The 103020-nt window shown below is 42.0% G+C and overlaps 1 protein-coding gene and 1 pseudogene across 1 annotated transcript; one reads left to right on the plus strand and one right to left on the minus strand.

Annotated features, from left to right (window-relative positions):
* Nucleotides 1-4: 4 nt before the first annotated feature.
* On the minus strand, nt 5-27802 carry LOC134294803 (leucine--tRNA ligase, cytoplasmic-like; the record flags this gene model as incomplete). Its single annotated transcript, XM_062966531.1, has 15 exons — nt 27647-27802; nt 20982-21100; nt 18888-18975; nt 17313-17393; nt 15024-15158; nt 13381-13542; nt 12566-12678; nt 12397-12442; nt 9166-9233; nt 7711-7936; nt 6213-6300; nt 5336-5412; nt 4078-4131; nt 2163-2303; nt 5-115 (listed from the first exon to the last, which is right to left on the minus strand). Coding segments are annotated over exons 1-15 (1515 nt in total), but the record flags the coding sequence as incomplete, so codon positions are not given.
* Nucleotides 27803-39872: 12070 nt separating this feature from the next.
* LOC134294791 (RNA-binding protein 27-like) lies at nt 39873-99208 on the plus strand (annotated as a pseudogene).
* The last annotated feature ends 3812 nt before the right edge of the window (nt 99209-103020 follow it).

Consider the following 103020-nt stretch of genomic DNA (forward strand, 5'->3'; position numbering starts at 1 on the left):
ATCATATTTTTAAAAAGCAGTACAAACCACTACACACATTATCTACCATCTTCTTCTGAATAATCTTCTTTACATCTTGAATCTTCTGGCCCTTGAATTCAGCCACAAGCATTATCTGAAAAGTGGTAATTCCAGAGGTTACAATTTGTTTAGGATATTTTGTAGCTTTGTAGGTAGGCCACCTTACTCCCTTTTATTGCTAAAAGATGGCTTCATATGTTCATATACAGTATACCTTCACAAAAATCCAATAATCCAGTGTTTTCTTAGTTCTCCCCATTATATCTCCTGTCCTCAAAAGATCTCAAACCACAGCAAGCACATCAAGACTCTTCTTCACTTTGAAGATCCCTCCCAAAAATGATTCAATCCACCCCCAGTCCCAGTCCGTCCCTAGAAGCTAGAATAAATCTTTTCCCCAAAACATAGTATTCACAACCTCTGGCTTGCTTTCCTAGCTCCTTCTACAATTACTGTCTTCTTCAATCCACATTCTCCATCCCAACCATGGACATCTCAGTTTTCTCTGGAAAGGGAATCTTTCTCAGCAAACAAATGCAGATGCCATTATTTCCCAAAATTCAGGTTCCTTTTGGGTGTAATTTAAGACAGCCAAGTAATTTCTCTCATATGAAGTGTTATTTATTAGTAAAAGGAGAATGCAGACGTGAAGGTGATTACCAAATATTACAAAAGACCATATTACATTTGCTAAGGGCACATTTTGGGCGAGACAAAAAACAATGCCTGCCATGTTACAGGGTTCCAAATAATAAATTAAAGCAATCCCCTGATCATATCCCAGATAAACATTTGCCGATTCACACCTTGGATTGGCAAATTGGATCAACGTTCCCTACGCCAAGGATGAACAGCTGGGAAAGCCCAGGGGTAGCTATATAGACCCTCCCAGAAACCTTAGTGAGCTGCACCTCCCACTGGGAGGTGTAGGGAGGCATTTTGCCATGCTTTTAGGTCCCAGGACATGTCAGGCCAGGCTAGACTGAACAACATTAAGTAAATGGAAGCCATTCTCCTATCTCTTCTTGTTTCAAAGAAAGGCCTCTCCTGCAACATTTGCTGTGGGGGGGGGGGGGGGGAGGAGTGTAATGGAAATGCCCTATCTGAGGGGAAAACATTGACCTCCAGGGAACTATAAAGGGAACTATATATACAGACTGTTGGCCACATGCAGCCCACCAGCCACACTTTGCCCAATCCTAAAGGTAAAGGCTTTCCTCTGACATTAAGTCTAGTTGTGTCCAACTCTGGGGGTTGGTGCTCATCTCCATTTCTAAGCCGAAGAGCCAGCATTGTCCATAGACACCTCCTAGGTCATGTGGCAGCATGACTGCATGGAGCACCGTTACCTTCCTGTCAAAGCAGTGCCTATTGATCTGCTCACATCTGCATGTTATTGAACTGCTAGGTTGGCAGAAGTTGAGGCTAACAGCAAGAGCTCACTCCGCTCCCCGGATTCGAACTGCCGACCTTTTAGTCAGCAAGTTCAGCAGCTCAGCTGTTTAACAGGGTGCACCACTGGGGACTCCTACCAGACTAACCTAGTCTGGAAGATCTGGTGGCATGGACACTCAACTTGAAACGGCCATGCACACTAACCTCCTCCAGTTCAGGAAGGGAAGAGAAGAAGACAAATATAGTAAATACAATAAAGCATGGAGCAGTTCCCTGGTTTAATGATCCTATAAGGATCCTAATGAACCACTTCCTCTCTGCTATTATTGTGCCTTTAACCTCTTGTTGGCACTTAATCAGTTGCCTGCCCATTTTATTATAATGCCTGGCTAAAAAGTGTCATATTGTGGTTAAATGTTGGACTACAACTCTGGAAAGAATCGCACAAATCCCCACTTGGCAATGGAATACCACTGAGTAACCCTGGGTTGATATATTCCCAAATTACCAGAGAAAGAACAACAGAGAACAAAGTGCACTATTCTATAAAGACCTTCTGAACAAACCTGACATTTAATAGAGCACGTCATATACTAAAGAATGAGAAGGAAGAGACTAAGATCAAGTAAGCAACCAAACAAACAAGTAAAGCCTTGAAACAGTCCATATGTGCAAATGCAAAATGCAACAAAGGAGAAAAGTGCAAGAGTGAACTCCTCTATGTCCCTTGTGAAAACCTTACTTACACCCTCATAAAATCCTTTTAGGTATAGTCTTTCCTTGGCTTCGACTAGTTTCTCTCTGTCATTTTGACTCTGGATTTTCAGCTCATCACAGATCATTGGAGCAGAAAGTTGGCCATAGCCAGGGATCTCAATGACAGGCACCTGGGAACATACAAAAGCATAGTAAAGCAGTCATTCTCAGTCATGCAAGTGAATCAAGAGTTTTATGGAGAATTCTGTGTTGACCCTTGTAGCCTTCAAATAAATCTGTACTTGATGGTTTATCAACAGTACATTATCTTGCTTACAGTCCTGTGGCCTGAAGCTATAAATGAAGGGGATAAATGAAACCAATTTTAATTCCACTCCAGTGAATAATTGTATTAGATCTATAGTGCATAAAAATGTGAATATTAGATGTGTATGTGTATGTGTAAAACTAGAATACAGGCATTTTGTTAACCCAAATGCAGGGTTATTTCCTAACCAAGTTAGTCTTTGGTGATAAAAATTGTTGGAAGAATCAATATCTTATATAACAATCACTAAGGCACGTTTCAGAAATTACTCAAGAGGTGTTTCGTTGTTAATCTTGCATCATGAAATATTGCTGACCCTAATCCTGCACCATACAAGGAAAAAGAGAAGACCGAATGAAAACAGAGTCTCAGATCATACAGACAGATATGACTTTCAAATGGGATTGCTCAGCAGATTTTTAAGAACAACTAGTACTGACTTTCTCTTTAGTCCTCTGGATGGACTAACAGATATAATTTTTGGGATCTGAAACAATTTGTAAATGTCGTCTAACTGTGTTAAGGTTGAACAGCCTTTATCTGCTCAAAAGTTGGAAGAAGACACCAACATTTCAGTGAAGCAACAATCCTTGCCATAAAGCTACTTTTCGTATAGACTCTTTCCAAATTACAAAATGAAGCAATTGCCAACCTATAAAATTAGAGTCCTTCAAGACAGCATATCCGCAACAAGCTGGAAGATCAAGCAGAGCACACAAGAGGCTTAGGGGATGTACTTTCAACACCAAATAAACCTAAAATGCCAAATTTAAAATACTCTGCTTTCTTGTGCACTTATTGCTCAGTCCTTCAGAATTACTGATCTGGTAAAATGTGAATCACAGGCAACAACTACATGTTGTACCAGCAGATGCTTCTTCCCAAATTTTTGGGGCCCATTTCTGATTTCCCTAGCCAGATCTTCTTGGCTAGTATATAAATCTGTCCTCCCTTAGGCTAGAGCTGTGAGATTTATACTCCTCCTGGTGTTTTATAACTCCGATTTCCACCAGTTTCAACCAGTCTAGCTAAAAGATCCCTTGAGTATTAGTTCACCAACACACTAGAGGGCTGCAAGTTCCCTACCCTAGCTCTTCAAAGAACAGCCCCTAAAACAAACCAGATTAGTCACGTAAAACACTGCTTCTTAAACAGTGGATCTAATCGCAGATGGGGTCCCCTTAACTCAATATTAGGGTCACGAAAAATTTGTGAAGTTTTCTGAATGCCACCTATTTACACAAATTTGTTAGCAACAACGTGCAGTGCTTACAATGGGCTCTGCAAAAATGCTTCAGCTATACTCCACAAAAAGGAAAATCAGCCTGTTTAGCAAACCTTGCAAATGCTGATTTGTTATCAGCCAATATTTGATTTTCATACCTATTTCATATGCCTATATACATGGGGACACAAAAAAATTTCTCAGATGGAAAGGGGTTGCGAATGGAAAAGGTTTATGAAGCGCTGATCTAAACTATGATTATTGTGGGAGGGGGATAAATGAATGCCATGCTGGTTTGTCTACATAGAATGTAAAGATTATGTGCACAAAGGATTTAACACGAAAATATACATCTACTATTAGAGATAATGTTGATAACCATTCAACAAAAATCATTGTCTGCTGCACTTACTGGTTCAAATGGGAGGACCATGTCATCTTTAATGCCATACTTTGCTCGGAAGGGCTATGAAGAAATTAGAAATCAAATGTAAAAATCAAATTTACAACAATCTAATATAAAGTGGGCTTTGTTAAGGTAACCAATTGATGTTTTCATCAACAAAAAGAAGCCCAATAAACTGTAGAACAGCTGCATTTTTAAAAAAGCCTACAGATAATAACATACCATTATTCAGAGGGGAGAAATCACTCTTCTGTTCCAAGCATGAAAACTGTGTGACTCATGGACTACATGAAGCCTTTAGAACATTCCCCCTCCCCCCAAAACTGGCTATTCCCATTTCTTTCAGGTTACATCATCCAAACATTTTTTGAAATTAAAAAAAAACTTCCAAAAACAAAAATGGGCTGTGGCGCAGGCTGGAGAGCAGCTGCAATGAATCACTGCAATGAATCACTCTGACCAGGAGGTCATGAGTTCAAGGCCCGCTCGGAGCCATGTTGTTCTTGTCTTTGGTCTATGTTAAAAGGCATTGAATGTTTGCCTATATGTGTAATGTGAGTCCCCTGAGTCCCCTTCGGGGTGAGAAAGGCGGAATATAAATGCTGTAAATAAATAAAGATATCCCAATGACTAAAATGTTAACAGGGTTAATGCTCTGAAGGATGGAAAGCCCTACTAGCCTGCTAAACTGTATGTTCAAGAAACACCCACAATTTTTCAGCTGAAAAAACACTGTGCACACTATTTTCATTATTAGCTAATTAGCTAAGACAACAATGAATATATTTGCCACAATCAAGCTAAAGCATACTTTTTTGTTGTACTACATGTAGGTTCAGGATTCAGTCTAGCCCATATTGTATACCTGCTCAAGAGATGGGATTCTGTTGACAGAAGATGCATTCAACCTTCAGACTATTAAAATAACATTTTACTCATGGTGTATTAACATTGGACACCCCAGATCCAGTGGTTTGGTAACTGTAATTTCCATCAACTACAGATTATCATATACATAAAATGGGGGTGATGTAAATAAGGATGTGCTGAAGTATCAACACAATAGTTGGTGCCATTTAATAATACAGGATGCCATCATCCGCTTTCTTTTTTTGCCTCCATTGATAGTTCTGGAACTGAAACCCCACAGAGCCAGAGGGCTTATTGTATTTTTAAAATGTTTGTGCTGGTATCTCTAAAATCTGTATGACTCACTCACCAGCTTCTCGAAAATCAAGACCTTTTCAGGTTTAAAGAGGCTCACCTGTTTCTTTTTTAAGTCTCTCAGGGCTGCAATGTCATCTGGAGAATCAGATGGGACACTTGTAACCACACCGGTGCCTTACAAGAAATATTGACAAAACATAGGTTTTATCCAATTTTCTGTTAGAGCAACACACACATAAAAGAACAATTGCATTTTGAAGCAAATATCACTGGCTAATATTTATTTCTATAGAGCTTAATACATGTTTGAAATAGAAATGGAAAGAGAAAACCAGCCACAATTTTAAGTAGACCAGGAGGGCTAAGAATATTGTATCTTTCACTCACATCTTAGTTTTCACAACTTAATACAGCTCTTATTTTAAGTTTGTTCTGAAGCAATGATATGTCTACAACAATTGCAATTAGTGTCTCAGCAGTTTTGGTGGCTGAAAATCTGGGAAGATGTAAAGAGCTATGTACAAGAGTGTGCCATGTGTGCAAGGGCTAAACAGCTGATTGGGAAACCAAGGGGATTACTGCAACCAGTAGCCAACCCTTCTAGATCCTGGAAACACATTGCAATCGACTTCATTGTGGAGTTACCTGATAGCAAAGGGTTCACTACTATCTGGACTATTATGGACTTGTTCTCTAAACAGTCTCACTTTGTGCCACTGAAAAAAGATTCCAAGCATACAGTTGGTGAAGATGTTAATACAACATGCCTATTGCCTTCATGGGTGCCCCAAGAGGACAATATCGGACTGGGGTTCACAGTTCACCGCAAAGTACTGGAAGAATGTTGTTACAAGAATGGCAATACAGAAAGGTGCTTGCAAAACATATCACTTTGATGCTCATTAGTTCAGTAAAAAGTAACCCAACTAACGCAAAACCTGAAAATAATATAGATGAAGATCTAGCAACCTCACCTTTGTCTTCCTTAATAGTCAACATAGGAAGGGTATAGATGACTTTGTAGGATGTTAGAGGAGCAGAAAGTGGAGCCCCAAGAATGTCCTACACAAGAGAGAAGCAGAATTGAAACAGGTTAAGATTAAATGATTACTTGTAGTTGAAGCAGAAACAAGTAAATGTATACTATATATCAGGCACGGGCAAACTTTTTTGGGATGCTGCCCTGCGGGGCAGGGCAGTGCAGTGGGCAGCGGGGAGGGGGAGGCTGAGGGCAGTTGCCATGGGGGGGGGGGGAGAGACCAGGGGGATTGTTGTGGAGGACAGTTCTCCTCTTAGCCTAGGGACACTGCGGCCTGCTGCAGCCCCAGACTCAAAGGGGAAAGAGACATGCAGTTGGCAAGTTCCAGAAGGCTCTCACCAGTCACAGCTCTCCTGCGACCTGCTGTAGTCCCAGACTCCAAGAAGGATACACATGGCTGGCAAGAGCTCCGGAGGGCAGCCCCTTGAGCCCTTTCCTCCAGCCCTCATCTGCCTCGGCCCTCTTCTCAGCATGTGGATGCAGTGGACTGCCGTGGGCCCAGACTGAGAGGAGACACGTGGCTCAGGAGAACTCTCACCAGTCACGTGTCTCTGCCTCGGCCCTCCTCTCAGCCTGGAGATATAGCAGGATGCCTCATACACATGCTGAGAGGGGGGTCAAGGCAAAGGAGGGTCAAAGGAAGGAGCCCAAGGCCATGGTTTGCCCATGTCTGCTATATATTATTAGATAACATGGGCATGATACACTGATTTTGCATAGTGTTTCATGTTGTATGTATATGTGATATTATTTATTCCACATACTGTGTAATGTAAGCCATTTATAAATACTTGTAATTAAGATATAATGAGGGTAGTATAAAAACTTAGATCACAAGACATAAAATGTACATATCAAATAGGAGTTACACACTTCTCATTGCTCCCAGGTGGATTCTCACAAAATGTATTGCAATGGGATGGACTATCCAGTTACAAAAGATCCGTCAGGCATAGGAGCAGGAAGTGGCACAAAGACTGGGAAAGGAGGGAAAGGAAATGTCCTAGTGCTTTCCATATCAGCTCTAGGTTCAACTTTTTCTATTCACAAAGGTTTAATTGATTCTTCTTTTCACAGAAAAGGTCAGAGGCAGCAGGAAAAACACCCACAGATCAGACCAGATTATAATGCAGCCACAAGGGCAAAGTGAAGCATTAAATGGTGAATTTCTCTCCCTAAACATTTTTTGCAAAATGTTATGTTTCAGCATAGGAATTTGTCCTTTAACACAATATATTTTAACAACCCATATACCATGTTTCAAGGTGAATACTGTGATACCATGATATGAGGCAGAGACCATGGGAATTAAATTTCAAGGTGAAGGTGAGAAATGACACACAGCATTCCTTTGTAAACATTCTTCAGCACTCTCTTCCCAATCCATGGACACAACCCCCAGCCCTTTAAATCACTTTGGTCATGATGCTCACCTCTCCCATCAGTTCCTTCACAACAGGCACTACTCCATTTATCTTTGTAAAGCCTTGATAGGACATATTCCTGGCAGCTCTCTGCGTGCAAATAAAAATATCCCCATTCAGGGTCTCAAAACCAATATACTTCATGTCAGGGCGAACCCAACAATTAGTTTGCCCAAACATGGTCTCTGGTCTGAGAGTTGCAGCTACCAAAAAAATATTCTTTCCCTTAAGGCCACTGCAAAAGAAAGGAAAGGGAGTTCAGGAAAATAGTTTAGAAAAAAACACAATGCTCAAAGAACAAAATCCAGCATTTTACAAAAAACAAATTCTATAATCTAGTGCCAATATCCCTTTATATGTGTCATTATCTATGAAGCAAGCATTCTTAAATTTGTTTCAATTAATCTAGGAACGCAACTAAGATATACTAATTTATATTCAGATTAATACCAAGAAGCAGTAATCTAGTTGGTTCCATCCACAACAATCTGGTCCATTTTTCTCCTCAACTAACATAACTTCTGTGAATACACATATACAAATATCCCCCACTTATTCAACACATTAAGGATCACAGCACAGTCGAAAAGTGGAAATGGTTGATAAACAGAATCTAGTTCTTTTTTAAGTTTGCAAATGCAATTCGGTACACAAGATGGTGCTGAGTCAACTAAAAGAATAAAGATGGTGCTGAGTCAACTAAAAGGATTGGGAAGGCACCTGAGGTGGGAAAAACAGTGTGCCAAATTGATGAGAGACAAAAATGCAGCATGCAATCAAAAGAATGAATCACATGTTGAAAATATAGTTCAGGATATAATTTAGAACAGTTAAAAGAGTGACAACAAGAGAGATTTCGAAAATTAGGGGACAATTATACAGAAGTCTGTATACACAATCAATAATCAAGCATTGTTCTTGGTCTGACTTATACTAAATAGTACATTCCTTGGCATACCTACTCAGAAGTAATATACCGTATGTTTAAATGTTTGTTTTGCTGTATTCATCTTTCCACTGGCAATCTCAAGGTGACATACACGGCTCTCCTTTTTCCTGATTGATCTTTCAACCACGCCAGGGCGTAGGTCAAGCTAAGATACAATGTGGCCTAAGATGACCCCCACCAGTTTTATGGCTCAGTGGGGTCTGGAATATAGAGCTCCCTACATAACGACCACTACAGCTCAATTCAGCGCAAGTAACCCTCACAAGAAGTGTATGTTCTACCTTCTCAAGGATATGCTTTAAACAGTTTAAATGCTAGAAATATTTTACATTTCTACAATGATTTTTGTAAGTTTTTATCTGCGTGTGTTTTTATCTGTTATCTAGAAAAAGTAAGATTTTATCAGGGGTAGGAAATAGCTCAATACATACATTTTGTAAAATTTCTACAAAAAACTTCAAAGTATTTGAGAGTTCTTCCTAATTTGAAGAACAAATATTACCCTAGAAACTTACCTTAACTTCACAGGGTAAGGTTCTACCACCTTCATTTTGATCAGGGTATATTCTTGAGGTCCTACACCCTAAGGGCCAATAGACAAACAGTGAGTTCAAGACTTCTATCTCCGGCATCCATGGGTACTTCAGAATCTGATCAGACAAACTAGCTTTCATTTATTAAAGGAGGGAAAAATCAATGTGTTCAATACCAACTCAGTTCTAATCCTTCTAATGAATGCCTGCTTACTTAAGGAATGGCCCATCTATTTCAAAAAACAAAACTTTCAGCATGTCTCATGAAGAAAGTGGAATGTACCAGATATGAGAACAGAAACCAGAATTCTAACAGCCTCCCTCCAAAGCATGTATTCTTATAATGTAGTAAGTTTTCTTTTCCCTCTGAATAACTAACTCCGCTACAGTCAATCCCCAAGTTATGAACAAGATAGATTCTGGAGGTTTGTTGTCAACTTGAATTTGTTTGTAAGTCAGAACAAGTACAGTTTTCAGTGTAACTCCAGCCATATCTACACACACTTTGGATAGCATATATCTATATATATAAATGAGTGATGGCATCATGGCGACCAACAAAACAAAAAAACTACAGGCCTCCCAACCTCAAAATTTGACAACACAACCCATCATCCACGGCTCCAGTAAGATACAACAAAAAGAAAAGAAAAATAAAGTCCTAATTAGAGGGAAAGGAATAATTGTTTTTATCCAATTGCTGCCAGTTAGAGGACTAATCTCTGCCCACTTGGTCTCCTAGCAACCAACTCAGCCAAGGGGACAGGCAGATTTAGGCCTCACTTAGGCTTCTTCCACAGATTATCTAATTTGCACTGGATTATATGGCAGTGTAGACTCAAGGCCCTTCCACACAGCTATATAACCCATTTATAATCTTATGTTATCTGCTTTGCACTGGATTATCTTGACTCCACACTACCATATAATCCACTTCAGTGTGCATTTTATACAGCTGTGAAGAAGGGGCCTCATATAATCCAGTTCTAAGCAGATAATTTAAGATTATCAATATACAGTAGAGCCTCACTTATCCAACATAAACAGGCCGGCAGGATAAGTGAATATATTGGATAATAAGAAGGGATTCAGGAAAAGCCGATTAAACATCAAATTAGGTAATCATTATACAAATTAAGCACCAAAACATCATATTATACAACAAATTTGACAGAAAAAGTAGTTCCATGCGCAGTAATGCTATGTAGTAATTACAATAGAGTCTCACTTATCCAACACTCGCTTATCCAACGTTCTGGATTATCCAATGCATTTTTGTAGTCAATGTTTTCAATATATCGTGATATTTCGGTGCTAAATTCATAAATACAGTAATTACTACATAGCATTACTGCATACTGAACTACTTTTTCTGCCAAATTTGTTGTCTAACATGATGTTTTGGTGCTTAATTTGTAAAATCATAACCTAATTTGATGTTTAATAGGCTTTTCCTTAATGCCTCCTTATTATCGAACATATTCGCTTATCCAACATTCTGCTGGCCTGTTTATGTTGGATAAGTGAGACTCTGCTGTACTGTATTTACAAATTTACCACTAAAATATCACAATGAATTTAAAACACTGACTACAAAAACATTGATTACGAAAAGGCAGACTGCGTTGGATAATCCAGAACATTGTATAAGTGAATGTTGGATAAGCCGGCTCTTCGGCTTAGAAATGGAGATGAGCACCAACCCCCAGAGTCAGACATGACTGGACTTAATGTCAGGGGAAAACGTTTACCCTTTACCTTAACTACCACCAATTCCTCAATACTTTATTTCCCATACCACCAGACTTCGCCACAGCAATGCGTGGCCGGGCACAGCTAGTCTATATATAAAAAAATGTAATGTGCGTTTTCCCATGGAGTAAACAACAAAACCACTGAACCAAATCACACCAAATTTGGCCACAAAAGACATAGTCATCAAATCTATGTCTTTCCATCAAAAAACCTAGAAAAATAAAGTCCAAATTACAGAAGACAAGGAAGCGCCGTTCTCCCCCTGGCTTCCAGTCAGGAGGGTAGACCCCGCCCCCTTTAGGCCACGCTCACTTTGTGTCCTAGCAACCCCCTCAGCCACAATGGCTGAAGGTTCACTTAGGCCTCTTCCACACTGCACATAAAATACAGATTATCTGATTTGAACTTAATTATATGGCAGTGTAGATTCAAGGCCCTTCCACACAGCTATCTAACCCAGAATGCCAAGGCATATAATCCACAGTATTGGCTTTGAACTGGATTATTTTGAGTCCACACTACCATATAATTCAGTTCAATGCAGAAGGGGCCTCATATAATCCAGTTTAAATAAAATAATACAAGATTATAAATATAATATATAAAATTACTGTGCTATAATAAAATAGAACAATATAATCTCTACAATCAGGACAGTAAATAAAGAACAACACTCTGAAAACAGGGGAATCCCAGACAGGAAACAATCAGGACCAGCTAACACCTCCCAACAAACTATTCCCCCAGGGAGGAATCAGTCAGGCTTTGAAACTACAAGGCCATTCAATGCTAATTGCCCTCTTTCTCTGCACACCCTCCACCTCAAAGTCATTATTATTATTATTATTATTATTATTATTATTATTAGGTTGCTGTGAACCATGACAATGAATACAACCAGGCACCCAGCATTACAAAACTCTGCAACCAGGACAGTAAAAAAAGAACAACACTCTGAAAACAGGAGAATTCCAGACAGGAAACAATCAGAGCCAGCTAATCACCTCCCAACAAAGGATTTCCCCAGGAATGAATCAGCCCAGCTTTGAAACTACAAGGCCATTCAATGCTAATTGCCCTCTTTCTCTGCACACCTCCACCTCAGAGTCATTATTATTATTATTATTATTATTATTATTATTATTATTATTATTATTATTTCAATTATTTTATTGGGTTGCTGTGAACCATTACAATGAATAAAACCAGGCACCCAGCATTATAAAACTCTACAACCAGGCCAGTAAATAAAGAACAACACTCAGAAAACAGGGAAATACCAGACAGAAAACAATCAGGGCCAATAAACACATCCCAATAAAAGATTCCCCCAAGGAGGAAACAACCAGGCTTTGAATCTATTAATTTATTTAAAAGCCTTGAACTAGTAACCATAGTTTTGGACAAGGAAAGTGTCCCTACCGCATCACTGATATATCAAATCCACATTAAGGATACCTGGGCATCCCAAATTCCAAAGATACAGTAAATGTATTTATATGCCCTGTAGAACTATAATCAAATAATCACATCAGCAAACTTTATGGAACAGAGCAAGCAGGTAAGCCAGGAGCCTTTAGTCAACCCCTACTTTTATAGAATGAAAACATCAAGAAAATATACTTACCGTTTTCCAAATTTTATTTTATTTCTTTCTCTCAGGGTGAGAAACTGCCATCGTACAAAGGAATCATAATAAGGGTTGACATCAGTGGTAACAAAAGAGCGCCTCCAATCAATCTGGAAATTCATAAAAAAAAAGAATAGTCTAATCATGTTTCCAAACTTTCTGTGAAATTTTGAAATGCAATTAGGAGTTTCCTTTTTCACTTGTAGGACATAAGTCATGACTGTTGTGAAAGTAATTATTGGTGCACAAGAAGGCTTTAGATATTAATTACTTGTCCAAGTGGACAATAACTTTTAAAATGAGGATGGAGAACAGGTAGCTCTCCAGTTGTTGAATTACAACATCCATCAGCCCTCATCAATAACTATACTGGCTAATTGAAGTCTGAAAAGTTCTGGAGTGCCATTCCAATGCTTTAAAATCTTTTCAGAAGTGGAATGTAACATAGCACAGTCCTTTGTTGCTTGATGAGGGGAGAAATGAACCCTCATAACAAAGCTAACCAAGAGCCTTGCATGAACTCGAACAGCACTCAGATGTCTAGCAGCAGTAGTTGCTCTGTTTGATTCCAGTTCTTAAAAGCTATTTCCCCAAAAATAATAACAGTTTTTCAAATGCTGTCATGAATAGACAGATATGTTTAGGAAATGTTCTTACATAGCATTTAAATGTATGTGATTGAATATTTTATTATAAAAGTCTACAGCTTAACATAAAAATTACAGGAACACACAAAGAAAAAAATCTCTGACTATCAATCTAAGACAAACATTTCTTTTGAAGAAGCATTTCAGAAAGAAAGTAACATGTACCTTGAGCCCCATGCTCTTTAAATCTTGAATGGCTAAAGGCGGGAAATAATCAAGCCAATGCTCAGCTTCGGAGAACTTCACTATCTCTTCATCAGAAAGACCTAAAGATTTCATGATTCCCCACTGGTATTTTGAAGAGCCAGTTTTGGCAGCAGCCTTACTCTTTAAAGGAAATGAGAAAGAAAGTTAACCTTGCTTACTTATGTTCAGAAGAACTTTGAGACAAGGATCAAAGTGATGTAAAGAATGCAGCTCGAATAGGTTCACTACCTTTTTGTTCACATTTAAGAATAACTTATGCAAATGTAACTACTGTATTTCTGCAAGGTAAATAATCTTCCAAAAGGATATAAAGCTGCCTTTTAAGTGGCCATCTTGGGCCTCATCTAAGAATGTTTTTTTTCTCTCTGCAAGTCCACTAGTTGAAGAAAGGGAGAGAGGAGGGATTGGGGAAAAATGCAGATAAAGCTAAAGACTTCATCCCCACTTTTCAGTCTGACCTCATTCATTAGAACAGTGGTTCTCAATCTGTGGGTCCTCAGGTGTTTTGGCCTACAACTCCCACAAATCCCAGCCAGTTTACCAGCTGCTAGGATTTCTGTTGTAGCTCAGCCCGAGCCAGGGATTGGGCCCATTCAGCCAGTAATTGTCCCTGCACCTGCATTGCCAGAAGACTCTGGGTTTGGGCCTGACATGCAGTCAGATTGTCTCAGTAGATTCTGGAACGAGAGACCGAATGATTGCAAGCAGGCATTGTGAACCACATTCCTCTCAGCAGACAAGGCCAGATCACCAGGTGCCAGATGGGCATTCTAGTTTAGAGGAGGATAATGAGTTTGACAGGAAGGGACTGATAACTCATCAAAGGAGGGAATGAGAATGTTTGCAGAGAAGTAAACGACTGCTTTTGAAGTGCTCTAATGGTTTTCTCATGAGAAAGCGTTTTCTCATGGAAGAAAGACCTTGGATTTTCCTTAAATGCCTGGTTCTTCTCTGCCATAGCAGAGGTGGCAACATTGCAATTCAAGATAGAAAGATCTTTGCTCCGTGTTCCTGTATATTCTTGCAGCTGTGGATTGGCTTCAAGTCCCAGCCTTGTGTTGCCTTTGAATCCAGTTAATTGTTCCAGTAACTTTGCTGTTTGGATTCCTATTACCTTGGATTACCTTGGAGTTTGATCCTGCAATCTAGTCTTGTTTTCCTGTGGTTCCAGTTTGTCTCATGCCTTAGAATTGATTCTTGTTTGGACTATTCTTGATGCCTTTCGTGGGACTGAGTTCGATATCTGGTTTGGACTATGGTTTTTGAGTGATTTTCTTAGACTCTTGCTTTAAGATTTTCAAGTACATTACTCTTGTGGATTTAAACCCATTTTATTGACTGAACTTTATTTGCTTGTGCTTACTGATAACCTTCAATAAACAGCTTGTTTGCTTATATTCTGGGGCTCCAGTGTGGTTTTGAGGTGTCTACGCAGCCTAGGGGTGCAACAGTTTCTGGGAGTTGAAGACCAACACTTCTGGGGACCCACAGGTTGAGAACCACTGCACTAGAATACAGCCAACAAATTTCCCTTATAGAAATGCAACTCTCACCGGGGGGGGGGGAGGGGGGAGATTCCACACTACTGCTTTAAGATTCACCTTTTTGCCTTTAGCCTTGTCTTTGATGACAACTTCTTCCTCCTTGGAGTCCTCCTCCTCCTCCTCTTCTTCATCAGGGAATTCTGGTGGGCAGCCATACAGCTCCATTTCTCTTTTCAGTTTATCTGCACATGCCTAAGAGAAAATCCAGAGTGGCTAAGTAACTGTAACACAAGCAACAATTCATACACATAAATGTCAGAATAAAATCATTTCACTATATAGAACTGAAGCATGCTGAAGCATGAGGTTTTTAGACAAATGGATCTAATTTACATATGTTTTAATTTTTATAATGTATTTTAATGATGTATTTTTATAGTTTTAATTCATTATATGTACTGTTTTTGTTTTATTATTATGTTCTTGGCAGTAAATGTTGCCAACTGTGTAAGCCGCCCTGAGTCCCCCCGGGTGAGAAGGGCGGGGTATAAATTCTGGAAATAAATAAATAAATAAACTTGTCTGAATGCCCCTCTATGGCAACATTAAATTTAATAATAGTAGGTTTGGACAAACTAAGGCCCAGGGTCCGTATATAGCCCCTGGACACTTACCTCAGGCCCTCCTCATTTTCCCTGTCCTCTTGGCATGAGAACACGGTGGCTTGGCATGAGAACACGGTGGCTCTGCTCTGAAGCATTCTCTACCACTGCACGGCTCACCCTCGACCCGGCATAAGGACGGTGCGAGCAGCATCGTCCTTATGGTGAGAGGACGGCCCAAGGAAGGCACGGAGTGACTGAAAGCCCTCCGGAGCATTCTCAGCCATCGCCTGTCTCACCCTCCTCCCAACATAATGCTGAGAGGACAGCCAAAAATCGGGGGAAGAAAATTGCAGCAATCACATGTCTCATTTTCCTCCTGGAATGGGCAAGCAGCCTCATCCTTATGCCAGGAGGACAACCTTAGGATGACCCAGGCCCTGCCCCACCCCCTCCAAGCCCCACCCTCTCAAAGGCCCTCTCCCTCCCGAGCTCGTCCAACCCAGCTCGTGCGCAGCCGCCCTCCTTCTCGACCTGGTCCGCCCCTCAGTTGGGCCCACAATTCGGCCCCAAGGCAAAAAAACTTAGGTTGATTTCCCAGAAATGTGGTTACTTTGCTGACTGAGAATGAGGACATCCATTAAAATGGGACCTCAGCCTTCTTGCTTCCCAAGGAGATAAGGAGCAGGAGTCAGCTCTTCATCCTTCTCACCCCAATTTTGGCAAGTATAAGGAAAAAGGATCTGTATGAGGCTTCCTACTCAGATAAGGCTATTCTCTCATTTATCTTTCCCTCTAGATAACCTAGTATTATCTCCTACACTCTTCCAGAGAGCCACCACCCTTCCAAAGTACCAGAAGTATCACTAGGGTGTGGAGGACAAATTGGGAAACAGGAAAAAAACCCTTTACTCCTTCCCTCCAATACCAATGGGACCCTGCTTGGTCCAAGTCTGGACTTAACTAATTCATCAGGACTGGTTACAGGGAACAAATAAGATATATTGACAGCCATCTTGATTCCATGCCTAATTAAAAATCCTAGTGGTGACATATTAAGTCCTATAAAACTTGGATCCAGCCTAATTAATAATAAATATCCCCCTATATAAGCCTCGGTTTTAATATCCAAAGGGGAGGCCTTCCTCAGTCCTACCACCGATGAAAAAAATGGAGATGATTTTCTTCGTGGCTCTCAGGCAGTTGCACTCTTACAAAAAAGTAGCTCTGATTTCCTTCCACAACCAGACAATTTTTTAAAGAAGGCATTTTACTGTTTACTGGTCTTTTAATGGGAGGGGGCCTGCTTACAGTTATTTTCACAATTATGCTCAAATTAATATGATAGCTTTTTAAAAATCTTTTTTATAATCATTTTTGAAGATATATGTCATCTACGAAAACTGAGAGAACTTTCAAAAGCAGAATGTGGGTTTACAGTTCATAAAGCATAACAAAAAACCTACAGGTCATGCCCACATATTTGGGAACAATTAATGTTACTCTATTAATCCCAGCATATCGCTTTAAGCAAACAAGCAAAGTATGAGCAATTGCTATGTCATCTACAAGAGCATCAGTAGAAATTGCAGGTAATCATTTCCCATGATATGAAAGACATTCTCATACCTTTCACCTCAATACACTAACAGAATTTATACATTACACACTGCTTCATCTCAGTGCCAACATGTAGCAGGCAAATGTCAGTTAAAATGATTCCTTAGAACAAAAAAATGGGTGTTGTCTTAACTGGAGAGTGAACTGTTTCGTCTATATGCAGAAAGCAGATCCTTAATTTTACCTTAATGGGCATCCCAGTACAATGCAACCCAAAAGGGAAGAGGCAAGCTTTTCCTTTTAGCTTCTGGAATCCAACTGCAAACTATATGAAACACAAGAACATCAACAAGCTTTAAGCAATAAAAGACTAGGATAAAAAAAAGAGAGGTTAAATATTAATGGGTGGATTAGGACCCATAGAAACTACAGTGTTCCCTCACTACTTCGCGGTTCACTTTTCGCGGATTCTCTGTTTTGCGATTTTTCAATAAACTCTAAAAGAATATTATAAATCATAAAAAAATTACAATTTACAGCCTAAGGAAGGGAGGAAGAAGCCAAAGGGAGAGAAAAGGAGCCCAAGCAGCAACGGGAGGAGAAGGAGGCAATTTATCAACACACGATTGGTTGATAAAGACTTAAAATAGTGTATAACTATTAAAATAATGTATAAGTATTGAAATAAATATAGTGTTCCTACTTCGTGGATTTTCACTTATTGCGGGTGGTCCACTTAACCCCCGCAATGTGAGGGATCACTGTATTTGTATTTAGTGGTAAAAGGTTAAAATGTTCTGAAAACACACTGTTTTCTAAGGTAAAGTGTGCATAAACTATATAGATTGTGAAAATAATATAAAAAGTAAAATAAATAATGCTAACTCTTGTATTATTAGCAATAAAAGACAATATTTTATGTATTTATTTTCGTTTACTTTTATCCCACCTTTCTCCCAATATAGGGACTCAAGGTGGCTATATAGTACCTGCAACATTACTTGAGGAGTGGGTTTGAGGGGAAGGTAATGAGGATGTTACAAAAATCACATTTCAAGTGTAGAATAATAAGAAAGAATCAAGTTGTACTTGTGTAATACACAATGTTTTCTAGTTATTTTTAAAAAATTAGAAGCATTTTGAGAGATATTTTTAAACTATATGTCCATTTCCTAACAATTTTAAACACGCCTCACCACAAAAAAGAATAGTATGATGATTACTTGTCCAACATTGGAATACACATTGTTTTATTTTTCACATATTTTAATAAGTAATGGGAATGGAGGATCTCTCAAAATCCTATTTACAGCAAATAAATTGAGAAGCAGCCATAGGGTACATCTATACTGTAGAATAAATGCAGTCTGACACCACCTTAACTGCTATGGCTGAATGCCATGGAATCATGGAAACAAAGTCATGAAGAATATCTAGCTTGTCTCTTCATTTGTTAGTGTGAAATATCATGTATATTTTCCATGGATCTGCAGAGTAAAATAAAACATTACTTCTGAATGATGAAAGTGTGAATACGAACTCAGAAGGCTTAAAGACTAAAATGATAAACCACCATTTCGTTGTCGAAGGCTTTCATGGTCAGAATCACAGGGTTGTTGTGTGTTTTCCGGGCTGTATGGCCATGTTTCAGAAACATTCTCTCCAGATGTTTCGCCCACATCTATGGAAGGCATCCTCAGAGGTTGTGAGGTATATTGGAAAGAACTAAACAAGGAACCTTCTTTTTTTCCTTTTTTTTGGGGGGGGGGGGGGGAAGGGCTTGTGGAAACAGCTACCAAGAGGAAAAAATAATACTTACCTCACACTTAGATAAAGAAAATGTGTGTCCTAGATGAAGCCGGCCATTCATGTATGGGTACGGAAAGGTGGCAAAGTATTTTCCATTGCTGAGTAAAAATTACAAAACAAAAAAACACATCAAAATGTAAAACTTAAACTACAAGATGAATTCAGCAATCCAATATGCCATTGCTCAGGATCATGATGCTTAAGTATTTCAATAAAAACTAGAACTGAATATAATACTATTAAAATATTGAGTACTGAAAAGAAATACTCGAAACAATAAGTTTCTCCAATTTTTGTGGTAAAATTAGGTGCCTCGGCTTATATTCGGGTTGGCTTATACTCGAGTATATATGGTATATACTTTTTAATGTTGAACTTGAAGTAGCTATATTGGTTGACCAAAATTCATTATTGATCCATTACACCAGTGATTCCCAAAGTGGGCGCTACCACCCCCTGGTGGGCACTGCAGCAATTCAGGGGGCGGTGATGGCCACAGGTGCATTTGCCATATGCATTAATACATTTATCTTTCTGTTTAATTGCTATTAAAATTAAAAAAAATAATTTCCAGGGGGCGCTGAGTAATATTTTTTCTTTTTTTTTCCAAATAATTTTTATTGAGGTTTTATTATTGTGAGGACATTCTAAGGGAAAACAGGGGAAAGGGCGTTATGGGTAAGATTGTGAGGAAGGTATGGGGAAGGGGCGGGACAAAACTAAAGGGACAAGGGTGTGTGTGGAAAAGGGTACTCTAATACGGCATAAGGAGGGTTTGGGGTAGGGATAGATCATGGGGGAAGATGGGTTGGGGTGGGAAAAGTACCCTGGCTCGGGGTGAGGCAGACTTCCGCTCTTCTATCTTCCATCTTCTTCCTTTGTTGCTTTATCTTCTTAATTCTTCTTCCATATACTCTTCGACCAGTCCGTTTCTTTCATAACTCTTCCCGTATTTTTTTTATTAAGTATATTAATTTATCCATATTTTTAATGTCCATTATTTTTTCTAGCCACATCTCTTTAGAGGGGGTGACGGTGCCTTTCCAATATTTAGCAATTACTAATCTTGCTGCTGTAATTAAATATGTATATATTTTTTCTATATTTTCTTTATTCTTTAGGTTTACTCCTTTCTCCTTTTCGTGTATGTCATAAAGCCCTAATAAATAATAATCTGGTTTACATTCTAGATTTATTTTTAAAATTTTTCTACATTCCATATTAATTATTTTCCAATATTTTTAAATCTCCTTACAGCTCCACCACATATGATAATAAGACCCAACTTGCTCCTTGCATCTCCAGCATTTGTTATCCCTATTTTTATACATTAAGCCAATTTTCTTTGGTGTTAAATACCATAATAATATTTTTTCTGGAAAGGGGGCAGTAGGCCAAATAAGTTTGGGAACCACTGCATTACATTGTGTCACTTATTATCCAATTGTCGTCTGCACTGTTGAAAAACATTCTCCTTCCAATAGAAAGGAAACTAGAACCAATAATTCATATTGGCAACTATCAGAAATAACTTTGCAGACAAGGTAAAAGCCAACAACAAAAGCAAGGTAAAAGATACAATTTCTTCATATCTCATTATATGTGTTCATACAATTTACCACTATCAAGTGTGTTGCTCAGCACAGCATTTGGCTTATCCACTGTTCTGTCAGATTAGATACTAACTGAGGTTTTACTTGAGACCTGACCTTTGGCATTCCTTGTCCATTAGGGAAAACTGAAATGTTGTCACTGGATCCCAGCATGTTCCTTCTGGTGGAGCTAGGATCCCTCAATAAAGGTGTAATCCATGCCCACTTTCTAGCAAAGGGAGCTAGAACCTGTCCTTAGGTCCTGTAACATAATCAGATTTATATCCAGCAACTTCTGTGTGTCCCCTACCATCTGTGAGCATACTACTATGTAGAAGATTAAACCCAGAACTTGCATACCTAATCCAAAGCTAAATTGATTTTCTGCTGACGTCAACAGTCTTTTAAGTCACCATCTTAAATACTAAAATGTTTGCATGTTATCCAAAACTCCTGTACAATCATTAAATCTTCTTCCAGTATTCTGTGACCTTTAGAAAGTGTACTCTTACCTTTTTTGGCTTGCGGCATCTGAGGCATTAACCTCAAATGCTCCCTCATCCTTCCATTTCTGTTGGATTTCCTTTTCAATCTTCTTCAAGAAGTCTACTTTAGCCGTTCCCTTCCGCTCCTTAGAAGATAAGAAAATTACCTTATTAAAGAGTTTGGTTTAATTAGCTTGTAAATGTCAATACAGACTCTTGCCAGAATATTGTACTGGGACTTTTCCAGTTTACACAGAATTTAAAACAATCTGAGCCTGGACATTTAACACCACAGTGCTCACAAACAAAACACCACTTATACAAAGTTAAAGTCTAATACATTAAGGAAAAATAATGAAAAAGCACTCAGCACTCCTACCCATCTTTTCAAATAAGTTTCAATTCATCTTACTTTGTTGTATCACAGTGATTACAAAATGTCAAAGCTTGCTAATCTGATAATGTATTTACGAGTTACTGCTACGCTTTGAAATATCCATTATCACCTGGATGCTTTTATCTCGAACCCCCATTAATGGATAGACAAATGACGGATCAATTATGTGAATAGGAAACAAGCAAATCCATACAAATATGACATGTTTCGCTCCAGTAAAATACATTTATTGGTGGGAGTTGACAGCATTTGTGAATTAGTACTGAACTAAAAATTGCCTCTTTAAAAATGGCAACATCATTTGACAATATATAGAGCAAGCTGTTGAGATTACATTTCAGAGAGTGTGCCAGTGCTACATGATAATCAGAAACCTAGCAATAATCATAGTCCCTGGTTATGAATTATGGCATGTTAAGGTAGCAGTCAAATAAAGATGTATTATCACATAAAATAAACATGACAACAGATCTACTCTAAATGAAATGTATACATGGGAAATGCTGTGTCAAGCCTACTCCCTATGCAATCTGCAGCCCTTAGGCATTTTCAAGAAGTCTTAATTTGAATGACCATTAGCTTTTATCTCACCCATCTCAAACCACCTCAATTTGCAGCATCGCTACTGAGGCTGCTCTGTTTTCAAACAAGAAAAACTAGAAGGCTTGATTTCTAATTTTTTTTCAATCACTGTGTGTAACAAATAAAATTATTTGTCACATTTACATGCTCCATTTCTCGCAGTGTGGGACTGAGGGCATCTCACAAACAATAAAACAAAAGTAGCACATTAGCATTAAAACAAATTAAAAACAAAAATCAACAGACACAAAAGCTGGTACCAATATGGCAAAACAGAATCTCATTCAAAACTAGAAAGATGTGAGATGAGTAGTGTGCCATATGGGAGGATCTATGTATCATAATGGCCTCTTCTATTAAGAATTCTGTACTTTTCTGTATATTCTGTACACAAAGATACATTTCTCAAGGAGTGATCCACCACACCTTCCAAAAATAAATTGAACATTGTTCCCTAGCACAGCATTAACATTTATACCAGAGGAATGAACGCAACCATTCACTTGCATGGCAGAAGGTAAAGAAGGCATTAAAGGTACCATCATAAGGTGCCAACACTGCAGATACTAAACAGGGTGTCATTCAAAAGTATGGCATTTTAAAGTTTTAGAGTTTTCTTGAACTGGTGAACAGGCTTATGCCTCTGAATACTGATGCTTCCTTAACAAACAGTGTTTCTAAAACAAACTAACTGATAAGGTTTTATCCTGGCAAAAATATGACCAAAACCGATAATATACCCATTTATTGCTTGCAGTATATGAACTAAGAACACAAAAAAAACTTTAAACATACATACACTTTGTGTTTCCCCTGATGTTAAGTCCAGTCATGTCTGAGTCTGGGGGTTGGTGCTCATCACCATTTCTAAGCCGAAGAGCCGACGTTGTCTATAGACACCTCCAAGGTCATGTGGCCGGCATGACTGCATGGAGAACCATTACTTTCCCGCCAGAGCGGTACCTATTGATCTACTCACATTGGCATGTTTTCAGACTGCTAGGTTGGCAGAAGCTGGAGCAACAGCGAGCGTTCATTCCACTCCCAGGATTTGAACCTGGGACCTTTCGGTCTGCAAGTTCAGCAGCTCAGTGCTTTAACACACTTCGCCATTGGGGCTCTTAGTGAAGTTTCATGAAGGCGACTCAAGCATGGTATGGCATGATTTGGTAACAAAACATTCAATTACAAAATACTTGTCAGAATAGAACCAATCTGTGCCATGTGGACTGACAGCACAGTTAACCTAAAGGGACTATTATCAGTCATACATTCTGTCAACTGGGCAATCTTGGCGGCTTTAAATTAGGGACTGAAGTGTTATGTAAGCTTAGAAACAATCTGACTTGTTCCTGATTAGTGAAGCATGAATGCTTCAAACCCAGCCTGTCATATTATGGCTAAGAAGGCAGACAAGTGTCAAATCACAACCAAAACATCAGACTGAGCACATCTGAAGGAGTTAGCAGTGATTCCACAGTAAGAGGCAGATTGCATCCTGGAGGGTCACTATAATCCATTTGGAAACAATGAAAAATTTCCAAGAGGAAGTAACCAAAGTCAGGGCCTTGGAAAAAAATGGAAACTTGCATGGGATTTCAGAAGGAATATTATCAGAAGCCAACCTCTGGGGATGTTTTTCGCAAGAATTGTGTTTACTTTATCTCACTTATCCAAGAAGAGATATCTGTTCTAGGAAATTATCATCATAACAAACCAATTGGACAAGCAAACACTATAAAATTTTAAAAAAGCAAAAAAGGAATTCAACACATCAAAAAGCAGATTCATAATACACCTCAGTGCTTTCATTTGTCATCTGAATGAATGCATTCAAGAAAGTATCTGGACCAGGGGTCCCCAAACTACGGTCCACAGGCCACATGCGGCCCATCAAAGCCATTTATTCAGCCCCCACAGCAGTGGCTCCCTCCTTCTCTTCCAAGGAAGGCGCGTATGGCACAAAGGAGGGAAAGGTGCGTGCCTTTCCCGCCTCCTCCCTCGCCCAATGCATGCCTTCCAAAGCTTTGCTTGTGTTTATAATGGTATTTTAATTATTATTTAATTAAGGGCCCCCAGTGGCGCAGTGTGTTAAAGCGCTGAGCTGCTGAACTTGCAGACCAAAAGGTCGCAGGTTCGAATCCGGGGAGCAGAATGAGAGCCCGGTGTTAGCCTCAGCTTCTGCCAACCTAGCAGTTTGAAAACATGTAAATGTGAGTAGATCAATAGGTACCGCTCTGGCAGGAAGGTAACACCGCTCCATGCAGTCATGCCGGCCACATGACCTTGGAGGTATCTACGGAAAAGGGAAAAGATAATGCAGTGAATACAGAACAGAGATAATATCCCAAAGACAAAGCTTCCCCATTTCCAGGGCCACAGGCCTTCTTATTATCTTGGAAGAGGCACTTAATATATCCACAGATATCTCAAAGAGATAGTTACGTTACTTTGCTGGAGCTGTGTGATGTAGATTCAGCACTGCTGCTGCTGCTTTCTCCTACTGCACTATATCAGTGCAACAAAAAATAATCTAACTATTGTCAGATGGAAAGAGCTATAAAAGTAATATAGCTCTCCTTATATTGAAGGGAGATTTAGAAGTACAGTAGAGTCTCACTTATCCAACATAAACGGGCCGGCAGAATGTTGGATAAGCAAATATGTTGGATAATAAGGAGGCATTAAGGAAAAGCCTATTAAACATCAAATTAGGTTATGATTTTACAAATGAAGCACCAAAACATCATGTTAGACAACAAATTTGACAGAAAAAGTAGTTCAATACGCAGTAATGCTATGTAGTAATTACTGTATTTACGAATTTAGCACCAAAATATCACGACGTATTGAAAACATTGACTACAAAAATGCGTTGGATAATCCAGAACGTTGGATAAGCGAGGCTTGGATAAGTGAGACTCTACTGTATTCCAAAATTAGGTAGTATCTGGCTGTAATCAGATTGATGACACTATCCTTGACTTTGGAAATTTGCTACATACTGACAGCCACAGGACTGGTTCATAGGCCACCATTTTAAATGTAACTAATTTAGGCTACGACATCCACAATCTTGTGTCATTGGTCATGCTGGATGAAACAGATGAGAGCTGCATATTCAAAAATCTGGACATCTAAAGATTCCTCGCCACTGCACTCAGGCTATACTGATCCCAGCCTGCTGAATTATATAGGCTTTTATAATTTTGGTAAATTCCGACTCAAATACTACAGTAACAACAAAATCATTATTTTGTAATGGGACGCAAGGGCCCTTCTAGTTATTGTTTTCTGGCAGGCTAATATAGCTACTACTCCAAAACATATTGACAGAGTAATCAGATGCAAAGAGAACAAGGCATCTTGTTTGTCTTACATTTATCAGACCTTATTCATTCATGAGCCCCCAGTCGCACAGCAGGTTAAACCACTGAGCTGCTGAACTTGCTGACCAAAAAGTAGCCAGTTCAAATCCGGGGAACGGGGTTTGCTCTCAATGTTAGCCCCAGCTTCTGCCAACCTAGCAGTTCAAAAACATGCAAATGTGAGTAGATCAATAGGTACCACTCTGGCGGGAAAGTAACAGTGCTCCATGCAGCCATGCCGGCCACATGACCTTGGAGGCATCTATGGACAACACCGGCTCTTCAGCTTAGAAATTGAGATGAGCACCAACCTCCAGAGTCGGACATGACTAGACTTAATGTCAGGGGAAAACCTTTATCTTTACCTATTCATTCATGAACAGCTTTAAATGGCAGATTATTTCTGGTCTTTCGATTATTTGGGTGAACAATCTATGGCATATTTCATCTCCTTAGGGTGACCATAAGGAGGAGCATGGATCCAATATCTTTACCAGTTGAAAAGGAGAGAATGTTAGCAGTGAAGCAGCTACATTTATTTATTTATTTATTATTTGCCCCATTTATACCCCGCCTTTCTCACCCCGGAGGGGACTCAAGGCGCCTTACATATGGCACAATTTGATGCCCCAAAACACATATAAAATCAAAGCTTAAAATATTAAATATTTAAAAATTTAGACATAAAAATTTAAACATTACAACAGTTAAAAATCATGGTCTAAAGCCATTCCAAGGTCATTATACATTTTAGACATCCATTCTTGCACTGCACAGTTATCCAAAAGGTTGATCCCAGAGCCAGGTCTTCACTTTCCATCTGAAGGCCAAAAGGCTAACCTTACAACGCTGGGGAGGGAGTTCCACAGCCGAGGGGCCACCATTGAGAAGGCCCTGTCTCTCATCCATGCCAGCCATGCCTACGAAGCAGGCGGGACTGAGAGCAGGGCCTCCCCAGATGATCTTACTCTTCGAGGTGGTTCACTACGATGCTAGTGTATCCCTGCTATACAAGTGTTACATCATTCTCTGCTGCAAGCTGCCTTTGCATCTTATAGAAAATATTCCTCTCTTCTACAATACTCATTCCATTGGCAGATGACATGTTCATGGAAGAAATAGCGGGGAGTGGGGGAGACTCAAGAGGGATGACCTGCATAATTGGGTAATTTGGGATATGTGCTGTAGTCGTTTTAATTGGGACTACAATTCTGGAGACCAAAGCTCGAATCCTCTCAGCCATGAATTCCACTGGGTGACCTTGAGCAAGCCATGCTCGGATTCAGAGGAAGGCAATGGCAAACATCTTCTGAACAAATATTGTCAAGAAACCCTGTAACAGGTAGGCTTGTGCATGGATTCGTTTTGGCTGTTTGCCTTCGGCCTGTTCGGAAGTCCGTAATGGCATGGGCTCCACCGCCATTTTTTTTACTGGTGGCAACAGAACAGAACTTCCTCACTGTGAGAGCTGTTCAGCAGTGGAACTCTCTGCCCCAGAGTGTGGTGGAGGCTCCTTCTTTGGAGGCTTTTGAGCAGAGGCTGGATGGCCATCTGTTGAGATTGCTTTGAATGCGATTTTCCTGTTTTTTGACAAGGAATTGAACTGGATGGCCCATGAAATTTCTTCCAACTCTATGAATGCCTAAAATGACAGGAAGGGAGCCTGGGAAGCCCCCTCCCCCCATTGCTGCCAATGGGCCGGACTGCAAATGAATCTTTCAACTTCCCAGATCAAAAATGGATTTCTGTCCTGCCGAATTTGGGAGGCTCCCGAAAAATGGATCGGGACCCCTACCGAAATCCAGGACACCGAATGAATTGCGGTTTACCCGGATTGCATGAACCCAGTAAAAGGTTCAGATTAAGATCACCATAGATTGAAAACAACTGGAAGAAATACATTATCAATTGATTCTTTAAACAAGATATCCTAGATCCATCTTCATGATCTCTTAAACATTGTCATGGGTTTAATCCAATGGTGATATTGCCATCATTGTCAACAACAAGTTTTGTTGTTAATTGCCATAAAGTCAACCTCAACTGATGGCAAACCCATGAAAGAGACCTCCAAGACACCCCTTTGATCAACAGCCCTGTTCAGGCCTTGCAGATTCAAGACTGTGGCTTCCATTCGGCGGCTGAAGGGGAAAAGGAAAGGGCCTGAGGCTGTTGGGAATTAGGGTAGTTGAAGTCCAAAACACTCGGAGGGCCCACGTTTTCCCATGCCTGCTTTAGAGCATATTCCACACCACCCGGCCTTAAAATAACAGGGGCTGCCCACCCAGCCATCGTGCCTCTCTGCCCCAGCTCAACGCCAAGAGGGAAGCGGCTCGAGCATTCACCGTCATCGCGCCTTGACACTCCGTCTGCCGACAGCTGCTCGCTCACTTGCTCGCTCTTCTCTTCCACTCCACGCCGCCGGTCCTCCCACAATGCAACCACAGAAGATGCAATCCGGGCTCCTCGCAAAGGCCACTGGGAAGTGGAGTTCGCACGCCGTCCAGACGCGCACTGACGACGGTGCGTCGAACTATGACTCCCGGCAGGCACAGCGCTGGCCGCTCGCTGACGGTATCTCCTCACCGCCAGGCCGTTCCTGGACTTGGCTACTATGACTCCCATGGTGCACTGCGACTGGGACGTTCCAAAAAAACGAGGGGGGGGAGCCACAGAACTTAACTCTTGATGGGATGAACCCGTGAGAGGAAGAGCGCTCCCGCTGGCCATGAAACATTGGCAGCTTTAGGAGAATCTTTGATTTCTGCTTCCTGTGATAAACGTGCTTTTGTTCTCAAGGACTGGCTCCTTTTGGCTGAGCAATGCTTCGCTGCTACTCGGACCCCTCGCTGAGAAATAATACAGCCAATGCATATTATCTGCAGACATTCTGAAGAAGTTCTTTCGCTGGGTTGCTGCGAGTTTTCCGGGCTGTATGGCCATTTCCAGAAAACTCACAGCAACCAAGTGATTATGGCCATGAAAGCCTTTGACAACAACCAGAAAATGCTTCTACATCTTCAGTCTTCTATGCTGAGAGAAATACACTGTCCAATTAATTTAACTGATCAATTAACCTGCTTTTTTTTTTTTTTGCACCTAGGGTCATGATTTGCATGTCTCTCAAGTTTTATTACAATTCCATTTCACTCTTACAACTGTGTGAATATGCTTTATATCCTAAGGCTTGAACCTTGCTCTACTGTCTCTGAAGAAGTGAATTTATATCCACAAAATCCGTGCCAAAATAAAATACTATTTTGCTGCTGCATTCCTTCTAATTCTCTTTTATTCTACCTTCCTCCCTTTTTTATATTCCAGAAGACTAGCATGGCTGCTTCTTTGAAACCGTCTAAAATTCTGGCCACTTGAAATGTTAAGTACAGTAAATCACAACAGTGACCACACATACATCTTGAAACATTGAGACATAATCCAACCACAAAGTTAAGCAGACTGAAGTCCAACTGATTTTAAGTAAAATGCGAAGATTATGCTTAACAGATCAATAGAGGTGTCAACAATTGTGAGGACTCTGCACTTGTCCCCGAAAGCCAGCTGCTGATTCTGTCTTTGTATGAGGGTAATGTGGAAGATTGTAGATCTCCAAAGCACAGCATCTTTCTAGGCAGATGTTTGAACAGCTTACCAACCCACTCCACACACAGTATCTAGCAGAGAAAGAAATCAAACTTCATATGGTACACAAAAGTAATCAATACAGGTTCACCTTGATGAAAGGTAAAAAAGAAATAATACTACATGATATCAGAAAAGTTAGAGTAGCACATCCAGAAATAAATGTTTTAACATATGTTTCACGAGAGATAAAGAGAGAGGGGTGTGAAAGCGGATGAAATACCTGAGAACAAAGGAAAGGCTATGGTGATACAGGAAGAGTAGGTGTGAATGAACACACAAACAGGAACTAATAAACATGCTGTGTCTAAACTTCTACATACAGTCTATAGTAGTCCATAAGCATACATCGGTTGCTAGCTGGAACAGTTTGACTTCGGAAAGATCCTTCTCTGGGATTACATTCCTGTTGCCTCTTACTCTTACCTGGGAGTAAGAATCACTGAACACAATGGGACTCATTTCTAAGTGGATGTATATCATTTTATTGTAAAAAATGTGTTTGTGAAAACATACATTAGATAAAAAGGTATATACTGAACACTTTAACATGATGAAATTATACAGGGATCAAGATGTTCATTCAATCTGTAGTTGACAAGTATTCACTTACAATTCACTAAGAATTACTCCAGATCCATTATAAAGACTTGAGACCACAAGTTGTATTGCAAATAAAAACAAATAATTTTGCAATCTGGTTTGTATATGCTTTTCTAAGTCAGGCTATTATAATTACAGACCGCACAATTTAATACATCATCTATTGAGAATTCTTGTTGCTTATATGGCTCTTATCTACACTGACCCTTTTATGCAGTTTCAAACCAGTACTGAAGTAAGTAGTTTTGCTGTGTGCAAATGATTACACAAGAAATCCTGGAACTAGTTTGAGGCCCAGATTGCAATTACACAAACCATAGAGCACTGATGCTCTTTGAGGACTTTCTTCTGCAAGATTTTTTGGGACTTTGTTGTCCAACTGCATTCAAACTGCATTAAATGGTCACTATAGATGGGGCCTAAAAGGAGCAATATTTTCAAATGTGATTAGTTTGTCAGCCATTGTATTCTAAGAAGGGGTTTTGTTGTCGACCGCGTTTGGGGGGATCGGGCCCCTTTAGAAGGAAGCCGATCCGGTCCTGAGGGAACGGACCTTGGCGAAGCCAAAAGAAGAATATAAGCCGCAATACAACCTGAAGCCTGAAATGAAGAAGGTCCGCCACGTTGAAGGAAAATCCGCCAAGGAGTTTTATTGAGCAATTCAGCTGAAAAGGACGCTAATAGTGATCATTCAATCCACTAGCGTAACATATGTTTCAAATAAAGTCATATTTATACAATGTTTCGGTCTGACAGCCCTTTGAATTTCCCGCCCCGCTTCCCTGCCCATCTGATCGCGGATAGGCTGAGAGGTTGAACGAGGCGGGCTTTCGTTTCCCGCCTTGCTTTGCTGGCCCAATGGGGAGCCGTTTTCCGTCCCCCCTTGGGCCAATCAGAGAGGAGGAGGCGGGAGCTATAGAAACAATGCGGTGACCGGACAGGAAACATCGGATTAATTCTGGCCCAGCCAATTTCTAAAGGAATTAATGACACCCATCAAGGATGTCCGGGGTCCTGTCACGTTCGCAGATTTTAGATATGTCTTTGGGGTGTCAGACAGGAAGGGGTGATGGGTGTTGATGAGCCATCATTGACGGCCCCACAGGGTGCCTTCCAGCGGCGTCCTGGCCTGGAATATGACGATGTTTGCCTTGGGGGTGAGTCACCTTTAGGAATTTGGTGACTCTAAACCCTATATTGTCCATGCGATCGGAATGAGATTGGATTAAACTGTGGCAGATTATCCTTTTGTTTTTGGGAAGGGAGGTTTGAGTCATGGGGCTAGAGTTCAGGTTGGGGTCATAATATTTCCCATTTGATTTCATGATCTGCCAATTATATGGGATAAAATGGAAATTAAAAATAAAGTTGGAATATAAACCCAGCTGGGAAAAACACATATTTTCCGGGGATCCCAAAGAGTATAAATACATATAGGCAGATAGGCAGCTTTCAAGAAAATAAAGAAGAATCCATAAAGGTGGGTGACATTGCATAAAGGGGAATCATGAATGATATAGACATTTGAAAACATTTGATAAGAACGAAGTGCACAACATCTGGGGAATCCAACATAGAAGTGGGGTTCAAGCAGCATGATTTCACAATTCATGAAGTTAGCCCAACGATTTGAAATTCATACAACAGTGAGTCATGTACATAGAATATGAAAATTCACAAATACATGAGGGGAAAGAGTTCATAAGGAATTCATAGAGATGGCATGGGGAAGGGACACATGTATGTTGTAGTCTTTGGAAGTATAGGATTTCATAAGTCCCAGGGGTAGGTCTGGGGAAGAGTGTTCTTCTCCTTCATAAAATTATGAAATTATGAATGAAACGTGGAGGGCCCCCCGTCCGGGCATCCCCTGGCAGCTGTAGAGGGTGAGGGTCCTTGGTGAACTATGTCTCCCCAGCGAGAGAGCGATCCCCCCATCCCCATTTCACAGAAAGGGGCCAGGGAGAACCATTCCGCGAGTCGCGGGGAGAGAAAACCCCGGGATAAAGCAGCAACTTGGCTTGGAAAGAAACGCGGTTCTGTTTGACAGTCAGCTGTTGAGATGCCGAAAACTGGACCGATTCCGGGTCTGCTGGTTGTCTTCGAGTCAGGAGCCTTAGAAAGGGTTAAGACTAAAAGAGGAGCGTTCTAGGGGTAATTTTGATAGAGATATGAGCCAATTTATATCGACCGCCATGTTAATCTATGGCAGGGAATCTCAGCCGGAGTTAAAAGGACGGGAGGGAGAGAGAGCGATTGCATGCGAAGGAAGGAGTCAGGGAAAGATACAAAATAACCAGATAGAGAGTGTTATTGTTAAAATAAATGCTACTTTTATTGGGGGGATTTGTTACATAGTTCAGGGAAGAGGAAAATGAAGGAAAAAAGGTCTTTTAATAATAGTCTGTTGCGGTCCCGCTCCGTTCTTTTGGAGAGTAATCTATGGAACTCTCTGCTGCGTTTTCAAATCAATTTGAAAGCTGGGGTGACGGCCATCATATTCCCCACTCGGTAAGGGCGGGGCGAAGATGGGAGGAGCCCACTTCGCCCCTGCCCTACCGCATAAGCATTATAACCTCTTAGCGGCAGCATGGCCATCTGCTGAGAGGGATTCGAATGGTTCTTTTTGCGACAAATTTGGAACAGAGCGGGCAAATGCGACCAGCAACAGCTTATTATTAGAAGGAAAAGGATTACGGCTAGAAAGAGGAGGAAACCTTTCCTCAACCAGTCTAAAAAAAAAAGGGAGCCAGTCGGTCAGAAAACTAAGGTCGAATCCAGTCGTCTCCTTAATTCCTGAGGCCAAATCATTCAAACCCTCAATGGATTTATGAATCATAGGAATCTGGTCTGTCAAATTAAAGCAGCACATGTGCCTTACACTCTCACAGCCATAGTGGTTTTTCAATAGGAGGAAATCAATAGCTGCCCTGTTATCTAATACAGCCTCCTGCAGCTCATGCATTTCCTTTGCCACTGATGCCAAGGCTTGAGAGGTATAATTGATGTTTTTGACCAGAGCGCAGGCCAGATGCTTTATGGCCCTATAATTCATGGCTGAGGCCACTCCAGGAGTGAATAATGCAGCCGCCACAAATTGTGGGATACCTTTTAGCACTACTGAGGGGTCACAATTCGGGTCCAAGTTCTGAATGGATCTTGCCTTCCGACCCAAAGAGTGTGCCAACTCTAAGTCGTTCTTGGAGGGCATAAAAAGAGACAGCCTACCCAATGCACAATTCCCCATGGAGGTATTGGCAGGTAGATAACCATAGGCTGTCTGTCCACACAGGAAAAACCATCCTGGGGGCAGGACCAAATGGGCATTCAAATGAGACAGTTTTTCTCTATGTGTGTAATTTAGAGAGTTGTCAATGGGAAGCTAATGGACAACACCGGGCTAGAATTGACAGGGAGGGTTAGAGAGGAAATGAGAATTAGGGTTAGGGTTAGTACCCCGGACAGCTCCCAAGGAGAAAAAAAATAGAGTGAAAATTAGAACTCACGGCTCCTGATTCAGCACGCCGGACAGCTCCCAGCCGGGAAACTAAGGTATTCAGTTCTTCCGAGCGGGGGTTGAAGTGAGGGCCGATTTGACAGCTGTCAAAGCGAGCTGTCAAATGTTTGTAGGTCCAAATGGGGGTGTTCCCGTGGAGCTAGAAGGATGGAATTTGGAGAGGTCCTTGGAGAGGGTCTTGTGCTTTGGTCTCTGGCTTTTGGTCTTTCTCCGGGCCTCGGGAGGGTGTGGGTCAGGACAGTTCGCGGGCGGCGGGCCCTGAGGAGGTGTTTTCCGGAACAACACCTTCAGGTCGTCTCCCAGCTCAGCTGTCCACAGATCTTTGTCTTCCTCACCGCTGGTGGGGGCTGGTTCTGGTCCAGGAGCACTCTTGATGGATCCTGGCATGGATTCCAGCACCTTGCAAGCGATGTAGGAGGTCAGGAGGGCTTCGAGGAGGTTGTGATGCCATCTCCACCAGGCGCCTCCTAATGTCCACAGCCAGGTCCAGCACCTCCACCCAGGAAGGAGGTCCAAGGGATAGAGAATGCCTCAAGACAGCAAAGAAAAGAGATCACGTGTCCCATCCCCACTCCCCTTCCCCCAAGACCCTATGAGTGGAGGGTTAGTTTTATAAGGAAGAAAAAAAGGAGGAAAAAATGGAAATAAATCATTCATACCTTTTGGGACGTTTTCAATACTGAAGGTTCCTCTGGCACCCTTGCAGCCATGTTAGGGCTCCCCACTCGCGCCTGACCCAGTGACCAACAGCGAGGGTCCTGTCCGTGGCTCCATGGGGACACACTTTTAGCCTCTGCCACCTCTTCTTCAGGTGAGGAGGGGTCGCCCTTACCTGCCAGCCTTCTCCTGGTCTCGTGGGGGCGCCCTTTCCTCCCTGCAGTTGAAGGGGATGTTCTTCTGCTCAGGGTCAGCCTTACGACCCCTGCCAGGGGTTGGAGCCAGCTTGTGGGTGGGGGCCTCATCACCGTGATGGCACCCCACTGGTTGCTCTCGCCTTATCTGAGCTGGGTTCCTCAGAGTCCCTTGATAGCCACAGGAGCGGATGATGGTCCTGGTAGTCCAGGTCGGAGTGGGGTGCCTTCTATGTGGGGTGCCAGGATCCCCATTCTACAATTCCCAACGGTCCCTTTTATACTGAGAGAGTGTTAGTAAAATCCCTAACCCATTGTATACACAGTCATTCAAGAAATAGCAAACAAGAGAGAGAGAGAGAGAGATACAGAAAGGATAGCTCAAGGAAGAAAACCATGAGAAAGAGGAACAAAACTTGGTTCCCCACATTTAAAGGACAGACAGAAGCTCCAAAGTTAAGACAACAAACAAAGAATACTACTCAGAGAACAGGGAAGCCCCAGGCAGGACTCAGCCAGTCTCTGAAGATGGAAGGTTTTCCAAAGATACACAATATCCCCCAGAGAGAAGGGGGAGGCTGAGAGGGAGATTCAAAAAAGGGGGAGGGGTTTTGCAGGGTTGCCCAAAGGGATTGGGTGAAAAAAAAGAAAAGGGAAAGGAGTCTCTGAGGACATAGGATCCTTCAGTTTGAGCAAATTTCAAGGTGTGACCTGACGATTTGGAAGGAGTGCCAGATCAAAGGTCCCACTTACAAATTGTAACCAACAAAAATGCAAATTTACAGTCTAAAAATTTATGTTCCTCTGGGATCTTTGGGGAGTTTCTGGAGTTTTTGGGTAAAGTTTTGAAGGCAAACAGAAAAGAAGAGGGGAAAAGGGAATTGAACTGTGACTCAAAAAATCCAGAAGCAGATAGCTTTGAGAAGGAGGGAGAGAGGGGAAAATAATTCTTTGGAGAACCATTGACCCAATATTCAGGCTTTAGATGAAACAGAGGATGGCAATGAATGTTCTTTGGTCTCTGAACAGTCAATTCCTCCTTCCTCTGAGGTCTCATTTCCCCCATGGCCCCTCCTTTCCCCCTGTTCCTCTGGTCAAAAAGGACGAGCGAGAGGAAGAGAGGGAGAGAGAGGGAGGGGGGGGGCTGAGAGAGAATAGAGGGCTGGGAAACGGAAAGGAGAAGGGGGGGAAATGGCGGGGAGTTGGGAGAGTGAGTCTGGGAGATTGGGATCCCGGGAAGCAGAGGTTCCCTTGAAGGGTTGATTTGGGGGTTCTGGGTCGATGCAAGACTCAGATCAGGGGGGGGGGACGGGGGATGTGGTGAGGCAAGGGATGGGGGTCGGATTTGGTAAGGTGGGGCAAGCAAATGTGTCCAGAAAATCCTCTGGAGGAGGGGGTAAGGGGAAAAGGGTCTAGGGGGGAATCTCTGGGGGGGGGGGCTGTTTTTGGAGCCCAAATCTCTGCATGGGAAGACGTGGGCCCCTTCTCCCCCCCCCCTCCGATTCTCTCCCTGGCTTAGGACCATGAACATTGCAGCATAAGCAAGTTGGGACCACTTGCCCTCCCCATGGTGAGTCACCTTAGGTCAACACTCCGAATTCGGTGACTCAAACGGGGGGCAAGCTGTTCCCCCTTCAAGGGCCACAAGGGGCCACTTACGTGCTCTGAGTTAGCCCAACCTGGCCTGCACCATGTTTTTTGATGCAAAGCCCACCCCAATTGGCCAGGATCTTTCCCAATGGAGAATCCCTGGGGATGTCTGCTGGGGTGGGACACCCTAGACGTGCTTGAACAAACACCCATCCCTGGCTCAGCCCCTGCCCAGTACCTGACAGTTAATGGAGTAACGACTCACCCACCGGCTGGATGCACTCGTCCTTTCAAGAGTTCTCCCTACACCAAGGCTGAATGGCTGGCGTTCTTGGGATCCGTAGGTGCCCTGGGAACACAATCGTTCCCCTACCCCACGATCCTAGAACCTGTAATCTCACAAGCCAGACTGTTCTCGCACACCACCGGGCGCCAGATGTTCCCGCGTTTCACCAGGAATTTGTTACCGAGCCCTGATCCGAAGTGCAATACCTCCAGAACTCCGCCCACCTGGGTCTTAACAACGGGGCCGGTTCCCTTTTTATTTTTTTTTACAGGGCGTCCCCTGTTTCACGTTGGCGCTTTTCCTTCGAGGAGCTAAAAATCTGCTTCCTCCTATCTGGCTCCTTTGTTCAGTACCCTGAATCAGATCTAGAGAGAGAAAGGGGCTGCCAGAGAAATTTGGATGCGAAATGAGGTCAAATTGTTGGTCGGAGGGCCCTCCTTGCAGCCGTTTCTCTCCCCAACCTGTCCCAGAATATCTGGACCAAGGTCGCCGCTTGGAATTTTAGCCTAAAAAAATTGATTTTTGGAACTTCCAAGCAAGTCCCTTCGTGGTAAAGCCAAATTATGTTGTCGACCGCGTTTGGGGGGATCGGGCCCCTTTAGAAGGAAGCCGATCCGGTCCTGAGGGAACGGACCTTGGCGAAGCCAAAAGAAGAATATAAGCCGCAATACAACCTGAAGCCTGAAATGAAGAAGGTCCGCCACGTTGAAGGAAAATCCGCCAAGGAGTTTTATTGAGCAATTCAGCTGAAAAGGACGCTAATAGTGATCATTCAATCCACTAGCGTAACATATGTTTCAAATAAAGTCATATTTATACAATGTTTCGGTCTGACAGCCCTTTGAATTTCCCGCCCCGCTTCCCTGCCCATCTGATCGCGGATAGGCTGAGAGGTTGAACGAGGCGGGCTTTCGTTTCCCGCCTTGCTTTGCTGGCCCAATGGGGAGCCGTTTTCCGTCCCCCCTTGGGCCAATCAGAGAGGAGGAGGCGGGAGCTATAGAAACAATGCGGTGACCGGACAGGAAACATCGGATTAATTCTGGCCCAGCCAATTTCTAAAGGAATTAATGACACCCATCAAGGATGTCCGGGGTCCTGTCACGTTCGCAGATTTTAGATATGTCTTTGGGGTGTCAGACAGGAAGGGGTGATGGGTGTTGATGAGCCATCATTGACGGCCCCACAGGGTGCCTTCCAGCGGCGTCCTGGCCTGGAATATGACGATGTTTGCCTTGGGGGTGAGTCACCTTTAGGAATTTGGTGACTCTAAACCCTATATTGTCCATGCGATCGGAATGAGATTGGATTAAACTGTGGCAGATTATCCTTTTGTTTTTGGGAAGGGAGGTTTGAGTCATGGGGCTAGAGTTCAGGTTGGGGTCATAATATTTCCCATTTGATTTCATGATCTGCCAATTATATGGGATAAAATGGAAATTAAAAATAAAGTTGGAATATAAACCCAGCTGGGAAAAACACATATTTTCCGGGGATCCCAAAGAGTATAAATACATATAGGCAGATAGGCAGCTTTCAAGAAAATAAAGAAGAATCCATAAAGGTGGGTGACATTGCATAAAGGGGAATCATGAATGATATAGACATTTGAAAACATTTGATAAGAACGAAGTGCACAACATCTGGGGAATCCAACATAGAAGTGGGGTTCAAGCAGCATGATTTCACAATTCATGAAGTTAGCCCAACGATTTGAAATTCATACAACAGTGAGTCATGTACATAGAATATGAAAATTCACAAATACATGAGGGGAAAGAGTTCATAAGGAATTCATAGAGATGGCATGGGGAAGGGACACATGTATGTTGTAGTCTTTGGAAGTATAGGATTTCATAAGTCCCAGGGGTAGGTCTGGGGAAGAGTGTTCTTCTCCTTCATAAAATTATGAAATTATGAATGAAACGTGGAGGGCCCCCCGTCCGGGCATCCCCTGGCAGCTGTAGAGGGTGAGGGTCCTTGGTGAACTATGTCTCCCCAGCGAGAGAGCGATCCCCCCATCCCCATTTCACAGAAAGGGGCCAGGGAGAACCATTCCGCGAGTCGCGGGGAGAGAAAACCCCGGGATAAAGCAGCAACTTGGCTTGGAAAGAAACGCGGTTCTGTTTGACAGTCAGCTGTTGAGATGCCGAAAACTGGACCGATTCCGGGTCTGCTGGTTGTCTTCGAGTCAGGAGCCTTAGAAAGGGTTAAGACTAAAAGAGGAGCGTTCTAGGGGTAATTTTGATAGAGATATGAGCCAATTTATATCGACCGCCATGTTAATCTATGGCAGGGAATCTCAGCCGGAGTTAAAAGGACGGGAGGGAGAGAGAGCGATTGCATGCGAAGGAAGGAGTCAGGGAAAGATACAAAATAACCAGATAGAGAGTGTTATTGTTAAAATAAATGCTACTTTTATTGGGGGGATTTGTTACATAGTTCAGGGAAGAGGAAAATGAAGGAAAAAAGGTCTTTTAATAATAGTCTGTTGCGGTCCCGCTCCGTTCTTTTGGAGAGTAATCTATGGAACTCTCTGCTGCGTTTTCAAATCAATTTGAAAGCTGGGGTGACGGCCATCAGTTTTGCCTTTCAGTCTATGATCTGAGAAAATCAGAAGTCGACCATTTAAAATAGTAACATGAGAGTAAAATGTATGTCACACATTAATACTGTATTAGTAATAATATATAATAATAATAAACAATATTAAAACTTTATTTGTATTCCACCCTATCTCCCCAGGGGGACTCAGGACAGATTCCAACATACAAAAAGGGAAACATTCAATGCCTTAATAAAGCAAACACATACCGACGAAATAATCCAGAATAACCCCACATATAAACGTAAACTTAGAACCTAACATCAATAAATTAAAATGCAAGCAAACAAATTATATAATGACATAAAACCTAAGCATAAAACATCCACATTATCTCTCTAAAAAGAGATCCAAAACAGCTAACATTAAAACATAATAATATAATAACAATAACAAATCTTTATTTATATTTTCTCCCTCAAAGGGACCCAAAGCGGCTTCCAACATGTTAATATACAATACAAAATCAACAACATCAAAGGGACAAATATAAAACATTATAAGCAATCAATAAAACGTAAATAAACATTTAAAATAATATAGTGTTTCCTCACTACTTCGCGGTTCACTTTTCGGGGATTCGCTGTTTCACGGTTTTTCAATAAACTCTAAAAGACTATTATAAATCATAGAGAATTACAATTTGCAGCCTAAGAAAGGGAGGAAGGAGAAGCCAAAGGGAGAGAAAAGGAGCCCAAGCGGCAACAGGAAGAGGAGATTTATCAACACGATTGGTTGATAAAGACTTAAAATAGTGTATAACTACTAAAATAATGTATACATATTAAAATAAATATAGTGTCCATACTTTGCAGATTTTCACTTATTGCAGGTGGTCCTGGAACCTAACCCCTGTGATAAGTGAGGGAACACACATTATTGTGGTGTCTTATCAATAAGGCAATACATCTGTCATGCTGACACAGTATCTTTTCCTGGAATGCAAAGAAATCTGACAGCACGCCTCAGATTGAGGGCACATCTACACTGTAAAATCAATGCAGTTTGACACCACTTCCACAGTGTAGATCAGGCCTGGGCAAACTTGGGCCCTCCCTCAGGGTGTTTTGGATTTCAACTCCCACCATTCCTAACAGCCTCAGACCCTTTCATTTCCCCCCTCGGCCGCTTAGCCTGTTAGGAATGGTGGCAGTTGAAGTCCAAAACACCTGGAGGGAGGGCCCAAGTTGGCCCAGGCCTGGTGTAGGTGCACCCTGCGCCTGCACATGCTCAGGAGCACGCTCACTGTCGGGCGTTAAGGACTGCCGGCCGCTTTACGTCGCCTTCTCTGCTTTACCACCAGGCTTTCCACGCACGCCGCCTCAACCGAACCTGCTGCGGCCTTTCACCAGCGACACCCCCCCCCGCTCCGCTTCTCGCTCTGGGATTGGCCCGTGTCTTTCGGAGCGCGGAGCGCCGCCGTGCGATTGGCGCGCCATTGGCTCCTCCGTGAGGCCGGACACCCGCCTCTCCCTCCCCTCTCCGGCACCCAGCAATTTCGGTTGCGCCCTGGACCTGCTAGTTCCTGGTCGGCTTGTAGGCCCTCAGCGCGGCGAGAAGGGAGGGCGAGGGGCCGGAGTGCGAGGAACTGCTGCGGAGAGCGGAGGAAGGGAGGGGGCGGGCATGTCGCCTGGAGTCGTGTAGCCCCCGGAGCAGCGCCACCAACACCACCCGCCGCCTCCTTCTCCTCATCATGATCATAGAGAACGTGGACGCACTCAAGTCCTGGCTGGCTAAGTTACTGGAGCCAATGTGAGTACGGAAAAACGGGGCAGAGGGTTGGGGGAGAGGAAGGCCCGGAGGAGGAGGAGAGCATGGCCCTCAGGGTGAGGGAATTCGGGCCTGGAAGGGAAAGCCTCCCTGAGGTGAGTGGCCCAGAGAGAAGGGAGGGAAAGGTTGAGGGGCTTCTTTGAGGAGGGAGAGGTGGTCCCGTGAAGGGACAGAGAGAGAGAGAGAGACCACGTAGGGAGAAGGCTCTCCCAAAGCTGGTGGGCAACTTTTACAGGAAAAATAAAACACTCTCTGACTGAAGGAGGAGACAGGCGAGGAGAGGGAGGCCAGGGGGCATCTACGCTGTACTGCTAATGCAGTTTGACACCGCTTTTGACTGCCCCGCCTCAAGGCTACGGAGTGATTGTCGTTTTACAAAGGGCGCATCTACTCTAACAAATGAATGTGGTTTGGCACCACTTTAAACTGCCATGGGTTCGTGGGAGTTATAGTTTCCCAAGGGCTTTAGACTTCTCTGCCCACCTTCTGGTGCCTCACCAAACTGTAGTAGTAGTAATAATAATAATAATAAATCCACAAGCACAATAATAATATTTTTGTACCCCGCTTCCCTCTCCCTGAAGGGACTTGGGGCAGCTTATATATGGCACAAGGTGCCTAAAACAACACATAAAATAAACACACAGTACAATAATAATAACAACTTTATTTTTGTACCCCGCCTCCATCTCCTCGAAGGGATTTGGTTTGGCTTACATATGGCACAAGGTGCCTAAGACAACGCATTAAGATACACACACAATAAAACCAATAGCATATAAAACAACTTAAACTCTGAACAGCGCCCAATAACCTATGGTGACAACTGTCGTAAAACATGGCCAACTGTAAGCAAGAACAAGGGAATGGGATAGTGCAAGTTGTAGCTAAGGAACAATCCCAGGAGCCATGGTAGTTAAAGTGGGGTCAAGCAGCATTAATGAATTTGCCAGTGTGGATGCACCCAAGGTCTTCAGCTTTCCCTGCCAGAGTACTGGGGCCTCATCAAAATATCTCCCAGGATTCCATACTATTGAGCCATAGCAAGTAAAGCCTTGTCAAACTGCATTAATTCTACAGTAAAGATCAAGCCGGTAGGCTGTTAGGAATTGGGGAGTTGAAGTCCAAAATACCTGGAAGGCCCAGGTTTGTCCATGCCTGGGTTAGATACAGTCCAAAAGAATTCTTCACCTGGCAGGCTTTCATCTGTGTAGTGATGGGCTGTCCTTCCTTTCTTGTTACACACTTTATCCTAATGTGACCCAAAACACACCATCTGGTGACTAATGATTTAATAGTATATTTGAACTGCTGTGTATCATTTTGGCAGGACAGTCAGACTTCCTTAGCTGCAATATTGAAAAAAATAGCACCTCACTGCTGGAGCTCCACAACCAGGATGAAATACGGCCCATCCTATTCTCACTTCATCCTTTTCAGAATCTGAAATAATTGTCAAGTTATTGTTACATGTTTTTAGATGAAAGGGAACATTTACATTTGCCTTTTCAGTTTTGAACCTCAGGGATATGGTAAAACTGGTAGGAGTTGAATATCCCTTATCCAGAAATCCCTCAAAGTTGTATATCTGGGTGGCTGAGATAGTGACAATTTTGCTTTCTGATGGTTCAGTGTACACAAACTTTGTTTTGTTCACAAAATTTTTAAATACTTTGTGTCTAAAATAACATTGAGGCTATATGTATAAGATTATATGAAACATCAAGAAATGTTTTGTTTACACCTGGGTCCCATTTCTAATATGTCTCATTATGTATATAGGGGCAAATATAGCTATTCCATAAAGTTCAAAATACTTGTGGCCGCAAGCTTTTCAAATAAGGAATGCACAGCTTTTATTAGATCTTACTGGGTTTCTTGTGCAAGTCTCCTGTTTATCATCTGAAGGAGCCTCTGTGAGATACTAAAGGAAATTTCCTTAGGTTCTGGTGCACACTTTCATTTTCTTGGGCTCTAGACATACAATAGATCTAACTATGCAAGATAGGGTATCTTACTATAGGGTCCTGAGCATGTTTAGGTCATGTTGAATTGGAAATAAGGTTCATTTGGTCTTACTCTAGGGAAGCATAAGTAAGTTTGCAGTTTAAAGCATTTGAGAGTGGTGACTAAAACAACCTGTGGCCTCTATAGTCATATCTATTTTTGTAGTTTTAAAAGAAAGTACTTTTTGATTAACTGTACAGTATTTCCTTTTTACTCAAGTGTTTATACTAAATATTGTTATAAACTAAATATTGTTGCTGCTTGTGAAGTCAATACTTCTAAGCAAATGTCACTACACTAGATTGTTCAGATGCATGGATAGAGATTCTGGACTAGATCCATAAATAGTCCTAACTCTTAGATTTTTCACGTTTGTCTCCTAGTTGTCTCTTTTGTCACTTTAGTTATTTTAAGACAGCTATTTTGCTAATCTTAGAAGTATCTACTGGAAATCATACATCCCATGTATTAGCTTCCAAGTACTATACAGTGAAATAGTCTTCAAATAAACACTCCTGACACATACACACTGTCTAAAACGTAGAGGTCTCTATGAGATTAAAGTAATCTAGAATATATAGTGTAATTAAATAGGCAGCCAGTACTTCTGACTCAGAGTCCTAGCATGATTTCCCCCAATCATATAGTGCTGTGGCAAATTAATTTACAGCTCATTCAAAATATTTAGTGTTATTTATCTAGACTTGCTGTTTTGGTTGACTACGGTATAACATTCTTATCTGCTATTGCATGAATACAATTCAAATGTATTACTCAACAATCATTATAAATGATAAAAATGATCAGTCTAAAAGTGAACATTTACTTGAACATTTACTACACAATTATAGGGTTACATAACTGTGACTGCAGAAAACCCCTGGGTTCTAGGATAACCATAAGTAGACAGACTTGAATACACATACACACACACATAGTTGTTCCAGAATGAACCATTTTGATTATTTTTGATAGTAGCATTACAGTCATTGTTGTACTTGGAGAGTAGTGCTAACTCTGATTATTATATGAAAGCTAAGCAAGTCATAAGTCTTCCATTAGAATTGCATTTTAAAATAGTGTATGTATACTGAAAAATCTGTCTTAAATTTTCTTATTTTATATACAGTAGAGTCTCACTTATCCAACATAAACGGGCCGGCAGAATGTTGGATAATAAGGAGGGATTAAGGAAAAGCCTATTAAACATCAAATTAGGTAATGATTTTACAAATGAAGCACCAAAACATCATGTACATCATATACAACAAATTTGACAGAAAAAGTAGTTCAATACGCAGTAATGCTATGTAGTAATTACTGTATTTACGAATTTAGCACCGAAATATCACGATGTATTGAAAACATTGACTACAAAAATGCATTGGATAATCCAGAACGTTGGATAAGCGAGTTTTGGATAAGTGAGACTCTACTGTACAGGCAAAGATGTCATTGACCAGTCTACTAGTATAACCAACCCTCCACATTTGCATAGTTGAGATTTGTAGGCTCAGTTATTCACAGTTTTGATTAAAATAGTCTCTTTAGGTATTTGTATGTACTTCTGTGTGATTTTGAAGTTCACTACATGGTGCAGGAACCTAGAGATTCCGACAGAGATGTTCTCAGATTTTTTTAAAATGCCCATTTTTAAATTGTGGGTTTTTTATTTTCTATTTTCGCTGAGTTCCTTTGCCCCTAACCTTGGTGGATGTGAAAACTTGACTGTATTTTTAAATCTGTAGTACTTCTTTAGGAATGCAGTTATACAGAGATTTGGGTCAGGCCTCGAAATCTTAATATCAGGGATTGAACCCAAGTTGGTTTGTAGGCAAACTATGTATTCTGCCATTAAGCCTCGACCTACCCAAGCCTTGTATGATGTTTTTAAAAGTACCTTTTACTCTTTCTAATCCAATCTGCAACAATACCATTTTTTAAAATTAAGATACTATTTTTACATGCATTATATCCATGTATTAGAAATCTGGCATTTTTCTATCTAACTCTTAGATTCCTTGCTTTCCCCCCAACTCATAGAAAGTTCCGGCAACATAGGTATCCTTGATTATTTTAAAGGCCAAATGCTATAAAAATGATTTAATAATCAGGTTTTTACGACTTTGTCTATCAGGTATCCTGTGCAATTATTTGTTTAAATAGATTTCCACCCCTTTAGACACAACATTGCTTTCTGGCTTGGCAGGCACTGTGTTTAGAATTACAACCTAACATTTCTTCTATTACTTACTTACTTAGGCGATCCCTCGTCGTTCGAGGACGATGGTCTTCCAACCTTGGTATCTTGGGCGTGTGTTCTTAGGTGACTGAAGAGACCGATTCTTGACCCGCATATTCTCCCGCAGTGAGGACATCGGTTTCCAGGTGGAAGGCGGTCCCGGTCGGGGTTAGCTTGACGCTCCTTCCTCTTGGCACGTTTCTCCCTTAAGCCCTCCGTTCGTGCCTCTTCAAACTCCGCAGCACTGCTGGTCACAGCTGACCTCCAATTAGAGCGCTCAAGGGCCAGGGCTTCCCAGTTCTCAGTGTCTATGCCACAGTTTTTAAGGTTGGCTTTGAGCCCATCTTTAAATCTCTTTTCCTGCCCTCCAACATTCCGTTTCCCATTCTTGAGTTCAGAGTAGAGGAGCTGCTTTGGGAGACGGTGATCGGGCATTCGGACAACGTGGCCAGTCCAACGGAGTTGATGGCGTAAGAGCATCGCTTCAATGCTGGTGGTCTTTGCTTCCTCAAGCACGCTGACATTTGTCCGCCTGTCTTCCCAAGAGATTTGCAGGATTTTCCTGAGACAACGCTGATGGAAACGCTCCAGGAGTTTGGTGTGACGTCTGTACACAGTCCACGTTTCGCAGGCATAGAGCAGGGTTGGGAGGACAATGGCTTTATAAACAAGCACCTTGGTCTCTCTACGGATGTCCCGGTCATCAAACACTCTCTGCTTCATACGGAAAAATGCTGCACTCGCAGAGCTCAGGCGGTGTTGTATTTCAGTGTCGATGTTGACTTTTGTGGAGAGGTGGCTACCAAGGTAGCGGAAATGGTCAACATTTTCTAATGTTGCACCGTTAAGCTGTATTCCTGGCTTTGCAGAGGGATTAGCTGGTGCCTGTTGGAAGAGCACTTTGGTTTTCTCGATGTTCAGTGAGAGGCCGAGCTTCTCGTATGCTTCTGCGAAGGTGTTTAGAGTGGCTTGTAGGTCTTCTTCTGAACGCGCACAGACTACGTTGTCATCAGCATATTGGAGTTCTATAACAGATGTTGTGGTGACCTTGGTTTTGGCTCTCAGTCTGCTGAGGTTAAATAGCTTGCCATCTGTCCGATAGATGATTTCCACTCCGGTGGGAAGCTTCCCATCAACAAGGTGAAGTATCATAGCGATGAAGATGGAAAATAAGGTGGGGGCAATAACACATCCCTGCTTGACACCTGATTCAACCTTAAATGGGTCACTTTGGGACCCATTTTTCTTCTATTAACAGGGTAGATTCTGGTTTACCTTAAAGGATTTTAGAACCTGAATTATTTTGGAGCAGCTGATGGAACACATTATTCTTAAGTAATTTTTTGACATGACACATATTTTGTCATAGAAACTGCTTCCTTTTGCAACTATAGGTCTGGTTATACCAATAGTTGCATAATTACATAATTGAGGCCTAGTTACAAATGTGTAGAGTGTTTGGAATACTTTGCCAGAAAAAACTTCTGGAAAACTACAATGTAAAAAATATTTTGCGGGTGGAATTTTGTATTTCTGTTATGATCTAAAGATCCTGGAAGAATATGAAGATTCTTCAAAGAACTGAAATAACTGGACAAATAAAATCAAGACAGATTTGTTTCCTCTTTACCCTACTGTGTTTGATAGTCTGGCTAGAATCCTGTGTATATCATATGCTAGTATAACCAGGTATCTTAATGAATATTACAGAAAAATGTCCACTGTCTCTTTACTCACTTTCTTCCCTCTTGTCTGTAACTGCAGATACCACATGGCCAATCAGGAATCCCTCTGCCCAGTTTATGTTGTACTGGTGGTTATATGTCCTCACCCCCGTGTGACTGTGGAGATATACCCTGATGTTTTAAAGCTATCTTGTTTAGTCAGGAAAAAGAAGCAGTCCCCAGGTTACAAATCAGATCATTTCTGTAGGTTTGTTCTTAAGTTGAATTTGTATGTAAGTCATAACAGGTACATTTTTCAGTATAATTCAAGTCAGTTTTTTTTGGATTACATAGGGAAGGGTTACCAACCCTGTGATGTTTGTTTTGCTGTCTGTGCCCCTGTTCAGAAAATTTTACCTCACTTTCTGTCCCTGTGACAATTAGATTTTGAAAATTTTGAGTTGTTGTGGAAACAAAGATTGGTGATAAAAACTTCAGTAGGGATACCTTTTTTATGATAATGGTGTCAGGAGTGAATTTGTCTTCCTAGGGGTAGATTTCCTCTCACTTCTTGTTGCCTCACCCAGTTTGTAACTAGGAGTAATATGTAAGTTGGATGTTTGTAACACAGGGACTGCCTGTGTTGTGGGATCTTCCCACTTGTGCTTATTATGGTTGGTAATGGTTGACTTCAGCTCCATTGGGAAAATAAGTGTGTGTCTACATTGTGGGACTAACACAGTTTGACAGCACTTTAACTGCCATCACTCACTCCTCTGGATTCATGGAAGTTGTTGTTTGGTGAGTCACCAGCACTACTTAGTATAAAAGACAAAACACATTGTAAAATTATAACTCTTATGATTCCATAGCATTGAGCCATGGCAGTTAAAGTTGTATCAAACGGTATTCATTCCACAGTGTAGATGCACCATAAATCATCTGTACTTCACCACCCAGGACAAACAAACAACTTCAGTTTTGGCTAGAATTAAGACTCCACATAGTCAGTCTGAGATTCTAGGACATGGCAGCAAATTCTACTAGGAGTTGTTTCTGTACCATCTGGAGCTGTGCAACAGGATGTATAAGCTGAGAGAGTGAATTTCATATCTTGATTTGAAATATGCAGGCAATTTGACTACAGGTTTCTTATCTTAGTTACTTTAGGTTAGATTCTCAGGAGGTCCTAATGGAAGGATTATTTGCTATACTGAGCAGGTTCTGTCTGACATAGATGTTTGATATATGAAGAACTAATGTTTGTGGTTTATATAGAATTCTTGAAAACATTCTATCTTATATATTACTAGCTGTGCCCGGCCACGCGTTGCTGTGGCGAAGTATGGTGGTATGGGAAATAAAGTATTGAGAAATTGGTGGTAGTTAAGGTCAAGGGTAAAGGTTTTCCCCAGACATTAAGTCCAGTCGTGTCTGACTCTGGAGGTTGGTGCTCATCTCCATTTCTAAGCCGAAGAGCCGGCGTTGTCCGTAGACTCCTCCAAGGTCATGTGGGATGACTACATGGAGCGGCGTTACCTTCCCGCCGGAGCAGTACCTATTGATGCACTCACATTTGCATGTTTTCGAACTTCTGGGTTGGCAGAAGCTGGAGCTAACAGTGGGGGCTCTCTCTGCTCCCTCAATTCAAACCTGTGGCCTTTCAGTCCAGAAGTTCAGCAGTTCAGCGCTTTAACACGCTGCTCCATCAGGGGATATTATTTCCTAAAGGTTATGAATATACAATATTTCTGATTGGTTTTTTTTGTTTGTTGGAGGCAAGTATGAATGCTGCAATGAGGAAAAATGATTAGGATGTAATCGCCTTGCAGCTTTAAAGCCTGGCTGTTTCCTCCCTGAGTGAATTTTTTGTTGGGAGGTGTTAGCTGGCCCTGATTGTTTCCTGTCTGGAATTCCCTTGTTTTCAGAGTGGTGTTGTTTGCATTATTTTATGTGCTTCTACTGTCTGTGGCCCTGAGAAAACAGGATTTGCCAGACTTTGATGATGGGAATACTTTGTTGGGAGGTGTTAGCTGGCCCTGATTGTTTCCTGTGTGGAATGCAGTCTGCCTTTTCATAATCAATGTTTTTGTAGTCAGTGTTTTAAATTCATTGTGATATTTTAGTGGTAAATTTGTAAATACAGTACAGTAGAGTCACTTATCCAACATAAACGGGCCGGCAGAACGTTGGATAAGCGAATATGTTGGATAATGAGGAATTAAGGATAACCCTATTAAACATCAAATTAAGTTATGATTTTACAAATTAAGCACCAAAACATCATGTTAGACAACAAATTTGTCAGAAAAAGTAGTTCAGTACACAGTAATGCTATATAGTAATTACTGTATTTATGAATTTAGCACCAAAATATCACAATATATTGAAAGCATTGACTACAAAAATGTGTTGGATAATCCAGAACGTTGGATAAGCGAGTCTTGGATAAGTGAGACTTTACTGTAAATACTACATAGCATTACTGCGCATGGAACTACTTTTTCTGTCAAATTTGTTGTATAATATGATGTTTTGGTGCTTAATTTGTATAACGATTACCTAATTTGATGTTTAATTGGCTTTTCCTGAATCCCTTCTTATTATCCAACATATTCACTTATCCTGCCGGCCTGTTTACGTTGGATAAGTGAGACTCTACTGTATATTGATAATCTTAAATTATCTGCTTAGAACTGGATTATATGAGGCCCCTTCTTCACAGCTGTATAAATGCACACTGAAGTGGATTATATGGTAGTGTGGAGTCAAGATAATCCAGTGCAAAGCAGATAATATAAGATTATAAATGGGTTATATAGCTGTGTTGAAGGGCCTTGAGTCTACACTGCCATATAATCCAGTGCAAATTAGATAATCTGTGGAAGAAGTCTAAGTGAGGCCTAAATCTCCCTGTCCCCTAACTGAAGCCTGGCTGTCCCTTGGTTGCTAGGCAACCAAGTGGGCAGAGATTAGCCCTCTAAACTGGCAGCAATTGGATAAAAAAATTATTGCTCTCCCTCTAATTAGGACTTTATTTTTCTTTTCTTTTTGTTGTATCAACCTTGAGGCGTGGATGATGGGTTGTGTTGTCAAATTTTGAGGTTGGGGGGCCTGTACTTTTGTTGTTTTGTGAATTGCCGTGATGCCATCACTCTTTTATATATATAGATAAATATATTTGATACTGATAAACATATTGTTTCCCCTTAGATGTGATGCTGATCCTTCAGCACTGGCTAACTATGTTGTGGCATTGGTGAAGAAAGATAAACCAGAGAAAGAGTTGAAGGCTTTCTGTGCTGATCAACTAGATGTCTTTCTACAAAAAGGTACTGTATCAATTATTTTGGCTAATGGCAACACTTCATGGATATGTTGGTGAAATTCTTTATGTATTAGTGACTTCGAAATGTGTGAAATTTTATTTCCTATCATCCCCAGATGACAGTCTTCCCCCTTAGATAACGAAACAAAGATGTTCAGCTGAATTGCAGCAATGCAAGTGTTTAAATGCTTGGCCATTTGTACACAACAGTTATACTTGTAATGAGGATTGCCTACATCTTTAAGGAGCTGAAAAGTTAGGTTTTCCATTCACCATAAGAGCAGTCATTAGTGAAAGTTATTTCTACATTGCCCCAAGAATAGCCATCAATATTCAGAAAGAAAATGCAAAGACAACTGGTTTTATATATATATATATATATATATATATATATATATATATATATATATATAAAAATAAAAGGTGGCATTTTTTCTCTTTGAGGTATTTCTGCACATCTTGATAGCTGTGAAATAAAAATGGTCATACAAATAGCTGGAATTTGAATGCTGAACACAGCATACTGTTAAAGCACAGGTTTTAACTATTAAATGATATAAGGATGACTCTACTATCCCGCCTTGGGACAACAGTGGCCTTTTGTTTTAAATTCCCCAGTTTCAGATATCACACAAACCTAAAAACTATCAGTAATAAGCAAGTGGTGGTGGGGGGGCATTTCTGTTTGTCCAGAATTGGTGATCCTAACAAGTTTCTGTTCCTGTAAAGCAAATTCAGAAAAAATTCAGAACTCTTCCTGTGGCAACGCCAGGCAGATGGGCACACATTTACAAGTCCAGGGACAGATTAAACTATAATTTAGTGTTTTGTCTAAACTATTCTAGTATCTGTGGTTATTCTAAAATTCAGTTGCAGGGTCACTACAATCTTGAATCTTGAAACTGCACATTCAAATTAGAGGAGCAGAAACATTTTGGCTGGTCTTAGTGGCCTATGAAATACTGATTGCTGTAAAATAAATTTTTCGGTAATAATACCTTGTTATGAACATCATTCCGCCTCTCTAACATACAGAACAGGAATAAGGAATGTTCTCTGCTCCTTTCTCTAGTACTTACTTAGGCGATCCCTCATAGTTCGAGGGATGATGGTCCTCCATTTCTTGGAAGACGCCTGTGCATGATTTTTTTTAATGTGTGGAGGTCGGTGCACGGCCGGTCAACACACAGTCTTCACAGAGTGAGGTTCCAGCAGTGGTGTGATTAACACAATGAGAGTGGCTTCTAAGTCTGTTGCAGCCTTCTTCCGCCTTCACAGCCGTTGTAACATGTACCATGTTATCCTCCACCTGCTCCGCCATTGAGGTCTTTGGGTCTTGGGATTGTTCTTGGTCTGGATCCTCCCCTGTGGCCACTCCTGGGAGTGTGTGACTCCCGTGGTTGTGCCCGCAGGTTCATTGGACCACGCAAGCCCCTCACCATATTCATTCATTAATCCTAATTAGATCTTTGAAGACCCAGTATCTTCAGGGTTTTTCCTTCCTGAATGGGTTTTCCATTTTCCCAGTAGAAAAGTAGTATGATGGTTTGCAGGTAAGACATTTTCCAGAATTAGAGTAATTATTGTGCATACAGCATATGCACAAAAGCATGTGTGGAGGGGGGGTGTCATCTTGGACTCACTCTGGTAATTGAGACTGATGTAAATGGGAAAGACATTTCCATAGGGAATCATTAGAGCAGGGGTCCTCAAACTTTTAAAGCAGAGGGCCGGTCCACAATCCTTCAGAATGTGGAGGGGCCGAATTATCATTTGGAAAATTAAAAAAAGAACAAATTCCTGTGCACACTGCACATGTCTTATTTGTAGTGCAAAACAACAACAATGAGAGAACAATACAATATTTAAAAATGAGAACAATTGTAACCAACATAAACCTATCAGGATTTCAATGGAAAGTGTGGGCCTGCTTCTGGCCAATGAGATAGTCCAGTTAATTAGGATTGTTGTTGTTGTTGTGTGCCTTCAAGTCATTTCAGACTTTGGGCGAGCCTAAGTCTAAAATTATTTATTCATTTACTACATTTATTTATTACATTTATATCCCACCCTTCTCACCCCGGAGGGGACTCAGAGCAGCTGTATGTACATACAATATATTATATTATTAGCATAGCACAATATTAGCATTATATATTACTATATTGAACTATACCACTATACTGTAATATTATATGTAATATATATCATATAATTAAGATTATTATATGGTATTATTAGTATTATATTGTATAACATTATCAATATTATATGTATATACAATATATTATATTATTTAAAATGATATAAAAATATTATATTATAAAACTGAGGGCGGGGGCCAGGTAAATGACCTTGGAGGGCCGCATCCGGCCCCCGAGCCTTAGTTTGGGGACCCCTGCATTAGAGACTAGTGGTAGTGTTCTGATAGAACTAAAGTAGCCACAAAGCTGGCAGTTTTACTCAGCTGTCTGCCAATTTTAAAGAGACTGGGAAGATTTAAAAAAATCAGAGCTTGCCTGATTTTTATAGACATTTTCTAACATGATCAAAGCAGCAACTGATCCCAATGGAGTCTTGGGGTGTGTCTACATTGTAATATTAATGCAGTTTGACACCAGTTTAACCAACAAGGCTCAGTGCTGTGGAATCCTGGGATTTAGGTTGGCAAGTCCTTTGGCCGTCTGTGCCAAAGAGCGCTGCAGTCTACCCAAAACACAAATCCAAGGATTCCATAGCATAGAGACATGTCAGTTAAAGCAGTGTCAAACTGCATAAACTCTACAGTGTAGATTCACCCTTAGATAAAGTGAGGTTGCTTACTATTAGATATAACCATTGATCTTCACAGGAATATACAGATCAGGAGCAACTGATAAGAATTCTGTTTGCTTGCTGTGCCTTCTCCACCTGGCTTCCCAGATAGAGAAAGCACTTCGGAAGTTAGAGAAAGGCAGCGCATCCTCTGCTGTAACCTCTCCTGCAGGCTTGCCAGCTGAAAAAAGCAGGCTCCAGTTGCTCCCCTCTGCACACATAAGCAAGTATAGAAAACTCTTTCCTGCCACAACAAATTGCAAAGATTCTAGTTTCTTCCTCCCCCTCATGTTCCTGATTCTAATAAGCAAAGGAAACCCTTGCTTCCAGAAACACCAAGACTGCAGCTGCTATCTCACATGTCTCCAACCAAAGCAGACAAAAGAAAATCAGTGTAGTTGCCTCTTCTTGCCACTTAAACCTTCATGTTTAAGCTCCAAACAGCCTTGTTCTTTCACCTCACTCTGTACGTGTCTTGCGTGTCCTATCTTGGGCAAATGTACAGGAAAAACCAATTTAAAAAGTTGTAAATTGGGACAACGCAAATTAATACTAATTTATTCAGGATATCCTTTAAAATGTTGGCACTTTTTAACACTAATAGTAGTTATGGTGATTAATTGAAAGCCAAATACATGCATTCATATTGAAGAATAAATATTATAAAATGGTTTAATGAATGAACTCAGTTAGCATTGACATGGATTGGATTAAGGCTCTTGCACAAGGTCTGATGGATGATTGGCATATATTTTCAGTGTTGCACTGTGTTAAATCTTTTATATATTGTATTTTACTATGTTCTTTAACTATTTTAACTGTTTTATTCTTATTTTATTGTATTGTAATGTACTGGTAGTGATCCTGCCAGTTGTGTAACCCGCCCTGAGTCCCCTCGGGGAGAAGGGCGGGGTAGAAATATTGGAAATTAATTAATTAATTAATCAGAGTTAGAAATTCCATCTTAAATTACAGTTTTATGTAAGTTCAAATTATTCCTGTGCAGCAGTGCACTATTTGAATCATCAAAGCAAACTTTCAAATTTAAAGTTTCAATTGTTAGTTTGCAACATTTCTGTACTATTGGAATAAGCTACGAAGGGTGTATAAGTTTTGGGGGATACCCTATATTTGAAAACACACAAATCTGAAAGGAATTTCTGCCTGTGTAACATATTATCTTCTTCGTGAGGGGAGCGTGAAAGAGGTCTTCGTTGCTTCAAATTATTATTGAAGAATTAAACTTTAAATTCAGTCATGCTGCTAGTCTAGTCCTTATGACTGTGGCTGCATGAGACAGTTTCTGTCCAGATAATACAGTCTGTTGATATGGGGGTTTTCCCCCCTGCTGTTCATAGAGCAAAAGGTAAGATAAATATGCTTAGGTAGCATAAGGTACAGCACTTTGCAACTCTCTTTAGTATGCAGTATAGTAACCATATTGTTTGTTTATACAAAATTGAGGCTTTATATTTTAAATTTGACAATGTGTCAAACACTACAAATTTTACAAACATGTCAAACAGTACAATTTTATATGCTAATTATAAAAATACAAAAAAATAAAACCTGCCTACATTTATATTTTTTTCCAAATTTCAGCTTCATAATTTCTGGAAGTTTTATCTCACAAGTTCCAGACAGAATTCGCTTTACTTAATCTGTGGGAACTTGGTCTGTAAACATTTATGCATTTGCACTCAGCAAGTGTCAAGCCAAAACAAACCCTGGGCTTCCAATCAACTTTGGAGCAGGGTTTCCGTACAGTAACTCCCCCACGAAAGCCACAGCTGGGTGCAAACCTACCATCCTCTACTTGCCATAGTAAGGAAGGCAGCAAGGTCCAAGGTAAGAAGGTGACCTACTGTGTTCTAAATAGGCAACATGAAATGGGTAATCACAAAGAAGCAGGATATTCTTTGTTGTTGTTGAAAATTTCACCACAAGAGCATTGCCATCAATAGATCCGGTCAAATCCTCCAAAACATTACTTTTGTTCAAGACTTAGGAAAAATATCACATTTCAAAATGGTTAATATGAATTTGAAATAGATTTTCAGTCCTCTGCAAAGCCAATGCCTTGAAAGAAATTCTCCTGTCTCTAAAACATTATGTATTTACACAGAAATGAGCAGCAAATCGATTTTGAATCTACAGTAGAGTCTCACTTATCCAACGTTCTGGATTATCCAACACATTTTTGTAGTCAATGTTTTCAATATATCGTGATATTTTGGTGCTAAATTCATAAATACAGTAATTACTACATAGCATTACTGCGTATTGAACTACTTTTTCTGCCAAATTTGTTGTCTAACATGATGTTTTGGTGCTTCATTTGTAAAATCATAACCTAATTTGATGTTTAATAGGCTTTTCCTTAATGCCTCCTTATTATCCAACATATTCGCTTATCCAACATTCTGCCGGCCCGTTTATGTTGGATAAGTGAGACTCTACTGTATTCTGATAACATACCCCAAAACCCATATCAGGTGTACTCTGAGAGAGATCCTAAGCATATGCTCTTTTTCTCCATTCAAGTAGTGTGTCACATCACAAACTCCTTTTAAAATGCCGAGGAGTTTCAAAATAAGTTTGTTGTCTGCTATTGGTGAGCTTTTCTTAGTAAATAATAAGTGTAGTGCTCTTTCAGGCATATCTAATAGGGCTGTATCAAAGAAAGAGAACTGTGTTTAATTCAGCTAAAGCTTGGTATGCATTATGAATTGATTAATTGTTTTGCATTTCTTTACCAGAAACATCAGGTTTTGTCAATAAACTCTTTGAGAGTCTGTATACCAAGGATTACCTAGCCCCCAGTGAACCAGCAAAACCAGAGCTGAAACCTGCAGGTCAGGGGAAAGAAGAAATCAAAGAAGAGGTAATATTTCATTTCTCAGTGTCAGCATATCGTAATACAATGTAAAACCTATTTTTATTAATGCAGGAGTCATCGTGTCTGTCCGTCTGTCCCCCCCCCCCCCCCCCCAATTTGTTGGGACTTATTCACAGATGATGTGCATAGAATTGTAGTCATGCAAAAATTTCACTGGAACGTGCCTGGGTGTGTAATAGAAAATTGTTATTGTTTTTTCCTTAATATTCAATTTTTCCTTAATATACTCCATTGTTGGCCAATTTGAATACCATTGAATAGTCTTGCAGCTTCAAAGCCTGGCTACTTCATATCTAGAGGATTCCATTGTTACTCAACTTGAATACCATTGAATACCCTTGCAGCTTCAAAGTCTGACTGCTTCATATCTAGGGAAATCCTTTCTAGGCCTCCTTGAATGCCATGAAGAAAACCCCACTTAGGACTATGCCACAGCAATGCGTGGCCAGGCACAGCTATATAAACTTTAGTTATATCCCTCCCCTCTCCCCAAAGGGACTTGTGGCAGCTTACAACAAAAAATACAGTGTACATAATAATACTCAACCAACTAAGACAACAAAATACATCAACCAACAAATCAGCAAATCATGATACAAAATAAAACAGTAATAGACATATTGGTTATAACAACAGAAACACGATAAATATAAACTGTATGATAGTTAAAACATGTAATACACAAGAGGCAAAATCAGCTCCTATTGATAAAACTGTTAAAATCCAGTTAATATTGTGATCAAATAAAAATTCAATCACTTAAGTTGTAGTTAACCATTGTCAAAAGCCTGTTTCCACATCTATGTTTTAGATCCTTTCTAAAGGTTATTAGAGTGGGAGCCAGTCTGATCTCTGATGGTACAGCTTCAGTCTTAAGCACACAAGTCACACATTTTTACCCTTTTTGTGGATTTCTTTTAAAGAATGAGAAGTATGGTAAACATTAGTTGTCTATACTGACAACATTTGTAGACTGCTCTATGTTAAAAAGTTATCTGGGCAGGTGATACAACAAAGTGGAAAAATCAATAGTAATAAATTCAACTTAACATTAAAACAAGTAGGCTGAAACACAAAAGGGGATAGTAAGAAAGCAAGTCTTAGTTTTTTTTAAAAAAAAAATTGAAGGCCTACTAGAAAATAGCAAGATGCCAAAAAGATAACCTGGAACCTGAGAATGCATTTCACAACTAGGATGTTATCACTAATACACCTATTACACCTCACTTGATTAGCACTTTAAGTATAGCAGGTGTGTTATCTTGATATCTATGCACCCAAGCCATTGGGAACCTTGAGGATCAATGCTATCCTTCTGAATTTGGCCTGAAAACTGACTGGGAATGGATCATAATAGAGCATTATAGAGCATGTCATCCCCACATAGTTGTTTGGTGCAGTCCCATCTGGCCATCTTTCGACCTTTGTCATAACAGAATTTAATAGGCTGATGTACCCACAGTGAAGTAATTCTGTTGATGGAATACCAAATCTGGATAAACGACAGCCAAGTGCCTGTGTCCAAGAAGTATATTAGTTGGAATACCATTACTAGAAAGTGCTCTATGCAGAGAGTTTCTTGTTCCTATGATGATAACGATACAGTGATACCTTGACTTAAGAGTTTTAATTCATTCTGTGACCGAGCTCTTTACTCAAAATGCTCTTATCTCAAAGTGTATTTTCCCATTGAGATGCTGTTAATTTGTTCCAGCCCCCCCCCCCAAACCTTCCTCTCATTTTTGTTACTTATTTTTAAATAAGAAAATATACTTTATAAATTACAAATAATGTATAAATGCACATTCACATGGAACAATAAAAAAGAAATATCAACTTTAAAATGGTAGAAGCATAAAGTTGTGGCAAGGAAGCACAAATTAAGAGGCAGAAGCATCATTTTATTCATATTGTGCTCATTCCAGACTCCCTCCCTTCTTGCTCTCTCTCCTCCTCTCTTAATGAAGCCAAACATACCAGGAATAAATACCACACAAAATCAACTAACCTAAAGTTCCTCAAAGTGGACAAGAGCAAAGAGGACAGCAATCTCCCAAAGCAGTCAAGAGCATGAGGCAGGGAGGCTGCTCCTTTGAAGCCCTAAAGCCCTGTACTCTTGTGCTAGCTCTTAAAATGCTGCTCTTATGTCAAAGTGAAACCCAGGGTGAGCAACAGCTCTTAACTCAAAAGCTCCTACATTGGGACACTCTTAAGTAGAGGTTCCACTGTACATTAATGAGCACCATGGACCATAAACCTGGTTGAGCAGCATTCCAGAAGGTGCTGACCCTGGCTTAGACAGTTTTACAAATAAAAATCAGTAAACATTAGGCCAATGAGAACAGATTTATGATTTTTAAAAAAGAAAACATGATAAACTGGCCTTTTTATGTTCCTTGTAATCTCTATTAGCATCATATGGTGGAACTTGTGCATAAATGAGGTTGCAAACCCTGCACTTTGTGGTTGATGAAGCTGTCTGAAATTAGCTGCTTTGTCATGACACTATCTAAAGGACATTTGGCTGTGCTTTTCCTTTGTGTTCATTTTGGTTCCTTCAGTTATGATGCTTATATGTAGCTATTTAAAGTTACGCATTGAATATGGTCAAGCATAATTCAAATAATATTGTGATCAGCTGGCATTCTAATTTTGAGGAGGGCAGATTTGGTCCAGGAACTGGTATATCTTTAGATAAGTTTTCCAAATAGCAACATTTCAGATGCCTTCTAGAATGTTTAAGATTATTCCTATTTGTTACATATTTTATGCTAGAGAAAATGGATGATTTTCTGCAGAATTTACATAGTATGTTTTCTTCTGTGAACATTAATTTTGCAACAGTGAAACGAAAGCACAGAGGCTCACTCAACTCTGCTTGTTTTCACTTACCTCTCATTCTGATTTGAATTCTTGAACACAGGATGAAAGCTACCATTCTAAGTTTATACAGTGTATTGTGCAGTGGATATCCTTAGGAGAAGGTTTAGTGGAGGAAATAAACTAGAGCTCCTTAAGTGTAACTCTTGGCCAGGACTCACTGGCCAGGCTTCAGTGATGAATGTATTAAACAACTTTGCTATACTTAGATAAGGTCAAATGAGAGATGATACCCTCGCATTGCATAGTCTTTCCCTACCCCCTATCACTCATATGCAAATCATGTAATATTAGAAGTGATTTTTTAAAAGTCCTGTTCTCAGCCCTCTTTTTTGCATTCAGATGTTTAACTTTAGTCATGTGTAGACTTGCTGCTTGGCCGTTCTGCAGACAAATGAATATTTTCAATTCTTACTATTCTCCCTTTACAGACAAGGAAGTGTGTGTTTCATTATGTAACGAACAGTTTTGAATATGAGATTATGAAGTTAATCCACTACATTATTTCAGCGATTTTTCAGAGAATTCAACTTTTCTGCTTATAAAACAAATAGCACACATGAGACACTCCTAGATTTCTTTTTCTCTCTAAGAAATCCACACTTAACAGCTGAACTATTGTGTCTGATACAGGCAGTTTTATGTGGTTGTCAACGGTTGCAGGAATTGAAATTCCTTGATTCCAAAAATAGAAGACCACAAGAAATTATAAGAGTATTTATCCAAAAGAAATATGGGATTGATATCCTAACTCTTTAGCATACACACAAAACTATGGGTCACTCAGATATACCACCAGAATGATTGCTCAAATGGAAATAGTTTTATGAACTTCCCATATTCAGTTAAACAGAATAAAAGTGTCTCAAAAACCAAATTCAGATCAAAGCAAATGCAACTAAATTCACTGGTATGTTGTGTGGTTTCTGGGCTGTATGGCCGTATTCTAGGAACATTTTCTCCTAACATTTCACCTGCATCTGTGGCTGGCATCTTCAGAGGATCTGAAGCTGCCAGCCAGAGATGTTGGCTAAACGCCAGGAGAAAATGTTGCTAGAACACGACTACATGGCTCGAAAACCACACAACACTCTAGCAATTCAGGCCATGAAAGCCTTCGACAATACAACTTAATTCAGTTTCTAAGTTTGTATTTCAAGATTGCTCAGGACTGGTTTACCTTTTGTGTATTTAAGGACGACATTATGTCTGCAAAAAGAGTATGTATTGTACGCTATAATGGTGTTGTTAGAGATCTGATAGGCTTATCTGAAATCAACTGAAATTGGCAGTGTCTTTGCAGAATACAAATATCTTTTTCTCTGCCACAATAAATGAACAGGATAAAGAGTTTCATATGGAAGTATGCAGATTAATTGTCGCCTCCAGCTCCTTCTGCATTTTACTGTAGTTGTTAGAATTATAGTAGCAACTCACTCTGATTCAACTCAAGGAATGGTATAGCAAATTATGGGCACCTCACAGTAATCATGGTTTCTATAATTGTAAGTGTGATCATGAAATATAGCAGTTATGAAATTAAAACTGCTTTAAAGATAATTGACAAATAAGAAAATACATGATTAAAAATAACAAGAAATTAAAAACTTGCTTTTATTGAGACCTAATACATTTCTTACTTTGGTCAGTTTTAAGTATGTGTGTATGTGGTGATTTTGCTCAAACCTGTTTTTCTTTTATTAGGATTTTAGATTCATTTGTGTCTTTCCCCTACACATGAGGGTAGAATACAAATGGTGTGAAGTTAATGCTTTCCTGTTTTTCTTTAGACATTTCAGGAATCTTTTGAAGAAGAGCGGGAGAACAAAAAGAAGAAATACACTAGCCCACAGAAAAATCGTTCAGATCCTAATGAGCAAAGGTCAGTATTTTTCTTCAGCATTTTAATATGTATGCCCCCTTCCTTTGGGTTATGATTAGACTGCTTGCTATAGGGTGTTACCTTTTGTATTATGAATTATCCACTTACAGAAGTTTCTACTGCATCTATCCCCATACTGTTGTGATATTTAATAGCCTATGGCATTGCAATGATGACGGAGAAGAAATTATACTTATCTGCCACTGTGTAATTCAGTGAAGCTGTCTGGGGTGTTCAGGGCTCTTTTATACTTTGGCTCACAAGGAGAGCACAAAGGCCATTCGATAGTCCACTGGAACAAATTTGCAAGGCGCCTTGCAGACAAAATCTCTTAGATCTGCTTTGGCTTGGATATTGCAGTTGAGACAAGTCCCATGGATGTAATCTTTGCACCCATTTGTCCTGTATTATTCGATAAGTTCAGTTTGTGCAGCCTGACAGACTTACTTGGTGGAGACACTAGAGAGAGCCTTCTCAGTGGTTGCTCCAACCCCCAGGATCTCTTTTCAGTGAGAGGCTAAGCTGGCCCCCTTCTCACTTTTTGTTTTGCCAAAATGCAAAGATGATTCTATTTAAGCAAGCTTTTAACATGTAATTGTTCCCAAAGAGGAAACTGGAGTATGTGTTCTGCTTTTTACATTTTAAACTTTTGTATCCTTTAAAAATAATTTTAAACTGCTTTGATTGTTTTTATTATATTGTTTTAACTAATTTTACCTGTGAGCTGCCTTCAGTCCCACTTCAGGAAAACACTCCGCATATATAAATATTTTTCTTCGTGTACTCTGTGAATGCACACTAATGGAGAAGCTGCGCCTGCGCAGGTTCCGACGGAAACTCTTCCAAGCTGAAGTTCAAATTTTGGCGGTAACCACGCCCCCCTTCCCAAGGGGCATATAAGGCAGCCCCAGGCGCCCGCTCTCCAGTTCCTTTTTTTCCGCCGCAAGGTTCACTTCGGACTCTTCGCATGTCTACTACTCGTTTCAAGCGTTGCACGCAGTGTGCTGCTAAAATTCCTGACTCGGACGGCCACGCCAAGTGCCTCTTCTGTCTTGGCGAGGCTCATGTGGTCAGTACCTGCCGTTTCTGCCTAGCTCTCACGGCTCAGGCCAGAAAGAACAGAGCCGCTAGGCTTAGAGCGGCGCTTTACGAAAGATCTCTCGCGCCAGAACCGACTCCGTCGACGTCGGGTACGTCGTCGTCTTCAGCTTTGAGAGCTATGTCGGCGCCACCAGCTAAGCCTCCGACAGCTAAAGCCTCCTCGGTCTCGTCCAGAGCGTCCAGGACCTCCAGGGCCACTAAACCGGTCAAGCCACCGTGTACTGTGACGACGGCGACCGTGTCGACCCGCTCCGGGAAGGTGGGGCCTTCCTCGACGTCGAGCTCTCTGGCTTCGGTGACCTCGATCCGCTCTCGTATCGGTTCCCCTCCGTCCTCCTCTGCTATCAAAATAGCCTTTAAAAGGGCTCACGAGGAGTCTCGTCGAGCGCAATCTGACTCAGCTGTGGTTCCTCCCACACCTGGCAAGTCCTTGAGGGTTGCATCCAAGCAACCGCCGGCAAAGAAACGGCTGACTCAGCGCTCCTCTTCCTCGGCCTCCTCAAAGAAAGACCCGCCATCTTCCTCGACAACCTCCTCGAGAAGGTCTTCTCCTATTGTGCCAGCCCAGAGGCCTAGAGATGTTTCTCAATCTCCATTGCACCCCCTGTCTGATGGGGAGCTGCAGGACTCACCCCACCACTCTACCCAAACGGTGGTCAGGGTGCCGGTGCCGGAGCCCCTTGCGCCGCCTCACTCGTCGCGCCAACAGCTCTTCCCTCCCACCTCGACACCGGAGCGTGGCAGACAAACGGCTCGCCTGGCTCGGGCAGCCCAGGCCTCAGCCTCTAAGGATCCTCGGCTCCCGGCCCTCTCTTCCCGCGAGGCCTTGCCTCCTCCCGAGACTGTGCTTTCTTCTCCCCCTCAGTCCCCCCAAGGGGCTGAGGAGGAGGATGTTGATATTGACCGCCCAGACTCTGTCCTCTCGGCCTCGGTGGTCTCTCTCGGTCTCGACCTCTCTCCTCCCCACGATGCGTATGAGGCGGACCCGCCTTCTCCTACTGACAATATTCGTGCTTTCTCTGAGCAAATGGTCAGAATGGCCGACGCCCTGGGTTTGGAGATCAAGCAAACCTCCAAAGCAGTGTCTGATCCAGTTTTCAAAAGGGTGCAGGCCCAAGCTCCGCCGGCCACGCTACTCCCTTTCCTGCCTTATCTCTTGGACGTTATCCAGGCCTCCTGGAAAACCCCTTCCTCCATTCCTCCGACCTCGAAGAGGATCGAGACTTGGTACCGTACCGACGATGATACCTTGGAGTGGCTCAAACACCACCCCGACCCCAACTCCCTGGTCGTTAAGGCCTCTCAATCCTCAGGTCGTCAGTCGAATACTCCGGCCGACAGAGAGGGGAAGCGCTTCGACGCCGTGGGTCGAAAACTTTACTCTGGAGCCCTTTTGCTTTGCCGCATGGCGAACTATGGAGCCTGCATGGGTGCCTACCAGCAAATTATCTGGGAGAAGGCACAGCCCTTCTTCGCTAAGATGTCGGACGAAGACCGCTCCGTCCTCACTACCCTCCAACAGGAAGCAGACTCGCTTGCTCACCACCAAATACAAATGGCGAAACACACAGGTGATACTGCGGGCAAGATGATTGCCCACGCGATTTCCATCCGCCGCCACGCCTGGCTGAGGTCTTCGGGTCTCTCCTCATCTTCCAGACAGGTCATTGAGGACCTTCCCTTTGACGCGCTCGGACTATTTCACTCCGGTACCGATGACAAACTCAAGTCTAATCATGACTTTAAAATTCTTGCGTCTAAATGTGGCGACCAACCGCAACCTCAGCGCACTCGCTGGTTCCCGCACCGTTCCCGCCGCTTCCCGCCGCAATCTTTCAGACACCACTCTTTCAGGCGGCCTTCGGGCTCGAATAATCAAACCCATCACCAACCTCGTCGGGGACCTCATCCGCAAAAGCAACGCGGTCGAACCACCCCCGCTCCTCCGCAGCCTAACCGGCGTACCTGACGCCAACCCCTGCCAAAGCTCCTCGCCCGCTACCGCTGTAGAGCCCACGCTGCCTCGACCCTCCGGCGCCTTTGCAGACCGCCTAGCCCCTTTCTACGATCAATGGGTGTCTATTACTTCAGATGCATGGGTTCTCCACATTGTCCAAGACGGCTACGCCTTAGAGTTCACGGACCTCCCTCCTACAGGTCGCGTTCTCCACTCAAATCCTTCCCCAGAGATACTGGCCGAAGTCGAAGCGTTACTGGCCAAAGGCGCTATCCGTCCCTCCCCTCCCGAACTGGACCCTTTAAGTTTCTTCTCCAGATACTTTACAGTCCCGAAGAGAGGAGGCGGGCTACGCCCCATTCTGGACCTAAGGGCCCTCAATATATTCATTCGCCCTTCCAAATTCAGGATGGTCTCTATTGCCTCTATCCTCCCGATGCTGCAGCGGGGAGACTACTTTGCCTCCATAGACTTACGAGACGCCTACTTCCACGTGGCGATACGGGAGGCGCACAGACGGTTCCTATGCTTCAAAGTTCTCGACCAAACCTACCAATTTACCGTTTTACCCTTCGGTCTCGTCACGGCCCCAAGGGTCTTTACCAAGGTCGTCGCCGTCGTAGCGGCCCACCTCAGGCTACATGGCATCACGGTCTTTCCTTATCTGGACGACTGGCTTCTCGTCGGGCCCGATCCGGTTCTTCTCGAAAATCACGTCTCCTTCACGCTGCGTCTTCTAAAATCTCTCGGCCTCCAACTCAATTCCGAGAAGTCAAATCTCTCCCCGTCAACCCGAATCCGGTTCATCGGGGCCCTCTTCGACTCCGTCACAGAGACTGTTTCACTTCCGTTCGACAGATTCCTAGCTCTCCGTCACCACATCGCCCTTTGTCGATCTGCCCGGAGGGTCAGAGCCCGTGCCATTCAGGTCCTTCTAGGCCACATGGCCTCCACGGTTCTCACGACCCCGTTTGCCAGGCTGCGCCTTCGGGTCCTGCAAAGGTGGTTTATAGACACTTTCAAGCCGTTCCACCACCACAACTCCAGATACCTGTCGGTACCGTCGTCCGTCCGCCAGTCTCTCTCATGGTGGACGTCTCACCAAAACGTGTGCAGGGGCCTCCCATTTCACCCAGCCCCGCCGTCGCTAACCATAACCACGGACTCCTCCACCTACGCTTGGGGAGCCCACATGAGCGGTCTAACGGTTCAAGATCTTTGGTCCCCATCCGAGAGGACCAACCACATAAACTTTCTCGAGCTTCTCGCCATCCTCAAAGCCCTGAAAGCTTTCTCCCGCCTCATCCGCCACAAGTCCATCCTCATTCAATCGGACAACCTCGTGGCAGTATTCTACATCAACAAACAGGGTGGTACGGGTTCGAGGAAATTGATGCTCCTCTCCTCCCGTCTCTGGGTTTGGTGCATAGCCCACGACGTACAGGTCTCTGCAATCCACCTGCCGGGTGCCCAAAACGACTTAGCAGATGCCCTCAGCAGGATGACATCTTCCTCTCACGAGTGGAAGCTCGATCCCGAGATCCTCGACGGTCTGTTCCTCCACTGGGGACGCCCTACTCTGGATCTCTTCGCGTCTCCCCACAACGCTCAGCTACCCCGCTACGGAGCGAGACTTCCCCCGAACTCCTTCCCCGGCTGTCTAGGGGATGCCTTTCTACTGGACTGGTCGGCGGAGATGCTTTATCTTTTTCCACCGATTTCCCCTCATACCGAAAGTTCTCGAAAGACTTCTCTCGATCTCGGTCACAGCGATTCTCATAGCTCCGGCCTGGCCCCGCCAACCGTGGTATCCAGCCCTTCTTCGTCTCTCCAGAGGAACGTTTCGCCCTCTGCCTCCCTCGCCGCACCTTCTCTCAAGGGAGGACGGCAAAATTCTTCACCCGGACCTCCCTTCCCTTCATCTCACTGCATGGAGGATTCTTACCTAGCCTCTCTTCCGCAGAATCTGCAAGACGTCCTTCGGGCAGCCCATAAGCCGTCTACTACCAAGGCTTATTCCTATAAACTCTCTCGCTTTCACGCCTTCCTTCGATCCCGTAACGTCGACACCTTCCCGACCTCGGTATCGGTGGTCCTCGACTTCCTCATGACCCTCGTCGAGAAGAAACTCTCTCTCGCCTCTATTAAAGCTTATCTCGCAGCTCTTTCCTGGTCTTTCAGCGCCACGGCCAGCCATCTCTCTTTTCTCACCACCTGATCAAAACCTTTCTCCGGGGCTACAATAACATCTGCCCGCCGTCGCTACCACCTACGCCGGGCTGGAACCTCGAACTTGTACTTTCTCAACTCACTTCTGCTCCCTTCGAACCGCTTGCCTCGACCGATCTCCGTCTGCTTTCCTGGAAGTTGGCCTTTCTGGTGGCGATCACGTCGGCACGACGGCCATCCGAGCTTGCTGCTCTCAGGGTCGACGAGCCTTATCTACGTTTTCACCATGACCGCGCTGTTCTTCGCCCGGACATTACCTTTCTTCCTAAGGTGGTGTCAGCCTTCCACCTCAACCAGGACATTGTCCTACCAGCTTTCTTCTCTAACCCCTCCTCTCCTCTCGAGCAGAAACTGCACCTTCTTGACGTTCGAAGGGCACTTCTCTTCTACAGGGACCGTACCAAGGACATCCGTAAGACGCAAAGACTCTTTGTCGCCTATGCCCAGGACAAGTTGGGTAATCCCATCTCTTCCCAAAGACTGTCCCACTGGATCGCTCAGGCCATTGAGTTGGCCTACGAACTGGCCAAGCGACCTCCTCCTCCTTCCATCCGCCCGAGGTCGACTAGGGGCCTCTCGGCTTCGACTGCCTTCCTTAGGGGTATTCCGCTTGACTCCATATGCAAAGCGGCTATCTGGTCAAACCCTCTCACGTTTGTCTCTCACTACAGGCTGGACAGTAAGGCCCTAAAGGACTCGGCCTTCGCAAGATCAGTACTCTCATCTTGCCTCTCCTGACTCTCAAACGTCTTTCTCCTCGTACTCACCCGCAGGTGACTCTCTATACCTCTCCTTCAAGTTTGGGCCGGTCTTTTTCCCCATACCTACCTCTGGGGATATGTTTTTCCCCTGATTGTATTGAGCAGTTGCTCTGTTGCTTTGTACCGCCTTGTTGTTCCTGGCGGATATGTCAAAGGCCAAGATGTTTTTTCTTTCCCCTCTCCCCCTTGGGAGAGCGTTATATGCACTATACGCAATTGCGTGTTTCTATCATGTTTATTGAATAATTTCTATGTTATGTTTTCTTCTTCTACGATGCTCATGTTGCATTGCACTGGTCCTTTCGGACAATTTATTGCACTGGTCTCTTGGGACTGTTATCTCAATATGTCCTAATAAACGTATGTTTGGACATTCACTGATTGTCGAGTTTGCCTTGTCCCACCATCCGGGACCTTAGCGTGTCAGTCTCCATTAGTGTGCATTCACAGAGTACACGAAGAAAAAGGACAGGTTGCTCACCTGTAACCATGTTTCTTCGAGTGTACTCTGTGAATTCACACAAACCCGCCCTTCCTTCCCCTCTGGCAAACCTCTCCCTTTCTCGTTGCCTTGGCGGCGTAGGAACTGGAGAGCGGGCGCCTGGGGCTGCCTTATATGCCCCTTGGGAAGGGGGGCGTGGTTACCGCCAAAATTTGAACTTCAGCTTGGAAGAGTTTCCGTCGGAACCTGCGCAGGCGCAGCTTCTCCATTAGTGTGAATTCACAGAGTACACTCGAAGAAACATGGTTACAGGTGAGCAACCTGTCCGTATGAGAGATATTTTCTAGCCATGCTGATTGTTGATTTTTATATACTACTAGTATTCTTTAGTACAGTGTTTCTCAAACTGTGCTCCTCCAGATGTTTTGGACTTCAGCTCCCAGTAGTGTCAACCGACAAGTTTTTAGGAATTGTGAGAATTTAAGACCAAAACACCTGAAAGGGCAGAGTTGGAGAAACACTGCTTTGGTAAATCAAAGAATTCCAGGATGGTTGATACTTTAGGACTATAAGCACTTGATTGCAATAGGTTCTCATGGAATGTGTTGACCCAATAATAAGTATTATTTGTTAAATTAAAAAATGTTTAGATTTGATCAATAGATGTGATCAATTTGGTAAACCCTTTCCACATATTTACTCTTAAAGGCCATGTATATGTAGTGTGTGTGTTTTTAGCAGGAATAGAGAGAGAAAAAGAGATGATGGTAAATGGAGAGACTATGATAGATACTACGAGCGGAATGACCTGTACAGAGACAAATACGACTGGCGAAGGGGAAGAAGTAAGAGTCGCAGCAAAAGCAGAGGGCTCAGCCGGAGTCGCAGTCGCAGCCGAGGGAGAAGTAAGGACCAGGATGCAAACAAAGACAGGGATACAAACAGAAGTGTTGGTAAGTTGTCAAAGAATTATAAGCAGTTCCTGGTCTCAACTTTTTATGTTTTAAAAATTGATGTACGGTAATCATCTAGATTTCTGTCAATTTTATCAAACAGGAATTTGTTAGAAAAATCGTGATTGTTGACATTACAACAAACTAAAAGCTTGCTCTGTAGGGTATTCTAATCAAGGGATGCTTTTTTTTAATTTGTTCTCATGTGTATTCCATCATACCACTACCTTCTATTATACTTCAACACTTGCTAGAGACAGCTGTGTTGATCAGTCTGGTTTCTTTCATCAGAGATGTACAGGATATTATTTATTCCTTTTTAAAGCTTTCTTGCCCCCTTTGAATCAGAATTACTCCTGGTGATATACTAGCTGATTTGTGGGCCAGGATCTAATAACTGAAATTATTTTTAGAAAAGTAGTTCTTTCTAAAGATGGCATTTTAATATGACAGAATATTCACATTCTTTGCAACAACAGACCAGATTATACTGTTTGAATATTTCCACAAAGTTACTCAGTTAGAGTTCAGACTTTATGTCAATAAGTATGTCTTGGATGTTTATATTTTCCATGTGTTGTTGGAAACTCAGGGTGTGGAGAGTCTATGGAGCATAGTAATTATTGGGAATTCTTTTTCCAAACAGAGCACAGAGAGCGAGCTAAATTCAAATGTGAAAGGAGTGACATGGAGAGCTCATACAACTCAGTGTCTTTGTCTTCCATAACCCTACTGAGCAGTATTCCTCTGGAGCACAGTGTATTCCCAGTGCTGTGACTGTGATTGCACCTGCTCACCACCCTGAAAACACAACAGAAAGCTGGTCAAATTACTACGGCAATCACTCTGCTCCTAATTCCTTTGGCAGGAACGCACCGCCAAAGAGGCGTTGTCGAGATTATGATGGTAAGAGTTCCTTCTTTGTCAACTTACATGCTTCTCTTTTGAGTATGATTACAGCCAAATGAATGCAGTCATGAATGTAGATCATGCATAGTTTCTATTCTTCATTTAATGTTGAGACATTTCTCTGCTGCTTGTCAGATTGCCCTCTTCTTTTGGGACCTGTCTGCACAACCACCCATATGAAAAAGTGGAAAATGCTCTTAATTTCCTCAGTCTTGTCACTGTTAGAAGGCTTGGAGAGGTCAGGTGGACAGCTAGCAATAGTGCTGGGCCAAAAAGGTCTACAGAACAGCAGCAGATGTTTTCAGCAGCATAGATCTTGTGTGCGCCTCATTACATTCGTTCAAAATACCAATCCTGCTAACTGCAGCAAAAAATATTCAATCATAATTTATATACATAAATATAGCAAATGTTTTGAAATATTTATGTCAAGTAAAATGTTAATTTATAACTTAAAGCAATACGAAGGGCCACAATGCTCAGTGAAAATCCACCTGTTTTGTGTGGTGTCATGAGGCATGCAATCTGCATTATTCTGATAATGATTCTTTCTCTTCTGATTTCCTGATAATTTCTTAATGTGTTGTTCAGCAGTTGTGCTAAAGAAAATAATGCTTCGAAGGACATTCTTTTTGGAAGCAGATATCGTTTTTGTCAGAAACAATGTAGACCATTATTTTGTGTTAATCAAGTTTCGAATCCTGATGAGATTAGTTACAGCCTACAGGAATAACTTACTGTTTATTAGTAAATGTATCATTTATCTAGAAGCTCTCTCTGTTTTAAAAATCATTTGAAGATTCCCATGTGAATCATATCAATCTTAGCAACCGTTATTGCAAATGTATGCTATAAATAACACTCTTTTTAAAAAACAGAGCGGGGTTTTTGTGTCCTTGGGGACCTCTGTCAGTTTGACCATGGAAATGACCCACTAGTCGTAGACGAGGTATCTTTGCCCAGCATGATTCCTTTTCCTCCACCACCACCGGGACTTCCTCCTCCTGGGATGCTGATGGCACCCACACAAGGCCCAGCTCATAGCATGCGAATGCCAGGCCCACAAGTGCATCCTCGGCCGCCACCACCTGTTCGGATTCCTATGCCAAGTAAGAGTTCTTTATGATCTTCCAGCTTGCTCTACATAATCCAAGTAACAGTAACAGGGAAATTATAAAATATAAACGTTGCTTAATTTTTTATAACATGTAATTATATGAGACTTTGGATTTGTATATGATACTAAGGTTGAAACTTTGCAGACAAGACTTTGCAAAATTGCAGTTTTAATATATAATTGGTAGCTGGTGCAGTAGAAATTGTTGTTGATAAAAATCATAGTTGAAGTACAAGAAGACAGCTTTGAGAATTGCTATAGAGTTGGGAGTGATGTCTGAATTAGGCAAGAATATCTAGAATAGAAAAGGAGTGATGGTAATTCTAGTGTCAATGGTTTGTTGATAGTGCAACAAGATGTTCATTGCTTCATTATGTGTACTCCATGTAGCCCAGACACATGCTCCAGAGGGTTTGTGAGCATTCCAGCACAAAGTTTGATGGTACATCAAGAGTGGCAGAGAGAAGTGGGAGGGAACATGGTTATATGTGATTGCTTTTAGACTTGTAATGTTTCTTTTATATGGATGTGAGGCATTAAATTTTTGCCATTTACTATGTTGTGAACCACTTTAAGTCCCCCTAGGATTGAAAAAAAGCGATAAATGAAATAAATTAAATAAATAAATAACCAGCCTTCTCCATCCAAGTTCTGCTGATGAAAGCAGTTCTGTAACAGTCCCAGTGTATTTATGCAAAGACTGCACTAAAATTAAATTAAATTTCATCTGGGAACTAAGAATCAGAGGCAGAATGTGCAAGGGCATGGAATCCACAACCATATTGTGCTGGAGATACTCCATTGTGGAAGCTTCAGGCAAATTCATCATATATTCAGCTGGCAACCCTCTTTGTCATTGAAGCCCATCATAAAGCATGTCATTATTGAAAGCACTGTTTTCTTTTGCTTTTGAATGTAGCCAGTGTCTATAGAAGTAATCACCTATCTTGATAAATTAGCTAAACAAAAGTAGAGTCATTAACTTTTAACAAGAAAATAAATGGTGGAAGGTCACGTAGCACTGTAATTTTTTAAAGATGTATTTTGACCTATGAAACTTAGCATTAAGACTAAAATAGATCTGTTGACAGAAGCTGAAAATACCTTAATTTGTTTTTTTGTTTTGTTTTTTGTTTCCTTCCCCCCCCCCCCCTTACTTTTTATTTTTTGCGAGGACAAAGTACAAGCTCAGCTTGACTAGATAGCTTCATAAGCTGAATATAGATAACTGGAGTATACATGTGTATATTCACATAGTTATAAATTAAGGCATTTATTGTAATAAATAATCAAAAATCAACCAGACCTCTTGTCTCCTTAGTCCTGCTCTATCAGTATGTAGAGGCATAGCGCAACATGAGAATGACCTTGAGTGTCAGGTTGGTCCAAAACAAAACCATAACTCATCCTCACCCTTGGACTGTACCAGCTTCTTGCTAGACAATTATCTGCAGCTGGCTAAACCCTACTGCAATGGTTCTCAACCTGGGGTCCCTAGATGTGTTTGGCCTACAACTCCCAGAAATCCCAGCCAGTTTACCAGCTGTTAGGATTTCTGGGAGTTGAAGGCCAAAAACATCTGGGGACCCAGGTTGAGATCCACTGCCCTACTGAAATTCCCAGTAGCAATTATGATGAAAACTACGTATTGCATATTAAATGTAAAGTAGCAATATGATCTATCAGTATGACTGCATCATGACATAGCATATGGCATAGGATTCTGTCATACTATTTGGTTCTGCTGAAAATGTCACAGAAGAAATGCCTTTACATGTAGGATTTGAATAGAGAAGGTAGCATTATGCAGATATTTGGGGAAGAGATTCAAGCATAACGAAAAAAGAACAGAGGTATTGAAAAGAGCACAGAAATTTAGGTGGTTGGAGCTGAATGCATGGATGTGACAGACAGGAGTGTATTAGTATACAAAAATAGAGATATTGTGGACAAGGTCATGGAGGGCTTTGAAGTCAAGATTGAGGAGCTTCTGCTTGAATCAGGATTTAAGGACTTTGTGAGCTGTGAATTTTTAACTATGTTTGTTTTTTAACTTTTGTAAGCTGCTTTGAGTCCTAGAGTGGAGCCAAACATTTGATATAGATATGATGATGGGGATAATGATGATTTGTGATAACAACAACAAGAAGGGCAAATTACCTTGTGGGTAATGGGCCCAAGTTGAAATAACAAAAGAGAGTGAGAAATGGTGAGGATACAAACTAGAGTGTTTACCGTAGGAATCCCAAAAGGAATGATCTGTCTCGATATTCTAGAACTTCTAATGCTTCATTCCAGGGCCTCCTTTATCACAGTCCAGTTTGATCAACAGTCGCGACCAGCCAGGGACAACTACAGTGCCTAGCCTTGCACCAGCAGGAGCAAGACTACCTCCTCCATTACCCCAAAACCTACTATATTCAGTATCAGAACGTAAGTAAATGCACTTGTCAACATTTTGTGGCTTACTGGCACTTCATTATCAATGGTTAATAACAGTACAATATACCTTGTGCAGTCTTGCAGAGATGTAGCTCACTTAACAGATTCACTGAGAGTCTACTTTTTAGTTGTTTTTCAATGATATGCCATCCTTGTTTTAAAAGAAAATAAGGTGATACTGTTAGGTCAACAATGTGACTTTTTTGAAACTTACTTTATTGAAATGTGAATATATTTTAAAACCTGATGAAATTGTCTAAGCCTAAGTGCTTACTTCATAATAACTTGGCTTTGGCGTTCATGCATAATTATACTATACCTGACCTCTTTTCAAAAATGATGCACCTCCATATTTTATGAGGTAGATCAATTAGTAAGCTAGTGTTTTTCCAAGTTGATGACTTCATTTATTAATTGCTATATGGACCTTAATTTGGGATGTTTCATGAAGCATGTGAAGATGAAATACTTAGTAAAATGGCACTTGAAGCATTTTTAAAATACCTGTAATATGTAAGACTATTTAACACAATGATTATTACAATGTAAACATATCTTGCCAGGCTCAAGTTTTACTTTGCTTGTTGAAGTATATTTTGACCACTTGTGATATTTTTTTTACTGAGATATATGCTAATTTAAAATTTTACTATTTTAAATAATATTTGTTATTTTGTATATTGTAATCTTCTGTTACTGAGTATTATTTATGATGGAAATAATAAAATAATAACAACCTCTGTGCAGAATTATTTATCTCAGAATCCATTCTTTTTCTTTCTTTTTCTTTTCTTATTTTTTACAACAGATACATATGAACCAGATGGCTATAATCCAGAAGCCCCTAGTATTACCAGTACAGGTAGATCTCAGTATAGGCAATTCTTTTCAAGAACACCAATGCAGCGTCCAAATCTTATTGGATTAACATCTGGGGAGATGGATACAAATCCAAGAGGTGAGATCTTGTTTTCTGAGCCCAGGGTTGAAGGATTTCAATTTTTTGCTATATAGAGTTTGTGCATAATCAGAAGATGAAGTCATTGCTTATTAAAGTGCTAGTGGGTGTTTTGTCTTTATATTTCTTTTACTCAGACCTTGTTTTTTTATCTTATAACTTGTACAGTGTTTAACGTGAAGTCACTTTTATTAATTTTAGAAAAAAAGTTACAAGTTTGGAGAAAGGTGGATGAGCTCCCGGTTATCTCGACACCATTTTCCACATTGTTTCAGAGGGTACTACGAGAATAATTCATTGGGATAGGGTGACATTCAGCAGAAATAATCTCTCTCTCCCTTCAGTGGAAAGTCCTATAAATGAACATAAGCCTAAAAAGAGTCCAGATCAATCTAGTATTTTTACGAGTGCTGTTTGTTTTCCTTTAATTTAGGAATGCAATCCATTTTTACCAATATCAGAAGTTTAAAATATGTTTAATAATAGCTTGATTCTGAAACCTCTACATAGAAAATTGTTAAAACTATATGTGCAAATTTATTTTTAGTAGCCTAACAACTTCAACAATGAGGTGGAACCATGTGCCCATAGTATGTTGCTTGTATTAATGTCCAGTATATTTATTGCATAATTTTTGGGTTGTGTCAACCTTAATAATAAGTCATGTGGTTTGATGGAATGCCAAGAACCTTGTTAAGGATACAATGTATCCTCCATTTCGTATCACCAGACAACTAATTTGTGTATCTTGACTGTGGTATTAAATTAATTGCCCATGATTTAATCTCTGAATGGTATTGAAACTGTTAAACCTATGAACCAGATAACTGAAATAGGAGACTGCTAATATTTCAGTAATATTAATAACTTGCTCAATAACTTGGAGTAAACACATTGAATCAGCGGGAACCTGGTTAGCCAACACTTATTGACTCAGGCCTCATCTACAATAACCACAATCTCCCTCTGGGGGAGGAGAGCGGTATATAAATTAAATAAATAAATAATGCAGTTTCAAACCGGTATTGAAGAAAGTAGTTTCGTTGTGCAGATGATTACATAGGAAATCTTGAAATTGGTTTGAGGCCGGATGGTGATGACACACACCACAGAGCACTTATGTGCAATAAGGGTTTTCTTTCATGCCTTTGCTGTGGAAGTTAATTATCTTGTCACAGCATTAAATCTTCAGTATAAATGGACCTCAGTAGGCTAATTTAACTTGGTATCAGCAGTTTTTTGATCCAGAATGTTGTACATTGCTATTATGTTAATTCAGTGACTAAAGTGTTAGGAATTATTAGGCATTTCAAAGGGTTGCATTTTTTGCAGACCTCCGCCGTGAGAACCAGCAGTTTCATCCCATATTTGTTTGTATTTTCTGTTGTGGGTCTATCAAAAATATTGAGAATTCAGAATCTTACTAATTAGATCAACAACATTTTTTAAAGTTTGTTTTAAATTCTCTTGCTCAGATAATTTATGAATATAAAATTTTCCAACCTTCTGAAAATGGGTAAATGTTTGCTTTTTTCCTAGCTGCTAACATTGTCATCCAGACTGAGCCTCCAGTTGGCATTCCAAGTAACAGCAGCAACATGTCCAGGGTGGTGCTTGAGCCGGACAACAGGAAGCGAATTTCAAACACAATAGAAGGACCGTCTCCAAAGAAACCCTGGGCTGGAAAGTAAGAACTTCATTTGCTGAATAAATACTTGGCGAACTGCAATTAGCTAACATCTTTGTTCAAATTATTTTGCCTAATAATTTGGGTATTTAAAAAAAAACCAGTACCCTAAAGGTGCCAGATCTCATCTGGCTTTGAGGACTAAGAAGGGTGGGCTTTGTTTAATATTTGAATGGGAGATTGCCAAAGAATATCAGGTGTTGTAGATGGTATTTCAGAGGGGGGAACGGGTTAAACTACTACTGTGTACAGAGTTCCCTCACTTATCGCGGGGGTTAAGTTCCAGAACCACCCGCGATAAGTGAAAATCCATGAAGTAGGGACACTATATTTGTGTTGTTTACAATCTCACTGGCAAGTAGCGTGTTTGTCCCCTCCTCACCTCTCAAGCACGTGCATGCACGCTTGAGGCGAAAACAAAGCTGCTTCAGCCTCCTTTTTCTCTCCCTTCGGCTTCTCCTTCCTTCCTTCTCCTTAGCAAGGAAATAGAAAGAGGGATTTATAATATTATTTTATGATTTATACTATTATTTTAGTGTTTATTAAAAAAACTTGAAACAGCGAATCCACAAAAAGCGAACTGCGAAGGAGTGAGGGAACACAGTATTTTTTGCCTAAGAAAACCCTATGAAATTCATGGAGTTGCCATAGATTAAGAGGCAACTTGAAGGCACATATACAGAACAAGAAAAAACAGATAATTCCTCTTACATTTTTAATAATGTTATAGAGAATCTTTGGAAAAGGCCACATATTTTTTTATTTTGTAGTTTCACGTGGATTATATTGATCTATCCATCTTCAATTACTGTCATGTTATAATCCTGCCCATGTAGTCACGGTTTAACTTTCTCTCTGTTCCCCCAGACTCGGGAATAAGGTCACTATGTGCCACATATAGACAGAACATAGTTCTGGACCAATCCGCCAAAAAAACCCATGGAAAGCCAAGCACACTTTTCTTAATCTGGAGAACAAAGATGAAATTGCTGAAATTCTTTTCTTAACCTGGAGAACAAAGATGAAATTGGAGACAAACTAAAAGATAGAAACTGAATAATTGGATATGATTTAACATTTGATTTGAGAACCGTGTTATTGGGACTTCGTCACTTTTCACTACTGAAAATACACCAAACCACATTATTCAGCTATAGAACAGCAAAGTTTGAATAAGCAATCCACATACCTGGAACACTCCCAAAGAAGAGTAACAACCATAGACCATAGTTTACAAGTTCTTAAAACTTTATAAATGTAAAATTTCTATGAAATTTGAAATGTTCCATCACAAAACAGTGCCTTCAAACACAGAGAGTATGCTAAAATTGGATGTGTAATCAAAAGAGAGGAATTTACAGTGAACATCTCTGCTGCAAAGCCACACAGATTTTAGTTATAAATGTAATTATCTTTTTCTTTAAGACTAATTTCAAGTTTCAGCTGTTCAGGGGGAAAATGCCTCCTTTATCTTTGGAGGCTTAATTCAATTGCAAACCCATAAATCTTCACAGGGGCTGTTCTGTCAGCATATTCCTTCTCCATGTTGAGGAGACTATGTGTTTCATTATGGCGCACCCCAACTAAGTGCTCTTTTGTCATAAGAGGTCTTCTTTTATCATGAGTGTACAAGAATTACATCCAAACACTCATTTTTGCAAATAACATCCTTAATGGCGCATTGCAAATCTTATCTTTCATTTCATTTAGGCAAGCAAATAACAACCAAAATAAACCAGGATTCCTGAAGAAGAACCAGTATACAAATACAAAATTGGAAGTTCGTAAAATACCACCAGAACTGAACAATATTACTCAACTTAATGAACATTTCAGCAAATTTGGCACAATTGTGAACATCCAGGTAAAACATATATATCCGTCTTTTAGTAGATTATGCTGCAGTATTGCACCTGGGTACAAGACAAGAGCCAGTAGTAAAACTAGGAGGAAAATGTATTTTGACTTAATATTAGAATAAGCAACCTAGCATTGCTACCTGTTCAACATATAGAACAGTGCCTTATGAAGTAGGAGCATATAATTTGAAACTAGATTCCCGTCTCTGAAGGAGTCTGTGGTTGTGTTCGGTATAACTACCAACATGCCATGCATATTTCTACTAAATGCCTAAATGTTTATCTCCGGTTCTTAAGATTAAGAAAGGGTTAACTGGATGATTCTGAATACAATGCCTGTTTTGACTACTACTGAATTATTTTATTATAGAGCAAATATATCTTAAGTTTAGAGCAGAAGTATGCAAAGTATGGCCTTCCAAATGGTGTTGCACTATGACTCCCATCATTTCTCACTTTTGGCAGTTAGGGCTGATGGGAATTGTAGTCTGATAACCCCTACCTTGATTGACTACTGTGTTGGTGATCTATCAAAAAGTCACATGGAATGACTCAATAGCATTTCTGTTATATTAAAGAAGTATATCTTAATAATTGCAGGTAATTACTTTTGTTTTTGTTGCTAGTTTTTAAGTATCTACCACATTAATGTTTAATGTTTTATGGTTATGGTTATGTATAGTTTTTAATGATTTAATTTATGGTTATATGTAATTGCTTTGAAGACCTGTAATGTTTCTTTTATATGGATGTGAGTCATTGAATCTTTGCCATGGTGTTGTGAACCACTTTGAGTTCCCCTAGGGGTGAGAAAAGCTGTGTATAAATGAAATAAATAATAAATAATGGTTTCTTTTGTGGGCACTATATGTAAATGTCATCTATTAATATATTTGTACGCCTTTGACAATATATTTGTGAGCTTTCAGGTTTGTACAGTGGACAGCTGAATTAGGAGTGAAAGCCTTTTGTTTATGATGATGATCTAATTACTGAATTTTCTTACATAGTGGCATTAGGTAATGCTGACTTGTATACTCTAAATGCTTAGGTTGCTTTCAAGAATGACCCTGAAGCTGCTCTAATTCAGTATTCAACAAACGATGAAGCCAGAAAAGCTATTTCAAGCACAGAGGCTGTGTTGAACAACCGGTTTATACGGGTCTTGTGGCACCGGGAAAACAGTGAGCAGCAGCCACTACAGCCATCCCAGCAGCACCAGCAGCAGACGCCTCCACCGCTTCCTCACCAGCTTCACCTGCAGCATCCAATGCCAACACAGGCTCCGGCTGTAACAGTTCACAGCAGTATGCCAAAGGTGTAGTGCCCTTGTACAAACCAGAGTGTCTTTCTTTTCCTGAGCTTTTAAAAGAATACTCTGGGTTTGCGATGCTTCAAAACAGGAAATGTTTAAAATGCACACTCACCTTTGTTTCTGTTTAATATGCATTTGTGCAGGTGACTAAGCCAATGCCAGCGGGTGCCTATGTCCTTAACAAGGTACCAGTTAAGCATCGGCTTGGAGCCAGTGGTGGAAATCAGCCAGACACTCAACATCTGATGCTTAACCCGTCTGGTGCATCTGCAGAGGAGGCTCAGGTCTGTGGACATGTGTGTCAAATCATGTATACTCTAGTTGGCACGGAGGAGCAATCTGTGTATTCTTTGTGCCAGCTGATGGTTCAAGTGTCCGAAATCCTACTCTCTTAAGACCTTTAAATCTGCATTTTACTATCTCTTCATATGAAATTCTGAAAACATTTTATACATGTAGTTGTTTGTTTGGTTCTCTAAGTAGTATCAGGAGCATCCATTCTCTTTACCCAATTCAAAATGTTTGTCAGCTGACATGGTTAGCATGCTCTTGCCTTCAGATTATTTATGCCAGTTTCAGCCTGTTCCATTATATTATCTGCCCATGTGTGTGTGTGTGTGTGTGAGAGAGAGAGAGAGAGAGAGAGAGAGAATAAGAATGAGAGAATGAGTGAGTGGATGCACATGCAACAAGGATGTAACAGTTCATACTGATTGTAGAGCAATATTCAGCCGTTTTAGTGAAGATGAATAATAAGTGGTACATAACAGTTGCGGTAAGCTATATTTCAAAGGAAGGAACTGACAAAACCACTTTTGAATATTCTTTGCCTAAGAAAACCCTATGAAATTCATGGGATCACCATAGGTCAATGGGCAACTTAAAGGCATGCACACACATGTTTGAATTCCTGGTGAGCTAAAAGTATTGTTATGTCACCTCCATCCCCTGCTGGAGCTAAAAGTTTTTAAATGCTTGCACCTATCATTGAGACATCTAGTCTGCCCTCACAGTGCTACTTGAAGTAGATTATTTCACCCCCTCAGATGGGATTCCCACTGGTTTGTCCTTTTTTTTTTTTTTTTTTGGAGAGGGTAGCTTTATTGTCACTTAACTCACCATGCTCCCATCCCATAACCTTGCCAAGGTCTCAAAAGATGGAGTGAGTATACAGTTCCTGATACTCTATCCAAGGATGCATCTACACTGGAAAAGAAGGGCCAGACTCACCTGGAGCGTCCGTTGCGGGGGTGGGTGCTCCCATGCTTCTGGGGGCCGGAAGGGGCCTTCTCCTTCCCAGAGCCCCCTTTCCTGGCGGGAAAGCTTCCCGCCACGGCTCCCCCCTGGCCTATCAGTGGTCGGGGCCTGCTCTTTTCTGCAGGCCGGGGCCCGCCGCTGATTGGCCAGGGCAGCCTTTATTAGGCTGCCCTAGAGGTCCTGGAAAGCACTGGGCCTTCATTCTTTGTCCCATCCCTCCCTCCCTGCATGTCTATTTTGATATGTTGTTATGTTTTCTGCTTTGTCACAACTTGGCGGGCGTTTGGCATGGGCCCTGGATCTGGTTTGCCTCCCCCCCCTACTGGATGGCGGGGGGAGTGCACGGTGGTTGCCAGGGATGCGAGATTAACTCTGTCCTGGTATTGACCCGGTTGCATCCTGGTTCGGTTTTGGTATTGGTCAGCACCGGGCTGACTGATCCCTGGATCCAGAACCCATGCAGGGCAGCCAACCCATCTGCTGTTTCTGTAATCAATAAACAAGTTGTGGCCATTTTTCCTCCAACCCTGGTCTCGTGTCATTTCTGGTCTTTGAAGCAGGAACAGTGTCGCGCATCCCCACGCAATTTGTGGTTTGGGAGGCACCAAGTATCCTTTGACAGAGAAGGCTAAAGACCTAATAAAACTACAGCTTCCTGTCATTCCTTAGCATTGAGCCATCGCAGTTAAAGTGATGTCAAACTGCATTAATTTTACAGTGTATGTGCATCCTAAATAAGGAAGACATTCTCATCTTTCTTAGTTCTGTATTTAGGCAAGATTGTTGTGATTTGCATGGCGACAGCATAAGCCAGTTTAGGCATGGCATCTGGGAAAGCAAGAGTTCATAGTTTGAACAATCTTCAAAGATCGCAACTTGGGACTCCTTTCCCAGGTGACAACATACTGGAAATGCAGTCTGTTGTCACCTTTAACTGTGACCAGAGCATGGACCACCATGGTCAAGTCAGACTTCTCGAGGTACGGTCGCAGTTGGCGCACTAGCTTTAGCTGTGCAAAGGCCCTCCTGGCCACCGCCAACACCTGAGCATCAAGTGACAGCGATGAGTCCAGGAGGACCCCCAAGCTGTGGACCTGCGCCTTCAGGGGAAGTGTGACCCCTTCAAGCACAGGTAGCCACCCTGTACCCCGATCGGTCGAGCGACTGACCTGGAGGACCTCTGTCTTGTCAGGATTAAGCTTCAGCTTGTTGGCCCTCATCCAACCCATTACAGTGGCCAGGCACTGGTCTAGGATCCAAGGGGCTTTCTTGGAGGTAGGTGGAAAAGAGTAGTAGAGTTGAGTGTCATCTGTGTAGAGATGGCACCGAACTCCAAAACTCCGGATGACCTCTCCCAGCGGTTTCATGTAGATGTTAAAAAGCATGGGGGAAAGAATAGAACCTTGCAAGACCCCACAGGTCAAAGGCCAGGGGTCCGAGCAGGTATCCCCCAGCTTCACCATCTGGGTACGGCCCTCCAGGAAGGAGTGGAGCCACTGTAGTGCAGTGCCCCCAAGACCCATTCCCGAGAGCTGCCCCAAAAGGATACCATGGTCGATGGTATCGAAAGCTGCTTCCCGGAAAACCAACAGGGACACACTCCCCCTGTCGAGCTCTCTGCGGAGGTCATCCACCAAGGCGACCAAAGCCATCTCAGTGCCATGACCAGGCCTGAAACCAGACTGGAATGGGTCGAGATAATCGGTGTCATCCAAGAATCCCTGGAGTTGAGAGGCCACCACTCGCTCCAGAACCTTGCCTAAAAATGGGAGGTTTGAAATTGGTCGATAGTTTGATAGAATCAACCAATTTTTTAGAATTGGCCTTATAGTTGCCTGTTTCAGGCTAGATGAGAATTGCCCTTTTTCCAATGAGGCATTGATAATCCTCAAAAACCAACCGACCAACCCCCCCCCCCCCCCCCGGCAAGCTTTATAAGCCAGGTAGGACAAGGGTCTAGAGCGGTTTTGGTTGGTCTCATCGCTCCAAGGATCTTGTCCATGTCATCAGTCCGCACAAGCTGAAATGAATCCATCAAAGTTGACTCAACAGATGCACTAGGTACCTCAATTGGGGCTGCATCAAAATTGGCGTCCAAGTCGGAGCGCAATTGAGCGACTTTATCTGCAAAATGATGCACGAACTCGCTGCATTGAGTGACTGAGTTGTCAAGGGGCTCCTCCTCCTCATGAGGATGAAGGAGCTCCCGGACAACCCGGAACAACTCTGCTGGTTTATTTGTTGCAGATACAATGCGGGCAGTCGAGAAAGTTTTTCTGGCTGCCTGCAACGCCACGGAGTAGGCCTTAATGGAGGCCCTAGCCCATGTTCGGTTGGTGACGCTCCGAGTCTTCCGCCACTTGCACTCTAGTCCCCGCCTCGCCCGCTTAATCAGAGCCAGCTCCTATGTATTTAAGTATGAGAGAGATACTTAAATTAAGAGTTAAATATTTTAAATCTCATTCAAAAGATGTGACATATTTGGTTCGCATTTACAGTTTATGTGATTAAGGTTGTTTTCATCATACTACAATTATTTTCCTAATCCATTTAAAATATCCTTCAAAATATCACCATCCTGATTTTTACCATTTTACTCATACTTCAGAAAGGACTGTGTCAAAGCACTTCAACTGGGTTTACAGAGACCTTGTGTAAAGGGGTTGTAATAAATGATATTGCTATTTTCAGGTATTTCCTACATCAGCTGGCCACACAAAAATGGTTTACAGTTCCTCCAACATGAAGACATCTATGAAATCTGGTACAGGAAACAAATCTCATGATGTCCAAGAAGTTCTTAAAAAGAAGCAGGTAACTGCATATTTTTGCAATCTGTTAACTGTAAGTTTGGAAAATACAATATGATGTGTGGCATTTTTCCCGTTAATGTTGAATGATCCATCTATTACGTATCATGTAGCTGGACACTTGGATAGTGCTTTTAAAATTTGGAGCAGATTGATGTAGAAGCCACCCATGGCAACTGGTGATACAGCTAATGCAACTTCATTGCGACTTTATTGTTTAAGGAGTCGGGAAGGGTTAATTACAAGTATCCAATTACTTCCCAACTGTGCCTGCTGCCCATGCCTTTTCCTCCTTGCCCTTTGCTCTTGTCTGCTGTCATGTTTCCCCCGCAGCCGCAGCCGTGCTCACTTGTCCACTTGCCTGTTCATGTTATATAAAAAAATGCAGCCAGGGAGGTCATTTAGTATATTTTGAATCTCTACAATCCTTGTCTGTATATTGAATGTTCTGTGACTATAGCATATATAGGAAATACTGTCTTATAGTTTATATTATGATATATTTGTGGTTATAGTGGCCTCTTGCCTTAGGAAAAGAGAGAAACCAGGACATTTTAAAAAGTTTTTTTAAATCGTGTCAGAAGCAACTTGGAAACATACTGCAAGTTGCTTCTGGTGTAAGAGAATTGACTGTCTACAGAGACGTTGCCCAGGAGATGCCCAGGTGTGTTATCATCCTGCTGTGTTCCATTAAGTGCTGTTTGTCTGTACAGTAGAGTCTCACTTATCCAACATGAACAGGACGGTAGAACGTTGGATAAGTGAATATGTTGGATAATAAGGAGAGATTAAGAAAAAGCCTATTAAACATCAAAATAGGTTATGATTTTACAAATTATGCACCAAAACATTATGTTTGACAAGAAATTTGACAGAAAAAGTAGTTCATTACACATTAATGCTATGTAGTAATGTATTTACGAATCTAGCACCAAAATATCACAATGCATTGAAAACATTGACTACAAAAATGCCTTGGATAATACAGAATGTTGGATAAGTGAGACTCTACTGTATTTGCTTTTAATTACTGCGTTTCAATATTAACATCGTCAGTACAAAGTACGGTAGAGTTTTGCTTATCCAACCTTTGCTCATCCAACGTTCTGTATTATCCAATACAGCCTGCCTTTAGGTAGTCAATGTTTTTGTAGTCAATGTTTTCAATACATTGCGATGTTTTGGTGCTAAATTTGTAAATACAATAATTACTACATAACGTTACCGTGTATGGTATGATATAGTATAGTATAGTGTAGTATGGGTATAGTAGTAGGCCTATTTTAATAGTAACTCTCAAGCAGTCAGAAACTACATTAATCCAGCATCTGCTGGGTGCCAGTTAACCGAGAGTCTCCCGTATCCGTACATTGACAGAAATGCTCAGGTCAAGGCCTTCTGGAAGACAGAGCATCGTCCCGAAGGTATTGCTGGCAATGACATTGCAATCTTTTCTATGCCAGCTCAGAAACCCCGTGTTTGCCCTGTTATTTTAACTAGTTGATACGATCTGTCACCAAGCCAATCTTTATTGCATTTCACCAAAGGCCCTTAGAATTTAATAGGCAGCGTTAACAGAAATAATCCACAATATGGCAAAAATAAAATAAAAGACTGTCTATTTTTGAGCCTCTTTGGAACCGTAACAAGCTGCCCATTGCAGCAGATATATAAACCCATCTTTTTAAAATTAACGATTTAAAGTCACAAATAAAATCCCTGCTCCCATTTTCTGGCAGTGACAACTACATCTACTATATCGATGATATGAGTTTGTTTCACCTCCAATAATTTCCCCTCTATAATAAAAGCTTTGTGTAAATATATTTGCTGATCCTTTGCAATGATTATTTTGCGTTACTCTTTTTATTGGATATTGTGAGACATAGACATATCACCTGTTAGAGGTTTTCTATTAATTTGAGTGTCCTGAGCCCATTGAAAGACTAATTTCAGTTACAGGTGTTGCAGAAATACGAGGGTTGAATGAAAAGTAATGCCTCCACCTTCATAACTCCTCAAGAGATGGCTGTACTGGTCTGTGGCAGGTATTGGCTTGTTCAGAAGACTCTCCTCTACAGTTCCGTTTGGCGGGAAGCCTTAGCATTGAATAGTGTTGTTGTTAAAGTGCGAAGTATGGAACCCTGCGCAGACGGGGAAGCCTTAGCATTGAACGGTTGTGTTGTTAAAATGCAAAGTATGGAACCCTGCACAGACAGGGAAGCCTTAGCATTGAACGGTTGTGTTGTTAAAGTGCGAAGTATGGAACCCTGTGCAGACGGAGAAGCCTTAGCATTGAACGGCTGTGTTGTTAAAGTGTGAAGTATGGAACCCTGCGCAGACGGGGAAGCCTTAGCATTGAACAGTTGTGTTGTTAAAGTGCGAAGTATGGAACCCTGTGCAGACGGAGAAGCCTTAGCATTGGACGGTTGTGTTGTTAAAGTGCGAAGTATGGAACCCTGCGCAGACGGGGAAGCCTTAGCATTGAACGGCTGTGTTGTTAAAGTGTGAAGTATGGAACTCTGTGCAGACGGGGAAGCCTTAGCATTGAATGGTTGTGTTGTTAAAGTGCGAAGTATGGAACCCTGCGCAGACGGGGAAGCCTTAGCATTGAACGGTTGTGTTGTTAAAGTGTGAAGTATGGAACCCTGCGCAGACGGGGAAGCCTTAGCATTGAACGGCTGTGTTGTTAAAGTGTGAAGTATGGAACTCTGTGCAGACGGGGAAGCCTTAGCATTGAATGGTTGTGTTGTTAAAGTTCGAAGTATGGAACTCTGCACAGACAAGGAAGCCTTAGCATTGAACGGTTGTGTTGTTAAAGGGCGAAGTATGGAACCCTGCGCAGACGGTGAAGCCTTAGCATTGAACGGTTGTGTTGCTAAAGGAGATTCATCAGAGAATGCAAGCTGTTTATAGTGATTGTGTTGATGTAAGTCCTTTGCGTCATTGGGCAAGTAAGTCTAAAGATGTTGAGGTGGGAAATCTGACTTGCGTGGCAAACAAAGAGTTAGACGTTCTGTGACAGCAACCACCGAGTTTCACAAGCAAAAGGTCAACAGATTGATTCAGTACGATTGTTGTATCTCTTAGAGAGAAATTTCAAGCATAACTAGCATTTCACAAGAACGTATGGGTCACATTATTGCTTTGCTTGGCTATCGGATATTGAGAGAACTGTGAGACGCCGGTTGCGTAAACAGAGTGTTGACGTCTTCCGTGATGGCTTCAGAAAACTTGTTCATCGTTGGCAGAAATGTACCCAATTGTCTGGTGATGATGTGGGAAAGTGAACAGTGGTACAGTAGAGTCTCACTTATCCAACACTCGCTTATCCAACGTTCTGGATTATCCAACGCATTTTTGTAGTCAATGTTTTCAATACATCATGATATTTTGGTGCTAAATACAGTAATTACTACATAGCATTACTGCATATTGAACTACTTTTTATGTCAAATTTGTTGTATAACATGATGTTTTGGCGCTTAATTTGTAAAATCATAACCTAATTTGATGTTTAATAGGCTTTTCCTTAATGCCTCCTTATTATCCAACATATTCGCTTATCCAACATTCTGCTGGCCCGTTTATGTTGGATAAGTGAGACTCTACTGTAGTTAAAGAGCACATTCTAAGGATTATTTCTGCGTTTGATTTATTAAAATACTAGCTGTGCCCGGCCACGCGTTGCTGTGGCAAAGTGGTGGTGGTATTGGTTAAAAATTGTTGTGTAATTTTTATTTGACGTTATTTGCATTTTTAAATTAATTTTATTGTAAGTTATATTTTTATTTATTATATTTTATTATTTTCTTGTATTATTTTTAGTTACTTTCTGTTATAGTATTTTATTGTATTAATTTTTTAGTGTTTTTTTATTATTTTTTATTGGGTTGCTAGGAGACCAAGTTGGAGGAGCTTAGCCTTCTAACTGGCAGTAATTGGATAAAAGCAATTATTCCTCTCTCTCTAATTAGGACTTTATTTTTCTTTTCTTTTTGTTGTATCAACCTAGAGGCGTGGATGATGGGTTGTGTTGTCAAATTTCGAGGTTGGGGGGCCTGTAGTTTTGTTGTTTTGTGGGTTGCCGTGATGCCATCACTCTTTTATATATATAGATTCCCAGCCATACCCAAGTAACGAAGGTAGAGACATTACTTTTGATTCAACTCTCGTACCTTGGATAGTGCTTTTAAAATTTGGAGCAATTTGACATAGGAGCCGCCCATGGCAACTGGTGATACAGCTAATGGCTGCAGTGCTCTTTGGATGAGGGTAAACTACTACAAATCCCAGATTCCAGGAGCAATTGTCCCAAAACATCTGTCAGTATCCACAGCAATCTATGTTGAGTCTGTGTGCCAAGTTTGATCCAGATCCGTTGTTGGCTGAGTTCAGTGCTCTTTGGATGCAGGTGAACTACAACTCCCAAAATCAAGGCCCATTCCCACAAACCCCTGCAGTATGTTCAGTTAGTCATGAGACTTCTCTGTGCAAAGTTTGGTCCCAGTCCATTGTCGGTTTGGGGGGGGGGTCACTGTTTCTCTGGATGCAGGTGAACTATAACTCCCTTTCTCCCAAACTTGTCCAATATGCTCTTTTGGTTATGGGGCTGCTGTGTGCCAAGTTTGGTCCTGGTCCATCATCAGAAGGGTTCAGAGTGCTCATTCATTGCAGGTGAACTATAAATCCCGGTATCTACGACTCCCAAATGTCCAGGCTATCTGGTATTTTGACACATAACAGATGTCTCTATGTTTTGAGGCCTCTTAGGTGAACTTTAGTATCTGCTAGAACAGAATGTATTTTCAATGGTTATATGCATACATCCTTCTGTGATTATATATTTTCTAATTCCTATATTCAATATATGTTTCCCAATACAAGTATTTTATTTATTTATTTATTTACAGTATTTATATTCTGCCCTTCTCACCCTAAAGGGGACTCAGGGCGGATTACAATGAACACATATATGGCAAACATTCAATGCCAACAGACAAACAACATTCAGTTTTAGACAGACACAGAGGCATTTTTAACATCTTTCCAGCTTCACGATTCCGGCCACAGGGGGAGCTGTTGCTTCACCGTCCATTGGTGGCTGTTCTTCCTCATTCTTTTCCTCGTGAGCAGTTTTATGGTGTTGTAGATTAGTTAAATTAGCCTCCCGCATAAAGCGTACCTAAATTTTCCCTACTTGACAGATGCAACTGTCTTTCGGGGCTGCTAGGTCAACAGCAAGCCGGGGCTATTTTTTATTTATTTATTTATTTTATGGTCCGAGGCTTAACCCGACCCGGGCTTCGAACTCATGACCTCTTGGTCAGTAGTGATTTATAGCAGCTGGTTACTAGCCAGCTGCGCCACAGCCTGGCTTTTTTTATCAGTTTAGTTCCTCTCCATTTGCTGGGTTTAAGGAAACCCATGAACATGCTGAGATTCAAACAGCAAGTGAAAGAGATTCCACCTAAACATGAGGCAGAACATCTTGATAGCAAGAACTGTTTGACAGTGGAATATGCTGCCTGGGAGTCTTTCCCTGGAGATTTTAAAGTAGAGGTTGGATGGTCATCTGTTGGGGGGGCTTGGGTTGTGGCCTTTCCAACTTTGGGATTCTAGATCATTTCTAGAAGGGAGATGGAGAGGACGAGAACATGGCTATGAGCAGCCAGCTTTCAAACATCCCTTTCCGCTGCGGACAGGGCTGTTTCCACCGCCATCCTTGGCTGTATTTCTCAGCCCGCCATGTAAATCTAGCAGGTCTGGCTATTTACAGCCTTGCCTCCTGATTTAAAGCCTTAGCAGGCCTTGCAATGAAAGTAAGACCGAAAACTGGAGCCTGGCAAGAGACCGAAGCAGAAAGCAGGAAACGTGGGTACAAAGTGTAGGAGAAGAGGGATAGGGACTACAAAGACTGTCCCGACTTCAGGTATAATGGGAGGGTCTTGTCTTAAGGTCTTCAAACTTACTCGCCCAACGACGCACAGGACTCACATCAACACAATCCCCATAAACACCTTGCATTCTCGGGTTCCATACTTTGTACTTTAACAACACAACCATCCAATGCTAAGGCTTCCCCGTCTGCGCAAGGTTCCATACTTCGCACTTTAACAACATAACTGTTCAATGCTAAGGCTTCCCCGTCTGCGCAGGGTTCCATACTTTGTATTTTAACAACACAACCATTCAATAATAATAATAATAATAATAAAACTTTATTTATACCCCGCCACCATCTCCCCAACGGGGACTCGGGGCGGCTTACATGGGGGCCATGCCCAGAACAATACAATATAAACAGCATATAAAAGAACAACACATCATAACACAGTGAACAATACAATAAATAATAATATCCATTACAATACAAATCAAGGAAACAATGAAAACAAGGGCGGACCACATGAACATTAAGTTAAAACTCGGGGTGAGAAAGACATAAGAATAAAAACCATAGTGAACATCGTCATAAGGAAGTGGTGTAGTCTAGAGGATAGATATTAGAGGGAGCAACAGAAAAGAAATATAACATAGTTACTCTCCAAAAGCACAACGGAAGAGCTTTTCCGTTTTTGCAGGGTTCCATACTTCGCACTTTAACAACATAACTGTTCAATGCTAAGGCTTCCCCGTCTGCGCAGGGTTCCATACTTTGTATTTTAACAACACAACCATTCAATAATAATAATAATAATAATAATAATAATAATAAAACTTTATTTATACCCCGCCACCATCTCCCCAACGGGGACTCGGGGCGGCTTACATGGGGGCCATGCCCAGAACAATACAATATAAACAGCATATAAAAGAACAACACATCATAACACAGTGAACAATACAATAAATAATAATATCCATTACAATACAAATCAAGGAAACAATGAAAACAAGGGCGGACCACATGAACATTAAGTTAAAACTCGGGGTGAGAAAGACATAAGAATAAAAACCATAGTGAACATCGTCATAAGGAAGTGGTGTAGTCTAGAGGATAGATATTAGAGGGAGCAACAGAAAAGAAATATAACATAGTTACTCTCCAAAAGCACAACGGAAGAGCTTTTCCGTTTTTGCAGGGTTCCATACTTCGCACTTTAACAACACAACTGTTCAATGCTAAGGCTTCCCCGTCTGCGCAGGGTTCCATACTTCACACTTCAACAACATAACCATTAAATGCTAAGGCTTCCTGCCAAATGGAACTGGAGAGGAGAGTCTACTGAACAAGCCAGTATCTGCCGCAGACCAGGACTGCCATCGGTTGAGTTACGAAGGTGGAGGCATTACTTTTCATTCAACCCTCGTATATCACCAAGGGACTGAGTGTGAAATGGCGAAGAGTGCACCTGAGCACATGCTTGGAGCTGGGCAAGGCATTCTGTATTTTTCCAGCCGTGATGCTTTTAAGGAAATGGAGGTGGAGAGGAGAACCGTGGAACATTTAGGGGGGGGGGGCATAGAGTGACCCTGGAGAGCCCCCCCTGCTCCAGCCTGCCTCAGGGGTCTGCCTTAATAGAGCCTCGTTAAAGGATCCCTGGACCTCGTTAGCCATCCCTTGGCCTCATTAAAATGGATCAGACTGTCAGCCCCAATATCCAAACAACTTCATCAACCCGGGGGGTGCAGAGGCTGATGGGGTTTTTTGGGGGGGCAGGACATGGGGAAAGGTGATACCATGGCCTCCTGCATTACATTACATTACACACTTCAGGTGCCTTGGGGTTTCGAAGTGAGCTCGTTCGGTCCAATGTATTAGTGGGGTGCCCCTTTCTCATGTGGAATTGAACACTCCACCTTAGCACAGCCTGGCTTGGAAATTCACTTCAATAGGGTACAGGTTGGGCATATAAACAGTCATAGAATCATAGAGTTGGAAGATGTTTGGAGGGTGCCAAGTAACACCGAGACCCACTCTTGATCCGCATGTTCGGTTTCCAGACGGAAAACAGTCTTGATCAGGGTTGGCTTGATGCGCCTTCCTCCTGGCACATTTCTCCCTTAAGCCCTCCATTCATGCCTCTTCGAACTCCCCAGCACTGCTGGTCACAGCTGACCTCCAGTTGGTGCGCTCAAGGGCCAGGGCTTCCCAGTTCTCAGTGTCTATGCCACAGGTGTATTCAGAGGCGGTTCAACCGTGAGGTGAACTAGGCACTTGCCTGTGGCACCATCCTGTAGGGGGCGCAGTTGAGGCCTCCGGGGCCAGGCCCACACCTATGGCAGGCATCCCCAGAGGTTGTGAGGTCTGTTGGAAGCTAGGTAAGTGGGGTTTATATATCTGTAGAAAGTCCAGGGTGGGAGAAAGAGTTCCTGTCTGTTTGAGGCTAGTGTGAATGTTGCAATTGGCCAGCTTGATTAGCATTTAATGGCCTTGCAGATTCAAAGCCTGGCTGCTTCCTCCCTGGGGGCATCCTTGGTTGGGAGGTGTTAGCTGGCCCTGATTGTTTCCTGTCTGGAATTCCCCCGTTTTCAGACTGTTGTTCTTTATTTAGGCTTTTCCTTAATCCCTCCTTATTATCCAACATTTTCGCTTATCCAACGCTTTTATTTTTCAGTGATTGGTTTTCAGGGGCGGGATTCTGTTCGCCTACGCTTGAAAATTACCTTGGGCCGGCCCCGAGTGTATTAAAGATGTATTGGGGGTGCATATAGTATTGCTTCAGGAGAGGCAACTGGTGGCCCTTGATATTCTTGTACTGCACTTCCCATCATCATCATCAATAATAATAATAATAACAACTTTATTTTTTTATATATTTTTTTGCCTATTCGCCTATTGTGTATATTTTATTATTGTTTTTTGTTGTTGTCCTTTGATGTTTCATATTTCATCACTGCTTGTATTTTGATTTTGCTGTAAGCCGCCCCGGGTCCCCTTCGGGGGAGATGGAGGCGGGATATAAATAAAAATTATTATTATTATTTATTTTTGTATCCCGCCTCAATCTTCCCAAAACGGAGCCCCCGGTGGCGCAGTGAGTTAAAGCCTTGTGACTTGAAGGTTGGGTTGCTGACCTGAAGGCTGCCAGATTCAAATCCAACCTCAGGAGGGTGCGGATGAGCTCCCTCTCTCAGCTCCAGCTCCATGCGGGGACATGAGAGAAGCCTCCCACAAGGATAATAATAATAATAATAATAATAATAATAATAATAATAATAATAATAATTTTATTCTTACACCCCACCCCATCTCCCCGAAGGGACTCGGGGCGGCTTATATGGGGCCAAGCCCGAATAGAACAATAAAAACAAGACAAGAAACCAATGAAACCAAGAATCAAACCATAAAAACAAGTCATAAAAACCACATACAAGATAAAATGTTAAAATCATGGATAAAGTTCAAAGAATCTAGGCCAAAGTGCTAAGGGTGCAAATAAATCATATCATCAAGGGAAGGAGGTTATTCAGCTGCAATTTATTTATTTATTTATTTACAGTATTTATATTCCGCCGTTCTCACCCCGAAGGGGACTCAGGGCGGATTACAATGAACACATATATGGCAAACATTCAATGCCAACAGACAAACAACATACATTGGACAGACTCAGAGGCATTTTTAACATTTTTCCAGCTTCACGATTCCGGCCACGGGGGAGCTGTTGCTTCACCGTCCAGTAGTGGCTGTACTTCCTCATTCCTTTCCTCGTGTTTTGCTGGCAGTTTTATGGTGTTGTAAATTAGCCTCCCGCATAAAGCATCCCTAAATTTCCCTAATTGACAGGTGCAACTGTCTTTCGGGGCTGCATAGGTCAACAGCAAGCCGGGGCTATTAATGGTCGGAGGCTTAACCTGACCCGGGCTTCGAACTCATGACCTCTCGGTCAGTAGTGATTTATAGCAGCTGGTTACTAGCCAGCTGCATATGAAGTGCTATTATAATACTGGGGAAGGCGGTAAAAACATCAAAACATCCGGGCAACATCCTTGCAGACAGCCAGTCCTCTCATGCCAGAAGCGACTTGCAGTTTCTCACGTGAAAAAAAAAGGGGGGGGACTTGGCGTGGCTAACATGGGGCCAAGTCCAGGCAATTACAATAAAACAAAATAAGATAGATACATGACACACATCATCAATAGCATCATCCATCACCATGTTCGGAGATCCAAAAGTGCCCTGTGCTTGATATAACAAAGTCAGGTTAAATCCTTGTAAGACGGGGAGAATTTCTTCCAAATTTTGCTCCAAATTGGGAGATGGATCTTGTTCACGAAGGGCAGGAAGGGCTTGGCGGTGTGGGCAGCGGCAGGCATCAGTGGGGCAGAGGCAGGCCTCGGAGGGGAGCCCATTTGCAACCCCTGCTGCGGAAATTATGGGAGAAATGACACTGCTTTTTAAAAGCCGCAAATTAAAGTGTCTTGAGGCTGTTATTAAGGCCTCTGCCTGGCCTGGCAGACTCCAGCACGAAAGCAGGGGCACGGAGGGGAGGTGGGCGACAAAGAGGAAAAGCGGGAGAGGAGGCTGTTGCCGGCAATATTAAAACCTGACATAAAATTAAAATTACGCTGGCATAATGAAATTGTGTACGCGCGCCCAGAGATGGAAAATAAAGTGAAATAGTAAAGGTGTCACACTTAATTACACTCACCTTCCCCTTGGTGCCCGGGAGCTGCCGGTGGCGGTGGGTGGCTGCTTTGCCAGGGCCCCCCTCCGTCCAAAGAGCCCACCAAGCCGTCTCTCGAACCCGACTCTGCCCTGCCCTGCCTGCTGCTCTAAAGACCCCCGGTTGCAGCGACAGAAGGGAGGGAGGTTTGAAAGCTGTGCAGAGATACAAATAGGCTCCTCTTCTCGGCATCCTGGCCTAGGAGGGAGAGAGCCAGGTGCGAGCGATGGCGGTAAAAAACCCATGAAGCATCGAATCCTCAACTTGGGCCACCCAGTCCAACCCCCTTCTGCCATGAAGGAAGACACCATCCAAACCCTCTCAACAGATGGAACCCTGTTGAAGTATGGAACCCTGCAGATGGGGAAGCCTTAGCATTGAACGGTTGTGTTGTTAAAATACAAAGTATGGAACCCTGCGCAGACGGAGAAGCCTCAGCATTGAATGGTTGTGTTGTTAAAGTGCGAAGTATGGAACCCTGTGCAGACGGGGAAGCCTTAGCATTGAAAGGTTGTGTTGTTAAAGCGCGAAGTATGGAACCCTGCGCAGATGGAGAAGCCTTAGCATTGAACGGTTGTGTTGTTAAAGTGTGAAGTATGGAAACCTGCGCAGACGGAGAAGCTTTAGCATTGAATGGTTGTGTTGTTAAAGTGCGAAGTATGGAGCCCTGCACACAGGAAAGCCTTAGCATTGAACAGTTGTGTTGTTAAAGTGCGAAGTATGGAACCCTGCGCAGACGGGAAAGCCTTACCATTGAAAGGTGTTGTTGTTAAAGCGCGAAGAATGGAACCCTGTGCAGACGGGAAAGCTTTAGCATTGAACGGTTGTGTTGCTAAAGTGCGAAGTGTGGAACCCTGCACAGACGGGGAAGCCTTAGCATTGAACGGTTGTGTTGTTAAAGTGCGAAGTATGGAACAGAGTGATTTATTGCAGCTGGCTGCTAACCAGCCTGCGCCACAGCCGGCCCTAAGATTTATTTATTTATTTATTTATTTACAGCATTTATATTCCTTCCTTCTCACCCCGAAGGGGACTCAGGGCAGATCACATTACACGTATAAGGCAAATATTCAATGCCTTAACATAGAATAATAATAATAATAATAATAATAATAATAATAATAATAATAATAATAATAATTTTATTCTTACACCCCACCCCATCTCCCCGAAGGGACTCGGGGCGGCTTACATGGGGCCAAGCCCGAATAGAACAATAAAAACAAGACAAGAAACCAATGAAACCAATAATCAAACCATAAAAACAAGTCATAAAAACCACATACAAGATAAAATGTGGCGCAGACGGGAGAGCAATGAGTCACTGACCAGGAGCTCATATGTTCGAGGCCCGCTCAGAGCTATGTTTGTTTGTCTTTGTCCTGTGTTAAAAAGGCATTGAATGTTTGCCTAATATGTGTAATGTGATCCGCCCTGAGTCCCCTTCGGGGTGAGACGGGCGAAATATAAATGATGTAAATAAAATAAAAATAAAATAAAATCTAGGCCAAAGTGCTAAGAGTGCAAATAAATCATATCATCAAGGGAAGGAGGTTATTCAGCTGTGATGGCTATAAAGAGCCATTATAATACTGGGGAAGGCGAAGACAAGACAAACACGGGGCTCCAAGCTGGCCTCGAACTCATGACCTCTTGGTCAGAGTGATTTATTGCAGCTGGCTGCTAACCAGCCTGCGCCACAGCTGGCCCTAAGATTTACAGAAATTATCATAGGAACATCTCGGCAAGCAAGAGTCCAAAAGTGGCAGGCTAAAACCCGGAACCCCAATCCATGGCTCAAACCCGGCTCCTTTGTTCAGAATCGTTAGCTGCCCCTGATTGATTCCTGTCTGGAATTGTTCTGTTTTCAGAGTGCTGCTGCTTATATTTCCTGTTAAAAAACTTCAAATTCAGAACAGTAAATAAGGCAGTGGAAAGGTGGGGAAAGATGGCAGGATATCTCCAAAATTGTCTTCCTCTGACACCTTTGCCATTCAGATTATAATAATCTTTTCCAGATTATTAGACCGATGTGGCTCCAGAGCATTATTGGCGCAGAGGGAGAAGAACCCGTTCAACAGACCAGCATGTCATTGCCATGCAAGACGTGCCCAGGAGGCTCTAGCTCCAGCACCCATTCTTTCTTTCTTTCTTCTTCCCTCCAGTGGGCATATCAGCCAAGAAACCCCGGTGCTAAATTAAATTCTAATATCCCCTAATGGGCTCCTAATCTCCAGCCCTTCTGCTCCCTCCATCCCATCCCGTCCCTGCACCTGACATTTCTCTGCTCTGACACCGAGAGATAAGGGAAATGATGGAGCCCAGGCAGCGAGGCCTGGCAGGGATTCAGCCGGGAAGGGGGCCGTGGGGATGCCCAGACCTGCTCCAATCTCGTCTCCTGGTGTAGGGCCAGGTCTCACAATGTCACCCTCCACATGGCTTTATCTTTCCAAGCAGGCTGCACCCGGGGTCCCCTGGCTCACTTTTTAGGGCAAACACGGGCAGTGGTCTCCTACTGCGTTTGGAAAGGCAAATACTCATCCTGATAGTACCTTCAAAAAAGGCAAACGACTACCTTCCAAATTCTCCATTTGCTTTCTACAGGGATTAACATTTTAAAATTTTGGGTTGCTGTGAGTTTTGCTGGGCTGTTTGGCCATGTTCCGGAAGCATTCTCTCCTGACGTTTCACCCACATCTATAAGAGCCTCCTGTGGCCTCATGACTTGAAGGTTGGGTTGCTGGCCTGAAGGCTGCCAGGTTCGAATCCAACCTGGGGAGAGCGCGGATGAGCTCCCTCTGTCAGCTCCAGCTCCATGCGGGGACATAAGAGAAGCCTCCCACAAGGATGGTAAAAACATCAAAACATCCGGGCAATGTCCCCTGGGCAACGTCCTTGCACACAGCCAATTCTCTCACTCCAGAAGCAACTCCGGTTGCTCCTGACACGGAAAAAAAAACCCACATCTATGGCAGGCATCCTCAGAGGTTGTGAGGTCTGATGGAAACTAGGCAAGTGGGGTTTATATATCCGTGGAAGGTCCAGGGTATGAGAAAGAACTTTTATCTGTTGGAGGCAAGTGTGAATGTTGCAACAGGCCACATTGAATGGCCCTTCAGCTTCAAAGCCTGGCTGCTTCCTGCCTGGTCCAGGCCCTTTTATAATTGGACATTGTTGCACCCCAAGGCAGTTATGAGCACTGGAAACCAGACAGAGATCAATAATCATATACAGTAGAGTCTCACTTATCCAAGCCTCACTTATCCAAGCCTCTGGATTATCCAATGCATGTTTTCAATACATCATGATATTTTGGTGCTAAATTCATAAATACAGTAATTACAACATAACATTACTGTGTATTGAACTACTTTTTCTGTCCAATTTGTTGTATAACATGATGTTTTGGTGCTGAATTTGTAAAATCATAACCTAATTTGATGTTTAATAGACTTTTCCTTAATCCCTCCTTATTATCCAACATATTCGCTTATCCAACGCTCTACCGGCTCATTTATGTTGGATAAGTGAGAATCTACTCTACCTTCGAGATTGTCCAGTACAGCGGTTTTGAACTGGTTTCAGCATTTGCTTTCTACATGGATTAACATTTGAAAATTTTGGGATGCTGTGAGTTTTGCTAAGCTGTGTGGGCATGTTCTGGAAGCATTCTCTCCTGATGTTTCGCCCACATCTATGGCAGGCATCCTCAGAGGTTGTGAGGTCTGTTGGAAACTAGAAATGTGGGATTTATATATCTGGTAGAATAATGACCAGGGTGGGAGAAAGCACTCTCGACTGTTAGAAGCAAGTGTGAATGTTGCCATTGACCACCTTGATTAGCATTGAATAGCCTTGCAGCTTCAAAGCCTGGCTGCTTCCTGCCTGGCAGTCCTTGGAGCCTCTCAGGAGCTGAAAATGGGCCCTGAATCCACCACTGATGTAAGGAAAGTGCTTTCTGGCTTGGGAATTGTCCTTTTTTTAGCCTCTTGCTGCAGTCCAACATGCCCTCGGGGTACCGAAAAAACCTGCCTTTAGCGATACGCTGCAGCGGTTCTATGCAAGATCGCAACATTATACGAGGGTTGAATGAAAAGTAATGCCTCCACCTTCGTTACTTGGGTTTGGATGGGAATATTTTAATAAATCAAACACAGAAATAATCCTAAGAACATGCTTTTTAACTACCACTATTCACTTTTCCGCAGCGGTTCTATGCAAGATCGCAACATTATATGAGGGTTGAATGAAAAGTAATGCCTCCACCTTGGTTACTTGGGTTTGGATGGGAATATTTTAATAAATCAAACACAGAAATAATCCTAAGAATATGCTTTTTAACTACCACTATTTGCTTTTCCGCAGCGGTTCTATGCAAGATCGCAACATTATACGAGGGTTGAGTGAAAAGTAATGCCTCCAGCTTTGTTACTTGGGTTTGGATGGGAATATTTTAATAAATCAAATGCAGAAATAATCCTTAGAACGTGCTCTTTAACTACCACTATTCACTTTTCCACATCATCACCAGACAATTGGATACATTTCTGCCAACGATGAACAAGTTTCCCGAAGCTGTCACAGAAGAAGTCGACACTCTGTTTCTGCAACCAGCGTCTCACAGGATCCATCGTGCACAGATCTTCCGACAGCCAAACAAAGCAATAATGTGACCCATGCATTCTTGTGAAATGCCAATGATGCTTGAAATTTCTCTCCGAGTGATACAACGATCACCCTGAATCATCTGTCAACCTTTTGCTTGTGAAACTTGGTGGTTGCGGTCACATTGACCGACTGTCTACACAGGGTTCCATACTTCGCACTTTAACAACACAACCGTTCAATGCTAAGGCTTCCCTCCCAATGGAACTGTAGAGGAGAGTCTACTGAACAAGCCAGGACCTGCCATCTGTTGATGAGTTACGAAGGCGGAGGCATTACTTTTCATTCAACCCTCGTACCAAAGTCTATACTGACTGTGGATTCTGGTATTTGTTGTTGTTGTTGTGTGCCTTTTAAGTCATTTCTGACTCATGTCAACCCTAAAGGCAGACGTATTACACCCCTAAAAAAAACACCCCGATCTCTGTACGCAAGATACAACGCATTAGACATCCCAAGATCTAAGACGCGCCTGCTTGCAGTTCCTCCCCTCAAATATGGATGGGAAAGAATGTATCTTCTAACGGAGCCTTTTTATGATGTTTGTCCAATTCGCAGGCTGTGAGACTCGCATCAAAAGTACGCATGTATCGTTCTGTTTCCCCGCAATCTGGAGGAAAATGAGCGTCGGTTTCCCCTGCCTCTCCTCTTCTTCATCTTTTTTTGAAGGGCACGCAAGTAAATATGCGTGACTAGAAATTCATCAAACTGAAAAAATGCTACAGTCATGCTCAAGTCCTTGGGGGGAAAGCATGAAAAACTGTGTACGCTGGGGATTAGTTGGTACGAAGAGATGCACAAAATCCTATGCGGGAAGGGGAGCAGGGAGGTCTTGCAACTCTATATGGGACAAGAATCCTGTAGAATTGGAAGAGACGCAGGGAAAATGGGGCTGTTTTCCACATTTTTATTGGCAGCAACATGAGGCATGGCATGCGCCAGCGCTTGGACCATGTAATATTCCTCCTCCGCTGTAGCGATATAACAGTCATGTAATTCTAAAGGTAAAGGTAAAGGTTTCCTGTGACGTTAAGTCCAGTTGTGTTCGACTCTGGGGGTTGGTGCTCATCTCCATTTCAAAGCCGAAGAGCCGGTGTATTATTATTATTATTATTATTATTATTATTATTATTATTATTATTTTATTTTTATTTTTATTATTATTATTTAGTAAAGGTAAAGGTTTTCCCCTGATGTTAAGTCCAGTCATGTCCGACTCTGTGGGTTGGTGTTCATCTCCATTTCTAAGCCAAAGAGCCAGCGTTGTCCATAGACACCTCCAAGGTCATGTGACTGGCATGACTGCATGGAACACCATTACCTTCCCGCCAGAGCAGTACCTATTGATCTACTCACATTTGCATGTTTTCGAACTGCTAGGTTGGCAGAAGCTGGGGCTAACAGCAGGTGCTCACTCCGCTCCCCGGATTCGAACCTGCGACCTTTTGCTCTGCAAGTTGAGCAGCTCAGCGCTTTAACACACTGCGCCACCGAGGGCCCCTCCTGTAATTCTAGCCATATAAAAGTTGCAATTGCACTTTGAAACAATATGCATTAGCCCTTGATATGCAGTACACATAATGTAACTATAATATTGTTTGCCAGGTTAAAAAAGGGGGATAAGGTATCTATTCTTTCAATGGTGGTGTAAAAGAAAGACCATTCCCTCTCCTATACAATTTTATTTATTTTTCTTGGCAACTAAGAAAACAGGGGAAAGGAAAACCAGTGAAAGATCAATGGGGAGTTTTCCCGTGATTTCAGATTAGGTCTCAGGACAAAGGGAGTGAAAACTAGATTAATTAGGCCTTCAGAGAGACTGTGAGAAGTATTGTTGAAGGCTTTCATTGCCAGAATCATTTGGTTGCTGTGAGCTTTCCAAACTGTATGGTCATGTTCCAGATGTGTTCTCTCCCAACGTTTCACCCACATCCATGGCAGGCATCCTCAGAGGTTGTGAGGTCTGTTGGAAACTAGGCAAGTGGGGTTTACATATCTGTGGAATAATGTCCAGGGTGCAAGAGAGAGCTCTTATCTGTTTGAGGCAAGTTGCAACTGGTTGCCTTGATTAGCATTGAAGAGCCTTGCAGCTTCAAAGCCTGACTTCAACCAGAGAAGTCAACCTATACCTCTGAATATGCCAGAACTGTCTTGTCAAATATGCATAGGTCCTAAACAATACTGTGAATGAATGGTCATTTTGTCATCTAGTTTTTGTACAATGCTATTAAAATAGGTTGAAATTTGCACATGATGAACCAACCTGGACACAGCATATTATTTGAGAGCACAGAAATGCTGGACCACTCTGAACAACCACCATTTCAGACGACACAGAGAAGCCATTGAAATCCACTAGCATGTGGACAATTTCAACATAAAAACGAACAAAATCTGACCACCAGTATTAAAAAAACCCTATAAAATCAGGACAGTAAATAAAGAACAACACTCAGAAAACAGGGGAATTGCAGACAGGAAACAATCAGGGCTAGTCTGTTCAGTGCCTTCCAAATTGCCTAGTCTTCTGTGTGCCCAGGAGGAAGTCTCTCATTCGGTATCATCCATGGATTGAGGTTCCGGGTTTTAGCCTGCCACTTTTGGATTCTCGATTGCTGAAGCATTCCTGAAAGTCTCTCTATAGATCTTAGAATAGACGATGGGCTGGAGATGTCAATACCTTGTTCCTTTTGTTATTGGCTGCTTCTTCCCAGCGGATATCAGGTAGTGCAATACAAGCTAAACAGTATAATTGCTCCAGTGGTGATGGGCATAGACATCCTGTTATAATGCTTCATGTCTCATTAAGAGCCACATCCGCTATTTTAACGTGGTGAGATGTATTCCATACTGGGCATGCATAGTAGCAGAGTAGCAAAGTACAAGGCCAGATGTCTCAGTTGTCCCAGTCAGCTTTCGAACAATATTATTTCTAGCACCCACTTTTTCTTGATAGTCAAGCAGTGCTTCTTGTAAGCCAGAGCACGGTCCAGAGTGACTCCCAGGTGTGTTGTTGTGCTGCAATGCTCCAGTGGGATTCCTTCCCAGGTCATCCTCAGAGCTCGAGATGCTTGTCTATCCTTAAGATGAAAAGCACACATCTAGATTTTAGATGGATTTGGAATCAGCTGGTTTTCCCTGTAATAGGCAGTAAGAGCACCTAAAGCTTCAGAGAGCTTCTGTTCAACCCTTTCAAAGCTCTCTGCTTGAGCGGTGATGGCACAATCGTCAGCATAGATGAAATTCTCTGTCCCTTCTGACAGTGGCTGATCATTTATGTAAATATAAAACATTGATGGAGCAAGCATGCTCCCCTGAGGCAATCCGTTCTTCTGTTTCTCTGACCCCAGAACTCGACAAAAAAGCTCCTGTTTTGTAGCAGATTTCCTATGAAGCAGGTGAGGTGGTAATCTTTTGTGATATTATAATTTTTTCTCATCAAGGAGGCGATGATTTATAGTATCATATGCTGCTGACAGGTCTATGAAGACAGCTCTTGCAATCTGCTGTCTTTCAAAACCATCTTCTATGTGCTGAGTTAGGTTCAAAACTTGTGATGGGCAGCTTTTGCCTTTAACTGCAATGCCATTGTGGTTAAAGTGGAAACATAACACTATAACTGCGTAATGTGGATAATATGCTCCGTATGACCCAACCCACTTTGCAACTTTCTATCTGCACTAAAACTTCCATATACACACACACAGATACCAGCAGGAGCCAATGCTGTCAGTGTCTCTGTTGCTGTATGTTTGATGTTTGGTCTGTTTGGAGCATGCTGGCATTTTCTCTTTCTCCGAGCCAGTCGGTTTCCTGTCAGTTATGTCTTTGGTTCTCACAGTTATAGAATCAGAGGATCTTCAAGTTGTAAGATTCCCCAAAGGTCATCTAGTCCAGCCCCCTGCCATGCAGGAAGGCACAAATGAAGCACTCCTGAAGGATTGCCATCCAACCTCTGCTTTAACACCTCCAAAGAAGGAGAGTTCATACCAGGGGTCCTCAAACTTTTTAAGTGGAGGGGCAGTTCACGGTCCCTCAGACTGTTGGGGGGCAGGACTAGGATGAAATAGTCCAAAATTAGGATTGTTGTTGTGTGTCTTCAAGTCGTTTCAGACTTAAAGTTTAGGACAGGGGCCAGGTCAAGGATCTTGGAGGGCTTTAGTTTGGGGATCCCTGATCTAGACGACCTCATAAGACCATAGGTAAGGAAAGAGACCTCCAAAGACCATCTATATAGTCTCATAAGACCATCGGTAAGGAAAGGGACCCTCAAAGGCCATCTAGATGATCTCTTCAGGCCATCAGAAGACCATAGATAAGGAAAGGGACCCTCAAAGACCATCTAGATGGTTTCATAAGACCATAGGTAAGGAAAGGGGGCCCCAAAGGCCATCTAGATGATCTCCTAAAACCATAGGTAAGGAAAGGGACCCTCAAAGGCCATCTAGATGGTCTCATAGGACCATAGGTAAGGAAAGTGACCTCCAAAAGCGATCTAGATGGTTTCATAAGGCCATAGTTAAGAAAAGAGACCTCCAAAGACCATCTAGACAGTCTCATATGACCATAGGTATGGAAGGTGACCGCCAAAAGCCATCTAGATGGTCTCATAAGGCCGTAGCTAAGTAAAGAGACCTTCAAAGACCATCTAGACCATAGATAAACAAAGAGACCTTCAAAGACCATCTAGATGATCTCATAAGACAATAGGTAACCAAAGAGACCTCCAAAGGCCATCTAGACAGTCTCATATGATTATAGGTATTGAAAGTGACCTCAAAAAGCCATCTAGATGGTCTCATAAGGCCGTAGCTAAGTAAAGAGTCCTTCAAAGACCATCTAGACGATCTCATAAGACCATAGGTAACCAAAGAGACCTCCAAAGACCATCTAGACAGTCTCATAGGACCATAGGTATGGAAGGTGACCTCCAAAAGCCACCTAGATGGTCTCATAAGGCTGTAGCTAAGTAAAGAGACCTTCAAAGACCATCTAGATGATCTCATAAGACCATAGGTAAGGAAAGGGACCCTCAAAGGCCATCTAGATGGTCTCATAGGACCATAAGTTTGGAAAGCGACCTCCAAAAGCCATCTAGATGGTCTCATAAGGCCGTAGCTAAGTAAAGAGACCTTCAAAGACCATCTAGACGATCTCATAAGACTATAGGTAACCAAAGAGACCTTCAAAGACCATCTAGACGATCTCATAAGACCATAGGTAACCTAAGAGACCTCCAAAGACCAGGTAGACTTAGGTCAACCCTAGTCTAAAGTTTAGGACAGGTCAATGGCCTTGGAGGGCTGCATCCAGTCCACGGGCCTTAGTTTGGGGACCCCTGGTTCATACAATCAAGAACTTCTCTTTTCTTGTCATTTGAATCCCTTGGTTTGTGTTGTATTCCGCAGAGCAGTAGGAAATGAATGTCTGAACCACCACATTCAAAAATAACAGGATCGTGGAAGTTGCACTCCAAAATATCTGGAAGGCCAAAGGTTCCCTCCTTTGGGATGCATCCTCAGGCCTCCGTGTCCACCTCCTGCGTGTGGCCTGAGTAGCGTTTGACCCCATTTCCTATTTCCGTGAATGGAGTGAGGTTAGTGGGTTGGTTGGTACAAGGCAGGGAGCCGGGAAGCGGGCTGACAACTTTTCAAGGCACCCGCTGCCGCCATGGCATTACGAGCGAACATCAGAGGATGGCAGGCAATCACATTTTATCTTTATGCCGGAGAAAGGCTTTGCATGCCTATTTATATACATCAAGGTGCTGTGAGACGGAACAGAACAGGACAGGGATGTTGTTCTTCCTTTCCTTTGCTACAGCTAGCTCGTTGGCAACCCTATTCCGACCTCGGCTCGGCCCCTTTTGCTTTGTGTTTTCTTTTTAGACAAAGGAACCCATCCACGTTCCTTTCCACTGTTCTTGCCTTTCCTTCATATGTGTCAGCAATGCCCCAATGCCCTCTTCTCCTTTTACTGCTGTTTTTTCCCCAAACCTTCTTGACCCAGGCTTTGCCTCTCCTCTCCAACTCCTTGTCTTCTGATTCCTTGACTGCCATCTCCAGTCTAC

Source organism: Anolis carolinensis, unplaced genomic scaffold, assembly GCF_035594765.1.
Source record: "Anolis carolinensis isolate JA03-04 unplaced genomic scaffold, rAnoCar3.1.pri scaffold_23, whole genome shotgun sequence".
In the NCBI taxonomy this organism is placed as follows: Eukaryota; Metazoa; Chordata; class Lepidosauria; order Squamata; family Dactyloidae; genus Anolis; species Anolis carolinensis.